General features: G+C 39.9%; 2 protein-coding genes across 4 annotated transcripts; one reads left to right on the top strand and one right to left on the bottom strand.

Moving 5' to 3' along the window:
- Positions 1–1,658: 1,658 nt before the first annotated feature.
- Positions 1,659–10,839, bottom strand: DEXI (Dexi homolog). The gene is made up of 2 exons (XM_082313259.1): positions 9,940–10,839; positions 1,659–2,185 (listed from the first exon to the last, which is right to left on the bottom strand). The coding sequence occupies exon 1, from the start codon at positions 10,417–10,419 to the stop codon at positions 10,138–10,140; it is 282 nt and encodes a 93-aa protein (XP_082169385.1). The 5' UTR covers positions 10,420–10,839; the 3' UTR covers positions 1,659–2,185; positions 9,940–10,137.
- Positions 10,840–12,132: 1,293 nt separating this feature from the next.
- CLEC16A (C-type lectin domain containing 16A) lies at positions 12,133–100,890 on the top strand. Of its 3 annotated transcripts, XM_082314584.1 has the most exons (24): positions 12,133–12,347; positions 19,678–19,806; positions 21,181–21,314; positions 22,099–22,247; positions 22,921–23,026; positions 24,943–25,066; positions 25,989–26,163; positions 27,757–27,810; positions 30,613–30,726; positions 36,684–36,912; positions 38,316–38,445; positions 42,643–42,743; positions 47,015–47,137; positions 50,514–50,623; positions 51,123–51,167; positions 52,392–52,442; positions 54,689–54,817; positions 58,789–58,909; positions 72,125–72,276; positions 72,994–73,198; positions 74,607–74,777; positions 84,608–84,754; positions 90,616–90,735; positions 95,306–100,890. In XM_082314584.1, the coding sequence occupies exons 1-24, from the start codon at positions 12,268–12,270 to the stop codon at positions 95,662–95,664; spliced, it is 3,258 nt and encodes a 1,085-aa protein (XP_082170710.1). In that variant the 5' UTR covers positions 12,133–12,267; the 3' UTR covers positions 95,665–100,890. The 3 variants fall into 3 exon arrangements, with proteins under 3 accessions (XP_082170710.1, XP_082170708.1, XP_082170709.1); XM_082314582.1 differs by lacking the exon at positions 90,616–90,735; XM_082314583.1 differs by lacking the exons at positions 30,613–30,726; positions 90,616–90,735.
- The last annotated feature ends 12,620 nt before the right edge of the window (positions 100,891–113,510 follow it).

The following is a 113,510-nucleotide window of genomic DNA, read 5'->3' as shown; positions in this document are numbered from 1 at the left end:
TCTAAAATTAGTCAAGGTTCAAAGTCTGGATATTCTTGTGGCACAAAGCTTATCCAAAACGCTTTTGTCAAACGACTGCCTTGTGTATAGAGGACTGAATTCACTGGCTACCCTAAAAAAGCTGTTCTGACCAAATCTGTGTTCTAAAAATCTTTTAGGATGAGAAAACTCTAACTCTTTTTATGCCCATGCTCTTTTTGTTGTCAAAGAAGCCTTGTTAAAATGCTTAGGCTTGTGTTATGATGGTAGGCAGATCCTGTAATCTGAGTACTCTCCCCATCCTTTAAACATATCAAGCTGAGCTGCTCTGAGAAATGAGAAATCTTGATCTAAGATTCAGAATCTCCACATGAATTACTTGGTGGGATTCGTACTGCTTGAGCTGTGCGTTGCGTGGCGTAAACCCGCTGCAGCGAAATCGTTACCAACTAGTAGCTACTGCACCAAGTACCTGTAATGACAAACTGGACCATGGTCTTAAAATGGCATACATGTGACCCTGAAAAATTAGTGTAAGCCATCTCTGTGAACAGTATGAATTTCTAATTATATAGGCAGCAGGAATGCCGCCTTCAGTAGCAAAATTCAGCCTTTCTTGTGTCGGTACCAAGTGGGCATGTGAACACAAGCTTAACAAGTTTTTAAACTTGGCTATTCTTTATATAGGTGCCTAAATGGGGATTTAGTTCCCTAAATGTATCTTTAAGTGTTAGAATATTGTGTCCTAAGTGACTCCGTCCCTGAATTGCAGGCCGGGGATTGTATGGAACAAAGCACTTGTCAGGGCTTTAAGGCCCCAAACTGTATCTGATGGAACCTATCCTGGAGAAAAGCCACTTAGTGCAATGACAGTGCTTCACCTCTTGCAGGAGCAGCTGAACACTGCATTTGCAGCACAAAATGCTGGGGACTGGGAGCTAATTTCTACTGCGCTAGGAGTTAAGAAATGCCATTTGAGTGCAACACGCAGGAAAAAAGAGCTAGATATGCAAGTCTCTTTGTCGTTGTTTGAAGGGAGATTAAACTGTCACCCTCGGGTCCCTCATACTGGCTGTCAAGAGACGCTCACGACACCATCTGTCTGGATCCAAAAGCCCGAGCTGGGAGCAGATGGTAGGGACACAGACTACAGAGGACAGACATAAGGCATGGAGAGAGTTCAGGAGAAATGTTTTCCATTCTGCTTTATCCGAAACGTTCTTGGTACATCGACTTGGCTTAACGAGTGCGCAGTTATGAAAATTAGACTTTTCTAAAAAATATAAGAAGATAAACCCAGTACAATACCTGCCCTCAATAAGACGTGGGTTTTCCCCACGCACACAGCGCGCAGTTCCTGGTGCTTCGCTTCAGGTCTGATTTTTTACGTAGCTGCTCACGAGAAGGATTTCTTACATGCTGGCCATCTCAACAATCTGGAACTATGTGCAGGTACCTGTAGGAAGACTGGAATTTCCTGGAAAGCATATTTCAATTATTTTCTGTTCAGATGGAAAAAGAACAACTCCAACAAACGACTGCTTACTTTTTCATGGAAAAGGTCACTCTTTATTGTATTGCTTTCACATCTGTACATAGGAACATGAGCTTAAATAATCTGCAAAGTATCTTGTGTTAGATAATGAATCCACCTGACTTATATAAAATTCACTCTCTGATCTATTTCAAAACTCACGATTTAAATAAAACATCTCACTAGCACAGTTCTTGCCGTAATACTGCCCTGAACAGAATCTCCTTGCAGTCACGCCTGCGTATTTTCCCCTGAGAGAGCACTGTCTTTCAACTACTGGCTGGTAGAGTTTTCAATGTGCGATTGTAAAACTTGCTTAAGCGGTATGTAGAGCGTGTCCATTCGGGTGACATGGTATTTATCCAAAAGTTTATCAAATCTGAGTAACATCTTGCTTTTCTGTTATAATAGAACATAGCTTATATCATTGGCTCATCCAGTCCATCCCAGAATCACCTATGGAAGCCCAGTATGGTGCATGAATCACTGCAGTTAGTGCACACCTAAGAGGCAATGAGCATGGAGAAAAGCCACAACTGACAAGGTCTGATGACAACTCTTCTCGTTGTCCCCTTGTCCTTCTTTTCATCTCTACATTTCATCAGAGTATGGTTTCTTTCCATGACTTGATCCATTAACCTGGTTATAATCCATTTCAGGTGTTTAATGAATCTGTTTAAAAGAAAACACATAAATACAGAGTAACCCTCTAGACCTAAAATGAACAGAGAAGTCACTGTGGATGTTAGATACAGCACCATGCCATTGACTTCTTTAAAAAAAGGAATACAAAAAATCAAAACCTTTTGTGACTATGGATAATAATTCTTTGAGAAGTAAAGGCCTGAACAACCTTTCGGAGAAATCAGTGTAACAGCTTCTGTTAATGTCAGAGCACGCTAGTCCTGAGCGTGATCTTAACAGAGGCGTGACGGTATTTGCGTGAGGGGGATGCGAGCAAGCGGTCAACCACAGTCCATCGGGTCAATTAGTAAGGGCTGCTCTTACGAGAGCACAACCAGCTGCGACCCACAGCGGGACAGCCTATTTTATGCTAGGTTTGGTATCATCAGACCTACCTTTTAAAACTGGTTTTTGAACTGGCTACATTTTCTTAACGAGATACCGTTCATTAGACTGTTGTTGTTTTTTTGTATAATGTGTTAATTACGTATTGCTGACATTTGTCGTAGCCTCCGATTTTGGCCACTTTCCTTTTTTTGCTTTGGAGTCACTTTGCTCAAAGCATTTTGGACCCACTGGTAAGTCCTTACGGAGTTAAATCACGTTGGGGTAACTTCTTGGTCTTACTGACAAGAATAAATTACTGTTATATTGCTTTATCCCAGTTTATCTAATTTGCCTTGACTGAGCCAAAGTATCCGACAGCTACTAAGAGGTGATTTTTTACTGTCATCACAGGTAACCACAAGGCCTGAGAAGCCTTCTTGAAGTAGAAGCAAGGCTGTGGATTATGAAGGTGCCGGGCACTAGCGACTGTACCCGTTTGGTCTTGTCATCTTACAGATGACTAATTAATACAGTGTAGACCGGCGCAGCTCTGATGGGGATGACTGCCTGGGGATGAATCTGTGCTGAAGAAGAGCCGAGGTACAGAAGACCACGAGCAAGTCCCCTGGCTGCCTGCGGCTCGGGAGATCATCTGCGCTGCGGGCAGCGAGCCCCTGGAAGGACAGCTCTTCCCCCCTTCCCCTTGACAGGTATTACAGGCCTCCTGCGCGGCGCGGGAAGGCAGGGGACCCTGCGCAGTAAAGGTTGTGTCATGGGAAGGGATTTTGTCGTGCAAAGCCGTAAGAGACCTGCTAACAGATCTGCTGTGAGCGTGGAGCTCTGTGAAACGGCTCTCGCCGTGCAGGGCAGCACGCCGCCTCTCTGCCCGTGTTCCCTTTCCGTCCTTGGAGCGGCGGCGCAGCAGACCGAATGTCGGGGTGTCCGGCACGAGGGGTCCCCAGGCAGGAGGGCTGCCACCGTTCCAGGTGCAGAAGGCGTAACAGAACCTGCGAGGAGCCTGAATGAAGAACGAAATGCGACGGACACGTGTTCTGCGTCAGCAAGGACAGACTGAGGAACACGGTGTCATTAACAAAGGGGTTACAGGAAGCCAAAAGCAAACAGGTTGACTGGGGGAAAGGTTCTATGGATTGAAAGCAGATTAAAACATCAGAAGCAAAGAATAAGGCTTGGTAGGAAAGAAGTCAGTAGCAGGGTTTACCAGGGACCAATTTTCATTCAACATCACCATTAGTGACCCAGAGAAGAGAGTGAACAGAGGAATCTGCAAGACTGCAGAATAAGCTCTTCAGGTATTCAGATGCTGTACTGACAGCAAGGAACTCCAGGAGGATTTCATAGCATTGAGCGGGCAAAAGGTGGCGGGTTTGGAAAACATTTGCTGAAGGGCTGGGCAGCCATGTGCTGCCATCCCTCATTCTGCTCTTGTGGAGTCTGGGAAGTGCAAAGAGAAGGGACTACAGGTTTTGGTCAAGGTCAAGGGGGCCTACAAGAAAGATGGGGATAGTCTTTTTAGCAGGGCCTGTAGCGACAGGACAAGGGGGAATGGTTTTAAACTAAAAGAGGGGAGATTCAGACTGGATACAAGGAAGAAATTTTTCAGGCTGAGAGTGGTGAAACACTGGGAGGGGTTGCCCAGAGAGGTGGGAGATGCCCCATCCTTGGAAACCTTCAAGGCCAGGCTGGCCGGGGCTCTGAGCACCCTGATCTGGGTGAAGCTGTCCCTGCCCCTGGCAGGGGGATGGACGGGATGGCCTGGAAAGGGCCCTGCCAGCCCAAAGCGCTCTGTGGTTCTATGGGCTCCCCCAGCGAGCACCCCTGCCCCGGCCAGATCCCACCGGGCTGGGGGATCGTGGGCTGACCCTGACATCTCCTATGCTCCTGTGCGCCACTTACCGCAGATGCCAGGTCAGAAACAAGAAGCGCTTTTGGGTCCAGTGAGGTATTTCTGTCCAATGTCTATCAGCTACAGCACCCTGCCAATGGTAATCCCATGCTCAAAATCCTGTCTCTTAAACTAAGAACAAGAAAAGGGGAACCAGCCGCTCTAACAGGTTACTCGTTTGATGTTTATCTGATTGCTCTCCAAGTGGAACTAAAAACTCTGACCTACAGCAGACAGTTCAGGGAGATCGGTAGTATTCTGCATTGTAGATCCAATTCTAGGCTGACTTAAAAATAGCACAGCAAAATGTACCGGGCCTCCAAAGCAAAGTATAAAGCTGTCTAATGGAAGTTTCAGATATTGCTGGAGGGCCGCTAGTCCAAGGCTGTAATTTGTAGTGGCAGATATTAAATGGGGTGTGAATGATACAATTGACCAGCATATTCAATCTTGCCTTTCTATTCAGCTGATTAAAAGTCTGTCCTTCAAATTTCATGTGAACCTCATTTTTAACAGAAAATTTCAAAAATTTCAAAAAAACAATTTAAAATTAAAAGGTAGCAAATATTTTTAAAATCTCAGAACTGTCATCTTCCGATAGCCTAAAAGATACCTGTCAGCATTTACCCGTATGGCTATTACAGCATAACTCTAGCATCAGCAGAAGAAACTCGGTCATGATAGTGTTGTTAATTCTGCCTGTGAAGTTATTGTTCAGAATTCAGGCTGGAGCAAAGGAAACGCGGCGACTCTGTTTCGCATCCGGACATTGCCCGCTTTCTGGGACCGGACTTTCTGCAGGAGTCTGTTTCAGACCTCGCGGCCTGTTTGGGCTCTGCTCTCTGAGCAAGCCTCGGGGCTTTTTTTCTGGCCCTTCAAAGAGCATATAGCCTTAAGTCTATTAACTGAACCAGAGCTCTGCCCAGCAATAGATCATTCAGTGCACGTCACCATTTTCCATTATACCGTTACTTCCCATATATGGCTGCTATTAGGCTTTACCCTTTTTATCACATATATTAGAAACGTTTGTGTCCTCAGAGAGCATCATTCAAACTATTCAGCTATTTTTTCCCCAAGTTTGTAGCCGAAGTACTAAAACTGAACTGGGAAAAGAAAGACGGTTTGACAGTTTCCCTGAAGAAACGGAAAGATTTAGCCACTCCTGTCTCCTATTTAATTCTTTGGGACAGTTGTACTCCATATAAACTAAAGTCACTACGAGGGGACAAATGCAAAGAGTTGGACTGGCCAAATACACAAACAAAATGTCTCTGAACAAATGATTCTTTTCTTCTCTTTTAGGATTGCTAGGTGCTGGCTGAACTACAGCGTCACTGTGCCCCTCCTCCAGAGGAAAGAAACACAAAGAATGAAACTGGATTCATTTCTTCATTCCTTTGACCACTTAAAACTGATAATTGGTTATTGCCACCTATTGAAGCAAGTTGATTACATAAGCTTCATTTTTGTAGGGAAGAACCGCAGAAATTATTATTTTTTTAATTATTCTTTAAAATCACTTGTGGCTGGGGCTTTTAACACATGAAATACTCAGGCCTGAACTATTTCTATCCTAAATTGAATGTCTCCTTGTTTTCTATGCCTCATTTTAATTCACGTTATTAACAGCAGCTTTTGGAATCCTTTTTTAAAAATCTGCCTCCTCTCTTTGCATTATATAAACGAATGCATTTGGTAGAAAATCACTTGGGACTGTCCATGGCTGTGGTTAACGAGTCTGTCGGGACAGCTCCTCAGTTAACCACGATTTTGTCTTCCTTCCATCTAGGACAGAATTCCTGTTAAGAACAGGCAGCGTACAGGAGTCTCTTTAAAGCAGAGCTATCAGGTGAGTTTGAGCACTCAACTTCTATTCATTTTAATAACATCTAAGAATTCAAAACACAGTTCTAAAAATCACAGCTATTGCTCTTAATCCTGTTGTTACTATAACTCATATAAAATAGCTGACTGATCTGTACCATGGAGTCAACAAGCCACCTTTTTTTTTTTTTTAATGCGGAGATTTCTACAAATAAGGGAAGAACATAGTGAAAAATGGCAAGGTAAAATAAATAACGGATGACTCTGCTCATTATTTTTAAGATCAGTCTGACAAAGAAGAAGTCAGGAGGTGGGTTCTGACGCGTGTATGTGTATCCTGACACTGCTAGTGGTAAGATTCTTCTGATCTGCTCCTTTACGTGGCACCTCTGTTTCAGAGAGATGGAACGGAGGCACAAGTGAGTTAAGCTCACAGAAGACATCAGTGGCAGACACGGGAAGGGGTCCAGCACCTTATTTCCCTCTCCACGAGGCCGTGCTGTCTCTTGTGGCCACTGAGCCTGCATTTCTAGCTGGCACTATATAGATGAGCTAGTGAGTGAAGCTGGCTCTTTGAGTCGGGATTTAGATGCTGACATTCAGAAGTGCTGAGTCACAAGTTTCTGCGTGCTGGATTCTGCTCGCTGAAGACATCCATCATAATTCACCTTGATGAAAAAATATAGGTAATGCTTTTACTGTAAGATTAAATAAATCCAGTATTTCCTATTCAGTTTTCATTATCGATTGCTTTTGCTCATTTTCTTTCTGACCAGAGTACTTTGTGATGAGTCACATCTGATTTTAAGGAAGTACAAGGAGAAGAGTCATACCACCTTATTCCAGGGGACTTCAAATATGATAAAGAACCTGGCACACTCGCACTAAAAGAGTAGAGGACATGAGCGAGCTCAATTCTGCTCAGTTTGCACAGATGGATTTCTCCATTTCAATAGGACAGGAGGCTTCGTTGGGCTGCTTAGTTGTCTACCTTCAATCTCTGCCACCAATTACGCTCAGAAACCTGGACACAATTTTGCTCCTATTGAGTTTACTCAAGCGAGGGTTTTGCTGCGAGAGAGAACAGACCTTTCTGATCCACACGCTCTTTTATTTTTACATCTAAATTAGCCTTTCCACATTTTGCAGAATCGCCTCTTGGGATTTCCCCTCTTTGTTTCCCTGTCACGCATGCCACTCACCTCCCGGGTGCAAGGCACCGCTTTCTAAATGCAAAGAGCATGCTGCGAGGTTTCAGCTAAGGCTAATCATAGCTTTTTAGTTGTTCTCGGTAATCACTGGTGAGTCAGATGAAGAACACTCCTCTACATTTAATGCAAAGAGTATGCCTATGTATTTTTCATCTCTGCTGGTAAAACCGAGACCCATTCTTCCTGCAGGGCCTTGGGAATCCTCAGCACGTCTGGGTCGAAGCGAACAGGGCGGGCGGGCAGCCTTCCGAGGCCGACGCAGAGAGAGCACGGGTTAACGCTCGTACAGAACCCAGGTCACTGCAGGCTAGGCACCAACGCCATTTAAATCTTCCCTTTCGGTGCCTTACTTCTGCTCCCAAAGCAGAAAACACAGCTCCCAGTTAGGGTCATCTTCTGCCTGCCTTGCTCGGGAACTGGTGAGGAGGAATGGCACAGAACAGTGAAGAAACCTGGAACCAGGATATCAACGCAAATTCCTCTGCATGGTGACATGCTGAGTCTTTGCCTGGCAGCTACATAATTATGCAATTTGTGGCCTGGTTGCTGCGTATATAAATATAATTGAACATATAAATAGATGAAGCACAGTCATAGTATATTTTTTGCTCTCAATAATTGATCCAACTTAAGGAATTGTGATTTGATTCCCAGTGGAAGCCACCACCTAACATGCCAACTTCCATATTAAAGGATCAAGGCTGGAGCTGGGACCTGTGCAGAGCTCCATTCGCTCAAGGTAGATACAGACTGAGGCTTACTTCTGAGCTTGATGAAGACCGCTGCATTTTGATTTCTACATATGGAGGTGACATGGTTTTACAGTTAGAGTACCAAGAAGTTTGCAAAGCTGCTTATCCTATTAATAGGAAAGAAGATTTTAAGAAGCCCATTTACCTACGCTGAACGGAATTGCGCTCTGACCCTACGCTCTATCAAACTGTGTTCATGTAGTAGGAAAAATCCACGGAGGAAAATTATGTTGTTGATCTCCTTAGGTCTTCCTGAAAACTAGATGCCACTCATCATGACAAATCCTAGTCAGCAAAAAAGTGATTAAAAAAAAAAATTTTACTGCCTGTATTAGATGGTGTTGGAGTAATAAGATTTAGGGTTTGGGGAAAGGTATTTTGGGGGAGAAAATGGCTAGGGCTTTTTGCACCGAGGAGTTTGCTTAAATTTCCATTAGTTTTTATGAATTTCTTTCCTGGAATACAGAGCACGAGCGTCATGTGCCCAGCTGAAAAGGGAGAGGAGGAGACACCCACAAAAGTAGCCAACAGTGTTTGCCGAGAGTTTAGTTCTGCTCCAGACCTTCTGTTCTAGCAGAAGTGATTCCAATCCAGCTGCTTGGGATGGGCCACCAGATGTTGCACGGCCACCTTCGTTTGCAGTAACTATATGCAGTGGAATTTCTTCAGTGGCAACAAAGATCCGTCGCCCCCCCCCCCCAACTCGTTATGCTCCCCTGTGCCTTTGAGCAAGCTTTGCTCAGCTGTGTTTGTGCAATCAATGTTACTCCAACACCAAAAATTTCCATTTTTTCCTTCTAAACTATTGACCAAAATCAGCTACTATTGCTTTATACGGAATCTGTATAGAAATAGTTAGGAGATGGTTTTAACCTGTATGAATGACAGCACTACAAGAAGGGTTTGTTTGGGTTTTTTTCAAATTAGAAGACTGACTAAACCAGCTTGATGTTAAATGGTATTTGTATGGTATGTTCACCAAGGTTATCTTTGTAACCTTACAACAGAATTTCCTATTTCCATAATTTCAAATAGAAAATAAAAATCCTGAACTGGTTTTCAAATTCCCAGACAATATTTTGTTAAAAATTCTACTGGCAGATTTGCTAACACATTTTAATTTAAACTGTTAAAATGTTATCATTAACATACATTTGGCACAGAAAGTCCTAGCTAGAAATAGTGATTTTCTTTCCAATTGCATTCCAGTGTTTTAAAATGCTAAATCCTTGCATTTCCAGAGTTTTAGCATCACTCAAAACTACAAGAATAAATTGATCAAGCAAACCCTCGTGCTACGATTAACGTGGGAAGAATGGTGAGCTGGGTAAGTGTCTTATTACCCAAGAGAGAGGTTTTAAAGGGCATCTGATTAAGATGTATTTCTGCGGCGAGTATGGTCTCTGAATTTTAATAAATATCAGCCAGGACGTTAATTTAGATTCAGAGCTGCTTTCGAAACCGGATTACCGAAGTTGCCGACCAGCTGTAGACGTAACACCTCGCGGAACATCTGCAGTGGCTCAGAACTGGGAAAATGAGTCCTTAGGGAGGGAGATTCTCCTCGGACGCGGCGCGGGGCCCCCGGGCTCCGCAGCGCCGGGCCCCGGCCCCCTGCCCGCCCAGCGGGGGGCCCGGCGGCCCGGCCCCGGCGCGGCGGCCGCCCCCCGCCTCTGCCCCCGCGGGCCCGGGCAGGGCCGTCCCCAGGAAACCACTTACTTCCCCTGCGAGCCCTCTGCGACTCCGCGGCCCTGCACCGGAGGGAGCGGGGCCCTCGGGAAGGGACGATGCTGCGCGGAAGGAGGCGAGACGCGGCGCGGGGGTGGCGGGGCCGCGGCGGGCCCCGGGCTGCGGCCATGGCGGGACCCCCGGGCCCGGCGCTGTCACCCCGCAGCCGCTTCGGAGCGCCCCGGGGCGTCACTCCAAGTACCCGTCAAAGACATCCAGCTCGCTGTCCGTCTCGTAGAGCACGGAGCCAGGGTCGGAGAGCACCCCCAGATCCAGCAGAGCCTGGTCCATATCCTCGGGCAGGAAGACGATGCCTACATTGAGAACGATGTACTCCATCAGGAAGGCATAGTACAGGATCAGCACGTTGACAAAGAACAAGCCCACGTAAAACATATAGGGCAGCACCAGCAGCGCATGGAAGGCCCAGGACTCCAGCGAATCCAGACGTGCCGAGACCGCGGCGGGCATGCAGCCGTGCGGGGCTGCGGCGGGGGGCAGCGGGCACCGGCCGGCGGCGGAGCCGGGAGCGGGGCGGCAGGACCGCGCTCCGCAGCCCCGGTGGCAGGGAAGGGCAAACCCCCCCCGAGCCGGAGCCGGACCCTGGGAAGAGGCGAGCCCCGCAGGGGCGCGGAGGCGGCAGAGCCGCAGAGCGGCCGGCGGGTCCCGTCCTTCCCCGGAGGAAGAGGCGCCCCGGCGGGCGGCGCGGGCTTCAGCGGCGCTGCCGCAGCCCCGCCGCTGGCAGGAGGCTCCTCAGGGGCATCTCCAGCCCGGCTGCTGCAGTCCCGCCGCGGCTCCCCTCCTCCCCCCGCCCGCAAACTTTGCGGGAGGAGCCCGCAGGCGCGTTGTGGCGGTCGGCGCCGAGCACCTGCCGCCCTCAGCCAGCCCCGGCCTGCGCGGCGGGACCCCCTCCCGCCCGCCCCCTCGCCTCCCCGCCCCGCCGCCGGCCCCCGCCGGCACGGCCCGCCCGCGCCGCTGCCGCTCGGCCTGCAGCCGCCGTGAGGGGGGCGCCGCCGCCGCCGTTACCGGCAGCCGCGTCCCGCTCCGCCTGCCCGCGGCGGGCAGGAGGCGTCTGGCGGCGCCCGGCCCTCGCCTCCCCCGAGCGCCTCGGCCCCGCCGAGGGGGCTCGGTTCCCCTCTCGCTGAACGAGGCCCCTCCGGGCCCCTTCTCACCTCGGTGGAGGCACTTTTTTTTTGCTGGCCCAGGTTTTACCTGCATCAAAATATAATCAAAGGCATGATTTAAAACTTGTTTTTGGTTTTGTTTTTTTTTTGACACTGGCTGACGAACCCTTCGGTTTTTACTTAGATTTATCTGGTTAACGCAAAAACAAATCTAAACCCAGGTCAAGACAGTCATTAATGGTCCCGTCCTCTTCGTTCTGCTTTAATTAAGTTAGTTTTTAAGCCGATTCAAAGCTAAATGTGCAATAGGGGAAAACCTCAGGCAGAGGCACGGCAGCGGCTGCCTGCCCACCGCGGCGCCTCGCAGCATCCCCTTCTGCTCCGGGCAGGGCCGGCCCCGCCAGGACGGCTGGATTTCCAGTCACGGAAGGTGAACAAGCAATGTCAGGGGCCAAATTTTATCTCAAATTACAATGTATTTGTGAGGTACGTCCGCACATTAAAATGATAGTTTTTGTTCAGGCTAAATTTAGTCTCGTGTATTCTAACTTAACAGTCCTCGCACGACCTGACGAGAGGCAGCTGCCGGAGAGAGGGAAGGAATCAGTTAAACGCACGACTGCGCCCAGCCCTGCGGCTGCAGGGCGCCCGCCGGCCCCGGAGGCCCCGGGCTCAGCCATGGCGCTGCGGACGGGCCCGGCGCCGGCCCGGCGGCCTCACTCGGGTTCCTCTGAGAGAAACCGCCCAAGCGCGGCCCCCGGACGGCTTGGGGCGGGTGTCGCCACTTTTCCCTGGAAATCCTGACAGGAAAGGAGAAAACTCCGGGCTCCCCGGGGACTCTCCCGTCTCCTGGCAGGTGGGTGGCGGGCCGCGGCAGGTGCCGGGGGAACGGGCGTCCCCGGGCTCCCGCCTTGCCCCCTCAGGCCGGAGCCGGGCAGCCCCCCGCTCCCCGCCCCGGTGCCTGCTGGGACTTGCAGTCCGCACGGCGCTGCCGGGGCGGACGGCGGGCCCGGCGCTTCCCAGCGTGCCCCGCCCGCGCATGCGCCTTGGCGCTGCTGTGCGCCGCCGGCCGCCGCTCTCGGGGCTCCTTCCCGGTCGCCGCCCGGCCGGGCGCCGCTCGCCCCCGTCCGCCCTTCCCCCGCGGGGCTATGAAGCCCTAGAGCCCCGCGGGCCGCAGCAGCCGTTCGCCGCCAGCATGTTCGGCCGCTCCCGCAGCTGGGTGGGCGGCGGGCACGGGAAGGCCGCCCGCAGCATCCACTCCTTGGACCACCTCAAGTAAGCGCGGAGCCGGCCGCGGGCTCGGGGGCAGCTGTGAGGGGAAGGAGAGGCGGGGCGGGGGGCTGCGGTCGGCCCTCCGCGGTCGTGAGGGGACGCGGAGGGTAGGAGCCGGGGCCGGGGGCGGACGGGCTCCGTCTGCGGAGCTGCTCGGGGCAGGGTTTTCCCTCGGAGGGGGCTGCGGGGCCGGGGCGGCCCGGAGGCGAGGGGGTGAGGAGGGAGGCGGCTCGGCGGGCGGCGCTCCCCGGTGCTCGGTCGCTCCTCGCCCCTGCGTTTTGGCGCAGCTCTCCCGAGCCGAAAGCTCCCGGAGCAGTTCACCGGCTGTCCGTGGGCCGGTGCCTTTCTCACGGCAGTCTGCCTCTTCGTCCCAAAATGTCTTCAGGGCAGACGCCGTTCCGTGATGTCATGTCACACTCACGGCTGCGATACGTGTCTGTTTGACTTTTAATAACATCACCGACTCATTCAGCGGAGTAGAGTGTGAGAAGTGGTAAATACAAGAAATATCACATTCCTCTTGAGGGGGAACTTCGTTTCCTGGTAGTGGCTAAGACGGGGAAGCGAGGAGCCTGGTCCCAGCCTGTAAACCATATAGACCTTTTGAGGTGTGTGGATCTCAGTAGTCAGCAGCGATTCATGCTAGTCAGGATGGTACGTCCCCTGATTTTGCAGGTCCGGGGGGTGTACCCTGGTTAGAGGGCTCAGCAGCTGGCGCAGGAGTAAAGCCGTTGAGCTTGAGAATTGTGACGTTCGTCTCCGGAGTCTGGTATCCTTGCGTTACTGCTGACTGCAGAAGGTGGAATAGTTTTTTTTCTAGCTCTGCCACTGGAGAGTTGGAAGGATGGCAAGGGATAAAACCATTTTAAATTCTCTGTTCCATTTTAAGGGTTCTGCTATTGCAAGAAAAATGACATCCACTCTTATAGCTTCTCTTTCTACTGAACAAGAAAAGGAGGTCATTAAGAGGGGAAGCATTTTCTAAATTAAATCACTGTGAATACGTAGCTCATTGAGAAATAAGTGGCTGGTAGTTTTCAACGATTAGTCAGATTACAAGGAGGACATGAATGGGGTCTGACCGTAAAGAGCAGGATGCACTTCTACAAGATTTGGATCTTGCAATTACTTTATCAAGATGATTTATGGATTCTGGTCCTTGTCTCTAAACTGGAAAAATGTTCAAAACCAGCAAGACTAACTGAAATGCATTACTTTTTACCAAAGACAGGGAAATCAAGTCCATAAATACAAAACTGATGAGGCAGTAGCACTGCAGAAAGTAATTTTGAAAGCGTGGTAGGTCGGACTAGTAGGTCAACATGATCTGGCATTGCAGGAAAAGGGGAAAAAGTCATGCTCGGATATAAACTTAGGAATGCTCTATTTAACATACGAGAGGCAGTCATTGGGTACTACTCAGTGCTAGTGGAGCTTTAGATCTATCTGGTTTTGATATTACGCTTGAAGATAGAGCAAGAACGCTGATGCATGATAAAATTTTAAGACATTGAGTTTAAGTTTAGAAAAAGTAGGCTGGTGAGAGGGAGACTTTAGGATGTTAGAATCTTTCAGGCAAGAAAAATGTGATCATATGTTCTCTTGGGGTCACAGAGGGTAGAAAAAGTGATACCGTGTTTGATTTTCAGCAAAAGGGAATTAGGCTACAAGTGTTGTGGCTTGTGCTTGACTTCTCACCTGAGAATTGAAGTATATAGTTCTCTACTATAATACTGGCTTTGGTTTGTTTGCTTTTCTGCACGTCATTTCTTTAATTATGAAATTGAAAATGGTAGTATGTAAAGGAGAGCCAAGACCTTTGATCTGTTTAGACTATGTGTATTTTAAGTGTTTGTTTAGCTAGGCTATATGAATTTCGGTTTGTAGCTAGGTGTCAACAGCAAAGGTAGCTACCTAGTGGTAAAGTGAAATTTAGGGCTTTTCTAGGGTGGCGGTTGAAGTGGGTAAAGCGACAGAAGGAAAAAGGGCAAAGAACCTTCGTTTCGGGGTCACGAAAGGAAGTCAGTCTTGATAAGGTCACCATCTTGTGAGCTGTCTGCATTCTCATCTTTTCAACTCACCAAAACCCCATGTTGTGTGCCACGTAAATGAGTTGAGTAGAACGTACCAACCTTGCTGTTGCAGGTTAGCTTAGCCTATAAAAGGTGTATTATGCTGTGTTACAAGAGCAAAACTAGCCTGGGCTATCCTTACGGGAATATTTTTATTTTTTAGTATGCATAATGTAGAGTTTAAATTGTCTAGATTGTAACCAATACACCTGTTTACTAATACCGAGAGAGTTACTGCTTTTTGTCAGTAAATGTTGGATCTGGAACTTCCTTTCCCATCAGCTTTAATGCAGTTTGTTTGAGGCTTGCTTTTGAAATTTTACTCTTCAGTCTTTCTGCAAACATGCTGTAGAATGGATTGGCTAGAGGAAAATTGTGAGGCTGTTTGTATTAAGTGGTTTGGTACAGTCTCTTGGTCTAGTGAAAACAGTTACACTTTAATCCAGCTTTCTAATACCTTGCTGAATTGCGATCTAGAGAGGTTATGAAACAGTACTATGTACTGCCTGGCTGCTTCTGACTATTATTTTTCAGAGAACTTGGTATTTTTCTGCCCATTGGTTACTAATTGAGGGAATGTCAATAACTTAATAAATGAAGAAAGCCTAAATAGTCTGAAAACAGGAACAATGTTAGTGATTGCTTGTGAAAATGGCCTGAAATGACTTGTTTATCTTTACATGAGATTGTCTCTGAAACAAGGCCAGAATCCATTTCTTAAAGGTGGCATCCAGCAGTTATTTTAAAATGAGACCTTTTCTTCCTCCCTTTATATAGTCCTCTGCCCTGTTTATAACATGCTTCCAGTTCTAAAAGTAAATACATCAAGGCTGTTTTAGGCAACAGTCTGTCGTGCTGCACAAACTTGAAGTTAGTGCTTTTTCAGGAGCTGCCCGTTCTTCTCTTGTGGCCTCCCTTTGCACGTAAGCCAGGCGTCCTTGTGCAGGTCAGGGTTTCTTACTGCTCTTTCCAGCCGCTGACTGTGACAGTCGCTGTGCTCTGTTTCTGCAGCTGCTCACCTTAGGAGCTGTGACCTATGGTTAAAGTGCCATCATGTCTTTCCTATTGCCCCGTTGAGGAGGGTCTAACCGTAGCAGATGCATGCTCAGATCTCCTTGAGAGCATAACTGTATCTTCTTTCCCCGTTTGTCTACAAACTTTGACTTTGCATTGGAATGGATGAAGAGGATTTATGCCATTTTTTCCCAGTATTTAAGTGGTGACATCTTAAACATTTCTGAAGAGTTCATCTGATAATATCTCTGGTGTTTCTGCTAAAGTGAAAGGCTTTGGAACCTAAGCTTAGTATCTTTGTTTCTAGATGCAATTTTTTTTCCTACTTTTCTAAGAGGCATTTTACATAGCCCTGTTGTTACCTTCGAGTGTGTTTCCCATTGTTGCTTCTGCGTTTGGTATTTTAATTGCATACTGATTGCACAAAAGGTTTTATACCATTAGAGCTGGGTGCTGAACATTTCTCATGACTTGGTCAGATGTAGTGTCCATAAACATGTATGGCTGAGGATGTGCTTCACAGCTGATTCATTTCCTGAAGTGTCCATGCTATACATCAGGTTTCCTCTATGAGAACAATATGTAATTACATAGTTACAGGCAGCATGAAGAAGCAAGCATGTTATGGTTAAGTCTGGGGTTTTTAAATTTGAGTGCTTAACTTCCTAAACTCTTATCTGTTTAGTGTATTTTTGTAAGCAATAAGTAGGAAAGTCATTAATACACGCTCTCTATATTCATGAGTTATTATGATATCCCTTTGAGCATGGTTTCTTACCAGAAAAATGGTCAGAATTTTGTCTTGTTCAGTTGCTGGCAAAATCTCCCACTGATTTTGATGGTATCAGGTGCTTTGACACTTCCTGCATGGTGGGGTTTTGTTACGTTTTTGTTTGTTTGAACCCAGTCTTCAGATATAAATAGACAGAGATGACAAAAACCTCCTCTTCGAGGGTTTAGCATTTTGGAGCACAAACTTGACCCCTTTGTAAACAGCATTTAAAGACAGGCTTTGAGATAAATATACTGGTTTTGTGCGATACTTTATATTCTCATGGTAAGGTATGTTGCATGTCTGGTAAGAGAAACAAGTATGTGCATGCTTTCTCATTCATTTTTAAGTAAGTAGATAAAGGAATAGCTTAGAAGTGAAGCCCAGGTTTTCTCTAAGTGCATTGGTGTGTTAGCAAATCGAGGAACTTTGCAATAATGTTGATATTAAATAAATTAATTTGGAGTTAATGTATTCCCGACTATTAAATCTTTCTTGCTTTTTGCATCTGTAATGCTCTATGTTCCATAGACTCCTGAGGTGAGTTGATAGCATGTAATTCTTCCCACTGCTTCCCATTCCCAGAGCTGTGCTGTTGGAGTAAACTTTATTCCCAAGTTTGCATAATGTAACTTGTTAATGAGGTATATATGTTCACAGATGCAATAATTTATATATGGCTTCAAATAAATAGACTAAAATACGTGAAGTAGTGTAATATTAATGACTCTCTTTAACTGTCTCAGGAAGAATACTTACTATACAGATTGATGTGGAATTAACTGTTTGATTTAATTGCCTTCTGTCTTCAGCTGTTCAGTGTTCCATGAACTGATGCATGCTCAGAGCAGTGACTTAGTTTTTGCCCTGTCTTTTGATTCACCGCCCTGATAATACATATAGTGCCATAATGGGGAGGTTTTGCAGGGCCTGTGTGCCGTGTCCTCTTTTAGAAAGCCCCGGGAATTCTCATAGGTGGTCAGACTTAAACTCTCACATCTTCACTGTGAGCCGTCACGCTGTCAGTCTCCATAGAAGGAATCTTGAACGGTGATCCTCAGATTAGCCGAAGAGGATTTGCAGGTGCTCTTTGACTTGCTATTTAGTGACTTCTGTTACGGTACGGCACGTGACCAGGCAGTTATGACTGTAGGAGATCGTTAGGAATCAACTTTTCCTAGAATGGTTTCAATCTGAGCAGTTTCTGTTCTGGATTTGGAAAATGAGTATTGATTTGTGAGGGGGGAAAAACCAGCATGAAGAGGGAGAGAAAATTTTTTACTGAAGAGAAAGTATGAAAAGCCAATCTCTTTCCCTCTCCTGCCGTCTCTTCCCTTTTTCTTCCCCTTTCCTCTGCTGTCTGGTAGGTTAACCTTAATATGATGTAGGCTTTATTGCATTGCTGATTTGGGGGGCGGGGGGGAGGAGGGAAGGGAGCGTGCGGTATATCAAGTTTGTTAAAACTGTGAACTTTTGAGAGTTGTTTACCTCTCAGTGTCCTTGTGCAGTACTCAACACAGTAAAATTGTTATTTGATGATTAAGCAATATCAAGATCAGCAAGCATATAGCATTTTACCATAACAGCATAATAAACTTATCTGAAATAGCTTCTGCTTCCTGCATGGCTTAGGAGGACGGACTGTGTCTTACAACAAGTCCTGTGAAGCTCTGGCCAACTGAGTGGCGGCGTGGTGCTTGAAGAAGGTTCCCCAAACCAAATTTTAAGTAAACTGCAAATATGATCAAACTTTTTTTTTTTTTTTAGATTGAATTCAATCATGAAAAATGTTCTGAAACTAGGTAGTATCTTGTTTTGTCTTCATAAGTCTGATAAATATTTGGAACAGCCTGATATGTGCGTTCAGTTAAATGGCATTTTAATCTCCAGCTGCGTGTTTGCCCTGTGTAGTGATTCAGTTTCTTAGTGTAGTTAAAATTGGTGGGAATACTGTTTTTTGAAATGTGATTTCAAGTCTGTTTTTGACCTAAACTTCTGAACCTTACTTTAAACCAGACACCCCAAAATTTTGTTTTGGAAATGCACAGTGTTTCTTGGAACCCTACAGTAGCTTAGCAAAATTGGTATTTTTCTCTTTAGCTGCTTGAGGTCTTTGAGTCTGTTGCTTAAAATTGGGCTTCTTGAACTTCTGAACTCCTGCATCGTACTAAGATTCCTAAAATTTCAACCTGAATCACTGCACAAACTTTCATGGAATCCAAAACAATAATGATAGGTTGCCCCAGAGTCAGGGCACACAGACTGTTTTCCCAAAAATAGATCCTGGGAGTTTTGATTAACTCCACTTTTCATGGGAAGGTTGATAGTATGGAAAATCTGTCTTCCTTCCCAAACACTTGAGTATATTGCGCAGATAAGCCTGAATGCTTAGGTGTTACTCCTGGTTTTCAACAGATTGCAGTATAGGAGTAGATGATTTGTGTTTAGTAATCTAAACTCTTGCAGTTTTAAAATGACATGAAATTTCTCTGGTTATATTTTTTATTTAATTACTTTCATAATTATGCACCTTTCTTACATCCATCCTTTTTTCCTTATTGCTGTATAGAAGCAAAAAAACGAAACAGGGAGAAAAGCAGTGGTGATTCTTGTGCTTTTATAAGAATTTGCCCCCCCCCCCCTTTTTTTTTTTAGGACAAAGGGAAGTAATCTTTGATGTAACATCTTATTTGGGGGAAAAAAGAGAGAAATGTGCTTCCTTGACTGAAGCACAAAATTCTGAGACTTAAATACAAGCCTTTCAAATTTTACTTGGCTTCCTGTCACCTGTGTAATATAGACATATGGTTTTTTTAAACTTTACTGAATAGCCTTAAACTCTTGTCCTTTGAGATGGTAAAGCTGGAATTTGCCACCTTTCTGATCGGTATTTCTATGCTTGAAGGGCCAGAGAGACCTGACGGTTAAGCTTTGCCAAGATGAATGAATAGTCTTTGACAGTCCTGATTATTAAACATCAAATTGACGTAAAGTGTCTCTGCAGACAAGAGAAGGGATCTAACTTTTCTGGTTAGATCTGCATGTGCCTCTTTCCAGAATTACACTTTCCCATATCAGCTGCTGCGTGCTTACCTCCTTCTTCTACGTCTCTTCTTTCTTGCTCATTGCTCCTTTGACTTTAACATATTTCTGAAGAGATTCACGAGGTTGCCATAAGAAGCACCATGGGACCAGCATTGCATAATTTCTAGTCCTATGTTAAGATATGCATAAGCATTCATAACTCACCTGGCTAGCTACGGATTTGTTTCGTTTGTCGCATATTCTGCTTAACAATTACTTTTCTCTCTGCATCAATATTAAAAGGAAATTTTAGGATTTTAAAGTTGTACAATGATTAGACATTGTGTGTGTGTAGGTGTGCGTCTACATTAAGTTACAGTGACTAAAGACAAACATGGTGCATGTGAAAGTGGCAGGATAGCGTATTACTTGTAATTATTTTTTCTTTTAGGTACATGTATCATGTTTTGACTAAAAATACAACAGTAACAGATCACAACCGCAACCTGCTGGTAGAGACTATTCGTTCTATAACAGAGATCCTTATATGGGGGGATCAGAATGACAGCTCAGTATTTGAGTAAGTACTTCCAACCATTTTTGACTCTGGTTTTGTTTTTGAAGAGTGATTAGAGTTGCACAGAGATCTAGTTCAAAAGGTTAACTCTTCCAAGACTGTATTTCATGAATGTAGGTAGAAAGCTGTGTCCTGTAGTAGACGGGTAAGCAGGATCATATTCTTGTTGTATAAAGAAACAGAGAATTTGCTTCTGTTAACAAAAAAGTCTTCCAAGTCCAGAGGCCCTTTCATGTACTGCTTTTGTGTGACTCTCAAATCTTTGATGCAAAATACAAAATCTAACCCATTTTAGGGCCCAGATTTACTCAGTACATCTATTAATATCGTATGAGTTTAATTTGTTCACTTCAATTTATATAAGATGCTACAAATAGATATCTTATTCTAGCTATGATATTCGGATGTTTTGTTCTTATATTTTAATATATAATATTATTTTAATCCTCATAAAATAGCATGATAGAAAAATGAACTTCAAGACAAATATTCACAGTTGCAAATCTGACTGTATTAATGCCCATTGCTTGGCTGTTTGCTTCCAGACACGTGCTCTTTTATAAAGGCAATTTGTGATTGGGAGAACTAAAGCTAAGGCGTTTGGTGTTTTCAATTGCTTATTTAGGGAGTGGTTGGTTTTATTTTTACAAGGTGATTTCAACATGATTGGGTTATGATGTGGACTAAGAAAATTAACATATTCTGATTATTCATATCTATACTGTAACTCCATCACATTCCTCACTGTCTTCTCTGCTTGGGAGAAATTTAGGAATAAGGAGTTTTTTCTGCAGTTACTATAAAAAAAATTTCATAGGTATGTATTTGTGATGTCCTGGTAGGAAGGAGTCCACCTGGTCTCTTTAAATTGCAGGCATTTCTGGTTTAAAAACACTGCAAGCATTCACTTCTGTTTGAATTGTACAATAAACCATGAAATGCCTGCTTCTGGGGGGGGGGGGGGGGGGGGGGGAAGTGGATCAAAAATAAGGTCTACAGTGTTGAAAACAAAAAGTGTGTTAGCTTAAAAGGGGCAAGTGAACAAAATGTAACCTTCATTTAGAGGCTCTCCCCTTCGAAATTACGATTGCAAAGTAGGCAAGCTGCCTGATAAATTGAATATACCAAAAATAAAATAAAAAAGGCCCTAATTTTTTGACATCCCTTTTCTGCATAATTTGAACATTTAAGCGCCCTTGTTAGTATTAAGGTTTTTGGAAGATAGTCTTCTGTTATACAGATAAAACTTTGCGAAATAATTCTTCATAAATGTAAAACATGTTTGTCAAACTTGCCTAGAATCGTCCCTGATCCTAGTAAAATTATGTTCCTGTTTAAGTCACTTGCTGTATTTACGACACCTCTGGTTTATTTCAGCTTTTTCTTGGAGAAGAATATGTTTGTTTTCTTCTTGAACATCTTGCGTCAGAAGTCTGGTCGTTACGTGTGTGTACAGCTCCTGCAGACTCTGAACATCCTTTTTGAGAACATCAGTCATGAAACATCACTGTGTAAGGGGATGCTTTTAAACTGTTTAGGATTAAGTGATCGAGATTTTATTGAATTCCCTTTCACTGAAGGAAATTTAGTCCTAATACCCTTTCACAGAAGACCCACTAGTAGGGGTATTGTAGTTTCAACTTCTTTTTAATTGAACGCTAGTGAAAATACGGTGTAATTTGACTCCAAAATACCTTTTAAGGTAAATTTTCAGTAGTGCAAAAGTAGTTGTTTGGTACTACTGAAACATTTAACATATTTCAAGGGGTTCTTTAAGTCAGCAAATTAGTTGTGGTCTGAAATGTTCGCCTGGCTGCCGCAGATTATGTGGTGGAACTCTGTTGTATAATTTGTACCGGAACTGTTCTGACATCATTGGGGCTGGCCTTCAGCCACTTGCGTTTACCTCAAGGTTTTTAGAAACATGTAAAGAAATCAGAGAATTAATAGTTAAAGTACTCTACAACTATCATGAAGAGAAAGTTATATACAAGCCTTTGAGAGTTTATGACTTTGGGAGGAAAGGAGTTGTTTTAAGTGTTATTAGCTGCAAAGCCTACATAAATTTAGGAAGGTGAAGCGTATTCTCAGTTGTCTTGTTCTTGGGAGCAAAGACCTTTGTAGGGAACAATTTCCTTATATTACCGCTTGAAGCCATCACTTGAGTTGTTTGGCTAAAAATTGGGATCTTCAAGCATCAGGTAGTTTTTTGCTAGTTGGTACTTTAAATACAGCTAGTTAGCATAATGATTTTTTTTCTTTCTGTTAACCTGTGTAATGTCTCTTATTTTTCAGACTACCTGCTTTCTAATAACTATGTAAATTCTATTATTGTCCATAAATTTGACTTTTCTGATGAGGAGATCATGGCATATTACATATCATTTTTGAAAACTCTTTCCCTGAAACTCAACAATCATACCGTACATTTCTTTTATAATGAGGTAAGTGAAGAAAGAGTTGCAGTATAAGAGAAGTTTAATTAGAAATTGTTAGCAATTTGGCACATATTCTATTTAGTCTCTTGTCTCAGCATGTCCTGCATGTATTTTTATAATGGTAATATCAGTGATTGAGAACTCATTTGTGGGAATATCTGCAAAAGCGTGATAAAGAAGGTCTTTGTCCTCATACAACTATAATAAAATAAAAATCTGGAAGTTAGTGTTATGTTGGACTGTTTCAGTGGTTCTGAAGTCTACTTCCCTGAGAATTCAACGTGTTTATACCTTGTTTTCTTGTGCTTTTATAAACAGGATCTTTTCTGTTGCACCAGTTGGTTCTAAGAGGCTTAGTCAGAGTCTAAAAAGCCTGAGTAATCAAAGGCCAAAGTTGAAATGGATTTTTCCTCGCTCCATTCCACTTTTTGCCAGAAGAGGGCATTAAAGCACTGAATATGAGCAGAGTTAACATGGACTGCTCTGAGGCTTAAAGCAGTTTATTTTAATGCAGAGCTACAAATGCAGCTGACTGCGCATTGTAAAATCATTTTGATTACTTAAGTAGAAGGTAAAAATATCAGAGTAATACATGGAAAACATTTTTCATACAGAATCCAACAAATATTCTGTACATGTTTTGCTTAACTCATAAATACTTTCTTTCCTCTTGTTACAGCACACTAATGACTTCGCTTTGTACACTGAAGCTATTAAATTTTTTAACCACCCAGAAAGCATGGTCAGGATTGCTGTTAGGACTATAACTTTAAATGTCTACAAAGGTATGCTCTTTATATATTAAAAAAGGCATGTGTACAAAATGCTTGTTTCATTGTAGTTTCAGTTATTTACATTTAAGGGTTTTCTGTCTGTTTTATGAGATTGAAAAGCTTAGCATGTTGACATGCTTCAGATACACATTTTGGTTTGTATGGAACAACCCCAAACCTAGAGTATGTACTTGTAAATAGTGTTGTTTCCTGATAGATGAAACTGGTTTAAAAAAAACAGAAGAGTATCAAGCATACACAAGCAACTTTAGCTTACCCAGGGATCAGAATGTGACTGTGTTTTAAAAAAAAAACAAAAACCAAAGCCAAAAAAACACAAACAAAAAAAACCCAAAACCAAACTGCTTTAAGACTATCAAGTGTTTTTTACGTAGGAACTTGAGCTTTATAATGTATGAAGCAGTAACCTTGCTGGCTACATCCCTTCCTTTTGGATTTGGAGTACATTAGAATACGATTGTAGAGCTCCTAGGTCCTGCAGCCATTCCAGTCTAAAGAAGAGCTAGACCATTCCCAGAGGTGGCCCGTGAAGGCCAGGAGGCTGCAGTCACAAATTCCTGTACGGGACGTTCCAGTAGGACATAAGGAAAGAACCCAGAACTTTACTGTGAGAATAGTTAAGCACTGCAACAGGTTTTCCAGAGAAACTGAGGAATCTGTATTGTTTGAGATCTTCAAAACTCAAGAAGGCCCTTAGCAACCTGGTTGAACTTGGAAGTTAACGCTACTTTGAGAATGGGTTTGGACTAGACAACGTCCAAAAGTCACTTCCCCTAAATTTTTCTGGGCGTCTATAAGATCCATAATAGACTGAAAATACCACCGTGATCTCTGGAAAAATTGGCGTGTATTCAGAACTTCTACCTCTGAAATCAGTGTGCTGTAAGGTAGCATGTATTATGGAATATGTTCGTGCAAGGCTTCTTATTCCTTAATCCATTTTAAATTAAATTACATTTTGAATTTACACAACTTTCTATCAATTAAGAGAAGTAGTGATTTGATGACAGTCTTCACCATAGAAGAATATAAGATCTTTTTTAAAACAATGAACAATTGGCTTTGCAAATAACGGGATAGCCTGCATAGCAGGATAGGTTCTTTATAGTGTTGACTGCAAGGGACAAAATGTCTGTCTTTTGTATGTTGAGAAATGGGCACTTGGTACTTGTTTTCTACTTCAAGGAGCTGTAAACCCAAATATGAGCTCACAAAAAGAGCAAAGTGCAGGCTTCCTATCCTATTTCTTATATATTTAGGTAACTAAATATTTTTATGGTAAAACAACGTACTTGCCAGAATTTTCATTGAATGTTGTAGTGATATGAAGGTTAGAGTTGAAAAAACACAGCTCGGCTGTTCAGGTTTTGTAATTTTCTGACTATCCATTTGCATATATTCTGATCTAACACCTACCCTGTATCTTTTAGTTTAGATGCTTTGTGCTTTAGCTTTTTAAACCCTTTTGGAGGATGTCACTCTCCCAGTTCCTAATCCTGTTAACTGTTGTCTGTTTCTTTTGCCCTTCCTTCACTGATGATTCCTGTGTTCCTTAATGCAGTGTCATGTAAGTCTAACTAGCTTGACTTTCAGCATTACTGCTTTATTCTTACGCTTTTTTCTCTTCTTCTTACTAAAGAATGTGCTAAAAAAACCTTTTTGAATTCCACTAGATTTGTTTATCTTCAGACCTATGTAAATATATCAATATTAGGCTCATTCAAGCCAATTAAGAATTGATATGATGCTTTTGTAGATGTCCATTTCATGCATAAGTTCATGTCAGGTATATACGCGTATGAAAAGCTAGCATGTAATCAAAATTCAGAAGATAATTTGTTGTATTTCTTAAAAAATAATAATAAAAAATTGGCAACTGATTTCTCTTTTTAACAATTTCTCTTCAGTGGACAACCAGCCTATGCTGCATTACATTAGAGATAAAACTGCTGTCCCTTATTTCTCCAACCTCGTTTGGTTTATTGGAAGCCACGTGATAGAATTGGATAACTGTGTGCAGACTGATGAAGAGTAAGCTTTTACAAATGCTGGGTATTGAATGGAAATGCTTTTCCCAGATATTGATACTCCCCTTATTTTGTCCGTAGTAGTCCAGATAAGTTAGTTTCTGAATACGTTCCCTTGTAGACAGTTCAAGGTTTTCATTCTTGCAAAGTTTTTTAGTGATTCTTTGAATCTAATCCCTAGTGATTAGTCCTGTGTGCCCTATCTGTGCTAATATCTGTACAAGTAAATTAGTGTTTGGCAACATGCTTTTTCTTTATCTTTGTTTTAATTCTGCTAAATTTAGTAGATATCCAGAAGACACAAAAGGTATTTTGTGCTTCTCAATCTTATTAACTTTGTCTTTTTCGTGTTCCTTTTCTGTGTATCATCGCAGTAGAACAGCTTTCTGGAAAGATTCTAGGGCAAAAATTTAAACTGGAAAGGTGAACTTTATTTAATATGTGAACTGTCAGACCTGAAATTCCTGTGTAATATTCCACTATCGACTACAGAAATATTTTGTTGGTTCAGGTTATTCTTGGTTTGCCTTCCCATCCCCCACCTTAGAATGGGAGGCTGTTTCTCGCTTTCTTAAAGTGAAGAGGTAGACATTAAATACAACATAGATTTCTTCTTTTATTTTTGGAAACAAATCTTACCATGTTTTATGGTTGGCATGTGAAAAGACTCTGTGAGTGGAAAGTGAAGTTTTGTAAAAACATTGCTTCTGAAAATTTGGGGGAAAACTTGATATGTGCGTCCTAAAGCACAGATAAGCCTGAACACTGTTTGCTAGCCGCATTAGTTGGCTTCGTTGAAAACATCTTTAGGCAGTTGATCTGTGCAAGGTGATCTGTGGAAGGGATGCACATTAAGTCTTTCCTTAAGTTTTTTAGACCTTGACACTTGATTATATCTGAGACTTTCTTTCTGTTCTCTTTTTCAGGCACAGAAACAGGGGCAAACTGAGTGACCTTGTAGCAGAACATCTTGATCATTTACATTACCTTAATGATATCCTTATCATTAATTGTGAATTTTTGAATGATGTGCTGACAGACCACCTACTTAATAGGCTCTTTCTTCCCCTCTATGTGTATTCCTTAGTAAATCAAGATAAGGTAAGCTAATACGTGCAAACAACTAAGTCTTAAAGGTATTACTTGCTTTCAGTATGCATAATGGTTTCTTCAGCAGGTGTATTCTGTAGTAGGGTTAATACTGTTGATATCTATGTTTGTGTGTTTTACGTGAAACAGCTTCAATAAGTTGACTGTAGGGGAAATACCCTGGGACTGAATTTAAGGGCAGAATAGATGAAATTTTATTCACTAAACAAATACTGTTTTGGATTACATGGTTGTTAAATGCTAACAGTAGTGGAGACAAGAAGAGCTGCAAGTGTGGGACAGGGTTTAAATTTCTCTGACACTGGGAGATGTGTGATTTCCTTTTCTGATACAGTAACGCGTCTCCTGTTAAAAGCAGATTATAATAGCTTTTCCAGTATACACGCAAATTTTCCATGGTGTAAATATCCACTCCTGGTAGAAAATACAAACTTTTGGCTTTGAGACTTGATTCTTCTATTTGCAGATAAGCTGTGTTTGAATGTGATATAGTTGAATTTATTTTTAAAGCATAGCCTTTAAAGTTAGTGGAAAGCTAATTTTTAATGAAATAGAAACTGTTATTCTAAAACCTTTACCGGTTCCTGTATTCACTTGTCTTTTAAAAAAAAATAAATTAATACAGTGTTAGGTTTATTTCATTTTTTTTTTTCTCCCCCCCCCTCCCTTCCACCTTCTTAATCTTCGGTAGTGGTGTGTGTTCTTAAGATACACAATGCTTTGTGAATTTCAGCACGCTGTCATTAAAGAGAGGTCAGGTTTCTTGCAAGTTAATGAATTCAGTGTATTGCATGTGCACTGAAGACTGAATAACAGTCAGCTGCTCGTCTTGCCATTGATAAGGCCATTGAAATAGGGTGAAGCGGACTTTGTGCCTTTTACTTTCATTTCAGCTATTCTAACTCTTTCTGTTTACGCATGCAGAAAGTCTGCTTGTCCTGTTTTCAGGCAGATGTGCCTTTTATCATGAGGTCACGAGGTATTTGCGATCATAAAATTGGGCTGTTCTTACCTCTTGAGATAACTGATGAATTTATTTGATGATGGTTTTTAAAGTATCACTAATTTATTTTTAGAAACATTTTCATTACTACTAGTATATAAATTTAGCGCTGTTGTGCTCAAGTTATACTTCAAATATTTTTGTCCGATGTGATTTACTTGATTTAGAGAAGTGTCTGTCAAGAACGCATTTTTATTATGTGGGTAATATTTCATTGTTTCTGAATAGCTGATTTTTAGAGCAGACTTTAATGAATGTTAACTGAGAAGTAACTTTTGAAGGAATAGTAGCATAGTGAAAACTAACATACTTCTCAGATACTCATCTGTTAAATTTAAATTACCAAAGTGACTATGAAAGTTAGTAATCAACAGCGATTTTTTCAGCATATAGAGTAAGGGCTATGTTTATTGCGAGAGTCTTCCTTTGAAATAGTTTACAAGAAGTGAATGTTAAGGAGTGTGGTGCTTTCTGAACATCTTGTAGCAGAATGTGGAACAATAAAATAAAATATTAAACACCGTTAACGCTTTAACTTTGTATAAATAAATCAGCATTTTTCATAACCTTTTTTTCCGTAGGGTGGAGAGCGTCCAAAAATAAGTCTCCAAGTTTCTCTCTATCTGCTTTCTCAAGTAAGTATTTTAAGTATTTTGTCCTATTTCAGAACATGTTTTGCGGTAGTGTTACGATTTATAAATTACTGTATTTTTGTCTATTTTGGCAAAGCCATTAAAGACAATTTGGCAAATGAAGTTTTAAACCTATTGGTTTCCATTTTTTTTTAAAAAAAAAAAAAAGGCAAGGTAATTTGTCTTTTTATGGACAGACCAAATAGCTTCTTACTTGAGTTAATATCATTCTTCTGAGGATCCTATAGCACAGGGCAGCCTTTCGTATACACCACCTGAGAAATGGTGCATAAGAGAGCCATGCAACATGCTAGTTCAAAATTTAGTAAAATTGCAGGTGAAATGTAGATAGATGCTGTATTGTACTTTGAATCTGCCTAAGGTATGGAAGATTCCAGGTTTGAATTTTCCTCTTTGAAAAATAGAGGGAGTAATGATCTCATGTTTTGGTTGTGGGTTGTTTTTTTGGGTTTTGGTTTTTGTTTTTTTTTTTTTTTGTTTGTTTTTTTTTTTTTTAAAAAAACAAACCCCCAAACCCCAAAAAAACCACCACCACCAAAACCTCAAACACTCTCACGATTTGAATTTCTTTATGCCTATACCTTAAATCTATAATTAAGTACTTGTTATTTCTTATTCTTACCAGTCCCACCTCCTTTTCTTTCTGGAATTTATTTTCAAATGAAGGGAGTTTCACGATGTTGGTTTTTGTTTGTTTTTTTTTTTTTTATAGTAGAGAAAAATAATCTTTTCCGCCTGTAGTTTTCGGTGCATTGCTATGAGACTGAAAATCCACTGCTGTGGGTTTTCATCTACTGTTCACAAAGCGAACATTTAATGTACTTATACCAAAACGCACCTGTATATGATTGAGCTGCGCTTTCTGGATTAGAAGAAGCTTGAGTGATTTGTGAGGTTGTTCAAAGTATTTTTGAAGTGTTCTGGGACTTGCCAAAGTTTTACATTGGTCACCAGTACGTGCTAATAATCTCTTCATTTTTGAAGGTCTGGAATTGTTCTGACTTTAATCAGAAAACCTGTGGAGAACATGTTTAGCTAAATATTGTCAAAACAATGATTAGGTTTACTGATTTAGAAATTATTTGGGGATTTTTCAGCTAGAACCACTGTTTAGGGATCCAGCTTTGATATTCCTGTGAAGAGAGTGGATATAAGCTGACATAAGGCTATTGTGGCTGGACCTGAGCCGGTTCTGTCCAGAAGCCAGTTGTTTGCTGGCTCAACCTTGTAAGCCTTGCCTGAAAATAGAGTGGTTGGTGTAAACAGAGAACTCTCTTAAAGCACCGAAGCACTTCTGGATAAGTGCTTTAATGTTTTAGGCAGTATGGCCCTTATTGGGTGGAAGCGTTGATCTGCTGGAGGGTGGGAAGGCCCTGCAGAGGGACCTGGACAGGCTGGATCGTTGGGCCGGGGCCAACTGCATGAGACTCAACAAGGCTCAATGCCGGTTCCTGCACTTGGGTCACACCAACCCCATGCAACGCTACAGGCTGGGGGAGGAGTGGCTGCAGAGCTGCCTGGCTGAAAAGGGGTGTTGGTTGACAGCCACTGAACATGAGCCAGCAGTGTGCTCAGGTGGCCAAGAGGGCCAGTGGCATCCTGGCTTGTATCAGGAATAGTGTGGCCAGCAGGAGCAGGGAGGGGATGGTGCCCCTGTACTGGGCACTGGTGAGGCCGCCCCTCGAGTGCTGTGTTGCAGTGTTGGGCCCCTCACTCCCAGAAGGCCATGGAGGGGCTGGAGCGTGGCCAGAGGAGGGCAATGAAGCTGGGGAAGGGTCTGGAGCACAAGGCTGGGGAGGAGCGGCTGAGGGAGCTGGGGTTGTTTAGTCTGGAGGAGGCTGAGGGGAGACCTTATTGCTCTGTACAACTGCCTGAAAGGAGGTTGTAGCGAGGTGGGGGTCGGTCTCTTCTCCCCAGGAACAAGTGATGGGATGAGAGGGAACGGCCTCAAGCTGCGCCAGGGGAGGTTTGGGTTAGATGTTAGGAAAAACTTCTTCCCCGAAAGGGCAGTCAGGCACTGGCACAGGCTGCCCAGGGAAGTGGTTGAGTCTCCATCCCTGGAGGGATTTAAAGGACGGATAGATGTGGTGCTCAAGGACATGGTATAGATGGACTTGGCAGCGCTAGGTTAACGGTTGGACTCGATGATCTTAAGGGTCTTTTCCAACCTTGACGATTCTATGATTCTGTGATTCTGTTCCTGTGTTGTGCAGCTGATTTGTAGCTAGACCATAATTCATTGCGATTTCATAGCCAGAAAAGCTCCTTCTGATCCAGTTCAGCCTATTGCATGACATTTATTTGTGAATCACTGCACAGTAGTTGTGTGCACAACATAGAACTTACTGGAGTCCTGCCAGTCGCTGGCATACAAGGTCAGTGGATGCTGTGTACCATAATCAGGTTGTGTAGCTTATAAAAAAAGATTTTTCTGGAGCACCTTTAATTTGGGTTCCTTGGCAGAATATCACACAGCTTTCATCTCAAAGCTGATGAGGAGAGAGAATTTACATTTCTCAGAAGGAGGGAAGAGTATGAAGAATTATTAAAACGAGGTAGCATAAAATGTAAAAAGCTCAAACGCCTGTAGAGAGGATTATGGTCTCCTGTGTTTTGAAGTAGATTTCATGAACTATCAGTGTTACCAATTGTACTTTACTGTGTATGTAAACTTAAGATACCAGTTTAACAAGGTCAAAGTAGTATGTTCAGTGACTGAAATTGTGAAACCGTATGTGTTTTGTAATATATGTCTGATATTTCTTTTCACCCTTCTTTTAATAGGTTTTTCTAATTATACATTACGCCCCTTTGGTGAACGCATTGGCTGAGGTTATACTTAATGGTGACCTCTCGGTGTTTTCTTCTAAAGTTGAGCAAGATATACAGAAAAACTCAGTAAGTGGTCAACTAATCTTTAATTTTCTTTTTTTAGAGGCAAAGAAAATATTTGAAAAACAAAATTAGGTATCGGAAACTGTTAAGCTAAGGTGATTGTGTTTAGGAGAGAAGAGCAGCAATAGGAGATTTCAGTTTTTGTTGTTGGATGTGATAGCAGAAAAATGCTCTGTGCAACTTACAGTATTATGTTCTTGTCGAAGTTGCAATATTTTTGTGCATGCATATATATTTCAGGTAGTGGTATAAGAATGTGTAGGACACAAATTAGAACACTTAGTTGCTTCTGTGGGGGTCAGACACTGCAAAGGCTTCCATCGTTTTGATGGGACGCTTTTGTAATCCAGTCTTCTGTGTTCAGTTGTTGTTATCAGCTCTTCGGGAGTGAAACAGAAATGAGTCATCACAACTTCTCTGTGAAATTATTTCCTTCCGCAACTTGTAGTAGAAATGAGAGACTTGGAAAGAATGCTTGGCCTTATGGTACATTGTTTGGATATAGAAGGAAATAAATATTTTCATCTGAATATTCCCAATGTTTTAGCAGTAAAACTGATCATCTCTGAAAGTGTGCATCAGTGTGCGTAAAAGAACGTAGACCAGCCACAAACAGATGGGAGTGCTGTCACTTTGTCATTGCTCTTGTACCTTCAGATTTAATCCTGTGTAGATGTTGCTAGATGCTGTTGTCAGTGTTTTTCTAAGTGTGTCATATATGTGATTTTTTTTTTCCCTTTTGTTGTGGGTTTCACAGTTTGTGAAATGCTCACTTGTTACTTTTTAAAAGCCTGTTTGGGGATGGTAATAAGAAGGAGGTATGACCTTACTTTGGTTCAGAGGCTTCTGACTGTAGTTCTGTTTAAAGATTGAACATGTCCCCTAATTTCTGACTGGTCAGCAAAGAGTTACTGACTGAATGTTTAATTTATAACAAGCAGTAGTTTGGTTCTTATGCATGTTCTTTCCCAGCAGTGGCTATAGCTCTGCGAGTTTCAAGGGGGAGATATGCTTCAACTCTTCCATGATACAAGTCAACTTTTCCAAACTTCTTCCTACTATGCAGGGGAAGCTGTGTGGGCTGATCTTAGCCCGTAGCTTTTGGGTTCTGGTGTTTTGTACTGTTGACCTTGATATTTAGAATCTAATGTCTTTTAGAAAAAAACTGTAGTGGAATGGTAGAGCTGACTGAATGCTTTAAGATAAAGCAATCTCTTACCTGCGTTAGCAAATGTCTGACCTTCTGCTAGCTGCGTACTGAATGTCGTGTGTGTTACTTGTGCAGAAGCAGCTTTGTTACTAGGAAATTTGTGGCGAGAGGGTGGGGCTCCAGTTGTTGCAGAAGTGAGATTTTCTTTTCCTGTCATAGTTAATGTACAGAGTTGCAAAACATCTGTCGCGTATGTTTGTGTGCTTGCACGAATGTTAGGAATATTAGGGGTTTCTGTTCATCTGTTCTCTATTGTTTGTAATACTGTTTAGGTTGCTGCTTCTTACTGGTCTTAAAGATGTGTCCTCATGGCATGTAAACTGGGGTTTCTGTCATACCTGAACAGGTAGTAAATAAGGAGGGGTGTTGGCTTTCTGGGATAGGAACTTAGCAAGACTGCTAGAGGTGGAGTTTTGTGCCACCACTCTCCTCTCCCTGTAACAAAAGTGCCATCCACCTTTTGGTGGATGAAAAAACTTCCATGGGAGAAACTTTAGTTTTTAGAAAATTCAACCATATTCTTCAGTGAAACCTTGGAGGGGGAAGCCTGTACTGTCAGAAAGCCTGCTGGTGGAGGTTAGTTATTTGTAGAAAGAGCAGGGAGTAATCTTCAGCTGAAGAGCTCCGTGGCTTACTTCCAATGAGGGGAACTATCCAGTAAGCTGCTCTCAGTTGATCAGTATGAACAACTACTGCGTATGTTGTATGGTGTTTCCTACTGATATACAACTGAGTGCAGTGGGGCTAAAGTTGTCTATAGATACAGAGGCATAGACAACTTAAGTAAAGGTAAGGCAGTTTCTTGTTGCTCTGTGATAGGGCTACTTTAGAGCAAAAAGTTGATTTTTGAGCCTTGTTAGCCATTTCAGGGGTTGTTCTTTGGACTATAAGGTGTATCAGGATCACTGCAAAGTTATTACTGTGGTGTATTCTGTTGCAAAGAAATGACAAACTTCTGTTGAATAACGGAAGCTATCTCAGAAGCTACTTTAGAATTGCTTGTTCTGGGGTTAGTAGAGAAAAGTGGTGAGCAATTTTTTTAATTTACTTTTTGACTGAGTGTTGTGGTTTAACCCCAGCCAGCAACTAAGCACCACACAACCGCTCGCTCCCTCCCGCCTGGTGGGATGATGGAGAGAATCAGAAGAGTAATAGTGAGAAAACTCGTGGGTTGAGATAAAGACAATTTAATAGGTAAAGCAAAAGCCACGCACAAGCAAAGCAAACCAAGGAATTCATTCACTGCTTCCCATGGGCAGGCAGGTGTTCAGCCATCACCAGGAAAGCAGGGCTCCATCACACATAACAGTTACTTGGGAAGACAAACGCCATCACTCCGAACATCCTCCTCTTCCTTCCTTCTTCCCCCAGCGTTATACGCTGAGCATGACGCCATACGGTGTGGGATGTCCCTTTGGCCAGTCTGGGTCAGCTGTCCCAGCCGTGTCCCCTCCCAGCTTCTTGTGCCCCCCAGCCTCCTCGCTGGTGGGGTGAGAAGCAGAAAAGGCCTTGACTCTGTGTAAGCACTGCTCAGCAATAACAAAAACATCCCTGTGTCATCAACACTGTTTTCAGAACAAATCCAAAACATAGCTCCTACTAGCTACTCTGAAGAAAATTAACTCTATCCCAGCCAAAACCAGCACACTGAGTTTAGAATTGCATTTGTTCTTAAGTCAGACCCAGATTTATCTTTTACTACTTCTTTTCTGTCATAATTTCCCATGGTAATCATCCTCATACTCTCCTAAGCTTGTTGTTTTGGGGATATCTCTGTGTGCTAGGTTGAGCCTCAGTTATCTCTAAACCCCTGCTCTGTACCTAACACTGCTCGTCTCTTGTAACTGAGATGTCGTGATATATATTTAAATTGAAGTGTAACTGTCAGTTTCTAACATGTAGTTTCTAAAACCTGAAGTAAGTAGAACCTCATGTCTATATTCATCTTCCTAATAAGATGAATTAAAGTGGAATGAGGTGTAGAGTGTATGGACTGAGATTACCAGAAGCAGGGTCACGTGTCCTCATGATAGGAGACTAAATGAGTAAAGAATACTTAACAAAAATAAAAGCGGAGAAGGCTTGTGGTTGCTGTGTATAAATGCAACGTATCCAGAGTTATTTAGGGCAAAAGAGCAATGGTAGTTGTCACGACAGGAACAAATGGTACTTTTTACTGGAAATCAATTTGTGGAAAAAATCACCAGCAGATCTAACAGCTGATACCTTACGAATTGGCAGTAACCTACCCATGGAGATCTGCTGAACATCATGGGGCAGTAATGATTGCCCAGCCTCCATCGAACAGGTTCTCCCCCTCAAAGTATGGCAAATTAAGATAGACTTTTCTTTCCATATTTTTTCCCAGTATTTCTGGTTTTAGGTGGCATCAGAAGAAATACCAGCTCTTATCTCGTGATGAGAGTTGGATATGCATAGCCAACAGAATGTATTTAAAGTTGTCAGCAGTCATCACGCTAAGGTTTACCTTACTTCCTGTGAGATCTGTTTTCCTGCATAATTCGGATGTGGGCCAGTTCTACCTATTTCATGTTTCTTGGTTTCTTGTTTAACCTACTTTCTCCTTCCCGTAAAAGTTGTTACTGGTACTGCCTTATTTTACCAGCACACATTGCACAAGATAAACCATAATTGCAAATATGGTTGAAAGCCATTTTAAAAGTATAAAATAACAGTATCTCAAACTGGGTAATCAACTTAGGTAAACCATATACTATGTAAATGAATTTTAAGTCTGATTTTACGATGTTTTAAAAATATAGCCTTGTCATATTTAGCAGAACAGAATATATATGTTGACTGGTCTCAGCATTCTTTCTTGACGTGGACCAGACCATGGTTCAGTGCTTTTGAGCACGTTGCTGTCTGCTGGTCTCTTCTGTTATTTTGCCCATATGGCTAACAGCATATTAGAAATGCAAGGATGATAAGTGCATGCATTCTTCATAAAGAAAGTACAGGATTCTAGGAAGCAATTGTAAGAAGTGAATGCAGGAAGGGGAAAATGCATTATGCAACTTGCATGCTACTTCTCTTTTTTTCCCCTAAAGAATAGGATTTAATGTGTTCTTCGCTTTTCTTATGGCTTTTCTGACCAAAAGCCGTCAATAAAAGGTAATCTGGTTGTAACTCTCGTTGTTTTATAACCTTGCGATGTTGCAGTTTGATCAGACTAAAAATATATCAGAGAGGTTACTGGGGGACAAAAGTGTGGTAAATTTAACATTGTGGGTTTTTTTGGTATTGTGAAAGATGGTTTGTTTCAGTGCCAAGTGTAAGGTGACTTATGCAAGATTTCTATAAAACATTTTTAAAAAGTCAGAAGATTCAGAGAAACATTCTGGTCTTTTGACTTGAAGAAGGCTTCTTCCCAGATCTTTTCCTAATCTCTTATTTTTTATGTATAGGTGTTCCTTATTAAGTGAAGGGAGGCATTTTTCCAAACTTTTTCTCTGAGGTTTCTTTGATGCACTCATCTTCACTGCTTATTGTACTTGAGTCACCTACGGCAAGGAATGGAATCAGTTTTGTATTTACTCTCGTCTTACTTCTTTTCTCTTGCTTACCCTTAAATTTTTAACCCTTTAGCCAGCGTCAGCTAAACGTGATTGAAGTATTGAGGTCTGAAAGATAATGAAGTTTCTGTAGCAGTCTTGTTCAGCATAAAGCTGTGCTGGCAGGAAGCCCCCAAAGCATGTGTTTCACTTCTCAGGAAGAGAGAGGTTTGGCTGATCAGTGTTTATAGCTCTGGGTGAGAGAGAGCGTGTACTCTGGTAATCCAGCTGGCAGGCCTAGCAAGCGAGGAGGGAGCTCAAAGCATCACAGCTCAGAAACAATCTGCAAAATTGGAGGAAACCAAGTTTTGTTAGTCCTGCTAGTCACAGAACTTCTTACGGTGTCTTGTGTCTTTCTGTAGGAATACATTGTTCTCTGTTGTTAGGATGGCACAGACTCTTGGAAATACTTATTTCCTCTGGGAGAAATTTGTCATCTAAATTTATTTTCTTGCTCTGTAAATTACTAATCAGGAAAATCAGGTATTGATTGAATTCTGTTTGCCTTCTTGTCCAAAACCAGTGTTTTGACTTGAAAGATAAACTTTGGGTAGAACACAAGTGTATTAAAGTCTAACAAATGAAGTGGTGTTGGTTTTCCGGACTTGGTAAATCAATGTCTGGAGGCCCAAAAAAGATGGGTGTCAGTGCCATTTGTTCCTAGTTGATACAAGGACTAGTACGCTGTTGAGGCAAGCTTAAGATTCAAAAAAGGCTCACAGCATAGAGCATTGGTTTTAGTCCTTGCCACAGCCAAAGACATTTAAAGAATGTATTTCATATTAATACATTGCTGTCAACACACACTTTGGATTTTGCTGCCTTTATCCTTTTTGCAAAAGGTGTCTTAATTTTGTATGTACTAGCTGTCTCACCTGTGAAAAAAATAGTAAACTTCTATTGAAGAAATAGGTAGTTCTGTATCTTCTTGTCTCAAGATGGCATACTTTTTAATGGTAGATCTTTAGGATATGTTACTTTGGAGATAATTGTTCTGCCGATGATTTGATACAACTCGAGGTCTGCTTTCTTGTGTTTTAAAATGGATTTGAGATTTGTAAGTGGTATGCCAATTTACATTCTAAAAACCCTCCTTTATATGAACTGAAGTTTCTTTATCCGTTAGAGTTGAAAATGTCTTGCTGTGATTCAGTGTAAACTCTTCAAATTTACAGGCAAAGTCAAGTATCAGATGTTTCATAAAACCAACAGAAACGCTTGAGCGGTCTCTGGAAATTAACAAACAGAAGGGGAAGAAGAGGGTGCAGAAAAGACCCAACTATAAAAATGTCGGTGAAGAAGATGAAGAGGAGAGAGGATCTGAAGATAACCAAGATGACCTAGATAAAACGAAAGGTACAGAAGCAAGTTCAAAGGGCATCAAAACAAGCAGTGAAAATGAAGGTGAGTATACCAGCAAATAAAAATGATGCTTACAATTTGGATACGTTTGTTTGCTATATGGACCTGGTTGTGATCTGTTACATGACTTCTTCTCTTGTTGCACTAGGTAAAAGTGGGACTATTAAATTTGTTTCAATGTTTGGCTGTATTTTTTTCTCATGTTAAATCATTCTGTCAGAACATGTACTTCTAATCTGATTAAAAACTAGGGATGTTTTCATATCTTCCTGTAGTCTTTGGCCCTAATCACAAATGCCTGCCTTGCACCTAGGTGTACATGGTTATGGGGCACTTGATAAGTAGACTTCACAACGCTGTAACTTTTCCTTTTGTGGTAAGGTAAACGGGGTAGCCATTTGACCTTTGTAAGATGGTTGGGAGTATTTTATGTATGTTTCAATGATAAAATTCAGCAAGTGTGCTAAAAGTGACAGTACGTGGTAGAAAATGATATAAAATAGTTCAAAACTGAAGAAAACATCTTTAACTTCTGGATTTCTTTTTAATTGCATGTTTTCAGGATTTTTGACGTAATACTAACCCTAAGAAGAATTGGTTTTATAGGATGAGTGGTCTTACAGCATATCGTAACTGTTTATCTTACTAGTTAGTAACTGTTAGAAGGGTGTACATCAGAAGCTAGCCTTTACTTTAGACACAAATTCAGAAAAATGTGAAATTTAATGCAAAGAATTGAAAACAAGACCTTTATGCTTTGACAGCCCTCTCCAAACATAGTTGCATTTTGATTTAGGTAAGCAGTCTGTTTGAGAAGGCTTTCCTTAAATGGTCTCAAATAACTGATATATTGTCTCCCATGATTTGAAGAAAATATGACATGTTCTACTGTTTAAACTGGTGCATTTAGTACTCGTCTTTGTCCAAAGTCTCAAGCAAAAGCTAGATTTGCTCCTAATACTTCTACTTAAAGCCAATAGGTATGACGCACTCAGGACCAGATATCCTGTTTGCTGTAATTGTAGAGACCTATTTACACCCTCTGTGAAACTTGATGTCCACCCATGCCCCAATCTCACCAGCATTTTCACAAAGAAACTTTTTTTCTAGGAAGAGGAGGTCCTGTGTCTTTTCTTCCTCTGGTTTGGAGGGGAGGGGGATTACTGTTGCTTGTTTATTTGCCAAAATAATCTGTGTATTTTCTTTACCTATATTATGTATAATTTTATTATAGCAGTTAAATTCCATAAATGTAAGTGGACTTCTTTATTGGGAAGAAAATTTGCCTACATCTATTCATTGATTAACTTTTCTGAGGTTATGGTTATGCCTCTTTATATATAGTTACATCAGTCACTTTTAATGTGAAGCAGAAAATACAAAAGAGTGTGCGATAACTTTGTTAAAAATACCAACTTTTTTGGTGGTTTTGTTTGTTTGTTTAGAAATAGAGATGGTAATCATGGAGAGATGTAAACTGTCAGAATTGTCTATCTCTACTGTGACAGAACAGAATACAACAGATGAAGAAAAGAGTGCAGCTGCCTCTGGGAGTGAGATAACAAACTGGAACAGGTATAGAGGAACTGTAGTATGTTTTGCTGGATTGCTTCGTTACTTGCTCTTCCGTTAACTCTCTCAGTTCTATTAAGGGATGTTTCAAATCTGCCTCCGATTAAAATTACAGCGGTTCTTGTAGATCACAAATAAGTGATGCAACAGAAAAATGGGATATGGCCTCTCTACTGATCAGTTTAGGAAACGGTCCTGTTCCTTTGTAAAGTGTGTGCTTTCCTTTATAGTAATTGTGGTGCCGTAAGTTGGTAAAGTTAAACTACAGAATATTAACACAATAAAACCAGAATATAAATGTTTTCACTCCAGAATTTTCTAAACCTCTAAATTAAGCCAGAAGAAGTTTTCTTAATGATATTTATGTTCACATGTGTCAATTTTGTGTACACCTATAGGGAAAAAAACAGGAAAATTCCTTAGTTCAGGGCTGAATTTTTGCAGAATTTTAGTAGTAGTAGTTACGAATAAACCCTGCTAACCTATGTACATTTTCCAAGGTCCATTAGTATATCTTAGGGTTATTGAAAACTTCTCTTGGAAATGCAGTTTTTAAGTGTTTCTGGGAGCCGAAATTGCCCTGACTTCAAAATTTAAGCTTGGATATATTAAGTACCCATAAGACACTTTCTCGGTAAGAATTTTGCATTCTTGTTATTAGAATGCTAAAGAAAAGAAACGGAACGTGCCATCTCTGACACGAAAGTTATTGCAAATGTGTCTCTTGGAGAAATGCATGTTTAATAGGATTTCAAATTTATTTTTAAACTTGGGAAATGCTGCCTGGTATTCCCAGAATTTCATTCTGTCTCCATTATAGCTTTGATGTAGCTTAGATTACCTTCATTAATAAAGTTAACATTTAATTTCATTGTAAAAGTGAAATTGAACCTTGACTTGAACTGGCTTTAAAATACATTGTTCTAGATTATTGATATTTTGACTAAAATATGTGCCAAATGGCTTTTAGAAAGAAATTGGCAATGGCTGCATTGAATACTAAAGCAACTAGGATGCTCAGGTCTTGAAAAGTGCAAAATACTTATATGTGAGATGCCAATGCGTTTGGCAAATGTCTGCATTTCAGGACTCTCTTGATCTGCAGATATGATCTGACAGCATCCTGCATCTTTTCTAAAAATAAACAGCATCAAAGAATGTGCAGAGCTAAAAATATTTTTAAAATAAGGATAGACCTTGTGTAGGGCATTTCTGGCCTCAGTTTTGTACATGAATTTTTGGAAATGTAGGTGGATAAGCTGCTATAGCTTAAGATTTTGTGTTATTCTATATGCCAAATGTAATATTTGAAACTAGTAGCTAAATCTCTCCAGAAATTTGCTCAAGTGTGTATAGCTTCTTTCCTGCGCTGATGGGAATCACTGAGTCTTGTGGATACGGTGAGCCATATGGTAGTGGAAAATGCAGTGATCTTTTATCCATGCTTGAATTGGGGGAAACTTCCGTAACTGGAATAATCATCAGTGGCTGTGATGATAGTGATTGCTAATGTGCTGCAGTCTTTGATTGTGGACACACTCCACAAGAATAAATAATTTGAAGAATACTTGTATGGCATTTGATCTCTTTCTTCTCTCGAGTCACTAGTAAAAGGCTAGCAAAGGAAGAAAGTGCTTACACAGTTAAGAAATACATTTGAAAATACTCGCCATATAGCCTGTAATATTAAAAGTGGTTTTTAAAAATTGTCCAATAGTTGCTGAAAAATAAATGAAAAACAGCACAGTTTGCAGTTAAAAATCTGTAGCTGTAAAAGGTAAGTCAAGTTTTCAATTTTCCTTAGCCCTTTTGCTACTGTGAGGAACATAAAAGAGAAAGTTTAAGTATTTTTGGTGTAATTTTCTTTTGATGTGCCTCACTACTGGAAAGTTTAAGCCTAAAGGCTTTTTTAAATTAACTTCCTTTTATGATATGCTACACAGCAAAGTTTGTTTTTTTCCAGAATGCGAAACCTTCATGCTGCATTGTGCCTTCTGTTGCTGCTTTCTTACAGCTGCAGTTTTTCTGGGTCTATCCTCTGTTTAGTCTATATGAGGACCTGTTGATGAGTGGGATTCCTAGAAGTTGTTTTGCCTTCAGATTATTACGATTGAGACTTTGATAATGCAGATAGATAGATGCTGTGAAGATGCATCTGGAATGAAAATTATTTCTGTCACGGCTGTAATCATATTTTTTTAAAGTTATGTAATTTCACAAATCTAAATAGTATGTGGGGGAAAACCAACGAAAAACGCATTAGAGGTTACAGAAGTCGTTTAATACCATGTAATATTGGTGTTAATGGAACAGCTACTGATATTTCTGCAGCTTTGACCTCCTAAAACATTGGTTTCAGTAAAATTAAAATAAATATTACTTTTACATTATAGGTCAGTTTTTAGGGTAGTTGCTATCTATTGTTGGTCTGACAACAGACCTAGTGTTATCTACCGTTTAAGTATTTTCATAATCTTGAACCTGGATATCTTGCTCCTCTTTCTTCATTAGACCTGGAAGCTGAACTCCCTTCGCTATGTGTAAAGCACCCCGTTTCAGGATGTCATGAGGCTTGTAGGGCTCGTTTAATGCTTAGGAAGACTGAAGGCGCTCTTGGTTTGTTTTCAACATTGCTGATTCTTTAGGCTGTTTTTGCTTGAATAGTTATGTCCTTTTGAGATCTCCAACAGGAATGCCATGTGGGAAGATCGGCTTAGGTGGTTACATCAGTGTTGAACTTGGGCAAAGAGGGATCGTAACTCAGTGGCATTTAAGTATGCCGTAGAGGATGCTTGTAATGCAGCTTCAGAAATGCACGAACACGACTGCAATGTCACGAACAGAGGAACAGCGTGTTCTGTTATTCCTGTCATAGCCTTGTTTTAGGAAAAGAGAGCATGTTGAACCGCGCGTGGAGCTGACGGGAAGCGTTAAATAGGTTGTTATGACTTCGGTTGAGCGCTTTACTGGGATACGTTAATTGTGACCATGAGGGCGGCACAGGTCTGGAAATAGGTATAGGAAGAAGTGTGTTGTGTTCTGGTCTTTGGTAGCCCTTCTGACCCATAGCTCACCACAGCGATGAGTTTGTAGTGGATGCTCCTTGTCTGCTAGGGCAGAAGATAGGAAAATGTATTTGTCTTTATGACTTTCGATGTTATTTTAATGTATTTTATTTGGATGTAATTTAGGTAATGTAAGGATTTTTTTTTTTTCCTTTCAGTGTTAAAAAAATACTGTGAGAGGTAGGAATTCTCTCTTTTCAATCAAGGTTCTAACCTCTCTTCTTCTGGTGACTCTGACACTTCCCTGGTGGTTGGTGGATTTTTTTGTTGTTGTTTTTTTGTTGTTTTGTTTGTTTGTTTAAATCTGTCTGGGCCAACAGACATAATTTCTACTTGTGCTCTGAACTCATTGGGTGCAAGCCGTCTTAAGACAAGAAGCCAAGTTGCCTTGCCATCAGGCTTGTGCTAATATCAGGTGAATCTCAGCCATATCTGATCTGTCCAAACAGCTTCTGGCTTAAATTGACTTTTCTGGTCTGTTCAGGGTACAGGTGAAGTGTGAACTGAGCACTGTTTGCAGCTTACTGCGTATATGTTGTAGGTCACACATGCTTAAACCTAGGCAAACAAAGCTCATCTGCAGTCCAAAGCTTTCTTATTTCCATTCAAATGTTCCCTCCTAGTTAATTTTTCTTTCCTGTAACTGTTCGATGGTAAAGTTTTTGACTGATTGTTTTAGAATAACCTAGCTTCCTCCAAATTTTTGGTGAAAACTGCTTTCTTGTAGTAGTAAAAACTTTTCAACTCCGTTTAGTACATGAGTTTTAAAGTAGTCTCTTTTTTTTATGCAACAGTGATAGCAGCTCCTTGAAGTTACTTATGTATACACTTAAAACAAGCTGTACAACACTTCTGCATACGTACTGAATGTGCTACAAACAACCCAGTAAATGTGTGAACAGTCAGTTCTTGGGAAAGTATTATGTAACAAATCCTGTTAAAGCATCAGAATTAGTGTCAGAATGTAAATAGAAGACATGGCTATAATCTGAGTACTCTTAAACAGGTTAATTTTTGTTTAATGCCCGAAAATGTGCATTACTGTAAATTTGCCTCTTCCATTAGCTACAAGACAGTTGTTTTTCTGTAGATATGGTCATCGTCTTAACCGTTTTAAAATTACTCCTTTCCACAGGCCTTTTCTTGATATGGTCTATAATGCACTGGACTGTGCTGAAGATGATTACTATGCCCTCTTTGTGCTCTGTCTTCTATATGCAATGTCACACAACAAAGGTAAGCAATTTTTGCTTTTTCCAGACAAAACTAAATGAGGCGTGGTTTTAGACAGGCACAGTCTGTTTGTAACTTATGTTTAGGCATGCCCTAAACGGTGAGAAATTCTTTACATGGGAGAGGCGGAAATAGTATGCTGTAAGTAAAAACAGTTGCGAAGGATCACCTTTTTAAGAACGATTTGGTAGAAAGCTTTGTGAACATTAGGTAACTTTTCTTCTATAGGTTTCTTGGAATTGGAATAGGATTATTATGTTTAATTTTCAATCTCTTAATTGCAGTTGAAGCCCACTGTATTCAATCTACATATATATGGGATCCAGTTCTTCCCCACTTTGCATGTACTGTGATTGCTACATGTAAGCCAAGTATAAAATGTTGCAAAACTTGTCCCCATATGTTAAAATTAAATCTTTGTATACTTTAAACATATAGATGATGCACAAGGCCCGAGAATCAGATGTGATTATGGAAGTCGTATTGCCTATTCCTGTCCAGCTTTGAGAGTCCTTCAGTAATTCTTTTTATACCACACAATTCCTCAACAGCCTTCTCAGCCATTGTGCCATAAGTGATTGAAAGCTTAAGTTGTCGGTGTTCTATGCCATAATACGTCTTGCAAACCTCAAGTCTCCCAAGGAGCCTGGACTATTTTATGAACTAGCTAAACTATGTTAAATGTGTACTTCATTGTAATTCGGACAGTATGAGAACATATAACCTTTTCTAAGGGATGATTATTGTTAGCTTTTTTGCTGTTTATCTTTGTGTGCATTTTAAATAGATTCCTTATGGAGCAATATTGTAAACATACATGTGAATAATCATGTGTTTGAGGAATAGAGAGCTAAATTTAAGTTATTTTCTGCTTATGAGGGTAGTTTCTATAACATGCTAGTAATTTAAATGAATCAACTGCTACAGTAAACTGAGCAAAAGAGCATCAGGTGTGATGGCATGCTTAAAAGTAAGGATTCTGTTCTAGCTTCAGGGTACCTCTAATGGGCAAGTAGAGTGGAAATGAAAGTCTTCAGGGAACTAGCTAAGCTGAGCCCCTCCTGTTCTCCTCCATCCCCTTGATGGCTTTATCTTTTTCCAGGAATGAAGGAATGCTTCTCTGAGATTATAACTCGCAATTTCGGGGCTTTCACAGTCTCTTATGACAAGAGAGAATAATGCAACTGATATCACCAAAGATAGCAGCACAGCCTTGCCATGCTCTAGCTCTCTCTGACTTGCATCTCTGATTTCCCACCCTCCCCTGCAACCAGTATACTTCTTCCTGAAAATGTCTTTCCCCGAGGGACTTTTGAGCATCACTGTGCTAGAAAACCCTGATGTCAGAGATGGATTCTCTTCTCTTAAAGTTCATTAGCTGAAGCTGTGAATAGCCAAAATCATTAATTGTAACTGTTGCAACTTCAGAGAGTCCCCAGAAGTCTTTCAATGTCATTGTAAAGGAGTAAGCCTGCATTCTAGGGTTGTATTTCTTAAGAATTCTTCTATTTAAGTCCTTCAGCCCACTATATTTGCTTTCAGTGTAATTAGTCACTCTTCAATATCCTGTTCCCAGAAAAAAAGTCTGATAGCCTCTCTTGTTTCAAAGACGATTTGCTTACATCTATAGTATTGCTGTAAACAATGAGGAACGCAGCAGATGCAGCCTCTTGCTGCTTGGTTTCAGCAATCTCTGTGCTGTTTGTTTTTCACACAATATCCAGAGTTACCAAAAGAAATACAACAGGCAGTGAAATGTCTACCCTTTAAGAGACTAAAAGTATCCTGACCCTAAAACTGGAGATACCTTTTATGCATTTAAGGGGTTAAAATCTACACTTCATTCTTTGGTCATCACATCAGCCCTCTCTAAATGAAAAATTCTTTAGGCTGTACTCATTGGCTTTCCTTGTCAACAATTTACATTAGCATGTTGCTCTTTGGAAGCTATTTTCCTTTCTCCCCCTATCCTTGACCCTAGATCTTGCGTGCTAGAGAGATAATGATATCCAGTTTTGGTCTTCACTGTCTTTCACCAACCCACTCCTCTTGTGCCCTGTAATAGACTGCTTTCAGCCTTGCGGGGGCTGCCGAATCAGTGCCTCTGTGTCTTGAAGAGGAGGGGTTTTACCAGCTGCTGATTTAGTGCCCGGGTTTGATGCAGGAGCAGAATGGTGTTCTTTAAAGCTCAGGAGCTCTACAGCTGCTCCTTTCTACACCAAATTCAAAGGTGCCTCTGGATTGAGCTGGAGCCAGTGTTTATATCTGAATTCACAAGAGATTTGCCTGCTTACAGACTTTCTCAAGGTATGGGTTGATGATCCTTTTCTTTTACAAAAGGGCGTGAAGGTCTTTCTCTAAACATGGAGAGGCCAAGTTGTTTCCCGAGTTTCAGGAAGTAATAAATCTCTAGGAGTTGTGCGTCTAGTATATTTACTGGCTATCTGATGGTAAATGCTCTAGTGAGCTCTTGAATCAGTTCAAACAAACAGGTAATGAATTAGAAATTTAGGATGATTTCTTGTGACTGAATGCAACACAAGCTTGTCCTCTCTACACCACAGGAAAATGAGTTGCACTTTTCTATTTCAGTGTATTGGCTCTTTCAGTTATGTTTCTGATTCCCTAGCTGGTCAGTCTGAATTTCACTTTTCCCCTCCATCCTGCTCATTCTGGCACTGTGGAGAAGGCTACAACAGGACACATTAAAAAAAAAAACCTGAATTGCCTAGCTTAACCAAGGACTTTGGTTTCAGGCCTTGCTCCTAAGGGAGTGGCCTTCTCAGTCTCTGTCGCTAATGTAGACACCCTGTTGAGGCTTTTGATTATGGCTCCTTCCATTTGGATACCGAGTCTGCATTTTGCACTGTGTTCTTGAATGAGTTTAAAGAAAATGTGCTTGTTTTTCACCAGCAAGGAATATCCGTGTGAACAGGAAGAAAGAATCCCAAGAGGTACACATATACAGCTAAATAGATTTGTTGCAAATGCTATCTGAGAGATCTTTAATCCCACAAGGAGCCCTTCATGTATGTTGCTAAAGCATGTGCTATTATCTCAAGAATGCAGAACTCTGCATCCTTGGCAGGCAGACAACCACATGAAAGATGCTGAATATGAATTATTTCACCATGATTTCAATTTGCCCACTTGGTTGAACACCTGCCTGGTCCTGCCTCATTCCTCCCCCATGTTTTCTTAGTCTCCTTAATGGTTTTCTGCTGGTTAATGACCATGTCCTTCTGTGAGAGCTTAATCTGCATATAGATATTCTCTAAGAAATGTTACTCATAAGCAGCTTTCCAGGAGGAAAACTGTAGCTCTTTACTAAACTGTTAGATTGTTGTGAACACTAATATGCTGATTGCCCTGGTTCCTTAAATGATTCCTTCCCCCTCACTCCTTTCTTCAGTCTCATCATGACAGAGGTCATTTGTATCACTGTCATTAGTCTTCAAACAGACCTTTAGTAATTGTTCCAAATACATATGCTTAGCGAAGAAATAAATCAGATATCACAAATGGCATTGTTATGTAGAGTTAACAAGTTCAGGGTTGAAAGAAACTATAAACCACAATATTGTCATCTTCTGTTTTATGGGGCTGTTTATTACCATTCTTTAGAACAAGGACAGGGAGATCCTCAGCAATCCATAACTATGTTTTGTTCTAAGAGGTCTTACCGTAACCAGTCTATTCTGAGAAATAACTTTGCTATTTTAGAGGAATAGGTTGAAGAAAGATGGGTTTAGTTTCCTTATACAAGAAGTCATTGAGAATCTGTGACTTGCATTGGGGAGGGTACTAAATAAGAGGCTACTAGTTACAAAATAAAATTCCTATTTTTTTTAAAACATATATGAACTGATCGCTTACTACCAAAGTGGAATTTAAAATCAGACTTCCGTCTTTTCCCCTTTAGCCTTTATGCTCTTCAGATGTATGGCTTGACTTTGATTTGATTTAGAGGCAAACAAATAGTCTGAGAATTCCAGATGCAGCAAAACGGTTTGGATGTCACCAGTCACTTTGGGATTTGAGTGTCTTCACCCAGTAGGCTCCATTTAAGGCTGAGGTTTTTCAGTGAGACATAAATGTGTTTAGTCTTTCTGTTGTTCCTCCTTTTCCTTGTAATAGAAATTCAAAACTGACTTTCCCAGTTTTGTATTGCTAATTACACTCTTCTGAGAAAACTGCTGTGATCTATTAAATACTTACCTCGAGGCATACTCCTGTTTTCTAATTTACCTTTCTTCCTTCATCCCCCACAAAAGGAATTGACCCAGTCAAACTGGAGAGAATTCAACTTCCAGCTCAACATGCTGAAGAGAGAAATTCATATAATCATGTACTCGCAGAAGGTCTCATAAGGATAATGAATTATGCTGCACAACCAGGTATGACTTTTGCAGTATTTGTTTTCTTGCCAAGCTGAAACTTTTGAAGATGGGGAGGGCGGGAAATGCTACCTAGCCTCTTGTCTTTGAGGGGAAAGCGTCTGTTTAGCATGCTCTTTGATGAACAATCAGTAGATGTGGTCTGTGAAAGACAACTATCAGGTTTTCCTTGGTTGTTGAGGAACCAGAAACTCTGAATTTCTGCTTGTGGTGGGTTGACCTGGCTGGATGCCAGGTGCCCACCAAAGCTGCTCTGTCGCTCCCCCCTCAGCTGGACAGGGGAGAGAAAATATAATGAAAGGCTCGTGGGTTGAGATAAGGGCAGAGAGAGATCGTTCACCAATTACCGTCACGGGCAAAACAGACTCAAGTTGGGGCAATTAATTTATTACCATTCAAATCAGAGGAAGGTAATGAGAAAATAAAAACTAAATCTTAAAACACCTTCTCCCCACCCCTCCCTTCTTCCCAGGCTTAACTTTACTCCTGATTTCTCTGCCTCCTCCCCTGCCGGTGGCACAGGGGGATGGGGAATGGGGGTTGCAGTCAGTTCATCACGCGTTGTCTCTGCTGCTCTTTCCTCCTCAGGGGGAGGACTCCTCACACTTTTCCCGTGCTCCAGCGTGGGGTCCCTCCCACGGCAGACAGTCCTCCACAAACTTCTCCATCATGAGTCCTTCCCATGGGCTGCAGTTCTTCATGAACTGTTCCAGCGTGGGTCCCTTCCACGGGATGCAGTCCTTCAGGAACAGACTGCTCCAGCGTGGGCCCCCCGCAGGGTCACCAGTCCTGCCAGCAAACCTGCTCCAGCCTGGGCTGCTCTCCCCACGGGGCCACAGGTCCTGCCAGGAGCCTGCTCCAGTGTGGGCTTCCCACGGGGTCACGGCCTCCTTCGGGCATCCCCCTGCTCCGGCGTGGGGTCCTCCACGGGCTGCAGGTGGAGATCTGCCCCACTGTTAACCTCCATGGGCTGCAGGGGGACAGCCTGCCTCAGCGTCATCTTCACCAGGGGCTGCAGGGGAATCTCTGCTCCGGTGCCTGGAGCACCTCCTCCCCTCCTTCTTCACTGATCTTGGTGTCTGCAGGGTTGTTCCTCTCATATTCTCACTCTTCTCTCCAGCGGCAATTGCAGAGGGGTTTTTTTCCCTTTCTTAAATATGTCATCCCAGAGGCACTACCATCATCACTGATGGGCTCGGCCTTGGCCAGCAGCAGGTCTGTCCTGGAGCCAGCTGGCATTGGCTCTATTGGACAGAGGGGATGCTTCTGGCGGCTTCTCACAGAAGCCACCTCTGTAGCCCCCCTCCGCTACCAAAACCTTGCCACGCAAAACCAATGCACTGCTGAATAGTTGTTTTTATACTCAGAACTATACAGTTGTCTTAATTCCTTTTTTCTGTGGTTTTGAATAAACAAAAATGATGAGATGTATAGTGATTTCAGCTTAATGTAGGAATTCATCCTGAAAATATGATTTGTGGCACCTTTGCTTGTAAAAGTAATTACAGTGGAGTAGTCTTGAAAACTATATGGTACCCTTTGCTTATAGCAGTCCTTTGTCTCTAGAGGTGAGAGCAAATTTTCTCTTTTTTTTTTTTTTTTTTAATCAAAGGTTATATTTTCAGTTCTGAACTGTTCTGCAGATGATGTGGGGTTTTTTTCCTCACTTCAACTTTTTTGTGAAATGAGGGATAAAAGGCTCCATGACCTATTCCACAGAGATACAGAATCATAGAATGCCCTGAGTTGGGAGGGACCCACAAGGGTCATCGAGTCCAACTCCTGACCCTGCATAGGACAACCCCAAAATTCACACCATGTGTCTGAGGGCGTTGTCCAAATGCTTCTTGGATGCTGTCAGGCTCGGCGCTGTGACTGCCTCCCGGGGGAGCCTGTTCCAGTGCTCCACCACCCTCGGGGTGAAGAACCCTTTCCTAATGTCCAACCTAAACCTCCCCTGGCATGTCCTCCTGCCGTTCCCTCGGGTCCTATCGCTGGTCGCCAGGGAGAAGAGATCAGCGCCTGCCTCTCCTCCTTCCCTCGTGAGGAAGCTGTAGACCGTGATGAGGTCTCCCTTCAGTCTCCTCTTCTCCAGATGAGCAGACCAAGTGACTTCAGCCGCTCCTTGTACGGCTTCCCCTCTAAACCCTTCACCATCTTCGTGGCTCTCCTCTGGACACTCTCTAGTAGCTTCGTATCCTTTTTGTACTGTGGCACCCAAAACCGCACACAGTGCTCAAGATGAGGCCACACCAGTGCAGAGCAGAGCGGGACCATCACCTCCTCGACCGGCTGGCAATACAGTGCTCGATGCACATGATTTTTGTTCAAGCCACTGCTCTTCTCCCTGCACTTCCCCTCTTAAAACTTCAAATGAGTAGAGGTGGTTTTCCCCCGAAACTGCCGCACTGTCAAATTCCTGATTGTCTGCAGAATAAAATCTGATGCTTGTTTGACTTGCAAGACTGATCTGCAGAGTATTAACTTGTTATGCTGATGTGCCAGTCACAGATTAAAAGCACGTTTGTTTATAAAGTGTTTGTACGTACTTCAGAAAGAAAGGGTGCAAGATGAGGAAATGCATTTATTTAAAGAAAAGCACTTCTGGGGAGGGGTGGAAATAGTGGGATTTTATTAAGCTTGCTAAACGCTGTGTAGAACATCTTTTCTCTTCTTTTTGGGCGTACTGACCTTTGTATCTTTAGTTTCTGGCAGCATAGCGCTAACTTGTAAAATAGTAGATGGGAGGTGGGGTCAAAAGCTAAGATGTCTGTCTGTCTGTCTCTTGGGTATATTGTCTTACTATTGATCACTGAGCTCAGACTGTACATTTCTTATATCTTTTTTTTTAAATGCGTCTGAAACTGTAAGCTTGAAATCTCAATGCATTCTTTCACTCTGGCTTCTCTAGATTCTCGCATCCAGGCTGTATCTGATTCCTTTGGGCTTTTCTTAAGGAAAAGCTATGACTTATTAGTATGCTATATACAGAACTTCCTTTCATCTTGTAACTTTATCCATGCTAAGCATCTGTGATTCTTTTGTAATTTTAGTGTAATTCAACCTGTGCTTCAGATTGATAAAGGCATTGTTTTCAGCTTCTTTTCTAATAGTATTGGTCTTTATTGCCTTCTTATTGCATGGTTCTGCTTTAAATTTTCTTCTGCTTTAAATTACTCTTCCAGTTCTTTTTTTATAGCCATCAGAATTGTAAGCCAGCATCAGCACTCATCCTTCTCAGATAGGGTGTGTATGACAGAGGAGGAAAGTTTATGACAATCGCAGAGAAGAGTAGAAACATTTAAGAACATTTGGTAACGAGAAGAGCAATACTTAAACTACTACTATTTTTTGTATTGAAATTTTCTTTTCATAGATGGAAAAATCCGTTTGGCAACTTTAGAACTTGGCTGCCTGTTGCTGAAGCAGCTTGTGTTTTCTAAAAACGGCAGCATCATAAAAGATGTTCACCTTGCTTGCCTTGAGGTAAGTATTTTCTTTCAAATTACCAGTCACAGCATTACTTGTCTTTGAGTCTCGTAGTATGGTTGAATAAATTTGTTTCATTTCTGATTGCAGTAAGCATAAGTGTGAAATTTGAGCTTCTAGAACATCTTTCCATTGGTGGCTCTGTGCAGTGAACATAAAGAATCAATACCCCATGTTCTGTTCTCAGCTTTGCTGTTACCTTGCTATTTAAACTCGAACTTCTCAAGCAGGGTTACGTTTAATTTTCTCTCAAATTTGTATGTCATCCATCTCAACAATGTAAAGACAAGTGCTTTTGAAACTAACAAGCTCACATAAGCTGTATTTTCATAAGTGCAAGAACTGTGTTCTATGAAATTCTGGGCTGAAGGCTATGAATACGGGGATATTAATAGACAGTCTCTTCCGTGTGAGTTTTTGGGTGGTTTACTTCAATGTGACTTTTGAGTAAATGGTGTATTTACTCCCCAAAACACAGTTATTCTATCTTTTCTAGGGTGCAAGGGAAGAAAGTGTTCATCTCCTTCGTCGTTTCTATAAGGTATATATGCAAAATTCTGTAAGAAAAAATCCTTCACATAATGTGGAATTAGAAGCAAGTCTGCAGCCCACTCTCTCTCTATGTAGTGCCCAAGGCAGCACGTTTTTTAAGACGGGAACTCCATGTTTCTGATAGAGAAGGAAGTGTTTTGTTGGAGGATTCTTCTCCTTTCCTGCCCTTCCCATACCGCACCGGCGTACGTCACAAAAAGGCTGTTAGAAGTCTCACCGGGTTTGTACCAGAGGTCAAGTTAGCAGTCAGCTGCTATGTATTTCATGGAACAGAGCCAGACTATTAAACATTTCTGGGATTTTGTCATTGACACTAATATGGAATGTGTTTCTTTTTGGCATTACTTTTTATTTGCGTCTTATCTGAAATGATGATCTAACATTTTACTTAATCTTTTTTTTCTTATTGGAGACCTCTGCAGCTTTTTGCCTTTTTTTTTTAATTGTAAACAATGGGAGAAATAAAATTTTTAGCCCTAGGCGTTAACTTCTATAAAAGGAGCAGTAAATCCATGACAGATTCCAAGCGTCTAAAATCTCTTCCTATTTTTGTTAGAATTCTCTTGAAGAATGTTTTCTCAGTGTGCCTTACAAAAAATAAGTAACTTGTGGTGGGTTGACCTTGGCTGGCTGCTAGACGTCCACCCAGCCGCTCTCTCCCCCTCCTCAATAGGATGGAGGGAGAAGATAAGATGAAAAAATCTTGTGGTCGAGATAAAGACAGGGAGATCACTTACCAATTACCATCATGGCCAAAACAGACCCAACTTGGCGAAAATTAATTTATTGCCAATTAAAATAAATTTAGATAGTGAGAAACAAGGACAAATTAGAACGTCACCTTCCCCCCACCCCTCCCTTTTCCCAGGCTGAAGTTGGCTCCTTCGTTCCTGACTCTCCTACCTTCTACCCCTGCTGAGCGGTGCGGGGGGATGGGAAATGGGGGTTTGGGGTCAGTCCATAACAGTTCATCTCTGCTGCTTCTTCCTCCTCACAGTTTTCCCCCGCCCCAGTGTGGGCCCTCTCCTCCATGGGCTGCAGTCCTTCAGGGAAAACATCTGCTTCAGGGGGGGTCCTCCACAGCCTGCAGTTCCTTCGGGGCATATCCACCTGCTCCGATGCCGCAGTGTGGATCTCCAAACAAAACCAAACAAGCATGCCTCCGTAGCCATAAAGATTCATGATATGTCTGTATCCATTTTTTTTTTGAAAGGGAGAAGAAATTTTTCTGGATATGTTTGAAGATGAATACCGGAGTATGACAGTAAGTGACCCCCCCCTTCTGCCCTGCCAGATCCTCAAACCCAGATACAACACAGGAGCAAGAACAAGTACTTATTGATAACTACTGAGTATGTTGGTAGCTTTATTCCCAGGAGTAGAACAACAAAACATGGGTGGGTTTTTTTTGTCTCTGAGGAGTTGTGTCTACACTTACATAAATCATTTATGTGAAATTTCACAGCTCCTTATTAAATAAAAGCCCATTACTTTCTGAAAGTGAGTATGCAAAAATTATTTTATCCTGGGAAATGAGTCATTGGATTAATTTTTTTTTTTCTAGTTACTAAACAATGTGAAAATCTTCCTGTATCTTTCTGAAGCCCAGGAAGGTTTCCCTTTTGAGTGGTGCTACTTTACTTAACAGTAGAGAACAGGGTTCTAGTGAGCAAATATCGGGGCCTTTGTCTCATCTGGAAGAGGTGCTGCCTGTGCCGCAGTACAGGCTGTGAAAGCTTTAACAGATTACTAAGATGAATCTCAGACAGTTCATATTTAACCTGTAAACATGTTTTAAAACTAATTATCTGTTTCAATTCTTTAGTTAGAATTCGGATAAAAATACTTTGGATATTCAGTTACAGGTTTTTTTCCCACAGTGGTACAGGGATTTAATGAGCAGCCACTAGTTGTCTTTTTGAAAAAGCACAGTTGGTGTGTTGCAATAAGTCTTTTAATATGGGAAGCATCACGCACTTATCTTACCAGCCTAAATAATGGAAGTATTTAGTGAAACATTTAATTTTTTAGTAGTTAAGTATTGCTGTACTTTTAGTTTGAGAAGTGGCACCGATACTACCATCATTTTTATGTTGCAAGTTCAGTATACGTGTAGGTTTTTCTGTTGTATCTCTATTTCTGAGACTGCATTTTTTTTATTTACCATAAAAGACAGAGCTACACTCTAGAATTTGAACTTCGTTTTCCTTAAAGCATATTTCTTTGCCTAGCTAGCAAATTACTTGCTGGGCAGGCTGATTTAAGTGCTAAGTAACACTGATGTTGTCTTGTCAGATAAGTTGTGTGAATAACATGGTATAGAGCTTCTACGAAGGCAGAAGTATATTTGCTCTGTCTGAATGGCAAAGGAAGGAAGAAGTTGTGTCTTCATTAACAGTAGATGAGAACAAGTTCAGATGAGCAAGTAAACTGAACACTGTAGTTCTTAGTGTTTGTGCTTTCAGCAGTGAGTTTCCTTTTTTAACATTTTTCACCTTTATGATGTAAAATGCTGTTCAAACCAGCGTGCACACGTGAACTGCATCTGAAGTAGTTACTTGCTTGTTAGAAATTTTAGTTCTGTGTTCTCATTGTCTATGTAAATTTCTGTACCTTTCTGCACATTAATTGAATTTGTTAATCCAGCGTTCTACACACTGAAGATTAATTGTTCGGAGATGAGAACAATTGGCTAAAGACTATTTTTGTGTTTGTATGCGTGCAAGGCAGCAGTTCAAGACTGCACTGTGAAAATTCTGGCCCTTGTTTCAGTCTGCTTCTTTTATTGTATCCGACCGTGGCAAAGGGGCCAGGAATGCTTCCAGTTACAGTTGGCTATTTTGGAATGCCCACGCGACTGCATTTTTCTTCTATGCAGAATATCATACAAGCTGTGGGAAGGGCTTTTATATGTTTTAGCCATTCCAGCTGGCTTTCTGGCAAAAAGAAGGTCATGTCTCTAGTGCGTGTGTATATAATAGAACTTAGATGAAATTGCCCAAAGGTACAGAAGGATAGATGCTTCAGACATCGTTTATTCATGAAAATAAGCAACACTGTACGGGAGAGACTCTGTTAGTGATTGAAGGGAATTGTCTAGTGTGAAAGTTATTGCATTATTAGAGACGAGAGAGTTCTTTTTGGAGAGAAACGGATCTGGGAAATTTTCCTTGTGATTGAAGTAATTACAAATTTGAGTCAAGACTTAAAATCAAACCTGACAGACTTTGGGTTTTAGTACTCATGAAACAGCTTTTCTTCTGTAATCTTTCAGAGTTTTCTCCTGTGTTTTTTCAGTATGGAAACTTCAACAGTCTTAGGGAATGATGAGCAAATATAAAATAGAGATTGCATGTAAGGAGCTGAAAATAAGACGGATGCTATCAAAAATTCTCAGAACTGTATAACAATTCCTTCCTCTTAAAATATGCAACCATGAGTTCTATTTGAAAGTGATGATGCAAATGCTTATTGTTCTGTGTAGTAATCAATGTTAAAATATTTTTATAGATTAAACCCATGAATGTAGAGTACTTGATGATGGATGCCTCAATCTTGTTGCCTCCAACGGGGACACCACTGACTGGTATTGATTTTGTGAAAAGATTGCCTTGTGGAGATGTGGAAAGAACACGAAGAGTGAGTAAGACTATTTTTCTTACGTTCGTTCATGACAGAGTGATGCCAAAGGCTTTGAACAATTCTAGGAATACAAACCTTTTTCCTTGAAAGCTGCTTGATTGGAAGCTTCATCCATAAAATCATAAAGACTTGATGAAGACAGACCTCTCTGTAGAGTATATAATATTTACCTGTCCCAGTGGAGAAGCTTTTTCTCTACGATTTCTTGTGTCTAGTCAATTCAATATGTTCTTGCCCTGGGGTTTTAACTTTTTTATACCATGGAGACATCTACATAAGAAGGCATTTTGATGAGATGCATTAATGCATTGTCAGTTTCCTTGTGTGATCTGATATCTCAGTCTGTTTTTCATTATATTCTTATAGGAAGAATCTCCTCTGGGAGGTTGGCTGGCTTCATGTTGCTTGTGTTCCTAGACATAACAAAAAATATAATTCTACTCGGCAGTGTTCATCTTGCCAAAGTAATTCATGACAGAGAGCTTGAGAGTGAGGAGAAAAATAGCAAAATACTTATTTTTATGACTGACACAATCTGTAGAGGTGATACTGACCTGAATAACAACATCATTATCAGCATTCTTGGGGGAGTCAGTTCTTGGCCCTTATCTGCCAGTGTCCTATAAGCCTTGCAGTGCCAGTAAGTCTTAAAGATATATTACTGCACAACCTTATTATTTGAAAAGTGCTATTCCTTGGGTAGCTTGGCATTTATGTAAGTGTATATGTAAGTATATTCAAGTACTCTTGAAGAAAAAATTTATTTCCAGGTATCTTCTGAAAACTTGTGTTTTCATTACTTGCTATAAGCCACGCAACTTTTTTTATCACAGCAAGTTACGTCTGATAAAGTACAATGAATTATCTTGAAAAGTATTGTTCTTGGAAAGCAAAAATCCTTCCTAGAATTCTCTCTGAGGCATTTAACAGAATGATACTTAGAAATGCACGTTAATGGAAACTGACTGCTCCATGGTTTTTCATGTGCTAAATAAGGAATAGCTTAACTTCTGTTGGTGGAAATTCAAAAATCAGTACAAATATTTGTGTAAATTCTTTGGGATGGAAGGGTCTTTCTCATCAGCAAGAACTCCCAGAATGCTTCCTTGTTGGTCCTCCTTCCCCTGATCACATTGCTCTAGAAGTTTTAGAATTTCTTAGAATTCCTGTGCTCTCTCTTCCAGCTAGGCTACCTCTCTTAGGCTGAATTGCCGTAACAATATGCTGAACTTCAGGTGTATCTTGTGACATTGCTGCTGCCGCTTAACCTGCTGAAGGTCCTTTTGCTGACAGTTTCAAATGGATAGTGATTCAATTCTGAGCATCCCATGGCATGATTCTAAAAAAGTTCTCAGGTTCTATTTCACTAGCAAGTGAAGAAGTCCCTTACTTTGATTATATCATGAGTTCTTAGCTGTTAGAGATCAGGTCTTTTTAGGCTCTCACTTCTTCTTTTGCTATAGAAAGTCCCTCTAAGTGGCAATTCTTTTCCTCTTAACAACTTTAGGAGGAACTCTCAGAAATCAGTTATCTCTCAAGTTATCAAAGGCACATCACCAAAATCCGGACAGCCAACCCTTCTGACTTAAAACATTAAAATGACCAGAAGTTGTTAGGCTGCTTTTTGAAATCGGCTACTACTGCTTGATCAAGCCCTCTGCCCGGAATCAGATGCTTCTTTTTAATTGTTGGTAGTCCAGTTACTGCTTGTTGGTTGCATCTCTTCCTTCTGATTTCTGTAGTCCTGAAGATGGTACTGCTTACCAGTCACCTAGAATAATGCAAACTCATTTATGTACTTATTTGGGAAGTAATGAACAGTATGGGTCTTAAACGCTGCACCTTGGAGTACATAGCGAGCAGAGACTTTGAGAGCAGGTTTTGAACTACCTGTGAGAACACTCTTTCATGGGAATGTAATAAGATTCCCTGCAAATTCCTTTCTCTTTGCACATGGTATGTGTATATAAATGAAGGAATCAGCGCAAAGTAATCATCCAAGCATCATAATGTGTAGTTCTGTAATGTAGATAACAATTCATATTTGTTCCTACTTAACCAAGAATGTAACAGAAGTCGGCTGAAAAAAATTCTAGGCCACTGAACTGCTCTGCTGTTTTATCGAGGATCTAATAAGATGTGATAGGAAGTCACAAATCATGTGCTTTTGGGTTTATATTGGTATTGCTAGCAAACTGAGGGCTATCAGTATTGGAGGAAGCACAGCGTAGTTCCCTTTTCATCTGATGCTCTTGATTTTTTTTTTTTTCTTGCAAAGGTTGAAGTTCTAATATTCTTTCCTACTCCTGTAGATTAACTCTGCAGTAAATGTGATTACATGTTTGGAGATGAGTGACGTTAGTTTTATAGGGAATGTATGCGAGGAAAATTAAGGCTCTTGCTAGGAGGGAAACAGGATTGAAGGGAAAATAAGTGAAAGCAGAGTGAGTGATGGCTGCCCTCTGAACTCAAACAAAAAACGGTTGGGTTTGACTTTTGGGTTACCAAAAATGCAAGGATGTTGCTGTCTTGATTGAATTTGGAAACTTTTAAACCCAATACCATGAATTCTTCTTGAAGCATCTGGTAGTAAAACTGCTTTATAGTAATCCTATTTAATTTCAGTAAATCCACAATACATTAGAATGCAGTCAGCTTAAATGGGAGAGATCATTGCCCATTGTAAAATGACTCTACTCTTATTCATAAGGTAGTGTTAATATCGTATTTTTGTTAGATACCCTTGACATTCTTTGCTCCGAATAATCATATTGCCCTATTAGATTTCAACAGCATACCAAATTCGTCTGCTCTGGTGTCAGTTCATGGAAGAACCAGATATATGACTTCCCTCTCTTCATCCGTGTTCTGCCAGAAGTTTCTGAAAGCACCACCAGTATGATAGCTGGCCAAGCACTCACATTTCTGATTCACAGGAGCCACAGTTCTGTTGATTTTAAAAATAGAGGGGTGAAGGGGGTTGCCTTAAAGAAGTTTAGATTTGTTTTTCCTAATACTTCCTGCAATCTGGGAGTTCCTGGGCACTGCAGCTGTTCCATGAATTCCATGCTTTTACTGTAAGGCAGCAGTTAATTTACAGTATGCCACAGAATTGCTATGTAGGAAACTGTTTTAAAAAACAAAACACGGGAAGTAATAAAAAATGATTTTTAATTTGCTATACTGAACATACAGTTCTTGTAGTGGAAGAGGATTATAAATGGTGCCTTTCAAAATGTGGCTAATAAAATGATGATTGTTCTTTGGCACTTTTAGTCTTTGCATACCATATGTCATTAATTTCTAAATCAAAACAAGAATATTAATTTCACAGAGCAGCTGTTGAAAGTTCCTTGGGACTGGTGCAGCTTTCAGAATGCTTTGCCCTGATATAGACCTTCTGAGAATATAGATGAAGTTCTCCAAGAATGCTGTTTTGCACGTGGTTAGTTTTGATGAACACAGCAAATTAAAACTCAGAAATCCCCACTGTGTTCTCTCAAACTTGTAGACATCTTAGCTAGACTCAGCTAGAAGAGTTACTACTGTTTTAAGTTCAAAATGTGAGAGTCTCTGAAGGTTGGTTGTGTAGCTGTCTGTAGCATACAAGTGTTGTAAATACAATCAGTCCTAAAATAACGATTAAAAAAAAAAATCCAAGATTGTTGTTTTTGCTTAAACATCTCCTGTAGTCATCTGCCTGTCAGTCACAATCTGTGTAAGTGCGCCAGCGGGATAAAAGCTCTGCCGCTTTTACTTCATTGCAAATAAATAGCGTGTTTCAACTTCTTCCATATCCTTTTTTAACTGACTTTGAAATTACATTCTGCTTTCTCAGTTTAAAAAGTAGATTTACTGCATGACAACAAACTCGGGGTTGTACAAGTGAGTATAGGTTTGTCAGATTCTGTTAAAATATGTAGTGCTGACTGCAGCAATATTTTAATATTTTCTTTTAATTTCTCAAGGCAATCAGAGTTTTCTTTATGCTCCGTTCGCTATCACTGCACTTGCGAGATGAGCCAGAAACTCAGTTACCACTCACAAGGGAGGAAGATCTGATAAAGACAGATGATGTTCTTGACTTGAGTAAGTAGTCCCTCAATTTCCCAAAGAGTCTATGACATGGAAAAATTGCTGACTTTTTTTTAATTAAAAATGCCAAATAGTTATCTTGGTTGTGTAATTGGCTACCAAAGATGATTGTATTAAGTTTGTCTTCTCCTGGATTTGGAACACTTCTTGTGGGTTGGTTTGGGTTTTTTTTTGTTTTTTTTGGGTTTTTTTGTTTGTTTTTTTTTTTTTAAAGAGACTGTTAATAAATGTTCCAGGGTTTAAATATTTAGCACATAAAGGATTCCGAGTCATTCATCTGGTTTCCGGGTATGTTAGTTTTCTAAACAAACTGATCCTAGGACGATTTTGTTCTATTCTGCTTTCACCTATTCCAGATGCACTTAAACCATTCATGAACTTGAAGAGACTGGAGGTAATTACTCCAACAGCTACACTGTGCTGTTTTACTGATGCTGGGGTTTGGTTGTCATCATGTGCCCCCCACCCTGGACTTTTTTCTTCATATCTCTTCTGTCATTTTAAAGTTGGCATATGGAAGCTTTTACTGCCATAGTTGAACAGGATGCTGAGCTATTCCCAAGGGGAATCAGTCTGTGATGTCCAGAATGACCTTGTGATACTAAGGCAAAGTACCTTCTTTCTGCAGTATCCCAGAATACTACTGCACTCTCCATACTGAAGAAATAAAAAAATTTGGGAGGAATAGAATCATGAAGTATGCCATTTTTCTGCAAATTCAATATACCTGTGTTCATTTAACATCAAAATATACATCTCTAGATGACCTTATGTGTTACTAAACAGTGTAATTTCTAGAGCGACTCTGGCCTATATCATAGAGCTGCAGTTTTACTGTCTCCAGCACTGACGTTGGTTAAGAAACAGTAACTTGTTATGTTTTAAGTTAATCTTACTATAGTGTGAGACATTTGCTTTTTGTTTAAAGGTTTAAGCATGTGATTGCTAAAATAGAGCGTGTGTATTTGCTAGGGTTTTAATTTTTGAAGGTTTTCTTACAAAAGAAGGAAAAAAATGCTTTATGTTTTAGACGTTATTTTTTTTGATTCTCTGTGTTTAAGTGCTTGTTGATCTTAATCCAACGAAAAAAAACAGTTGCCCTGGTTGCCTTAGTAGATGTTATGGGAATACATCCAGTATCTCAGAGACTTTTTTTGTGCATCAGGTCCACCAAGAATATTAATTATCTGAGTGAAGGGAAAACACTGAAATGAGCTAAGTGAGCTAAGCAAAAGTTCTGTGATACCAGACCTGCTGTGCGGTAGCTTAATGGATGAAATCCAGGTTAAACCTTAAACAAATAAATAAATTATATTTCAAAATTATCATTAAAAATTTATTAAATTTAATTTTTAGAAAATATGTTTGTCTGCAATACTGAAAATGTCAGAGGACACTCCTTCTGGCATAAAGTCCAAGCCATGCAGCTTAGAGCAGTGAAAGGTTTTGAGAATAAACTCGTTTATCTGTAAATGTGGAAAGAATGCTATCAAAGCAGTTAACTGAACTTGTAAAAATGTACAAGCTGTAGGATATGGACAGGCTTTTACTAAGTAAATGCAAGCATTAGGCTACAGTAGATGAGAAGATACCAAGATATCAGTCCAGTGTTTGCATTTTTGGTAGCTACCTGGCCGATGGCGTGAAAGACTGACAGTTGAGTCATCGCAATTCCCATTTGTTGAATTTCTGTATTATTTAAAAGATTTAAGAAAATATGCAGGCAAAATACTTCTTAAAATGTGTTCTTCAATAGTTGTATTCTGTCCTCTTCCTACTGGTATTGTTTTGGCTTGGTGAATTAAGTGGAATGAGCGTAATGCAAACTCATCACTTTTGGTCTTTCCCAAAGAGAACGAACAGCACAAGATGTTGTTAATTACATTATGCAATTATTAGTTGTCAGGTAAAAAATGGTGTCCAGAATTTAGTTACTGTTGACTTGCTAAAGGATTAGTAATATAGAATTAACTCAGCTTCCTGTTTCAAATGAGTTAGCTATTTATTGCGATGTTGGCTCTTTTTCAGAGGGTGAGCTGAAATAATGAATCAGCTTCTACTGAAAAAAAAGTTTTTTCTTAAATTAACTGGAAATGTGATTATGAAGTAGTTGTTAGGTTTTTTTAGAACATACCAAACAAAAGGTAAATCTGATTGAAATACTGTTTCCAAATGTTATTTGTTCCTCCTCCCCACCCTCTCACCCCCCCAAAAAAAGAAAAAGAATACCTTTTGTCTTCGCTTATCTGTTAGTCTAGAGAAATGCTGGTTGCTCTCATTATAAAATTCAGTGGACTGCACCGCAGGTATTGTGCAGGTGATTGCAGGTGTCTTTTTATTTATGAATTTTCATTTCTAAGGCTGTCGCTTTTACACAGAATACAAGGTATCCTTTTCTTTGGAACATGTAGTTTAGACCATAGGTCATTAATACTTCACTCTGTTATGTATAATTGATTGTAATTTTTATTACGTGTCCATAATGCCAGAATAATTGCTAAAGTAGTGGTCCATGCTCTCTATATTTAATGGTGTCCAAAGTTGTTTCCTTCTTCCAGTGTGGGATGCTGGATATAAATGGTTAAAAGAGTCTATATATAGAAAAGGTGTAAAAAAAGAAAAACTACTAGCCTGAAAATTATTTGCTTCAATTTGAATGAAGTGTTCTAAAATTTAAAGATGTAATGTCTACTGTGAAAAAAGTTTTTAAGAAGATCTATTAAATTAAAACTGTACTGTTGATTTAGAACATCACCCTTTTAGATTTTAAACTCATTTGCTGCTTTAAGACATATTGTAGTCCTTAACTGTGCAGTCATTAACTTAAAATACAAACTTATACTGACCAATATGAACTAAGGCAACAATGGTACTGAACTGCTTGTCACATGGCGCTTGTAAGCATGTGCATGATATTATGTTATTTGTTAATATGTGTGCACATTCGTAGGTGTTTGCACACATGCATATATAAGTAAAGAAAAAAAAGTAGGTTCCATTGCCCTACCCCTGGAACCCAGGCATTAGTGCTCTAGAGACACTTATATGAGAAGAAACCCTTATATGAGAATCTTTTGGTTTTCTATAATTTATCTGATAACTCACCTCTTAATTTTCAGAAGACTTTATCCTTTCCACTGCACTAAGCATAAACTCAAGTTTAAGATAGAAAATCAAAGTTACAAAAACATTTTTTTGAGATAGGAAGGTTAGAATTCTCCTTTGAGTCAGCATTAAGCTGTTTGAGAAGGTAAATGGCAGTATTTCACATAAAGAACAACATTGGGATTGACCAAATACTTATTTAGCTTTGATTCATTTAGACTGGAGGTGCTTTTTCTTTTGACTGACTACTTACCTGTGCTTTTCCGCTTTCTTAGTGGAAGGCAGCAGAGATGCCCGCATGACTGTAGTACATCCCAGGGGAGAACTGAAGTGGTTTCATACGAATTAACCTATTTTATTTTATTCCTAAAGTATCACCTGATAGTCCTCCCAACACCTTTGTTAAGTTGTATGTTCCCAGTGCTCTTTTTCAGAAGAGCTCATGGATTTCTAGCTAGTGATTTCTAGCTCGTCTTTTTAACCTCCAGACTATTCTACAGTGAATATTTTATTGCTATCAAACTTATAGTAGTAACAAGGTGGAATTCTTAACTACATTGTTTATCACCTGATGTGTTAGGAAGGCATTCAAGAAGTCTCACAACTGCAGTATAAAAGCAGAAAGACTCAAAAATGTGGAACAGTGTTTAGAAATCATCTTGTAGGTAAGAATCTGCCAGGCTATACTCACTTTAATTTTTTTGTAATACAATTTGAATTAAGCATATTGCTGTATGCTGGTAGCTCTTCGATTGCAAAACCAGGAACTCACTGAAAATAGCAAGTACGATTTATGACACACTCACAATTTGGGACAGCAGATCCATCCTTCTTTGGAGGAGAAAACCAAATTCTCATTAGTGTAGACTTCAGCAACTGAGTTTATCTTTACAGAAGAAACGTCTCTAAACTGCTTCTCCTGGAAGGGGACATGTCACTCAAAACTGGATCCTGTTTTATGCATCCCTGCCGCTCAGCGTGTGTTACTGGAATGTTTGGAAAGAGGATTTTTTTCTTTTTTTTTTTTTTTTTTTTCCAGATAATCTATTTTAGAAATTTAGTGGTTAACTTGAGCTGATTTTTTTTTTAATTAAGACTTAAGATCGCTGCTTTTCTTACCAGCAAGGTGTTAACTACCAAACCAGCTTTCAGTATGACATAAATCAGAAGACAGAAGGATCAATATAGGACTTTCAAAATGTCTGAATACACAAATATATGTTTATATTCTGTGGACAGATGGGAAGCTGTTACAGATTACATCAGAGTTAAACCTGAACCTTTTGCAGAGATGTTCTGGTACTTCCAGGTACAATCCTGAGATACTGTTTAGTAAACACCTAGTGCAGATAATAGGCTTTATAAACAGTATGAATTGTAGTAGGAAGTGTTATACACTTCAAGAGTATTACAGTTGTATCTGTTCCTTATGTGTGCTGTTGTTAGATATTTAAGTTTAAATACAGAGTATCCCCATAATGATGGCAGTTCTGTGCCTTAGTGTAGTCTCTGCTTTCTGATCTTTTCACAGAAGATTTTAGTCTTTATTTTGGGACCACAATGTAATGTGGTATGTATGTAATTACAGCCATAGATTTTTCAAAGCATGACCCTTTCCATATACTCTAGCATTTATTAGTAAACAAATATTTTTCCACAGCTGGCAGAGTTACAGAAGTTCAGTTAAACACATCGCTTACCCCACTGTTGGTGAAAACAGCCTGCATCTGAAGGAGGAGTGAGTCAGTCTGTCTGGGATCTCAAAATTTTGAACAGAGTTCTAGCCTATTTCCAAAAACTGAAATAAACTGAAAGAGGCTGTAAAAAGGGCCTTACTGTTGAGTTTTCTCATATCCTGCCTTTAAGTCAGAATCTGTCTTGAACGATCAGTTTCATGTGTTGGTTTCAAAAGACTTTTCTTTCCTGGTTAGCTGGAAAGGCATAGACTTATTTCATCTTCAAATCAAGGTGACAGGTGTTAGACCTGTTCCAAAGAAGTGGCACAGGTATCTGTGTCCACAAAATATGATTATGTTTCAAGTGTTGCCTTGGGAGGAGCTTTTCTTGTCGGTAAATTGCTAAAATAATCCTGTGTAGCACAGATAGAGACATTTGGATCTAATCCTCACAGCAAATAGTATCTATTTGGTTTAAAAAAGTCGCTTGCTGAGTATCTATGATTATTGGGTTGATGTTAACTGTTTTTTCTTAGAATCATAGACCAGCCCAGGCTGGAAGGGACCTCAAAAGATCATCTGGTCCAACCTTTAGAAAAGGTTGAAAGAAGAAAGAAAAAAAATCTCATTTTTGTATATGTTTAATGAAACACTATTTCACATTTGATTCAGAATCATCCGAGCTTTATTTTGAAAGCATTGGAAAATGCTGAAGTTATTAAAAATAGAAAAAAAAGTTTATTAAGTATGCAACTGTAATCATATTTTCCCTGTTTTATTCTGTTGCTTTGGGGTTTTTTTTAACCTTTTCCTTGGGATGTGCGCCTTTTTCCCTCCATCGCTTCTTCCCATCTACAGCACTGCACACTCTTTGTTCAAAGCCATCAGAGTTGTTTTGTGATTTTTATTTTAATTTTATTATTTTCAAGGCTACTAGCAAATCCTCTGCGTTCATTGGGGCTTTTGAGCGAAGTTCCGCATTTACATGTACATCAGTTTATGTATTTCAGTTGGTAACTCTTTCTAAACTGCTTATTACTGCTATTGTTACTTAAACGACCTCAACTGAGGTAGTACAGGGATGAAGTTCTAGTGTGTGTGGTAGCATAAAGACATGGTTTCCAGTTCAAGTCTTTTTCATTGCCCAAGAAAGAGAGACAAGGGAATATCAGCATTTCAGTTGGCAAAACGTGACCCAAAAAATGATAATTGTGTGCCTTTCTTTAATTATCACTTTGGAGATCTTTTCGCTCTAACAAATTTTCCTCAGTCTGTTATTACAATGCTTTTTAAATTTTTCTGAACATTGAGATGCTTTCAGTGGTTATGCTCATTCGTATACATATAGTATCAAGAAGGAGTGGAGGTTAACAAGATCCAGTAATTATTTCAGCTACTGTTTTGATTTTGAAAAATCCTGCAAAACTCACCTTATCAAAATGGCTTCCCCCTCCTCCCCCCAGATGCATTGCTGGTGTTTTATGGGAGCTTGATAAGAAAAGTTACAGTTTCTTGTAAAGAAGTATTTTAATATTTTGGTGCTCATATGTTCATTGTAAGCCTTTAAGTGTAGTTGCAAGGTTGTCAGCACTATATATGACTGTATGTTTAGAAATGAGTCAGGTATTCCATAGAAGGTTCATTCCATATTGCTGGGTATGCTGCCACCAGAATGATATATACTGTTAATTTTCAGTATTGTTTTTTACTGTAAATAGTTTTGAAGCACTCGTGTATTATGTGATAACTGCCTGCTTTAGACTGCATGTGAGTTTGTAGGTGTCTCATGTAGGTGGCTTCTTTAATCTTATTCAGCAGCTCACTGTTTGTGTGAAGTTCACTGGCAGCTCAGATTAACAGCCTCGGAATTAACGGCCTCGATGCTTGGTTTCAGGCTGCTGATTCTGTTAGTGACAATGTTTTAAATGTCATGGCCAGGAGGTAAATGATGATACATTTAAAGCTGTTGTTTCTTTGCTAAAACTGAAAAAAGTAACATTATAGTTAGGTCTGCTTGTTCACTCTGTCTCTACCAAATATACAGGCTTTATAAAGGCAGCATAGTCAACACTTTTTTTTAATACGATTTGAGGAAAATTTATCATAGAATAATTGAGGTTGGAAGGAACCTCAGGAGATCATCTAGTCTAACCCCCCTACTCAAAACAGGCTCAGCTAGAGCAAGTTGCCCAGGGCCCTCACCAGGCAGGTTTTGCTTATCGTCAAGGATGGAGATTTCACAGCATCGCTGAGCAATCTGTTCAAGTGTTTTTTACCACCTTCACAATAAAAAAAGGTTTGTGGGGTTTTGTTGGGTTTTTTTACCCCCAGTGTTTTCGTGGAATTTCCTATATTTCAATTTGTGCTCAGTGCTTCTCATCTTGTTTTTGGATACCACTGGCTTCATCTTTACTCCCCTCAAACAGGTATTGCAGACACAACACAAACACCCCACACAAAACACCCCACCCCACAAACCAAACCATCTTTAACATGACTTGTCCTTTGGTTTACATTCTGAAATGTGTGCCCGGGGTTTCTCCTCAATTTATCTTGCCTTCTCAATTCATGTGTATACAATTCTGTATTTTTCCTTTCTTTCCAAGGTCATCTTAAACCTCCTTGCCTTTGTCCTGAATCTTCCTTTTTGTTCAGTAGATCTTGACATAGTCTTTCTCTTTTCTAAAAAGTCTTTATCGTTAAAACTCTCTTTGAGACCTATTTCTTTACCTGAAACAGGTGATGAAAAATTCATTAAAGAATTCTTCTTTTAAAGTTAGTATTTCTTGCAAGAGCAGAGATTTCAAGTCACTCTTGGCAGTTATGCTTGCTCTTTTCTGCTGTTGCTGAGGGGAGCAGTGCTCCCCTGCTCAAGAAGGGTGGTGGCACCCTGTCCTGGCCAAGAGCAGGGACTAAATATGTGAACTGAGAGTCTGACTTCCTACTGGAGAAAAGAGAAATGGCAGACACAGTGAGAAGGTAATTCTGAGCCTCTCAGAGAGGGCTGTTTATTGTGAAGAGTAACAGAAGTAATTTATTTAACTGTTCAGCAACATGGGCAAAACATAGGTTGTCAGAAACGTTCTGGATAGAGAGTATGGTGCAGATAATTGTTTCACAGGACTTGCATAAAATTTGAAATAGCTTTGTAAACTCTGACTATAGCTGGAGAATATGTTGTAGTTCTGTCAAGGATTGTATATTCCTCTATAAACTCATTACGTCAAGGTGCAAAAATTTAACTCTGAAGTTCTTTGCAATTAAAGACTGTCGTAGTAAGTAGTAAAGCAGAATATCGTACCCAGTAGTCTACATGCTGTTGGAAAAAGTTCTCCATGTAAAGTGGGAGGTGGTGCATTAACTATCTGCCGCCTAATGCTTATCTTGGGTGGCCAGCTATGCACACAAGGTGATAAAAGTTTTCTGTAAGAGCTTTCAATGTCTGCAGATGATTTCTAGAAACCATAAAATCATTACAGATCAAGCCCGGAGGCAGGTCAAGTACATTTAGACCATCTCCTAAAGTAACCGTTACGTTCGTAAAGACTTCATATAACACAGTCTGTCCAGGCAAATAGTTGCCTATGTTTATGCAATATTTTCACCTCATTTAAATCTTCGCTGGAAGCAGCTGAAGTCTTTGAACTCTCCTTCCCAGGCTGTAATTCCTGAAAGTTGTATTTTTCTTGGAGAAAGTCCAGGGAAACCTGGGATCCATGCCTTGGAGGTATGGTGTCCAAACTGGTTACAAACTTCATTTTGCATGAGGAAAATTAACTTAATTTCTGTTAGTCTCAGAAATGACACTACACTTTTTTGCAGCAGGGTCACATCAGTGAGCCATTCAGTCTGCGGTTCACTTTAATCCCCAGAGCAAATTTCAATTGTACTGAAGTTTACTGGGCTTGAAATTCTTTCATCTAAATGTGGTTGGGTATCTGTAACTGTCTTACAGCACAGCTCAGTTCACTGGAAATGTGTTTAACCACACTTTCTCTTCTGTTTTTGTCATAAAGGATGACTGTAGCTTATGACCCTTCAGCAGCTGTGAACTAGAAACAGTCATGTAAATGGGGTACCTTCAGTTGTATAAACTCAAAAGATTCCTGTAACAGTTGCCTAATAAATGAGTAATTTTCCTTTCTGTTCTTTGATAAACTGTTACAGTAATGCTTTAAGTTTTTCTGAGATCTAAAATGAAAACTTTCTGCTCTGGAAAACAACTTCAGCCCTTTGAGTTCTTTACCTTAAGTGCTGCATTTTTGTAGTCAGGCAGTTGGACTTGTACAGCAGTAATTCCAAGTATTTTAACCTGCTTGCTGTTGAACTGAAAACTGTACAAATAGTGGACAGAACCAAGTATTTGAGAACTTCACAACTCTATTCGGTGTTGTGGCCTATATGTCGAGAATCTCACAATAGATTAGCCACAAAATTCAGCAGCCTCACATTATGTATTCAGAGGGGACCAAATGCAGTTACTTCAGGTCTTGAGAAGAATAGGGCTGTTCCAGGAATTCACATCAACTGAAATAATATGTTGATGGACTAATTGGATTAAAGAACAAAAGAAGCAATAAAGGGTCCCAAGTTAAGAAGAAACCAGACATGTTCCAGAGTCCTGTTTTGAAACACATCTGTAATTGTTGAAAGCCTTAAGAGCTCATTAACACTGATAACACTTTATGCTTGTTATTGAAACTGCTTCAAAAAAGGTATCGGCTATAAGAGCTTAATGTAAAGGACAGGCTATATAGTAAGCCCATCTTTCTTTAGTCATACCAACTGTTTGAGAATTAATTCCTTCTCAGTTAATGGCTATATTCATAGGGTTTTTCATTTTTTATTCTGTTTCTATAGCTTGGAAAAAAATGTTGCATATATCCTGTGTGTTATGTATGACTTCCCTGAAGCTAGTTGTGTTTGAACCAAAGTGTATTCCTAGACAAACAGTAGTTCTTGATTAGGAACTTTGTCCTGTGAAGGAGCAGAGTGCCAATTGTGTAGTTTCTTCAGTCAATTATTTTCACCATGGAACTGCTGCCGTTGGCAGCTTTTGTCTATCAGACTTGACCCGGTATTAAATTTCTTATCTGTTTGTACTATTTATGTATGGATTAAAATCTTCCTGCCTCCCAGGTGTTCTTCAAACTAAGTTAGTTGAATTATTAAGCTTTTTGCTTTAAAAAAAACCCCGATATTTCTAATTTTCATGCCAGTTTTTGTTGTGGTGGTCTTTCACGTGTCTTTCAGCCTGCTTCTTTAAAACTGAGTGTACTTGAGCTAGCACGGTGTTAGGGTAACACACCAGTGTAAAGCAGAGGTATTACCCCATCGTGTGCATTCAGAGCTCGTCTGCCATTTTATTGTAGAAATACATTCACTTTGTTATCAACTGTAATTCCAAGTCTCTTTCAGAGAAGTTAAGTCCTGGCTACAATCTTTCCTACTAGAAGGCTTCTGTTTTTCATTCCCTGATGTATATAACATTATGCATTTCAAAACAGTCAAATATTGTTGGGTGTCTTATGCCTAATTTCACAGGCCAGTTCAGAATAGATGACACGTGCATTATTCTTGTTTTCCCATGGTTTAGAAACATTGACAATAACTTCAAACTTTTCAGTTATAAATGAAAAGGTGGAATAATTTAGGTATTAGAAGGTAACTGCTGGGGGGATGTATTAGATTTATACCTCTGTTACCACTTCTAGGTGTGTATGTATAAAATACATAGGAATACAGATACACTTTTGGATCAAAAATTTAGATAGAGCTTTTGATGCATTTAATATATATTGTTATCTTTATTGTTCAGATTATTAGAATGTCTTTGGTACAATAATATTGGAATAAGATTCTGTTGGCTAAACGTAGCCTACGTTGCCATTTTAGATCTCCTGTGATTTTCTGCCTGGTGTCTCAGCTTCTGCTTTAAAAAGCAATAAGGCTCCCATAGGCTCCTGACAGTAATATTTGCCAATCCTGTATGGATTTCTTGAGCCTTCTAGGGCATATGAGAAGGTAATAGCAATCAGTCCTCATGTAACTGAATCGCGTCCTGTCTGTATTGCAGAAAAGTAGCAGTGTTGTATTTATTGATTAAACTTTGTTTTCTCAAATTTCAAAAGCTCACACTAGAATCACACTGGATTAGCATTAATTGTCCTCTTTTAATTGTGTTAGCGTTCCATATTTCCTCCCTTTCTCTCCTACCACCTAATCAATTCTGAGTGGATCCTGCTGGTAAAGGGTCATTGGTAGAATCACAGACATGTTAGTAGGAAGGGGCCTCTCGGTTGTGGTGTGTGGGTTTTTTGGGAGGAAGAGGAGGTTGGTTTTAGGAAGAGTGTTTGTTTTGTTTTTTTTGAAACTTGAAAACCTTTGGTGATAGAAATTCCACCACCTTTCTGATTAACCTGCTGTGCTGTAGTACGCACAAAAGAATTTCCTCCACCTCCCAAACCATAATTTATGGCTGTTGTCCCTAGTTGTATGACCTGCCACTGCAAAGAGCTTTATACTTCCACTTGTAGCTGACATCTACCCCACAGATGTTTCTAGTATGAAATACGGTGTTAACTACTTGTTTAGATGTTTGGATAAGTAAATTTAAGTTTTGCTGTTTTCCATAACCTGCAGCCTCATTCCTATCCATTTAGCTAATTCTTCTAGTTTTATTTTTAGGGTGGTTTTTTTGGTTGGTTGGGTTTTTTTGTTTGTTTGTTTGTTTGTTTTACCATGGTAAACTAAAGAGGAGAAAACCAGTAGTCGGATATTTTTTCCATTGCTTTAATTCAGATTATTTTTAATGCACTGTGTAAATGAGTGAAAAATGCTACAGCTGTGTTTCAGATGCAAAAGCACCTAACATCAGTGTTCAGTATGGAGACACTGCTGTACGTGTTAGAGATACATGGAATTCTGTGTGTCAGAATAGCTCCCTTCAGATAGATATAAAAAATCTGAATAAGAAGGCAGCCTTTTTGAAAGATACGTACCTTACTGTAAATGATACCATTTATCAAACTGATTTCAGTATGTAGACACATGTCTAAAAATACAGCGTCCTTAAAAATATGTGTATGTGGAATAGGAGGGGAAAAAAGCGTCATATATCTTAACAACAATTGGTGCCCATAGCATTGAACCCTCATTTTAGGAAAGGCGATTTGAACGAATAACTCCAAGCTGCTGACTCTATCAGAGTGCTAAGGAGAATGAGCGTGTTGAAAAAAAACTATGGCTAAGGTAGAAGCAAAATATAGAACTCATTGCTTTCAAGTTGGATGCTGTCTATCCTAAAAAAAATGCAAACCCAAAACCCGATCAAAACTATTGCAGGAAATAGTTAAAATGCTGCAATTTAGCTGGCTAAATCCATCCAATTCTGTGGAGTACCATCTAGAATCGCAAAGGTGATGAACTCGTGAGGACAGCATGCGTGGTCATAGAATCTTTTACTTGCTCTAAGTTGTGCTGGATGAGAGAGAGGAAAAAGACCTGTGTGTATTAAGTACGTGAGTGAAAGTATCGGTTTGAAGCAAAGGAAAAGGCAACTCTAGTAAGATTAGCAAAGGTCTGCTAGGAGGTGTCAGTGCCAGTTTATGGGTGCTCAGTAGGCTTCAGCTGGTGTAAAGAAGGGGATTTAGTCAATTGTCAAGAATGATGGGTTGAACTGGAACAGGTACAGTGAGGAGGTGCAGGAGGATCAGGGAATGGTGTATGTACCTCTGGAGATCTGTATTTTGGGGCTCGTTTGAGGGGTCCTAGAGTAATGGTTAAGAGAGGATATGTTTATTCAATATAAATTAATAAAATGGGGGGAGGTAAAGGAAAAACTGCCATCTCATTTAACAAATATTGGCAAAAACCTGATACAATTTACCTGGAGGGTCCATATAGTCTTGAAGTTGAAAGGCTTCCAACAGTCAGAATAGTCAGGTTTCAGACCTGTAGAAATGTAACTTGTGTCAGAATGGAGCCTGAGTTTATAAGAGGTAGAGGTAATTGCCTGCAGTGGCGCGGGACTGCAGCTGTGGCCTTTTGACGAGACTTTGTGAGACTTCCACTTAGTGAGAGAAATCAGCACTGTTGCAATTTCACCCCTGAAATGAAGTGACCTTTTATACTAAAAGGTAATGAAGGTGGTAAGAGAAAGCGAGGTGCATATAATACATATATTATATGTAACTTGTAAGATATCTGAACCACTGTTGTTAAAATACATTCTGCCCTTTCTATGTAACAAAATATGATAGGGAAATGCAAAATATATATTAGAAAAGAAAACCTTGAATAACTTCAAACGTGTGTTGTAAAGATGATTACACTTTTCTGTATTAACATTTTATGTTACCTAAAACAAGCAAAACCCAGGATCCTTAACTTGAGTAGCTATGTAACTTTTTTTCCTTCCTTCCTTCAGATAACAGTGACCTGATTGCTTGTACAGTCATAACAAAGGATGGGGGTCAAGTTCAAAGATTCCTGGCTGTGGATATTTACCAGATGAGTTTGGTTGAGCCAGATGTTGCCAGACTTGGATGGGGAGTCGTTAAGTTTGCAGGCCTTTTGCAGGTAACAGAAGTTTTAATCTGGGTGGTTACTTTTTCTCAGCTGAAAATCTGTAATTATATTGGATAAACAGTAATACCAATATTAGCTTACATATTTAAGCTCTGTACCGTGTTTACTTGTTTCTTCTGTTACTAGTCTTTTCTAGTTCCTGCCTTTTAAACTATTTATGGTTTTCTGAAGAAATTTGTATAGCTAACTAGAGGCACGTTTGAAAATGAGGTGACTTCCCCAAGATATATATTGGGCTGTGTTTGTCTGAACACTGAAATCCTATACAATTAGGATTGAGTCCCAAGCACGTTCCTTAAGTAGCACAGTAATGAACTCTCCTAGAGTTCTAATCTTCCTGCATGGGTAGGGAAGATGACAGGTTGTAACTTCAAGATTATCTGTGCTTATCTAACGATTTCAAAAGCTTTAAGAAGTTTCTTTCATTTATGTCTCTCTCTTGCCTTAGCCAATACTGTTTGTATTTCCTGAAAATTCGCTATGCTTAAATAATTGAATTTTAAACTCACTTAATCTCTACGAGTAATTTCTGAAGAACTAAATCCAAGGTTGTACAGCTTGCATAGTCTTTTCTTTTTTAACAGGGAAACTGTTTTTGTAGGAGCTTTAGTGGAACATTCATAGGGTTTTCTTTCAATGTTGATATTTAATCTGTAGTTTAAAAATGCTAACTTTTTCATTAGCTGCTTGCCTTCTGTTTCTTTTTAGGATATGCAGGTGACGGGAGTAGAGGATGACAGTAGAGCTCTGAACATAATAATTCATAAGCCTGCCTCAAGTCCTCATTCTAAGCCCTTCCCTATCCTTCAAGCTACATTTATTTTTTCTGATCACATTCGCTGCATTATTGCAAAACAACGTCTTGCAAAAGGCCGTATCCAAGCTCGGCGTATGAAAATGCAGAGAATAGCAGGTGAATGGTTATTTTGAAATTATTCTGAGAAACAAGACTTGTGTGTCATAGCAAATCACCCTGTAACATAAGGATGTGTTAGAAAAATCTAAGTAGTGGTGTGCCACAGAAAACTGTAAACCAATGCCTAGTTTCCAAGGAACAGATTTTATTGGAGTAAAATATATGTTTTCATATTTAATGATAGAAAAAAGAGATGAAAGAAAGGATGAAAAAGAAGGAATCCTGTCTTGTTACCACTAGCTGTCAATCATTTCACAAAACTCAGCATTTCTCTTTAAATGTGCTTCAGTAATTCAAAATTCAAATGCCCTACATAGAAAACAGGTGTTCTGCTGCCTTAGGACTAAATTGGAGCTCAGCTTGCCTGAGTCCTGAGTTGGATGGTGTCTTGATGGTGTTGATGATGGTGTTTAGTGCTTGGATGTGGTGATGATGAACAATCCAAAATGTTAAGTGGCGTATCAGCAGCTAGATGTATGGGTTTGGAGGAAATGCAGGCAAAGAGTTGAAGGAAAGAGTTAATTCGACTAAATAGCAAAGAGCGATTAGAATATTACTTGAATATTCAAGTGAGTGAAGAATAAATTGAAGCTTACCAGTAAACTGAATGAATTGGTGTGTATAGAAAAGGAAACTCTGAAATACAGGAAGGAAAATAGGTGGGCAAATGGAAAAGGACACCAGCTCTCTCAGTTACTTGGATTGTCCAAGAGCGATAATGAACTAGTCAGAGTTGTGAAAAACGAATTCATAGCTGGTATTAAAATTATTGAGTTGGCCAGAGAATTATTCTGATTATAGATGATTTAAGATTATTTTAGTGTCTTATGGTTCTGTAGGAAGCTAGCTAAAAAGAGTTTTATGCTTTGAGTTTACAAAATAGATATGTCATACTTTTATGGCTTGCTTCATGTTAAAAAATGTAAAGCAAGTTTGAGGTTAATAGGTCTATTTCGATATTAAAATTTTAGGTTGAATGGTAATGCAAAGGCATTTTTTGCCACATTTAAAGCTTTTTAAATGGCTTTCTGCAGTGTTCAGTTGTAACTAATGGATGACTTGATTTGTACATTGAAAAACAGATTTTTTTTTTTTAAATAACTCCTATCGCTTGGTTAATGCAAGGAGCTTACTGTAATCCCTTTTTTTCCTTCTCCGCTGTATTCTGAGGCTTCCTTAGTGTGAATGTGGTGTGGACAGCAATGGTAGAAAAGGTTGCCAGAAATGTTGTCTCTCTTCTTTTCCAGTGTAAGTGTAACCATAATTAAGAGGTAAATGCAGGCAAGATATGTTAAACAATCTGGTTTAGTCTTAAGATCCTGAGCAAACTATCAATTTTGTTTTCACCTACTCTTCCTTTTATGTATTTTTGAGTAACAAAATTATCAATTGTGATTAAACATAGCTCTCCTGGATCTTCCTGTTCAGCCTTCAACTGAGGTTGTTATGGGTTTTGGACACAGCTCTGCAGCTACAGCCCAACACCTTCCATTTAGATTTTATGATCAGTCACGACGTGGTAGCAGTGATCCTACAGTGCAGCGCTCTGTTTTTGCATCCGTCGACAAGGTTCCAGGTAAGATTAGCATTCATTATCAAGCAACTTTTGCTTTGTGATTTGTATCTGCAAAAGCTGAACTGTAACTTGTATAAGCAATGAAGAGCTTACTGTGATATGGTTTTGAACACACAACTCCAGGATGAGGCTTATGGAAAAATTTACTCCTAGAGAAACAGGTAATACCTGGGTGTGTATTCCAGGTACGTTGTGAGCAATACATCCATGGCAGTTTCTCCAGATACACTGGAAGCGTCTTAATAGTTTGCCTTCCTTTACAAATAGAGTTAGTTTAAATCATGTTTCACATACTCAGGATTTATGCAACACATCTGTGAGATGTGCATAGTTCCTCCTTTCATTTGGTTGCGATCATTTTCTTGCCAGTTTGTAAAAATAGCTAGGATACTGTGCACGGCTTCATTTACCTTAGAGCTGGCAAGACAGAAAAGGGCTACAGCTACTCCTAAAACATTAGCTTGGAATTGGGATTAAAGGAATGATTCTAAGTCAATGAGCTCTTTGCTCTTTTGTCTCCTTATTGTCTATTTCACAAATTGACTTCTCTGCAGAGGTTTTTTTTTTCCAGATGGTGAACTTTTCTCCTTTTGGATTGAGTCATTTTAAAGTTGAATCTCATACTGCTTGGAAGTACTTAATTTTGCTGTATTATACAAAAAGATGCAATCTCTTTACCACTAGATGCCAATCATTTCACAAAACTCAGCATTTCTCTTTAAATGTGATTCAGTGATTCAAAATTCAAATGCCCTACTTAGAAAGCAGATGTTCTACTGCCTTAGGACTAAACTGGAGCTCAGCTTGCCTGGGTCTGGGAAATCATGAAAGCACTTATATTGCCGGTCAGGTTTTTCAAAAGATAAGTGTATGTTGTATGATGGGGATGCATTTCCTTATTTGACATGACTTCCATGGAAAAGGTGTGGTTGAAATGATGCCAGTGTTACTGTTTCAGAATCAACCTTCTCTAAGAAGCGAACGCTTGTGTTCATAAAAAGTGACTTAATCTGCTAATTGTTTTTTTTTGGGGGGGGGGGGAGATGGAGGGAGGGTGAGGTATTGGGGGTGGTGCAACACGGTGATTTGTTCAAACAACCACATACTTACTTTGAATTCCAGGAAGTGGAGAATTCCACTGCAGGCACATGCAAATCCAGAGGAAAAAGTATTTTGAAGCTTTTATTTGATAGCAAGTATGAGAAACCAGGCACAGAACGTGAAGTATTTCAAATGCTGCATTTTTGAAATGCATTTTATGATAGCCAGTAATATAATAAAAATGTATTAATGTATTGATTTACATCTGATTACGAAAAAAATCAAATGCCTCTTCCTTCTCCCCTTATATTCACTAATGAATGAATGAATGAGGTTTCCTAGTTCCGAGTGATTTTCATAGGAATCTGTTAGTGTTTATCCCTTACTCAGGGTTGGAGTGATTTTTACTTTAAGAGAAAGATTTTGTGCCTTTTAAAAAATATTATTGAACAAGTTGCAGTTAAATTACTAGCTTCATGTATTCATTTCTTAATGCTACAACTTTAAGTGGTATTTAAGAGTTCTGCAAAGTTCATATAGCCTGTTAATTTGATTGTACTTGTAAGAAACAAGTTATGCTTTCCCTTGGTGATGGTGTGTTTTGTTGATTTAAAGGAGAGCTATTTTTTGGCAATATTTTTAGAAGATTAATCACTTTTTAGCAGGCCCATGTCAGCTGCCAGTGCTGTACGTTCAGCGTGGCTTTTAAGAAAGGGACAATGATACAAACTTTTTCAGCCCTTGTTCAAATTTGACTCTGTGGAGAATTTTAGTACAACAATTGAATCAGTTCCCTAATCCCTCTTCTCAACGAATTTAGAATTTTCAAGAACACTTATTTCAGTCCGGTCTGGTTCAGTTTCTGTCGTAGTGCATGCATAAAGCCCTACATATTTCACTATAGAGTATGCCGTTACCTTATTGTAGTCAAACTGTGCTTCATCTTGCTTTATTGTTTCATGGTCCAAAGTTAAAATCTGTTTTGAAAGCGCTGCTTGATATCTGGGGGGAAGAGGGTGAGGGTTGTTACAGCTTAAAACCAGATTCTGTGCAAGACAGGTGAAAGGTGACAAGAATATAACAGACCATGCTGCAGAACATCCTTGTTAATACTCTTTATAAAAAGTACGGGTTATGTGAATGCAGTGAGATGATAGAATCATCCCAGATGACTGGCCGGATAAACTGGGCAATTCTTATCGGAGAAGAACAGAAGTAAAATCCTTCACTTGATCAATTTTATCATCATGAAGTCATGACCATGAATATACTTCAGGGTCTGTTTTAGGTTAATGGCCTTTGCCAGAATGTTGGACCATTTTAGGGATAGCTTAGTTGACTGGACTGTTCACCATCTTATATATTAGCTATGTATTCACATGATGCTTTTGAAGCACTCTTTATGTAAATAAAGGATTACATTGTTCTCAAAGAAAGGAGCAGGTTTGGTAGGTGTCCTGTGAACATAGGTCTTATATTGAAAGTAAATAATCACTTCCTCTCCAAGCAAACTCAAATATTAGTCTCAAATACCAGCTGTATACTGAGATTTATACGCTCAGTGTGTGTATTTAGGGAAATCTTAACGTGTTCCTGCAAAACATACATCTAAATATTTTAACAAGTGTGGTCGCTTTCCTGCTGAGAAAAGTTATTTTGGAAAGCAAAATTAATCAATAGGTCTCTCTTATTATCTTCTCCATTGTTAATACCTTAGTATATGATGATGATAGTAAGATTTTGGGGGAGGAAAGTTGGAAAAAAACTTCTTGTTAATATTAGCCACTGCAAGCAAAGTATAGCCATCTTAATTTTAAAATCTGAAGGAAAAAAATGGTCTTTTATAGCTTTGTAACCCTTTAAATGAAAAAGAAAATGGAGGCGAGAATTCTGTGTAAAGTTTGCGTCAATTCTTGGGAATAGGAAAACTTTAAACAAAGCCTGATAAGCAGTGTTTGAGATGGTTCAGATTTATGTGAAGAAAATTTATTTTAGTTTTGTCAAATATTATTCACTCTAAAAAATTATGTGCCCTTCTTTAGCAGGTCACCATAGGTGGGCATAAAATAATTTTAATGAATAATATGATCAATTTCTTAAAATGTATATAACCTTTTGTAATTGAATTACCTTCTCCATCCACAGTAAGAAAACAGATCCTTTTGATCAAAGTACTAATGAAGGGCTGGGCATTCACAGCTGATGAGCATCTGCACTTGCTACTGATTGTATGAGGTTAGATTGCTCAGCACATTTGAATGTCATATACAAGTTATTTTGGAACTGTACTATGGGACTCTGATCAACCCTTTCATGTTCATCATCAGCCACAGCTACCGTAGGAACATCAGATTGGGATAGTTTACTTTAGTAGTACTAATTTACTTCCAGTGTGAGATGGTTGAAGTGTCCCATGCTCCATAATTCTAGGATACAGTTGCTTTTATAGCCTGTATGTATATTTAAAGTATTTTTTTAATTCATTTGTTCTATGCAAGAATAATGGAGGACAGCTGCTAACTCAGTTTATCATCTCTGTTTTTTCTAATTAATATTCTTTGAACCATTCCGAGTTTGATATTTAGTTATGGCTGCTGCTTTTAAAGACCCAACTCTGCTGCCTTTTTTTGTGCGTATTTATATTGCCTGGTCATCGGAATTGTGGGGTATGAACTAGATACTAATTTTCCTGTCATCATCAGAATGGTGTAGAGCTAAATCGTTTCTGTGCAGAGGTATTGAAGCAGAAGTGCCTAATTAAGACTGTTTGACAGCACTAATATTACACAAGATACAGCTAACTTGATTTCTGTAATAGGAATTACTGCTTATGTGCAAGGAAGGAAAGATACCGTTGTAACGGAGTTAAATATGCAGGACTGCTAGTTAGATTTTTTTTTTTTTTTTCTTTTAATAAGAAACAGATTTGCAAACAATCTTTGACTGTTACCATTTGGGAAGTTTACTATTTACAAGGATTATTTTCAGTAAAAAACCAGCACCTCAAAGTAGCACATTCTGAGATGGAGAATTCTCAAGTCTTGTGTTTTAGTGCTGACATATGCTTTAGCTCTCTCCATGCCAGCAGAACTACAGCAACTATTCTAATTTCTTTCAACTTGTAGAAAGGACTTCTCTGGTCGATGGAAGAAATTGTGGCATGCTTTAGTATTAGAGTTCCTTTGTGCGTTACAGGACAGCCAAAATAAATGCTGTCTTAACAAAGTATCACTCATAATGAGGATGTGCTGGCCAGGCACATCAAAGAGTATCAGCCATGGCAAAGAATTAAGTCCCCTGATCACTGGACTTGAAACTAGTCTGTTAAGTATACTAAATTGATGAGAAGAATTGTGAATAAAGCTACAGTCATCATATATTGGCATTACATGGCAAGTGCGGAGACTAAAAATGTCAGTTAATCCATTTTTTTTAATGCTGGTTGAAGTTGCAGCAGTTACTGGCAACAGAGGTCCAAGTGACTGATATGTTTAGTACGTGTTTTTTGTTGGCAGCAAAAACATTTTTCCCATTAAAACACTTATTCTTCAGTTTTATGAGGTTGTAATGGAGTTTCTTAAATGTAAACAATCTCTACAAGTTGAAATTTTTTACAAGTGCTTTAGGTTTTCTGAGGCAGACTAGCACTTTGCAAAGATGCAAAATACCTAGTGAAGGAAAAAATTTTCAGGCGTGTAAGGGGTTTTTCTCATTCATACTTGCAAAAAAGCTCAAGTTCAGCATTGCCTTGATTTGACTAGGGACCAACACATGGAAAGGCATGAGAATTTTTTGTGAGATAACTATACTTAGAATAACAGAATAGAAAGAAATCGGAATACAAAAAAAAGACATTGGGGTAATGAAGACATGGTTTACAATGAGAAAACAGTTTCTGCTTTCTTGGCCAAGGTTTTATTTCTACTTCTCAGGTGTTGTTGGTTGGTTGGTATTTTGTCTTGCCGCCACCCCCCCTTCCCCTTCTCCTCACCTTCAGATTTTATTCTTAGGACATCTTAGAGTTCAGACCATCTTTCACATGAAATCATTTATAAGACAGTAGGAAAGTTTTCTCCAATTTAGGAGAAAGGGTTGCATTAATTGCTTAAGAAAAAGTTCCTTTAAAGAAAAGCTAAGAAGCTATTTCAGGTTTTGGCATGAAATTTTGGCATGAAATTCTGCTGCTGTTATGTAAAACATGGCAAAAGGATAAGTGTTGATACATATTTTATTAAAGAAACACAGCCTTATGAAACATTGTCATTATGGAAATAAGATCTACAAGGAACTGGGAAGGTACATCTTTACAGTAATACCTTCCTGACTCTGACTACATAGAAAGTTATGTTGAAGCAGAATCATGACTAGTGGAAAGGAAATATTTGTGTTGGTAACTAACCTCTGTCACAACTTGAGAGTCATAAAGTAGTAACAAAGGCACCGGTAGAACCTTTTGAGTGTTATTTTACTTCCCATAGCCATGATTAATTCTGCTTGCCTTTTCTTTGGAGATATTTCCTGAAGGAGTTTCCTGGTTAGAATATTTGTTCTCCATCAGTAGTTTCCCAGTTACGGTATTTTGAATGATTTAGACTTACCTTTCCCTCCCGTCTAAATCACCTTCCTGCAGCACACTTGAAATCCTTCCTCTGCAGTTGTATGGGGAGAGGAAATACGTTAACATCATTTGCGAGCAAGTGCTTCAGTGTAAGGACATGAATCCATGAGCGCTGTTCTGCAGAACCTTTAGGCAGGCAATCCTGCTGGATCAGGCCAGCTTTTCCTATGATGGTCACAGCAGACCTTGTTCACTTTTTCTACTATTTTGGTGAGGATGGAAGATTTCTCCTCCCTTGAAGTGCAAACCTTTTGTGGGTATAGAATGCCTTGGATGGGTACAACTTCTTCCAGCGCTGCAAGGGAAACAAAATACATTGATGTAAGCACTTCTATACCAATGGCTTTAGTAACTGTTCCAAAACCAAGTTTCATTCACCTTAACAGATGGCTTTGCCTCACTTCTGTGGTCACAAGTCCATTGATTATTCCTTGTTTCCCATCCTAACTGGTATTTCAAAATATGAAGTATGTATGAGAAACCTAATGCACATTTGCTATATATGTATCAGTGGCCCTGAGTGCTCTAGATGTCTTTCACGTTTGAGGTAGTCTAGTTTGTGGTTAACTTTTTGCAGACTATCAGGCGTCACTGTGTGTAATCTCAGTTTAACTTATCTAAATGATTGTAGAAGATCAATCAGTTTGGTTTCTGAAATAAAATACATGGGTTTATTTACATTTATGGAATAATTAGCTGCTTAGCAAACTGTTTTGTTTTTAACTAAAATAGATGTCTCATGCGATGGTGGTTATTTAATTCTTTGAAGTGGTGTTCATCTTGGACGTAATGAATTGTAACTTAAAATAAGAGAAAAGCTTGGTAAAAGTGGCATTCCCCCATCTCAAACTGTGATGCAAGTACTACCGCAATTCAGATAGCATTTTGTTTCTGCAAGTGGTTTGAGTCTAGTTCTCGAGTATGACCATGGGAGGGAGAGGGTAAGAGGTGGGACCGCAGGTGAAGTCAGGTTATTAACAGGACTGATGTTTGTTAGCTTTTTTCTGTGTCTTCCTTTCTTCACCCATTCTGTTTCTTTTCCTTGTAACACAACCTGTCAGTGTGTGTTGCTGCTAACAGCATTTTCCTGACTTGTCATGTCTGTGTTTTAAAGCTTTCATAGGCTTCTTGTAACAAGCCCATTTAAAGTGAGTTTTGACTAGCTGCCTGCTGCATGGCACCAGCAAATTCCCCATGTAAGAGATTCTCTGTAATGAGTGAATCATCCAGCCAGTGCCATGGGAGATTCCCCATATAAAAGAACAAAGAATTGTGTGGTGCATTTGCTTTCTTTCATACCTGATTGTCAGATACTTTCCTTTTCAGTGTTCACTATGCAGTGAAGGGAATAAGTAGTATATTATTAGGTGTTTCATAGTGCATGTCGTGGCTACTTTCAATAATTCAGGGGACTGACAATAAAAAGTCAATGTTTGCATTAATACTTTCTCATGGGAGAGTGAGGAGGGCTGTAGAAGCAGCTGAGTTGTGTGCATCCCCTGACGTACAGCCCATATTGAAGATACTTCTTTTGCTGTAAGAAGTGCTTCAACTTCTGAAAAGCTGCTTGCTATCAAAAACCGGAGAGATGACTAAAAGCTTCCAAGCACTAGGAGGAATGTCTGCCAAAGGAAAGCCTTACTAATAAAATCGAGGAATTGCTATAGGCATGTCATTGTGAGGAACGTTGCTGAGAACCACAAGAAGGGTGTAATCTTCTAAGGAAAGTAAGAAATCAAGGAAGTATGAACAATGCAGCAGTAGCTGTTTTCACCGGGCTTGTGTGGGGAAGGCAGTTCATGAACTTTTCTTTCAGAGCATGTTGTGAATTCTAGCAGGTAATTCCATAGCATTGCAATGGTAGAATGCTACTCTGCTAGTAGATGCTAGACCTGTAACGTTTTGATTCTTCAGAATTTTTATAATACTGATGAGGTTCAAGATCAAATAATTTACTTTATAACAACAAAGCTATGAAAACTCTTAAGTTAAAAATTCAGCTGAAAAATCAGAGCAAAGGGGGAAACCAACTGCTGATTGAAGGATACAGTAAAGGGCAACTTACTGGTTTTAATCTCACAGGAGATATCCTGACTGGTTCAAACAGACTAATCACAAATGAGTTAGCAGGTCATCCCAAAGCGGGGGTCTTCAACATAGGGGGATCAACAGAGTGTGTGAAAATAATCTCTGAAGTTTTTCAGAACTTGTTGTCAAGCCTGGACCTTTTATAGTGTCACAGAACAACTTTTTTCTGTTAATCTGGCAGAGGGTTGATGCAGGAGTTAAGTGCTCTGACTTTCTTGATCCGAAGTCTGCTGACAGCCAGAGTATGCTTACTTGCTTTTGTCCCAGCAGTGATAACCTCATTTTGTTGTTAAATGAAAATATAAGCTTTAAGAAAGTCTTAACAATCGCTGGAAAACACAAGATGTTTTAAGCAACAAACAAAAATGTATTTGTCAGATATAATACAGCATGACTACTTAAGAAAAACAAAAAAAACTTTGTTAAAGTAACATGCTTTTGAAACACCAAGTGGTTTTTTTTGGTTTTGTTTCTTTTGCTCCATATTCCAGCTTCGCTTCTCAAACACAAACTACATTCGTACAGGACTGATGTTGTGAAGGGTTCTGACTCTTCCAAAGACACTCTTGTGTGTCTTTGTATGTTGAGGTGAAATAATGGTGAAACGTATACCTTCGGCATTTATAATCTGCAAATGTCTGAAATTTGATGTTAAATTTAATTTGAAATTGTCACAAGTGAATCGTGTCAACCAGACACATTGCCATAAGGTAATATAAAAAATAAGGGTGCTCATAAATACAAGCTAGTTACGTCAAATAAGTTTTTAATGTAGTATCTGCTTTGTACGAAGTTACCACATAATCATTCTCATCCGTAAAAGAAAAATTTACTAATTGTTTACTTCTGTTAAATGTTCAGCATGTGTTTGCAGTGCTGCTGGACTTACTGGAGACACCTTTGTGGGCACTTATTTTAGTAGGATATGACTGAATGGCAACATAACACATTCACCAGTAATCTAAAGGATAAATTTTAGTTGTCTTTTGGCTCGTAGCATGCTTCTGCACAAAAGGTTTTGCATGACATACATGGAATAACTATTGTTTACTTTCTGATTCAGTGTAGTCTCATGCAGTGAATGCATGATGTAGATATCGTGTACTCATGGCTTCTCATCTTGACTAAATCAGTGAAATTAAATATTGCGAAGTACCTCATTCTCAGGCTATTCAGTTCTGACACGTTGGGTTTGAGGAACCAGGGCTTTGAATTCCTTCCTTGCGCTCCTTTCCCAAATTGCATACTTCCAATGGACGTCCCTCTGCTGCAGGTCCTCAATACTTTCTGAAATTGCATCTTGAAAGAGGAGGTGCACGAGTCATTTTATGTGAGGAGGGAAGGAAGTAAAATGAAGATTTTTTTATTTTTTTTTTTTTTTTTTTTTTGAGGCATGTCAAAGACTGAAGCAGGGGGTTGCAGAGGAAGGAGAAAGGAATGAATGCAAGATTATGTTAGGAAAGAAGAGGATGCTAGAATGTAAAGAATTTGAGGAAATATTAGTCTGAAAGCCAGATGAAGACTTATTTAAAAAGTGCTGTCAGACACTGTAGAGACCTTTCCAGACTTCAGACTGGCAAAAGTTTGACTTGTGAGAAGGTGAATTAAATCCAAGATGAGCATTCGATTTGAGAGATTAAAATTTTCTGAAGTTGTTATCTCTGCAATAAAAAACGTAGTGCAGGCCTTTTGTCGGAGAGGTTTTATTGTTCACTTTTGACTTAACCATTTTCCTTATCACGTTAAGGTCTGTGACCCATCAATTTATTGAATATATCAAAAACGGAAGAGTTTTGACATGTTTTGACCGTTTGTGCAAGCTCTAAATTTTCACATGTTTTTAATCCCTTAACCTCTACTTTCTTGTTCGTTGATCAGCGTTTGCAGTATGTTTTCAGTAAGATGCATTCAGATTTTCAGGCTTCCGAGATGAAGGTGGGAGGGAGTGCATCCTCTGGGTCACTACACGAAATTAGCACCACTTTGATGCAATATTTGCTCTTACCCTTTCTGGATTTATTCACGTAGGTTAACTCTTTTGAGCTAATTATTAATTGGTAAACTCCATTGTCCTGTTTTGCAGGCTTTGCTGTAGCCCAGTGTATAAATCAGCACAATCCATCACCACTCTCATCACCGTCACCTTCCAGTGGCAGTGGAAGTACAGGGCGCTGTGATTCAGTGACTGCAAGCTCAACATCCACTCCTTCTGCGGCACAGAGCCCATCAGGTATTAAATCACGATTTTCAGCCTAGGCACTAAGGGACGTAGAGTAGTTTATCGTAAAATTAAGTTACTATGTTATTGATTAAAAACAGTAGGGCTTTGTTTTTAGATCACTCAGTCAGGCAACTAAGCCAGTTAAAGTAAATTGTGGTGCAAATTTTAATGATCTCTTCAACTTTCTGGAACTCTAATAAATACTTGGCATCTTTCCGCAGTGATTTTAAGTACTGGTGAAATAATGTCCTGCTTGTCTGACTTGTCTCCTAGCACATACAATTTAAAACGGTGTTGTTTTGGTGGGGTTTTTTTTTAAACTGAAGTATTGCTTTGCATAAATTTATAATGTAAACTGTTAGCCTTTCATCATAGTGGATAAGTTGATCTCCACATGAAGCATCTTTTTTGAACTGGGTGACATTTGCTTTTGTATGTTTATCTGATACTCATGTTAATTTGTAACAATGGGCCAAATATGAAATATTTGAAAATAGTTATTTAGGAGGCTAATATTGTAAAGCTTTTGCAATAACAGTCTTCTGGCTGAACACCGCTGCATTTCAGGAGGCTGTTTCATTGGCTCAGAAGAAGCTGCCGTATAAATAGACTGACAGTGTAACTTGCACAAATGTGTTTGTGTTGGTCAGCGTATTTAGTGGGTATGTTTATACCAGGGCTTCTTGTTGCATTAGAATGCCTTCATTCCTCTTTTTTTGTGTAGCATTTGTAGAGAATCTTGTAATAGTGTTTGTTCTGAGTGCGAATTATGTGTGAGGTAAAGCCCCAAGCTGGAGACTAAACAAGAAGTAAATCCTGAAGGGTGCCTACTGAAATGCTTTCATGCTAGAACTGACCTACTCTACCTCGTTTTGGTTACAAAACACTAGAGGTAACTTGATTCTCAAGCCCTTTTCAAACAGCCCCCTCATTTTAACAGTCACTTCCAATGTTGATCACTCCTTCAAATGGTTGTTCTGGTTCCCCCTTCTAAGACATACCGTTTTGCCTTTATTTGGAAGCCTCATGTAGATGTAAACTTTTTTGAAGGAAATGATGCAATCTTTGTTAGGCATTTAGTGTTTTGTAGGTTTCACTGAGCAGTGTCAAGGAGATCAATGTACATTATATGTCCAAAGTGACTATCCCTGCAAGAAATATTGCTGGAAAGGGTAAGCAAAAGCTGCTTATGAAGTTTATGAACAACATGTAAAGCATTCTAGCACCTAGACTCTAGATAAAAAGCATCTATTACTGTGAGAGACTAACATATAGTAAAATATTCCTGCAATATATGTAATTCCGGAATAAAATTTGGAACATTTTTTTGTATGCAATCTATTCAAAACTTTGGAAGGACCTCATTTTATTTTCTCTGTTGGTAAGTGATTGCTGTTATCCAGTCTCTTGATGGCCTAGATACTACATGGTGATTACACAGAGGAGTGGTATCATTTGTCAAAAGTCCCGGTACAGATTGGCACTACAAGAAAACATTTGTTTGACTGCATGTTTCTCCTTAGCAGTGTAAAAACGCTCATCTACAATGTCCTTTGCTCTATTTGAATCCTCTGTGACCAGGAAGTGAAATGCAACTACAAGTTCTTGGCAATAATGGCTAAGAGAAAACTGTGGTAAAGGAAATGAAAATAAAAAACCTAAATTATTTTTGTTGCTGTAAGCAACATGCTAGTTCACAGAAATACCAAGCAAGGCTATACTACGTGTTTCAAACTGAGGTCTTTCAAGTGCATATAATCTGACTTCTGTGAAGAACCGAGTAGATCGAGAGCACACAATTCCTCATCTAGCATAAAAAGATAGTGCCTTATTGAAGAAGAATCATAGACTGTAGTTAACAAAATTAAAATCTACTTACACTGTGTGTTGGCACTTGTATAACATAAAATTCCGTGTATTTTTCCTGCAATTTAAAAAGCCTGATGACAGGAGGCTGCTCATTGGTTTTTTTAAAAAAAAAAAAAAAAAAAAAAAAAAACCAAACAAAAAAAAAAAAACCCCACCCCGCCCCCAAAAAAAACTAACACAAAAACAAACCAAAAAAAAAACAGGGGAAAGGTTTTTTTAAGTGCCTGGTTTCAGTCTGCAGTTTACCAGTTAGGCTGCATGAACTGCCCGCGGTTAGTATGGCGTTCATTGTGGCTTAATCATAAAGTATGTTCAAAATGCCACGTGTCATGCAGGAACAGTCTTTGGGTGGGTTTGGGTTTTTTGCCCAGGATACCAGCTTACTGGTGTCGATGCTTTAGCAAATCCAGTTGTGAGGATACAATTCTGTGCCCCACCACTATGAGCAGAGTAACCTTTAGCAAAGTCAGTGGAAGTGAACGTGACAATCTGCGTCAGCGCCTTGAGTCCCAAGTCAGCAGCTTTCATTAACCTGCGGCCGGGATGGCTTTTGAGCTCAACTCCTGGATTTTGCTCTGCTAACTCTACTCGGAGAGCAGTAACAGAGGCAGACAGTGCCTGTATGTGCAGGAGCAGGTAATTTGGTGCAATAGGCCATGAACAGTTGGTACTGAGGTGCATGCGTCTAATCTGCATGTGGCTTAGGGATTTTGATGTGGACCATATTTACTCTCACCTTTAAGGCGAAGCATCCCTGCCATGGATGTGATTGTCTGAAGGACTAATTATTAGTCGAGACATACGTTGCTATTAATATTTGAAGTGTATTTGGTGCATAGTTGCAGCACATCTTATAGTTTGGTTTCCATGTGAAAGAATCTCATTAATGCAGAGAAACTGTTCCTAAAATCAGAGTAAAGCAGTAAACGTGCATTCAAAAGCTGCTTTATTGGTCTGAACCAAACTGCTAATGTAGTTAGTTGCAGCCAATAACAAACAAGTAATGTTTTAAATAGCTATAGCGGAGTGGCTGGCAGTGTCTCAGGGTCCTCAGTAGAGACTAGAGAGGATTCCGAAATCCCTGGAGCGTGGGGAGGGTTTTCTCCAACCCAGGGAGCTGCTTTGACGCTCTTTGCTAATCCTCAGTGTCAGATCAATACTATTGTCTATTCCTGGGAACAGTTTCTGCGTTAACTGATTTGATCAGTTTACTGCAAATTTGTAATGAAAGTTCTCAGGAATATTCTCCCTATTTATATGTAATTGTGATCTGTACTGGAAACTGTTGTCAGGCGCATGACCGTGAGAGAGATCCGTTTGGTACGTCCAGATAGCTGTTCTCTGGGCTTTTGCATGAACAGAAGTACACTGCTAAAATGAGCGATAGTGTCTTGACCGCTGTCTGTGTTACATGAGGTCTTACTGACTGCTCAGCTGAGTTAGGGAAACAATTGTTGGTATTCAGCCACTTCAACGCAAAACAATGTGATTTTCCCTTAACCTGTTGAGGGCGATTGAAACTGGACTGCCTTACTCTGCTGCGAAGCAGAAGAGGAGGCTTGCATGATGTGAAGTGGCTCCTTCAGGGAGGAAGTAACAAGTAGCTGATGAACAGCAGGCGGTTACCAAGATCTGGTTTATGCCCCAAGGTAGCACTTGAATGCTGCCGCCATCTGTCACACTTGAATTTCCCTTCTCGTTCCCCATTCCATTTTCAACACGCTCAGGCGAGCACACACACGTGTGCTCTCTGTCCGGCCCTCCTTCCCTGCTCCCCTCTTTGTTCTGGCAGCTGCTCAGGTTGTTGCCCATGAAGAACATGCTAGGTTGCTCAGGAGCTTCAGGCAAGGCGGCCAGGCAAGATCAAGGGGAGATGCGTATGTGGACTTCGAGGCAACTACCTCAACTACCTTCCTTAAGAGCAACGTCCTAAACCACGGCAGCTGTTTCTACTGTAAACTTGTGATTATAGTGTCCTCAGCCACTGTCTCTTGCCAGATTTAAACTGTTAGAGTTTGATATATTTGAGATGGTACTTGTCATCTTCACAGAGTTGTTTCAGGAAATAAGATTTGGAACATACACGCCGACTTTTACATAAAACAGTGATGGATGAGAACAAAATAAAGACAAATTGCATAATTGTTAGTTGAGAGAAAACAATGTTACAAGATAGAGTATCTATTAACGGTTAAACAGTAAAAGAGCTTTCAAAGATGTATCTCAGGAAAAAAAAGTAGTTTTAATTTGGTGTTTTGTAAAAATACTTTACTTGCTATCGCTCCTGCCTGCGTCAAACAACTACACAGTATCTTAATGTGAGGAGGGAAGTTAACTGAACTTACAGACGATCATAGGACTGCTGTGCATGGTTCAGTCATTGTAAGAGAACAATAGTTGCATTAACTGCTTTGTCGTGAGTACTGTAAACTCTTATGACTCCTGAGTTTATCAACTGTTGTACCAAATAATTGTCACAGTACTTCATGACACAGATATTTTAAAGCCTAGCAGCTCTCCCATTTGCAGTAGTTGGGAATTAAGCTTAGCCCTTTACAAGATCTCCGTTCCTTAAAATTGAAAAAGCAGAAGTCATCCCTTAAAGAAAGCAGAATCCCTAGCAAGACAGAAAAAGCAGTATCAGGTTCTGCAAATGCTGCTTTCAGGTTGGTTTTTTCTTTGTATTTACATGATTTTATTTTTTTAAATTAACGTGTCAGTTTGAAGTGTTGCTATACATAAGATAAAAATGTTCTCTTGTTAAGCAGATTTTAATCATCAAGCTTCTGAGCTTAGAATACAGTCTCTTCTTGGCTACACTTGCTGGAACCATGCACTGCTTTAAAGTGCTTATTTTTATATATGCCAAGGATTAAGATAAAGAAGCTGTCTTACTGTAAGTTAGCAGTGCTCCAGATTTATGTATGTGTAATGTCATCTGCGCTGTATTTTATGACTTTTTAAGTTGTCTTAAGCTTTAAAATGCAATTGGCTTCAGTGCTTAAGAAAATGTTTACATTGGAGCAATGGATATTGAGGACTTCAGAAGGCATTGATCTTCTATGCCACTTATGCTGTATTTCACACTTCTGACAGATATTGATGGTAAAAGGTCTAAAATAAGTACAAAGAGCTGTCCCTTGTTGCAGAGAACATATTGGATTCCAGTCTGTAAAATAAAATTTATATATTCCAAGGAGAGGATGATTAATCAAGCATGGAGAGGCTGTAAGAGCAGTGCCTGCCATCTTACTGAAACCATCCCTGTCTCTTCCCTCTACAAGCAGTAATGTAAATGTGGTTTGAGCTCTTCTGTTCTATGATGCTAGTAATTTTCTAACTAGGCGAGGAAGTGCTTTTGTTTCTAGAAAGTTTCTTTTCTAGAAACTTTCTATGCACCAAGCATCATCATCTGAACTGCTGCTATCTTTTTAAAACGCTCTATTCGGCTTTATTATAAATCAAATCTAATACTTCAGTTTCACATCATAGCATAGTAGGGCTGAACGGTCTGAAGTATTGTCACCTGCACGGTGGTGCAACTCTTAATAATAATTTATGGCCAGTGGAAATCAGATTAATTCTCTGTCACCAGAATTTGTGATAAATAGCTTCTCTCAAGATATCTAAAGCATGTGAGTAGATTGTAATGCAAATAAATGCCTGCCGGTCCCTCCTCAGTGTAAGTGCTGTTGGTATTGCCAGACATAGCCCAAACTGTATTATGGACGTTTCCAGATAGGTAAGCAAAAATTAAATTCAGTTAAACTCGCTTATCTGTAAAGAATGAATACTTCCAGCTTCAGAAGTATTTCCTAAACTTATAAGACTCTTGATGTGGTGTCAAATTGTATTCAAGATACCAGCAGTTATGGATGTGTCCTTGTCACTTATTCTTGTTGCTACTCTAACATTTATCCTTTGTCTTCATTCCAGTTTCCCTTCCTTGTTTCATTGTTAAAGCCTTCGTATGATATATCGCTGTGTTTTCCTCTAGTAAGGTCTGGCAGGAAAGGACGTCGGCGGGTGTTTAGTCTGTCGGAGGCTGACAGTCACGGTGGACACTGGGTTTAGGTCTTCAAGCAGCAGCTGCAACAGAAACTCGCGCAATATCAATTCAGGCAGGTTCCTCCATAAGCTTTCACAAGCCCATACCAGTTAAGAGAACATATTTGGTTTCCATGCTGACAGCAATGACAGTGAGGTAGGAAGCTGAAGAAAGCATCATAAATATTTGTCTCTGTTGGTTTTGGGGGGAGAATTGTAAAGCAATAATTAGCTGTTTCTGAGAGCCTTATCTGCAGTTTCTCCCATGTTTCTTGGCTCTCTTGCCAAAGATGGAAATTCTGCTATCGAGCCTCCAGCTTCAAAGCAGCTATGTCTTCATTTGCACAGGGGCAGCCATGGCTGTAGTGGAATTTAGTAAGCACAGGCTCCTGAATGGGCGGTAATGCAGGTACTTGGCTAGCAGCAAGAAATCTATTTATAACTCGGGTAAAATGGACAAGCGTTCAGCATAAGACTGTCCTTGGACTGTGATGGCACAAGCTTAATATTTCTATGATCATCAGACTCAGGCAGATAGCTTTATGGACTGTTTAATTGCCTGAGGAGGTGAGGAGGGGAAGCAGATGCAAAAAAGATGGAAATACACTTCAGACTACCTTCTTATTTATATAACCTGTTTTAACTTGTATATAATTAATTTTTTTTTTTTTTACTGTCATGGCATGAAGATATTTTACTTTGTTAATATTGTATAAACATCCTTTTTCATCTTTATAGATTTATTTTGCAGCTTTTCACTTAATGTCCTGTTATTTATCTTTTTGTCATCCTTTCATAGTATGTTGCTGTACAGCTTAGGACACTTCTCTGTAGATGATATTCATTCTTTCCTTTTCCTGTTCTTTTCTGTCTTCTTTCCCTAATGATCATCCTTAACATAAGCTACTATAACAGAAGTTGAGTGATTTGGTTTGGATTTTTTTGCTGTAATTATAATCTTGGTAGCATTATAGAAGTGCTGAAATATATCTAAGGTTGCTGAAGCCACTGCAACCAGAGAGAGCTAATAACACCCAAAAACTTGCAAAATGACACCCTGTTTTCAAACCTTGTTTAGTACTTAAATTGTGTGTGTGTGGGGGGGGTGTTAGAGCTAAATGTTAACATCACAACTGTTTTAAGAAACTGATTTCACTCTGATTTTCACAACTGATTTTGTTGCAGGTCTGGCTTATATTTTTTGCCAGAACACTCTTGCTTAAATACATGGGGGTTAGGGAGAGATAAATAGAAATGCTGTTTTCCCATATTAGATGATAACTTTTAGATATTTAGAGCATATCTCAGTGACTGGTGATTTTATTCAGGTAAAAATGACAATTATTTTTGCTCTTTCTATCCAAAAGTCAAACTGGAACCAAGTGTTAGGAGTTTGGGGTCTTTTGAAAGCCACTTAGTATTTTTGTGGGCAGTATAGACAGAAGTTCCCGATAATGGGTAGAGAACTTAATCTTTAAACATACTGGGTGCCTTGAAACTCTCTTGAATCAAGAGCTTGGTACCTATCTGGATTTGAGAGACAGACATTCTTGTAATAATCTTTTTGCCAATTGTTTATTCCAGTTTCAGAGACTTTAAGAATTCAGATGATACATAAATATATATTTATCTACTTGGATCCTTCTCTGAATTGAGCATGACCTCAAAAGGTTTTGAAATTTTGAGCCTCAAAGATGTTCTCATTAGTAATTACTGTCCTGAAGCCATGTATTCAATTAACTGGGAGGTGTTACATGTGAAAAATTTTTACATCAAGAGGGGGGTCTGATACTTCGTTGTAACGCCCCGTATATACCAAACCTTCATTCCCAGATGCAGGATCTCTGCGTTCTATTATCTATTTAGTTTCCTTCATCTGTAGTCTAGGGCTGTTTTCCTTTCTCCTTGTATCCAAAAGATATGGGAGATGATGATTATGCTTAAAAACTTACCTAGCACAAGCTTATAGTTGCAGTTTCAGGCGAAGTCTACACCTCAAGTAGCCTGTGGATTTGAGAGCTTAGTCACAAATTGTAAGTACCGCTCTCACAACCGTTGTTTATAGCTGTGACTGAAGAGTAAGATTTTTAGTTAAGTATTAGTCCAGAAGGGATAATATATTGCAAAATAGTAGTGAGAGCAGTTGACCTTTTCTAGGCAATGTTAAAAATTGTCCCTCCCTCACCCCTGTGGTTACTGGTGTTTGCTTTCTGCCCCTGCAGGGGCTAGTGGCAGTTTGCAAATACCGAGCCATTTTGGCAGTAATGCCATGCTGGGTTACAGAAATCCGTCACTGCTACCCTTAAATACGGTAATAGAAGTGAAGCTCTGACAGTGGCTAATGAAATGTTGAAAGCAGAGGGGAGAGTCTTCTATCAATAGTAAATAAAGCGGGAGGGAAGCATAGAAGAGCTCTAATTTTCTATTTTCTATAAATACTGCAGCTAAAATACTGGACAGAGTATGTTCTGCTTACATTTTTTGATATCTTTTTTCTGAATGTTTTTCCAGACTTTTGGATAGAAAATTTGGACTTGTGGACTCCAGATCCTTTTTTGTTGTTGTTGTTGTTTTTTGTGTGTGAAGACATTTTTCAAGTACTTTCTTTTTCTTTGTGGCATTAAGAAGGAAGTCACTTTAGCATTAATTTAGATCCTATGTGGAAGGATTTGGGGACAATACAGCATAACAAAAGAATATGTATGTCTGTCATGGTTTCAGTAAGTGGAAGTATTGAGAAAATACATTAATATTTTGTTGGGAGAGGGGGAAGAATGATTGAAGAAATGAACTGCAGAATCAGAAGTGAAATAGCAGAACTGCAATAGAAATATGCTGTATATAACATTTCTGAGCAGAATGCTATTGATTGATAATGCTTTATTTACTAGAATGTCTCAGGTTTCTGAATCCTGAACTTTGGTGAATATTCATACTATAATTAAGACAAAAAATAACCTTGGCAAAGAACATTTGATATTCTTTTAAGATTTTATAAATTCAGAAAGTAAAATCACCATAAAGAGACTTACTGTTTTGTGCATACTTAAATATTAGTATTTATCTTGGAATTCAGAGAAATGAGGCTTCATTTCAATGTTTTTAGCAGTTCATTTTCCATCCGAGTCTTGCATCACTTCCTCTGTTATCAATCACTATATTCTCACTAAAGCTTCTTGACAGCTAAAAAGAATCCGCAGAGTTACTTTGAATCTGTCCTTATTTTTCAAAAACAAGCAGTGATGACCCTTTTATTTAAAAGGAGACTTTTCACAATCTATAAATTTCATTTTTATTAAAGCGAGAAGCTTTAGCCACCGATTCAGCAAAAAGTAAAATTGAGTGGGTTTCTGAAGTGAGAATACACCATTGTTTGGGGTTATCTTACCAGGAAGGTAAAAAACCAATAATCTTACTGTTATCCCACTGACACCTTACTGATATCCATTCCATTCTCAGCTTTGTTTTTCTTCTTTTTTTCTTTTTTTTTTTTTTTTTTTTTTTTTTTTGCCTTATGTTCATGCTTTCTGTTCTTTTACAGGATTAATTGGAATCATATTGAAACTGAAATATTTTTAGGGTCACTGTGTATTAAAAACAGAACCTAATTCTTAGCTTCTGTATTCACTACATTGCCTTGTAGACTTTTCTGCAGATGCCTGTACACTTGAACACATGCTGTTTCTTACAAGAGCTCTAAAAATGGTCTGTCTTGAAGCTGGATACCTGTTACTTTAATGGCATCTATTACTCTAGACTGAAAAGAAAAAAAAAAACCTGACTTGTCTGGGCATGCTAGCTCGTATAAGGTTGTATTGCCTCATCCCCTCCCTTGACTATCCATCTGAGCCAAATGAGTAGTTTATTTGATAGTTAGTTAGGATTTTAAGGGGGGGAAAGGACAGTACAAATAGCTGTTCATGGTTTGGTTTGGTTTTTTTTTTTTTTTTCATTGTGTGGGAAGGTGTAGTAGCATATCAGTTTTCTGTGGTATGTAATGTTTATTCCCAATTTTATCTGTGGTGTATGCTGCATGCTTAGGAGCACAAAAAAATCGTATAACACAAGCCCGTATAAAAACAGGCCTATTTTGCAGCACCTTTCAGTTACAGTAAGCACAATATGCTCCTTCCTGTTCTTCTCTAGTTCTGCTTTCTGTGGTTGAGGTGTCACTTAAATGTGAATCTGGAGAATGAAATGAAAAAACGACTTCCAAATTTTTGTAAGAAACAAGCCACCTCTTGGGAAAACTAGTTATATGGGGGTTCTTTTTTTATTTCTAAAGAGCTTCCTGGTATGGGGTGGTTATTTGTTTTAGTCTATACTAAATAGTGGAGAGGCTTTCTTATTCTTCCCCTCAATTTCCTCTCTCTAGGAATATTTCTGCTGCATATTCTAATACTAAATGTGTAAAATTTTCTGTTTCCTAATTTGAACAGATTCCTGCTGGCATTTTATATTATGCCTTCATAATATTTTGTTTTATTTCTAATTAATAAACAGTGAATGTGTAAGCACAGTGCTTCACAGAACTGCATTTTCTACCCAATTATTCTTAAATACTCATAAAAAATAGTATACTGTTAGGCTTAATGTACATACTAAGTTGAATATTGATTGTTTCTCGGTGTTTTCTTTTATTAGATGATGCTTCAGCTCCAGAGCAGCCTCAGATGACCATTTCTGGTCAGATGATCATTTCTGGTCAGACGATGTTGACTGATGAAACTCTTTCAGCTGTCTCAAAGTCTAGCAAGAACGCTGTAAAAACCAGTGACATAGAAACAGCAAACCTGTCTCCTAGCCTGATTCCTGCACAGCAGCCCACAATATCATTAATAACAGATGATAATACGGATGCACTAAGCGTAGAGTCGCTTACACTGGTGCCACCAGTCGATCCACACAGCATTCGAACATTCAGCTGCATTCCTCAGTCCTCCTTGCAATCTGAAGCTGAAGTTTGCAAGGTAAAAGAGGTAGAGGAAGAATGTTCTGACTAAAGCCAACCTGCAGACTGTGATCAACAGTGAAGCAAATGCAACCAAATTCTTTGTTGTTTTTTCTTTGGGAGTGCAGATACTTCTTGAAGCCTGAGAGGCCATCTGGTCTGCAAGAAGAGACCCACTGATGAAAGAGAATGTGGGCAACTTTTAGAGTAAACGTCAGATGCTCAGCATATTTAAACTGAAGAAGGGAAAAATAAACCAAAAAACCCCACAACTTTTGAATCTGGACTGGTTGTTTCCTACCAATTTCTGTTATACAAGAACATGAAAGTATTTCAGAGCACCAATATTCTTTCTGTTATAGAGTTCCAGCTGCAGGAACTAAGTTAATTGTAAAAGGTCTACAGTATTATGGCAAAGTAAAGAAGTTTTTGGATACCTGGCTTCAGGTTATTGTATCGTTACTTCTCTGAAACTGGAGACATACCATTGACCAGAAAAAATTATATATTGTAGTACAGAGATAAGATTTCCATTTGAGACACGGTGTGTTTTTCAGTTTGGGTTTGGTTGTTTGGGTTTTGGTTTTTTTACATTCTGATCTCATTCATCTTTTGGAGGTCTGCATGATACCAGCAGGCTTGGCCACTTTCAGTGTTGTCTGCATAGGACTCCAGACTTCAATATTGTGTTTTCCATGTGTAATATTTATTTCAAAGTTTGATTCAAAGCAAGATACATATGAAACAATTTTTTAAAAGGTAAAAGCCTGAAATTTAATAACAAATGCTTATTCAAATTAACATAAGGGATTTTTGAGACTACTTTAGTCTTTGCTTAACCAGCCACAGAGGAATGTGAAATATTTTAAGAGATTGCTATAGCTTGCTTGTTCGCTTCTGACAGTCAAATTGCTTCAGCTCTGAGGAATGATGATATCCTTTCTACTGAAGGACAGCTTCTAGAAGCAGATGGAAGCAGTTTTACTCTAAAGAGGTTTTTTAAATTTTTCATGTTCACGTAGGAAGAAGGTCACCACATCTAACTGATAATTCCTTTGCAAGTCTGAAACTCAAAAGGAAAGGTATTGTGTAGGTTTTTTCCCGTCTGGGATAGTATCACAGTTAAACAACATTGCTACATAAAAGTGATTCTGAGCTTATGCTTGCCTTACTTTGCTTCCTAGATCCTGATACCAAGTTGACAGAAAGTAGCGGAAAAGTGATGATTAAAGTTTGCAATGTTCTTTGCTGATTTGATACATAATTTAACATGAATGGAATTTAAGATTTCTCATCGATTTCCATGTGTGTTAATTTAAATTAATAGTAAAATGAGCAGATTGTCATTATTGGTCTGCTCATAACATTGAGTGTTTTCTGGCTCTCAAAGATTGAAGACTACTCTTTACTTCACTTGGTATTGCGATTTGAGTCGTCAGTGCAATCTGTTTCCTCGTTCTGTCTCTACTAACATTAATTTCACACCAAGTAGGGGAATCTGAAAAGTTTTTACCTACTTTCCAGTTTCTTATTGTTCCTCTTCCTGGCTGTCAGATGGAATACTTGAAGTGATTTTAAACGTTATATTTATATATGAGATTGACTAATCCACAAGTATAACTTTGCTCGCTTTTCCCATCTTTTCCTTCACTTAATAACTTCATCTTTGTAAAACGTGTATACAAGGTGTCTGCTATTGAACGCCAGCAATTTTTTTTCTTCCCTTATTAGCTTTTGCATGCAGTTTTGTTGATTTCTAGTTTTCTCTGACTTCTACTTTGTCTCAAATTGAATTAACCAATATTCTGACCATTCCAGAGTGGCCCAAACTCTAAATGAATTCTGAGTTAGGTGTCCTCAGCACTGCTAGGGATATGGGATGAGAATTTGGCATTGCTGGAGTAAGAGACGACCTTTTTGGTTTTGGTCATATGTTTAGGATGTTTGGGGTGAGTTTACACTGCAGTCACTGTTGCAGCTAATGCACATGTACCTGAACAAGCCTAGACATCAGTAGCGGTTTGGGCACAAGGACCACATAAATTTTTATTAGCTGACCTGATTGCAGTCTAGACTTCTTATAGGATGTTGCAGCATTACACTGTAGCCCCAGTAATGTTCTGAAGATCATTATAAAAAATGCCTTACTTAATTTGAAAGCATTTTATGTTAGTTGTTAACCTTAACTCTTGACCTAGATTACACAAAATGCCACTGTGCAGGCTGAGTTCCCTTAAACAGAATTAATTTTAGACAGGAAAATCTTGATCTTTGTTTATTTAATTTCAAATTCAGTTCTAGCAAGATTAGGACCGTGCACAAGGAGTCTTTTTAATGGGTATGCATAATCTCACCCTTGAGCTGTACTACACAAGAAATGGGACAAAGGGAAAGAAAGCTGACTTGGCGCTTTTCATTGCCTTTGAGTGGCTTTTAAATCTCGTGACCAGTTGGCTACTGAGAGCTTCACAGGAAATGACTGAGATAGATACTGTTATTAGGAAAACAGAAGACTAAGTCTGCTGTCTGGTCCACTGCTAGCAGAGCCTTGCTGGTCAAGGGGTGGCAAGGTGGGATATCTTCAGCAAGCTATCCAAAGCTCTCTGCAAAGATGGACTGACACTGGGAAAGCTCTGACTGCACCAGCTCTTCCCATGTTGTGGTGTTATAGAAATGCTGCAACTGGTACAGACCAACCTAAATCTCTGAATGGTTATGCCACAGAAGCAATTGATTTTTGACTTGTTTGCTTCTAATATTAAGGCATACGCATACACAGTTTGACTGTGCTCCATGCTGCGTTAGGAGACTTCAGAATGTAAAAGCTCTGGAGATGCTGAAATAATCTGTCATTGGCAATCTTTTATCTCTGCAAGTACAGTGTTACTCATCTACAATTCCTTGAAGAGTATCGTATCTATCTATCTCCCCCTTATCAGAAAAACTCAAAGGCTGTTTTCTTATCCCCCTTTCACCGTAAAAAGGAAGCTCAACCAAGAAAGCATTAGCACATCAGCCACAAATGTAATTTTTTTCTAAGCAAAAGCTGATTTGAGTCAGTGTGACATCACTCTTCTTAACCAAATCCAAATACCAAGTTGCAAACGAAAGCAGCAGCTAAACAACTGACCATTCAAAAGGCTCACTGCTTCGGTGTAATGCTGCAGAGGGAGGCAGAGTCACTCTAAAATAAATATAGCAATGTTCCAGAGCAAAATGCCAAAATTTTGGAGAGATGCTAAATTCTCAGTGTTTGTTTGTAGAGGCTATGCCTATCTTCAGCCATATTTTGTTGACATAAAACAGTTCTATTATTCTCTTCTGTTGGAGAAGAGAAGCCAAAGAAGCCAAGGCATGCTGAATGCTGCTTTGCTATTTTATGGTCTGTGCGTCTCATTTTATCAAATCTTACCAAGATATTACTCGTCTGACAGAACTATCTGTTGCCTTCACTGTTAGGTCTCTCTGCCTCTTGCTGGTCCCCTTTGCTTTTCTGTCATCCAGTGTACAACAACGAACAAGACTCGAGCTTTCCATTTGTGAGGAGAGTAATGGCAGCATACACTTGGTAATTTGGTGAAGAAGGGGAGGGAGGAAACATTAGTGCCCAGTTCTAACGTCTGCTTCACCGTGGAAGGAACGCTTGCAGTGTAAAATTTGTGTGCAAACATTAATTGTTTTGCAGAAATTCTTTGATATAGAAAGAAACCAAAGGTTAAGCTTCCTGCGCTTCATTGTACAAGCTGTGTGGATTAAGCCAAATTCATTAGAAATGTGGTCACATATGTTAATACTAAAAGCTGTATTTTGTGTGTGAGGTCATGAATTATATACAGTATGAGGACTAAGCTCACTTGTATTCTCCACTGCTAATTCATGATAAACTAAAATTCTGACTTCTCTTCCTTAAATTAAGCAGAGCTTAAAAACAAAAGATATAAAATTGCACCTGTTAAAGAAGGTCCTCAACGTTCTTTGCTTTACAACACATTTTCCTTGAAGTCACTTGGTGAGGAAAAATTGGGAATATCTTCCAGAATTCATTTATTCTTTTGCAATGTTGTTGCTAAAGGACACGAACGTGACGTTTAAAAACTATTCTTCTATATCCAGAATTTAAGACTCAAATCTAGGTCAGTATTCAGAGTTTAAGTCAATGTCCAGTGATTCATATGAACCCTTTGCCCAGCAGAGACAGAACACAGGGGGAAATAATGTTCCTTTGTGGATTTGAAGTATTCTTGCCTGTAGTATTTTAAAACTGATGATTAAAAGAGTTGGTTTATAGTGAAATTAGCAATCTTTAGGACTGAAATTACTGTGGTTTGTTTGGGTTTGTTTTTTTTTAAATTAAGCAGTAGGACGTGGGTGACTCTGATTTCCACACTTACTGCAATTGGCCTGGGATGATTACTTTAAGCAATCTAGGAATTCAGTAATTACACTGCACTTGAATGTCATTTTACTAGTACTAAGTTAAACTTAAACCTGTATGCTTGAAGACAGAGGTGAACCATCAGACAAGCAGGTCAAACTGTATGTAGAAGTATGAAGCCACTTCATAAAAGTAAACACTTTAATCACATGGTGCTGCCAGTGCTTTAGTGTAATCAGTCACTCTTTGCGCTGCACACGTTATAGGTAAGTAACTACAGAATGGCCTAATGAATAGTTTCGCTAACCTGCATGTAGCACTCTTCAAAAAACCCAAAAAACTCACCATGCTAAAAACATCTTAATGTTGTGTTCACTAACCGGCTACAGTTAAACGGGGAGTTGCTTTTAAAAGAATATTGCACAGGCAGCTGTCGTCTAGGAAAAAGAGTGTTTTAGTCCTATAGTTGAATCAAAGATTTGTGAAGAGACATCAGGCGGGGGGGCATCAGTGAGATCTGGGCATTCTGCCTCAAAGATGATGAGCGTCCTTGATGAGTCTCCTACTTATTTTCAGGCAACCTAATGTCAGGCATCTAAATACATGTTGAAAATTCTCTTCCTAACTGTTACTGTCATTCTTCTTGAAAGAGTTTTTTGGTACGTCGCTGTTAACCATCACTGGCCTACCCTAGGATATCACTAACCTGGGCACTGCCTTCTATTATCTAGAAGTCTTTGGAGCGGTTCTCCTGTGCTTGCCTGCTCCGTTCCTCTGACCTTTCCCAACATTCGCAGCATGAATTAGAAACAAATATAATAACTTGCTGTCTCCTAATAGTAATGCTTACTGTCTCCTCTTGGCTTCTGAAAAGCAGATGGTGATCCAAGCAGGGCTTGCTAGGGTGGGATGTTTTTAGGGGGCGGGAGGGGGGAAGTGCTTGGGGTTTTGTCCTGCTGCTCAGGATTTTTTGAGCAGCAACAAAGACATGGGAGATGCAGTTCTGGACTGAGTCTCCAGCAGAAGGTTCTTTCATATGGAAACGTATTTTTATATTACATTTGTACAGAATTTTCCGTATTTTGATCTCCCAAAATTTTTAGATTTGCGCATTGCTCGGATTTGAGTTCTTTTGCAAGGTGTTATAAAATCAGTATTTTATGTTTGTTAATGTATTATAAATGTAAAGCTAAATTTTGCTTGTCTAATAAATGTGCACTGTGGCAGTATCTGTTTTATTGTTTGGGTAACTTCAAATCATTAATTCTTAATATGAAAAAGAAAAACTTGAGTTATTGTTGTGACTGTCTTGTTAGCATAAATAAATGTGTGGAGTGCACATTTTTATTTAAAAAAAAAATAACTAAAAAGGGCTTAAGAAGCAGGTAATGACTAAGAATACCTGTTGATGACAAAAGCTAGAGTTAAATGAGGTTCAGACGAGTATATAACGTTCCCCGGATTTTTTTAAGATCGTAATCTTAAGATACATGAGGTTTTTTTCATCTTGTTCTCCAGTACTTTTGGTTATGGGTACTCATACTAAAGTGAGTTTAAGACATAGTGATTGCAGTCTCATAACTTAAGTATGCATGAGGAGATGAGAAGGTCTGAGGTTTTGTGTTTGGGTGCATTTAAGGACTAACTGCGGCAGAAATATTTACAATGAACACGAAGATAATTTTGAGAAGGATTGAGACTAGGTTCAAGTGTGCGAATTTATAGACTATTAGAATTTCTAGGAGCTTTGTTTCGCCCAGCGATAGCACCGAACAAGACATCGTTACAAGTCTAGAGGACCTGCTGGAAGCATTTTAAATTTGGGGGGATAACTTTAGGCATCTCCACTTGTGAATAGGTGTGTTGGTATTTTTGTTTCAAACTTTTTACTTCATTTTGAGCTGTTTTGTAAGTTTGATTGTTTTAAGTGCAAAGAGGGGGGGAAATGTATTTTTCTAGAAGAATGAATGTACCTGGGATTTAAACACTACATACAGCATTTAATGAGCATGAAGGGCTGTCCTCCTACGAAATATATTTCAATAAAGTTGTATCTGAAATGTACTTCATTTGAGAGGAAAAAAAAAAAAAAGTCCTGGACATGCACTTAAACTTACATGGAAAAAAGCCCAAACACGGGGTGAGTTGAATTCTGAAATATCTTTCTACAGGCAATAAGTATTAATTATTTAATGTAAGTTATGTTAGACATTTGGAGTAAATGTGACAATATCTTATGTTAATTTAAAGAAAAATGTAAATAAGCGTCTGGGAAGGGAGTGAAATTAGAAAATATTGGTGTGTGTTTCTGAAATCCAGATTTCTATAGCTGAGTCTGTATTTGCTGGCATTAATCATGTGTCATGGCTATTGAAAACCTGGACAAGAATGAACAATAGACCTTTCTTTGTAAATGGAACTTGGCAATAAAAATGGTGTTACTAAGAAAACTTCCTTCCCTTTCATGTTCTGTTGCTAGACTTGATCCACAAGGACATTCAGTAACAGTGAAATGCAAAATTTGCAGAAGCTTGCTTTTGTTAAGAAGAATGGTGCACATATGTGGATGTCAGGCATTTTAATCTTTAAGCTGAAAACTGAAATAGCCAAGGTATTTTTGCATTGTGTATGCAGGAAAGACATAGTATGAGAGAGAGAGAGAGCAGAAAAGAGAGAGCGCTGCCTGGCAGAAAAGGACCTGGGGGTGTTGGTTGACAGCTGCCTGAACATGAGCCAGCAGGGTGCCCAGGTGGCCAAGAGGGCCAATGGCATCCTGGCTTGTGTCAGGCACGGTGTGGCCAGCAGGAGCAGGGAGGTGATGGTGCCCCTGTGCTGGGCACTGGTGAGGCCGCCCCTTGAATGCTGTGCTCAGCGCTGGGCCCCGCACCCCAAGGCGGCCATGGAGGGGCTGGAGCGTGGCCAGAGCAGGGCAGCGAGGCTGGGGCAGGGGCTGGAGCACAAGGCTGGGGAGGAGCGGCTGGGGGAGCTGGGGGGGCTCAGCCTGGAGAAGAGGAGGCTGAGGGGAGCCCTCCTCGCTCTCTGCAACGGCCTGAAAGGAGGCTGGAGCCGGGGGGGTCGGTCTCTGCTCCCCAGGAACAAGCGATGGGACGAGGGGAGATGGCCTTAAGCTGCGCCAGGGCAGGTTTAGGTTGGATATTAGGAAAAACGTCTTCACCGAAAGGGTGGTCAAGCATTGGAACAGGCTGCCCAGGGAAGTGGTTGAGTCCCCATCCCTGGAGGTATTTAAAGGACGGATAGATGTGGTGCTTGAGGATATGGTTTAGTGGTGGGCTTGGCAGTGATAGGTTGACGGTTGGACTCGATGATCTTAAGGGTCTTTTCCAACCTTGACGATTCTATGATTTTATGAAAAGAAGCCTGTAGAAGTGATGGAAAGTAGATGAGACCAAGGGTTAAGAGTGGCTGGGCAACATTTAAAATGTCTGTGAACTACTTTGAAAGTGCTGGTCATGCATGGTTTCTTCCCCAAATATATCATTGCACCCTCTGCCTCTTTCTCTGGTGCATGTTGCCAGTTCAGTACGTGGATTAAATCCAACCAAGTTATTAGTTGGATTCTTGTTAATTAGCCTCTCCATCTATAGGAATTGATTACAGTCAATATACATTCCTTGTGAAATGTTATTTCTTAAACTAGGCATTGCTCCAGAAGCTTTCTTAGGAAGAAATTACATCACACTGTACCATGAAATAAGCAAGCTAGGTATCATAGGTAGGAGACAACACTGATTTACTCTAAGATGCAAATATTAAAACATGGTTGTGGTGGTGCATCCCCCCCCCGGACTGTTTTACAGTCTCAGTAACTCCCATCCCACTTGGCCTTTGTGTAACAAGTTTGGCGGTTAAGCGTCCTTGAACCGTATCAGAAACTCTTGCATGGCTGAGGTGGGAGTAGCACTGACTGTACCAGGGAGCCAGTTGCCCCCCGACAGCCTTGGAACATATTTCTCATCCATACCAGGAATAATCAGTCACCCCCAGACAGCCTTGGGGCGTATCTTACCTGGGTGGTAACTCAGGAGGATCTGTACCAGCATCACTGGAATTTTTGAGAACTTCAGTAGTCACCAATCCGGATTGGGACAACAGGATGGAAATGTATTGATGCCTAAAGTCAGTCATCTCACCGCCCTATGAACAGCGGCACCACGGGAGACCCTTTGAGCTCTCCGGGACCGTGGCGGCTGCGCCAGCATCTCCCTCCGAGCGGGACGCCTCTCAGAGCCGCAAACTTTTAAGTTTGCGTGCAGAGGCCTGGCAACAGGACCTGGGCTGATCTCCAGCGCTTTTCGCTCCTTGAGCCTCGACCGCCGCCCGTTGAGACGATCGTTTGAAGTGAGTATTTCACTGAACTCGAGGGGAATTTCTACCAGCTACCTTTATTTATGCATATTGTGAGTATTTCACTAAATTCATGATAAATTACTAAGTACCTTTATTAGGCCATGTATATATGTGTGTGTATTGATACAGATATTGCAGTAAACCTTATTTAATCACTTTGTAAATGCTGAATTAATTGATGATTAATTACTGTTAAATTCCTGTGATTCGCTCTTTACTGTGAACAAACCTTAAACTGCCGCTAAACATGTATCATGCTTAGACATAAGCTGTTCACCAAGTCTGAGACTAGGATTGGACCCAGCTGCACCCAGACTCCTCTCTGAGAAGGAGTTCAGAAAGCAGGGGGGCCCATTCTGAACCTCGTGACTCAAGGAGAGGGCCCCCGTGTATCTTCTTCGATCTCAATTTTCCCTTTCACTCTCTCTCTCTATATAAATTCCATTCATTTAATAAGTAATAGAGTGAACCTTGCCATCGAACTTTAAGTCACTTTTATAAATTTCTATTAAAATCACTTTGCAAATATCTTTGACGGTGATTCTTTAAGTGACCTAACCACTCATTTTGCGACAGGGGTGTATTGGGGAAAATGAGCTTAAGTCTGCTTCTGGCAGTCGGACTTCCTACATCACGCCCATAATACTGCTTTAAGGATACCAATTTTAGAATTCGTGGCCGGGAAGTTCTCTTCTGTTTGAAACCGTTTTGTGGTTCCTGTATCCTTCTGATGCCTCAGAACCTTTGCGGCTTTTTGTCTTGTCTCTTTTCTTCTGTTCCTGTACAAGATCTTTTTAGACCTGGACGTTGAGTCGGGTTCAGCGTCTTGCCCTGCGTTACTAACGTTCAGAGATGGAATGAAAGCACCGCCTCGAGCCCTCTTCTCGTTCTGGCTGGGGTGAAAATGGACTTGACAGAAATGCAATGCTGTCTTAGTCCGCTCTTTTCTTAGTCCCCGTGAATATATAAGTGCAGCCACTCAAACAGTCCTTTAATAGGTAAATCCACATCTTTATCATTAAGATAATTAATTCCAGCATAGTTATACAAAAAAAAGAAAGTGAAACTGTGTCAATATATATGTCTTTATCAAAGTAACTCTAGTCTACGTAAAGATGCAGCATTTGGAGATGGATATCTTTATTCTTTGACACCTAAACTGCTTGGTTAGTTTCTATATGAAGGCAAGAGTTCGCCGGGATTGCACGGATGCAGCTGTTTGGTCGGGGGGGAAGAAACTGCACCCCTAACTGCATTGGTTATGCTGCCGTGTTGGAGCTCGTGTGAAGGCAAGAGCTCTATTGGCACTTTGGGGTGGTCTTTTTGAATATGTGATGCATACAACTGGGAATGCAGGCTCGCTTATGTGAGTATATTCCCTGAAAGTTCTGTTGCGTTTTAAGCTGATACCTTTTATCTTTCCGATAAGGAGAGGGGGTTGCAACTCTCCGCTGGCAAAATTAGGTTTCAGGCAAGTGTTCCCACACGGTTCAGGCAGCTGAGCGGATGGGGGGCACCTCAGGCAGTCTGGTTGGATGGTGTGCAGTTGCGTGTCTGTTTTTTCGCTCAAGGATTCTGCCCACAGCTTATCTGCAAGCATATCTAGGTCTTAAAATTATTATTGCTTTTGGATGCCAGTTCTCTAAGAGGTGAAATTTTTAGATTATCAAGTGCCTTATTATTCGGGCTTAGATTATGAGATCATCTGAAATACTTTGAAAGCTTTTGCCTGTCCTCAGGGACTCATTCTACAAAGTTGGGAAATGTTGTGCTTGTTGAATGGAAAATACTGATCTCATCATTCCATCCTCTCTGTCTTGCCCCCCAGATAAAGGTTTATATTTCACATAGGCCACAGCTTAAATTTTTTTGGCCTGTTTGGATGACCGATAAGGACAGCTGAATGCTCAGGCCCTGTTTCCTAGTTACACATCATTTTTCTCAGCTTTAGTACGCAATAAACATTGTGAGACAGGATGGGAAAAAAAGCTGTTGTTTTACTGCAGAAATAGATTTTGACTTTAAGTTAATTGGATGAAGCCATCTTTGTGTAAATTTGTCCTCATTTTTGGATCATTTATACGAAGATGATTTAGGTTGCTGAGAAGCTTAGAAAAATGTCTAAAACTCCAAGGTGCACTTAGTACTTCTGTAGGTTAAATGAGTGCTCTGAACAGTTGTAGTGCCCCAATTGTCTGAGCTGAGCTGGTTGCAGGAGTTAACATGATTGGCGCAGGAGCAAAGAATAATAATTTATTCTAGCCTCTTGCCAGAAAACTTATTAAAACAACAGCTACAAAATTTGGAGAGGAGGTTTAGTTTAGTACAGTTGTTAATAGAGTGTTTTCTGAGGCTTCCTTGCTCTGCTGCTCTTCCAAAACGGGTCACTTATTCCCAGGAAACGTTTGGCTCTTTACTGCAACGACATTGCTCTTGTCAATGATTTAAAGGGCTGTAAGCACGACTGACTTTGTGAGACTTCTGTAGGAAGTTGAAACAGTAGAACAAAAGTCTGCACAACACTGAGAAGTTAACTGAAATCTGAGCTACCTCAGTGTATGCACCAGCATCGGCAGCCCCACAAGCTCCTTCTGGAAAGCCGTAGTTGTTGCAGTAATATTTCAAATATATCAACTTCACCCTATTGCTAAAGGGCTGGGAAGTGTCATGTTGATCTGGCGGTAGTTACCAAACCGGGAGGTACGGATAATTTGATGACACAGCTATGCTAACTTGCTCTTTATTTCCAGCTGCTGTTTGAAATTGCGTGTTGATGGACAAGGAGGCAGCTAGTCAGACTATATCACCACTACAGACATAGTCAGAGCTTGCTCTCCCTCAACAGCTAGAGCTACCCGAAATAGAAAAAGGAGTTTCTGAAGGAGGAGAGAGGCAGAACCACCATAATGTCTTAGAGAAAAGAATTTCAAGTCAGCAGAGGGAGGCAGGGCCTACGAAGAACCAAAGTAGTCTCTCTCTTCCTACGAGAACCTGCTTGTAATGATAATATGTGCGTGCACGCTTGTCCTGCCCTGAGTAACAGTGCAAACACTCTGTCCAGCCTCTAACGTTGAGGGGGAATCGCTTGCATCTGTCCTCTCTTAAACAAAAGCTGTAAAGAAGCCAGTAGACTATGCAATAGCAATCAGACTTACTCCTGGCTGTCACTTGTGAACCGAAATGACTGTACTCGCCCTCATCCCACATGCTTTACTCCTCTGACACATCCTGATCGACTACTAATTAATCCTATAATATTAATATACTATTAAGGCTAGCAGACAAGGTCTTTGAAATTACATATTGCTGAGAAGGGGAAGAAAGAAGCCAAAGTCATCTCGGTGGATGACGAGAGGTACTCCTGTCAAATTTTGATAGTTTAGAGCCAGAAGTTGTTTGCAGGTGAGATGCCTCGCCACCGAAGGCAGCCTTTTGCTGCCCCCTCCCTCTCCCCCAGTCCTCTTGATGTCCCAGGTCAGGCTGCGGGAGGTGGAGAGGCAGGAGGTCAAGGACGGCTCTGCGGTGTCTGAGCAGAGTGGAGGTCCCTCACAGCAGCATGAAAGCACTCGGAGGTTGTAGAGCCCTTTGTATTAATGCTCTTTTCTGTGAAGATTTCAATTTTTGTTTTGGAGTAGGTTTCCGGTTCTCTGACCTGTCACAAAGGCTAGAAATGTTTTTATTCAGGAAGAGATGAGGTTCTCAGACAATACCGTTCCAGAATTAGGATTCTAAAAATCTTTCCATAATTAAAAGACTCATAATAAAATCACAAGAGTTGGCAAGACCACATATCCTGGTAGTGCTCCTTTGACTCTGTTTTGCATCTTGTTTTAGGCTAGGTGTAGGAAGGATGCAACTGTGTGTTAGTTTTTCATTGCCAACAGATTTTACGCACTTGGTAAAGCAGGGTTCCTCTTGCAATTTTTGTCACACATCAGGGTGAGATGAATAATAACATGCAGAGGAAATTCTACCCAGTAACTTGTACCAAACCATCGGCTTTGGAGGTGGATTCCTCAGCAGGGAGCTGGCATGCTTAGGACAAGCTGCTTGAGGAGTGGGTAGGAGCGGTGACTTAGGGAGATACGGCTTGCTTTTTGAGGATGTGACAGCGAATGTATTCGCTGGGGTTTGGTTGGTGGCTAGCTTTCAGCGCTTCCATTTCAACAACTGTCCTTCCTAACGTTTCTTACAATCAGAAGGTGGAAGGAGAGGCTCTTCAGAATGGCTAAAGTGGAAAAAATAGAAAATTTTCTGTCAGCCTCTCTTGTCTAATCTTCTTCTTCTAGTTCCTTAAAGGGCGTTACTTAAATTTCTAATTGCCCTTGTCCTCTCTACTTTTATGTAAATTTTTTTTTGGATGTGGAAAAGAAGCTTGATTTTTGTTGTTGTTTAAGGCTTTAGAAAAATCACAACAAGATGGGAATCCTTTCTCGTAGGGTGGTAAAACTGAGAAGAGCAGAATCTTGATCCTCTGATATTTAAAACCTTTCTCACAGAAACCATAATAGGGACTTTCTGTTCTGATTTTAAACCATGCAGTTGAGGAAGAGCTGCTTTTTCATTTTCTACCAAAACACTTCATTCTCTGGGTTAATTTTGAGGAAAACTTTAGGCCTTTCTCAGCCTGTTTAAACTACAGAGAAAGTACTAAAAAGGAGAAAATATGACAAGAAGCTAATAAAATATACCCATCTGCAAGAGGTGGTGAGGTTTTTTTAAATACCTGAAAATGGCTTTGCAAAATTTTCCTCCCAATTCCAGGCCCTAGTAAATGGATTGGGCTTGTGTAGCTTTGGTTTAGGATAATATTCTGAAGGTGGCAATTCAGTTTGGGGTGGCTAAAAATGAACAAATACCCGAACAGTTCTGCCACAAACTGGAGGTGGGAAGGAGTATATCCTCATTTGGAGGCAAGCGTCTCTCTTAATAGTAGACACCACTTACTAAGAAGTACTAATTGGGAAATCATTAAGGTGAGAACTTCAACAGTTTTTGGAAATATCCGATGATGAGTAAATTTACCCTCTGCTTATATGAAGTACAAGAGGTTTTTTGCTGGGGAATCGGAAAAAAAAAAAACCAACACCAACAACCCAAAAAATTCGAGAAATCACCAATGCGGTTGATCTTTGAACAAAAAAGCCACTTTTTCATGATTATTTCTTAGCGTATCTTTTATTGGCCACACTAAATAGAGGATTTTTTTTTTTTTTTTCTTTGCAATGTTGCTTCATTCTCTGGTTTGTTCGTCAGAGTCTAGGAGTGTTGTGACTCACTGTTGATTCAGTGTGTGAAATGGTTTGGCATTTTACTTTTGTCATTGGTTTCTACTTAAGATCTTTATCCTCTTTTTCTGGGGACTGAGAGCGCAGCACCACAAATGGAGGTAGCTCTCTTGTTCAGGTGCGCCCTGACAGCCATGGTGTTCAGTGGAGCGGGTTAACTGTCTTTTAGGTCTGCCTCCGTCGTGGGACAGAAGCGGCACAAGCAGTGGTTGTGGCACATCTGGTGAGGGGAGGCTGCTGATGAATAAGAACAAAAACATCAATAAAAAGACTACAAAGTAGATGCAAAATTGTGCTGGTCTACCACCCGAATGCTTCAGATTTGGTGAGACTGCTGGCTTCCCAGCCCCAAGGGGAGGCTTAGCATCAGATAAAGCAGCAGTTCCTTCTCTGACCTGCCCAGGTGTTTACAGAGAACAGTGCTGGAGAGCCTTGAAGTACTTCGTGATATAAATTATTTCAGAAAACTAGTGGAGTTGTTCTCCTAAAAAGAAACTAGACATTTCTGTCAGCAGCGTTCTCTACTCGAATTGAGTTTGAAAAGTTTTAGGTTACTGTACAGGTCTGCTCCGATCGAGTGGTCTAATAGGACCCACTGCATCTGGTCACTGCCGAAGCTGTCTGCAGCTTGATCCATCTTGCCCTCGTAAGAGTTTACAAAGCATCAAAGCAATCAGGCATAGCTTAAAATAAACTTTAATGCCTTATTCGGGGGAGGATTTTCAAGTAAGACAGTAATTAGATTTTAATTTTAATTTAATTTATTTTTATCTATTGACATCCATGTGCAGATGGTACAAATTAAATAAAAATAACAGAAAGCAAAGCACCATAAAAAAAATCTAGCTGGCCAGTAATCATCTAACCTTGTATTTCCAGTATTTGTTACCCTATTTGATACATCTGTTAATCTATATGAATGCAGCTTGGGCTATGGAGGTTGTAGCGAGGTGGGGGTTGGTCTCTTCTCCCCAGTAACAAGTGATGGGACGAGGGGAAACGGCCTCAAGCTGCGCCAGGGCAGGTTCAGGTGGGATATTAGGAAAAATTTCTTCATTGAAAGGGCTGTCAGGCCCTGGCCCAGGCTGCCCAGGGAAATGGTTGAGTCTCCATCCCTGGAGGGATTTAAAAGCTGGCGAGATGTGCTCGAGGACATGGTTTAGTGGTGGGCTTGGCAGTGCTGGGCCCGGTTGGACTCGATGATCTTAAGGGTCTTTTCCAACCTTGACGATTCTATGATTCTATGTTATGATTTGGGAATACTTCCTATGTACCTCTTGTGATTGCTGCCTGATATTCTAAAGTCAAATGAAATCAGTGTGTTAGAGAGGGGTTGTCTTTGAATGTGAAATTCAGCGGCTGCTTGTTAGCTAACACATCCCTCCCCAGCTAGGGAGCCAACGGCATTGGAAATAGGAACTGTTGGTAAGGATTACAACACCTTAGGAGAGAGAGTTGGCTAAAAAATGGGAATTGTTAGATGGGAGAGACAGTAACCTGAGAAATGAGCACGTCTTGCTCAGGGCTTGCAAAACAAGGACGGAAAGAAGCAAGTTAATGAAGTTCACCCTGTGCAGTTATTCCGTTCCTGCCTCCTGGTCGCTCTGGCCGTCTCCTTTCTGCACTTGCCCTAGAGATGGCAGAGTGCAGATACCTTGCCTAAAGCCTAAATGGTGCCTGCGGCGCTCTGTGCCCGCTGATTCGTTGTTGGTAGTGATACATGTTAAGAGCTCTAAGTGTTCAGAGGGATTTCAAGAATTTATACCAAAAATCTTGGCTACTTGATGTATAATTTTGGTAAAACGGAAGAGTCTGACAGAAAATTTGAAGTTAGCGTTTTGGGGTCTTATTTTCTGTATAACCGACTCAGGAGGTTTTTACATATATTTTTAGTGGATGAGAGTTCAAAAAGTTTCTTATCTTTAAAAAGGAAAGAAAAGCTCAAGTGTCTTAAAAATAATACAGTAGTTTCCAGAATCTTTAGCAAGACAGACAGATAAAGTAGCTTATGTGCTTACAACCTTTGGAATGGTTAGGACTGCCCGCATCTCTCAAACCAGAGCCGTTTTCCCCAGTGTGTGTAGGCATTTCATACTAGGTCCTACCTTAAGCTCAAAGTAAAGTCCCTTTGCTTTGCCTGACTGGCCACAGACTTTGCTGTTCCCTTCTGGCTTCTCTCTGATAAGAAATTGGGAAGCTTTTGTTAGCTATTATGTCACTAGGTCTTGTTTCAGGTGTTAAAGTTTTGAAGCTTTTAGAGAGAAGACTTCTAAGTCATACAAAGAAGGAAAATAATAGCTAATTTGACAGGACAGTCCAAGAGAAAAGAAACGTCAGTATACAGCATTTCCTATGTAATCTTGACCTCTATTCAGGATATCAGTTACTTAACTGATACCATAAAAAACATACGTCATCTGTAACTGTATCAGATTTAACTGTGCACAGCCAGACTTGCACTGAAGTCATACCCTTTCTACGCCACGTGCAGATTATCCTATGCAAACCCCGTGGCTGATGTGAGAAGGTGTAACTTAACTCCAAAGTTCTTGGGAACAAGATGTGAGCGGCTTTGCTTTGCTGCTTCTCCATCGTGCAGTTCGCTTGAATTTGCTTATCACACTTTATCAGCTTCAAGGCTTTCCTGCGAAAGTGTTGTTTGCAACCACTGTCTGCTAGATAACTTGTAATTCTTACGTAGCTGCCAAAATGCTTTGGAGAGAATTAGTCTTGCTTGGCTCGGCTAAATCTTGGTTAAAATAGGTCTTGCAAGCTTCTTTGTGAGTTTCTGAGCAGATCTTCATATTAGATGTTTTGTGGGGGAGAGAAGTTTGTCAAATTCTTTAAAACCACAGATCTCTCTGAACCACAATCTTGGAGCTGAGCTTCCTCTGTTTTTTCTTTGAATCTGAAATGAAAATCAGACCTGACTTTTCTGTAGCTGCATTGAGACTAGTTCACATTGAGTGCCCAGCGGGTGGGTTATCCCGGCACCGGCAGGCTTCACCTTTGCTTCAGCTTAACAGGACTTTGGACAGACCATCAGCCTGTCTGTTCCCTTGTCAAATACATTTCTATCAAACAGTTAACGGTGCACTTGTGAGGCTTAGCTCGTGTTTGTAAAGCGCTTTGATGTTGATGCTAAGCATTAATCTTTTTAACTCCTTGCCATGAAGGAACGTTGTTAAAATTATGATTCCAGTCTTATTGCTTGCACCAGGGAATGCAGTTCCTGGTGTGTGCCTGTAACGTGGAAAGTCACGGCAAAAAAAACTTCTTTCATTTGCAGCGTAACTCTGAGTCATCTGAACAACTTCCAAATACAAAGAAAAAAAGTCTTCCTCCTAGCTTCTAGGATTGTTTGATTTAAGTTTTGGTCATAATTTGCAATGGTTCGCTATTGTTCAGACTAATTAGTTCAAGGGTTTTGATGTTTGAAAAGAAGCGTGGTTTCTTTTCAATTGAAAAAAGAAGGAAAAAAAAAAAAATCAGTATTTCTAGAATCTTTTGCATCCTTCCTGCTTCATACTAATGATAGTAAGGAAATGATTTATCCTCTAAGAAGTCAAACAATACGTGAGTCAGTCTTAGCATGTTGAAACTGGTTTAAGAGTCTGTTTTTATATATAGGCTAAAAGAAATATGAAACTTAAGAAAGAAAAAGAAATTAAGAAGAACAGCAAGATACTGTGAAAAGTTTGCCTTAAATTCAGCCGTAGCAGTGTGATGTACAGACCATCTCTGCAAAAGCCTCAGGTATTAGTTGCACAATTATTTTGGAAAAAAAAAAAAAAATGGCAAAAATGGCACAGTTTAAGACATTACAGTACAAAACCAGAGTGACCAGAAAGGAATATGTGAACGCTT

The sequence above is a fragment of the Platalea leucorodia genome (assembly GCF_965183815.1).
Source record: "Platalea leucorodia genome assembly, chromosome: 5".
Taxonomy (NCBI): Eukaryota; Metazoa; Chordata; class Aves; order Pelecaniformes; family Threskiornithidae; genus Platalea; species Platalea leucorodia.
The sequence above is the reverse complement of the archived record's forward strand: the minus strand, read 5'-3'. Positions and strand labels throughout refer to the sequence as shown.

Bases quoted from the DNA above. Each gene is read 5' to 3' on its own strand.
- DEXI (XM_082313259.1), bottom strand. From the start codon at position 10,419: ATGCCCGCCGCGGTCTCGGCACGTCTGGATTCGCTGGAGTCCTGGGCC.
- CLEC16A (XM_082314584.1), top strand. From the start codon at position 12,268: ATGTTCGGCCGCTCCCGCAGCTGGGTGGGCGGCGGGCACGGGAAGGCC. The intron at 19,807-21,180 runs GTAAGTACTTCC...GGTTTATTTCAG, and splicing joins AATGACAGCTCAGTATTTGA to CTTTTTCTTGGAGAAGAATA. The intron at 73,199-74,606 runs GTGAATGGTTAT...GATTAAACATAG, and splicing joins GAAAATGCAGAGAATAGCAG to CTCTCCTGGATCTTCCTGTT.